This window comes from Mytilus californianus, unplaced genomic scaffold, assembly GCF_021869535.1.
Source record: "Mytilus californianus isolate M0D057914Y unplaced genomic scaffold, xbMytCali1.0.p SCAF_9, whole genome shotgun sequence".
NCBI classification, from domain to species: Eukaryota; Metazoa; Mollusca; class Bivalvia; order Mytilida; family Mytilidae; genus Mytilus; species Mytilus californianus.
The window spans coordinates 96293416-96415311 of NW_026262745.1; the positions used below are offsets into that span (position 1 = coordinate 96293416).

The following is a 121896-nucleotide window of genomic DNA, read 5'->3' on the forward strand; positions in this document are numbered from 1 at the left end:
AATCATAGTCAAAGATCTAATTACAACATTGGTAAGATAACCTTTACTTATTAGTTTGTTTAAAGGTTTGATGAGTTACACGGATCACATAGTGATTCCGCGCTTTTAGTACAATTATACCGTAAAATTAAGGACGTGAAATACCGTTTTTGATAAGTTTTCTACAGGTACAGCCAATTTATTAATCAAATCTTTGTATATATGAAAAAATTTATTAAAAATATGTCAGTTTAACTTTGACTTTTGGTAACTGTTTACATCTTAGTGAAGAAAATATAAAGATAGTATACTTATAACTTGGTAAGATAGACTCGCGTTTCGTCTTCATAAAGGTCATCAATGGCGCTAGACTGTATGTCATAGTATGTTTACTTATCTTTTTTACGGCATAAAGTGACCTATAATTTTACCGGTGGGTAAATCGCACGTCGCAATGTACATTCTAGATAAAAGAGGGACGAAAGATACCAGGGGGACAGTCAAACTCATAGATCGAAAAAAAACTGACAACGCCATGGCCAAAAATAAAAAGACAAACAGACAAATAATAGTACAGATGACACAACATATATTTAGTTATATTTGTTTGACACTTTTTTTCTTTCAATACACAATACAATCTCGAATACAATTTTTAACTTACTTATTATACAATCTTGATCAATGTTAAATGTTACTTGACATGTTAATTTGTTTAATTTCTTTTAACTGAAAGTTCTTTTGTACATTTCCGTGTTGGTTGCATATGTTGCTTACATATTTCTATTGATTTGAAAAAAAATTAATAAATTGTGCGCTTACGTGAACTTCTTGTCTAAAGTATATATTACCGAAAGTGTAGGAAATTGATAGCATTTGCTTAGTTTGTATCAGCAACTTTTTGGACAGTTTAATTGTAAGTATAGATGTTTTTGTCGCAATAAATGATATATTATGGAAATGTTTCAATGCAATACTTCAACGTTTGGTTTAGTACATCGTTAGTCGTTGTTGCAATTTAATTGTTAAAATTTATAGATGTTCGTAGTTTTTTAAAACGATATGGTATTTTTCGGCTATAATCTCTTCGAAAAGATACCATACCTGCAAATTTGAATAAGATTTAACGTAGAAGTACATCTATCTGCGCGTTTTTAACAGTTATATAATCCTACTTGAGAATGTAGTGTAACCAAGTAAAAAATTTATAAAAATCGCTATGACTGAAAGATGAATAAAATTCATGGAGTCAAAGTCATTTGCCGACGACAATTTTTTTATATTGGATATAAAGCTATAAAAATAGTTAACAGACCAAAATTAAAAGAAATAGTTATCCTCGCTATGCATGGGAAGACTTTGAAATCCTGAAATTTTGCCAAATTTTCAAAATTTAACCTTTTGGTGACCTTTCTGCACTTCAAAGGAAATTTGAGAGGTCAACAATAGCATAATCATTAGTACCATATTGGTTCATATTATTGATAAAACCAAACTAGAATGCTTACAAAATATTCATTTAATGGATATCAAAGGCCTATTTTATCAAACATAGCATGTTATTAACCCTTTATCTTGATAGAAATTCTATTTTTAGTAACAACCCTTTATAAGGTAATCCTTGAACTTTTTGAAAAAAATTGTTTTTTCTAGTATCATTTCATGACTAGACCTTCCTTGTAACAGAATATGAAGATGATCTTGTAACCTTGGATCTGGATGACTTTGCATGGATTTATCTGAGACAGGCAGATAAGTTGAAACAGTCTCGTATCAACATAACTTTTATAGGTAATTTTGTAAATTACTTGTTTAAGCAGTGCCCCTAAATAAACAATGGTTATATGTTGTTTTTATATAAGATATCAAACTAATTTCTTATATAGAAAATTATGGCTACTTTAGGAATTTTGTAATTCATCATTGGAAGCCTGGATTGAAGGGTTAATACCATCATTGTTTTTTCTCTAGCACGTCGCTCTTTAATTGGCTTTTTTTAACATTGTGCGGATTTAGCTTTGTTTTAAATAAATAAATACTTGGCATGAGCAAAAAGTTTTATCCTGTCCAGTACTACAGTATAATTGTGTTCCCCTGTTAGTCTTTGTTTAATTGGTATTTTTCAAAAAAAAAAGTTCAGAATTTATCTTTGTTTAAATAAAGAATTACTTGACCTGAGTAAAGTTTGATCCTGTCCTGTACTACAGTAAAAATACACCATAACTTTTTCAGTGCATATAAGAAAGTACAAGAAAGAAGACATTACCAGAAATTAACTAATAAAATTTTAACCCCCTTTTTTCCCTGTTTACAAAATAGAAATTTGTGTTGCTTTGAAACATGTTTACAACTAAAAAAAAAACTTTTCTGCAATGAAGGGTTAACTACCAACAACTGTCAAAAATAAATGGAATATGTTTACAGAGGTGTTAATTGAGCTTCATCTATAATGCTCTACTTTTTTCATTATAGAAGTGCTATAGATTTGATTGACATCTTAAATGGGTCTTGTTAATTATTGTCCCATAAACTGCTGAGAAGCCTTCTTAAATAGCTCCGAGCATCCTCCGAGAATGCTGGGAGCTTCTTCGTAAGAATAAATGTAAGATCCCTTACTTCTATGTTTTATTCAAAATGAAATAATTTTTTTCATTTTGTTTACATTTCAAGATCTTGTGCGTTGTTATGTAACACAGTACCATCAAATCTTGTCAAAATCTTCTATGCAAAATATTGCCCTAAAACATTAGACCCTTCCGGTTGTTTGAGGGTAGTGTAACCCAAAAAAATTCCAGTTTAGTATCATAAATTCCCATAATGTATTTTTTGGTCGTATCTTATATCTTCTCCTGTCCGGGATCTGTTTCCAATTGTATTTTTCATTCATTCCAACCTTATAAGGCAACAAATGTAATAATTTTCAAGACGGCGTGAATATGGTATGAAAAGAAAAGCACCGTGATGCGAAGCAAATTTTCATCACCAATTTGTATGAGTACACGGTACAGCGGATATCAAAAAAAGTAAATTAACAAAGTTACCGAACTCTTATGTAAATTCATAACGGAAAGTCCTTTATAAAGGCAAAAAAGAATTCCTTTATATTGACAACAATGTTTGATCAAAACAAACAGACATAAAAGATTAATAGGTAAAAACGGAAAACAAGGAATGTTAACACTCAATTAAGATGATAAACAACGTCAGTACCTAGAATCTATACTTTATGACCATCATGTAATATTTATGAAGTTGATACATATGACTCATCAACAAGGTCTTGGCATCTTCCAAAAAAATAAGACGAAACGTTTTTTGACATAATCATGGCTCATCAATTTTTTTCTAAGACACTTTATTAAGTCTGAGTAGCAGCTGCAAGTTCTTGGATACCGAATGAATTTAGAAATGTATATCCCATACGCAGGTGAAGTTGATATATTGCTGCTTAAGTGGGGAACATTTATAGCTTCAAAATAAAATCGTCTCGCCTATCATAGATTTCGGTATTGATTCTACCGTTTATGTCAAATTCGAGGTACAAGTCTTAAAATGAGGCGGAGGAAACCGTATCTGTTGTTTCTTTAATTTTCTAGTTCTGGACGATATATTTTTTTTGATTGTTAATGGAAAAAAACATCATCAATATATCTTAATGTGAAATTGAATGATCTTTGATGATCTTTGATTTTGATCTAGCAAAACAGAAATACAGAAAATTAAATGAATTATCCCACCCAGTATAAATGAAAGGATCAGGAAAAAGCTTTTAAAACAAGTAAGGGGGACACTTCGACGTACGAAAATGTGTGGAACTAGTTTTTGTTTCGCATTACCTTTAATAATGAACTCGATGCTGATGTATTATGATAATCCCACCAAGGTATTTGCACGAATCAAAAGACCAGAAAAGAGCAACACGGCGGGTGCCATATGTGGAACAGGATCTGCTTACCCTTCCGGAGTACCAGAGATCACCCACAGTTTTTGGTGGGGTTCGTGTTCCCTAGTCTTTAGTTTTCTATGTTGTGTCTTGTGTACTATTATTTGTCTTTTTCTTATTTGACCATGGCGTTGTCAGTTTATTTTCGATCAATGAGTTTGACTGTACCTCTGGTATCTTTCGCACCTCTTTCAATTCAACCGAGAGTTGGCAAGAGCTTTGCCGAAGTGAATTTTTGGTTAGTCATATGACTTACTAGATGTATAAGCCCTCTCTGAAATTTAAAGATACATACAATTGCTTTCATATTCAACACCAGCGGACAAAAATATGAAACGTAGGAAACTACAGAAATAAAAAAAAATGTGGCGATACGGAAAATAGTTTCCTATCCAACAACCTGTAAGCCATCCCCTTTTTTACAAGTTTATGTGTCACCTCTTCGTGAGCTAGATATTTGGTATATTGAATTTCAAGTTTGTGGTTTCTCATATATTTGGGAAACACAAAACTTTATTCATAAAGAATTGGTACAAACTGTTATAAAACAGAGATTGTTAGATCAATATCTTCAGAATTGGAATTCGCTTATACAAAATTCGTCAAAAGCTATAAACTACAAAATTTTTAAGAAAAACTGGGAATTTGAGGAATATTTTAATATTTTGAACTTCAAAGATGCTGTTGTTCTTTGTCGATTTCGAACGACTAAAACAAATTACCGATTGAAACAGGAAGGTGGCAAAACGTATTGAGAGAAAACCGTGTTTGCCATCAATTCAACAATCGATAAATTGGAGACGAATACCACTATATATTCGAATGTACTTTTTTCGTTCTAAAACATACAAAGTACTTATCCTCCTATTTTGTACGACAGAATACAGTTTAATTCTCTGAACCTATGTCGAGTACACGAAGACCAGTCCTGAAGAAGCTTTGTTTATTTACAAAAAAAAAATACTTTTTGTTCCATTCGTTTGATGAGTTTTATAATTTGATTTTGCCATTTGATTAGGGACTTTCTGTTTTCAATTTTCCTCGGAGTTCAGTAGTTTTGTAATTTTACTTTTGGTTTGTCATCCTGGCTAGTGAGTTTTGTAACCTCTCTCCTCGTTTTGTATATTTGTATATATTGTAAATAGTTATTGTTGTTATCTCTGTACCAATGTCATACATTGGCTTTATGAGAATAAAGATATATATGAACTGTTGCATTTTCCCAACTCAGTATTTGCACTAACAAAAGAGTCAGGAAAAACATTTCAGTTCACCTGGAGCGGGCAAGGATTCTTTCGTCATGAAATTGTTATTATAGTGTCACAGAATATAAGTTCCCCAATAATATGTTTCCAAATTTTTTTATCATATAACAATAGTTCAAATGGTTACTTTCCTTATATGATATTTTATTCAATACTATAAGAAAATTTCCTTCACAAAGGAGATTGAATTATATATTGAAAGTTCCAAATGGAACTTTTGTTATATGCTAAAAGATTTTTGGGATTAATATTATGGACAATGTTTTGACATTTAAGGAACCCAGAACAATATCAAATACGGGTGATTTGTATCATTAAACACAAATGCATTTTATTAAACAATACCAATATCATCCTTGTCAAATCTATATGATTCATTGACAATCAGAATCAGTCGTATACATATTTTGTTATAAAAGACATTTAAATGTTGGGAAAAATTTTCCAGCAGTATACTTAGTTTGGGCAACATTCATCATAAGAAGTATACCAGGATGTTAAAGACTGACGTTCATCTGTGATATTCACCTTTGACCATGAAAATCAATATTTTCTAAAAGACAAGGATATACAGTTTACTAAGGCGGATAAAATGCAATGAAGGATGTTGATTGTATATTTATGAAAGGGTTAGGAAATGTTATTAAATAATAAAAGTTCCAAGAATATTTTTTATATAATAAAAATTTAAAAACAAAAAAGAAACTCAGAGGAGAACCCAAAACAGAAGTCCATAATCAAATGGCAAAATCAAAAGCTCAAACACGTCAAACAAATGGATAACAACTGTCATATTACTGACTTGGTACAGGCATTTTCCTAGTAGAAAACGGTGGATTAAACCTGATTGTATAGCTAGCTAAACCTCTCCCATGTTCAATGAGTGTTTTAAAATTTCAAACTACTGCAAATGGAAAGTGGCTACATGTATACGGCGAATTTTTATAATATTAGATGGTTTCCTTAGATAGGAGTCAAGAAAACGTTCCTTCTCAACAGAGTATCAAACCACTGACAAAAAGTGGCTACATGACGAAAAATTCTTGCTTGCTACAAGTCAACATTATCAAGCTTCATATCAAATATCAAATCATTTTTCTTCACGAAAGCCATATAAACTTTGACGATAATAAGTAAGTAAGTAAGTTTATACTTTATTTAAAGATGGTGACTCAATAAGCATTTACTAATCTACCTTACGACTATTATACATTGTCTGTAGAACAAGAGAAAATTAAATTCATGTATAAACATAAAATACATAATCATTAAAATATATGAGTGAGTTGTTATAAATCATTTACAGTCAAGAAATCTACACATTTATGTTTAAAAGTGTCCAGGTTTTCACAATATTTTATTTCTTTTTGTAGTTTATTCCAAAGAATTGTGGAGCTATATGCGAAAGATTTTGTCATTGAATTTGTGTTCGGTCGCACAACAGCTAAATTATTATTTGCAGATGACCCTAGATTTCTACTATGTAGGTTAACAATTGGACAACAGAGTTCCTTTAAGTAATCAGGTGCTCTATCGTTGAGAATTTTATAAACTAGAATTAGTTTATGATATGAAATTCTAGATTTGAAATTTAACCATTTTAACTCTTTAAATAAATTTATACTAGGTGTTAGTAATAGTGCATGAAGTATAATCATTGCAGCTCTTTTCTGCATTTTAAGATTTTTTTTTATATCCATCTTCATAACGATTTCCCCATACTGAGCACCAAAAATCAAATATAGACAGAATATAAGCATTTTAGAACAGCTTTCTACTACTAATATCTAAAAATTTCTTAATTCTAGGTAGCATCACGATACGAGAACTAAAGTGTTTACATACTTTGAAATTTCAAGTCCAAATTTTTGTCAATATATACACCCAAAAGTTTCTGTATTTCAACGGATGTGATTGGGCTATCTTATATTGATATATTCTATATAATTTCCTAGGAAAATTCCTTTTTTGTTTGTTCCAATCAACATAGAAGTAGTTTTAAAGGATAAGGATTTATAATCATTGTATTGTTCAAACACCAATTATTTATGGTGTTGGCATCGTAATTTAATTTCCTATCTATCTCTTCCTAATTTGTTCCATATGTATGAAGAGTTGTATCCTCAGCATACTTAGTTATGGCTGTATGATTGGCTTCTAAAGTCACGTCATTTATGAATAAAACAAACAGAAAGGGACCTTAAATATACTCAACCCAATATTTGATGCATTTAAAATCTGAGGATGTATTACCAGAGCACTCTTGTGAAGCGATATCTAGAATTTCTTTTGCCTTTGGTGACACAGGTTAAATTTGCTGCGTTCGTCAGAAACATCATTAATAATTAACTTAAAGTATTTAAGAAATGCACATCTGAATACATTGTAGTATATGTATTTTTATCCATCTGATGAGTTAAGCCTTTTTAAACTGATTTGTATAGTTCGTTCTTATATTGTACTGTTATACAACTGTCCCAGGTTAGGGGGAGGGTTGGGATCCCGCTAACATGTTTAACCCCGCCACATTCTGTATGTATGTGCCTGTCCCAAGACAGGAGCCTGTAATTCAGTGGTTGCCGATTGTATATTTGTTTTTCGTTCATTTTTTGTTCTTATATTAGGCCGTTAGTTTTCTTATTTGAATTGTTTTACATTTGTCATTGCCTTTTATAGCGGACTATGCGGTGTATGCTTTGCTCATTGTTGAAGGCTGTATGGTGACATATAGTTGTTAATTTCATTTGGTCTCCTGTTTATAGATTAATATTTCGCGGAATTTTGAATTTAACACATTGTGAGTGTTGACCATAAGAGAAATTAGGTTTAACAACTTGTGAATATTGGATATCGCTTGATATCAACTCTTGTTTTTAAATTTAAATAGTAATAATAAACTCGCCCAAGGCTCTTTTATTATTAGATAGAAATTAGAGAACTCGAGTTGATATCTAGCCATATCCCAATCTCACTCGTTATGAAAACTATAATTGAAGCTCATAAAATTGTTGGACAGGTAACACGTATATTTAAACATTTTTAATTTAAAAAAAACAACAAAAATAACGAATTCCAAGGACACTTTAAAACGGAAATTCCTATATAAAATGGCATAATGAAAAGCACAAACGCATCAAACTAGTTTAAGCCATTACGCATACCAGCTTTCAACACTGATAGTTATGTCTGATAACTTAAAAATTGATTTTGATTCTTTGTGTTTCAAAGTGTTTTATCAAGAGTATCATAACTACATGTATATACTTTTTATATTATGCGTATTTGTAGCACTCAGACTGGTTTCGGTTTATATTTGTAATCCTGATTTGAACACCGGTATACTGCTGTTGCCTTTATTTATCGAAAACCAATTGTAATTTCTGCTACATATGCAAATATGTTGCCTTTATTTAGACCGTTTCCGGTTTCTGGTTGGTTTGATAAATTTATATTTGTTCTTCAAAACCGGTTCAGAACTAGTTCGAAACTTTAATTCTGTAGTTTTAAAGGTGAAATCTATTTTTACCAACAAAACAATATACAATACAACGATAAGAATGGTGAGATTTTAATTACAATGCATTACATGTGATAAATGTTAGTTGCATTTATTTAACTGCATCAGTAATCTCGCGGTAGCTCATCTGAAACGCGGGAGTTCGTGGCACTTACGCTTAACACTGGCATTTAGGAGTAAGCGCAAAGGATGGTCGACTCAAATATAAATAAAGTGTTTGGTAAGGTTGACATATTTTTTTGGGGACTGTTACTTTGTGATCTATTAAGTTACAGTTTATAGGATCATTGTCATTTCAATCAATGATGAGTGGAAATGTGAAAAATATGTGATAACATCAATAAAACAAATATGTGCTATTAGCAGTAAAAAACGACAATAACAGTAGCTAAACCAGATTTAAGATAGGGAGGCTAAGGGGCCACCGAAAATTTTGCTTATGGAGAACCGTGATAAAAGCATTAACGAATTGCCCAAAAAATATTTGTTAGATATAAAAAAAATTTTTTGTTACAGATATATGTAAAGTGAAATAAAAATTGTTCCATAAGAAATGCTAGTTAGGCTAGAGGTCATCAAGCTTTTACTTAATGGAATTGCACTTTGGGTTATATTTCGAGTGGGAATTTTGAAAGGTAGGAGTATGTGAAAGCGATGTTTGAACATGAATAAGAACGCTGATATCCTTGCATTTTAAAATGAGGTTTTAAGAATGAAGGCCTGTTACTCAAAGGTTTGAAGGCAAAAGCCTCAACTGCTAACGAGAAACGAAATGAACAGTACCTAAACAAAACACTAAAAAGGTGTTACAACCCTTGTTTTTGTGTACAATTATATAAACTATTTATTTTAGAAGGTGGACGTTTACATAAACACTTCTTAAACGCAAGGAAATTAATTAAATATGTTTCAAAATGTAAATAAATAAAGAAACAATTTTTAAAAGTTTTATTGTGTTGAGTTGTAAAAGGGTTTTTACAACCAAAACTGGCTAAAATTTAACGCACTGTTAAATGTGCAAAAGATTATAAAGTGGTTGTTCTTCGACGAATTAACAAATTGTTTGAAGATAGAAACTGCATTTAAATCCGCATATAAGAAATAAACCTCAATCAGTCATATAGTAAAAAGCATTCATTAAGGCATTCCTTTACAACGTTTGAGTTCATATTTCACAACAGTTTTGTTTCGCTTCCACGTTTAGCTCCGAAACCAATTCATATGGTCACATGCAAATTCAATAGGTATTCATTGAGGTTAAAGGTTGTCATCTAATTAAAAGTTTTGGATTTTCTGAATGTCAAGATCTCAACATGTAAAATTGAAAAAAAGCCGAAAATGTTCTTATAACTTATAAAATGTAAGCAAAAATCACCATATGTACTGGACAGCAAAACACCAACCACAAACGCCTGTGCCATTCCCCATTTTCATTCTCAATTTTACTTATCCTATGGTCATTGCAAAATCAGTTATTGTTCATTTGTCGGTTTTTATTTTCAATAAATAAAGTTCATTGAAAGAACAAAACCAGTAAGTCATAGCTACATTACTTTCTATTTTAAATTATTAAAGTGGCAGTCATTTCATGTCAAAACTATACATTATCTTGACTTGTGCTGAAAAATTCAACATTCCTTTTATAGCGCTAAGAAAATTTCATAGGCCGATGCGGCTCTCCGAAACAGGGGCTTAACTTTTTGTCCGCCTTCTACCTCGCTAAGAAAATTTCATAGGCCGATGAGGCTCTCCGAAAGCATAGTAAAACCGTACGGGTTCCCTGAAGAAGTTTGATAGTACAAAAACAGGTACATCCAATTAGAACAACAGTGCATATGTGCCCTCCTATTAACATTTTATAGCCTTTTTATTATTCACCAATGATTCTACATGATCCCAAGTCCCCAAGCTTTTAAAATATTAGCTGTATTTGTACGAGGCTGAGAAACAGGTGTAATGCGAGCTTTAGCGAGCTATTACTCCTGTTTCGAGCCGAGTACACATACAGCTAATATTTAAAGACACTAAACAGTCATTGTCTTTATCCTGCAATTAATTCTGAATATTGTTTGTGCTTTGAAAGACAGAAAAACTTACATTTGTTGCATTTATTTTCGATTTGAAATCTCTTGAGGCCTGTGTAGAAATATTAAAATCACATATTCAGTTAAAGACGGGTTCGCAGAAAAGAATCTTGAATGGTGAACAATAATACATCGCTCAAAGTAAATACTTATCTGTTCTAACATAACAACTAATTTCAACAGTAAAAATAAATAACGAAATATTGTACAATTTGAAACAAAAGCGTACGAGTTGTCATACATTTCAGAACTTTGAACTGAACTTGACATTCATTTAACATGCTGAAATTGGCATTGTTGATTTTGTGTTACACTTGTACATATTCAAGTTTGAATTGGATGATTGGCGCCTTTGAAAATGAAGTTAATTCTGCTGTTCATGTGTGCCGTTAGATGAGAATAGATATAATTCTTATTTCTCTAAAGAAATGCTTGAAAACAAACGGAACGTAAATTAATCCATAGTTCGCATTAGGTCAAACAATACGTCATTGGAATGCGACTGCAATACACATTTTGAGGTAACGCAGGTTCATACAACACTGAACAGCAATACACAAACGTAGTCCGGTAGTGGGCGGAGCTTTAAAGCGATATCTGTATAGTATACAGATACACCTTAGCGATATCTGTTGGGCTGTGTATGTATAGTAAGTCACCCAATTGCAGGATACAAAAAAATATACTACTTATTGCCCGAATTAGTGGTTCTTTAGCGTAAGAGGCTGTAATTCTATTATGATTTAACTTTATGCTGTTGTGTGTTTGAATTTTAAGGATTAAGATTTGTTTTTGTGTTTGTTTTATTTAATATGTTGTTTGCTTGTTTCACGGCTTTCTTTTGTTGTTGTTTCCTAGATTCATTGCTTTCTAGATGCCCAGGTATATGATTGTAATCCACTTTTGTCAACTAAAATAACAAACAGTATTCACGATGACATTCCTCTTATATATGTAGTGACTGCAACATATAAACGGCTCGTCCAAAGAGCTGAACTGACTCTTCTTTCAAATTCCTTCCGATTAGTAAAACGGTTACACTGGATAGTTGTTGAACACGAGGAAAAAATTAGTTTGAGCATACAGAAACTTCTTAACTCGTCCGGAATCAAATTTACATATTTTGCCCAAGAAAGAAGTAAGAAGCCGACCAATCAAGCGTACCAAAAGAATGCTGGGCTTAATTGGATAATGACAAATCATAATCCGGCAGTCCAAGCTGTTGTCTATTTTGCAGATTATGACAATTCATATGATATACAAATATTTGAAGAGGTAAGATATATTTGATAGTTTGTCATTTCTAATGTTAAGTCAATTTCATTGGTCGAACCACATTTGAAAACAATGTTCCGTCCTTCCGGTTGAATTTAAATTGTCTAGAACGTAATTATCCAACCACATCGTTTCAATGTACATTTTTGCAATTTCTACCCAGAAGAATGCATTAGAATATGAAATAATGAATAACGGATTCTGTGTCTTTAACATAGAACAAAACCGATGCATATAGTAAGCTTAAATACCAGGACACAAAAAACTGTTAGTATACAATTTAAACCAGAAAATCAAAGGCCTGATTTATGTACAAAACAATAAACGAAAACAATAATACAACACAATGATCAAAGACAACCACTGAATTACAGGCGCCTGTTTTTAAAAACCCAAGCAGAATCTGTCGGGACTAAAAATTATTGCAAGCGATCAAATAAGCGCCTAACCAGGGACAGTGGTGTAACAGCATAACATCAAAACAAACTGTAAATGTCAGTTGTTCAAAGAGACTTGACTCATCTAATCGACACACAATGTCAAGTAACAAAAACAGAAAAGACACATGGTACCGATCTAATAAAGTACTTGCATTTTCTACATAAGAAAATACCTGTACCAAGTGAGGAATATGACAGTTGTTATCCATTCGATTGATGTGTTTATAATTTATAGTTAGTCCTGGTTACAACTCGTCGTAGTCCGTAGTCAGAAAAATTGATAAACCAACTAATGTTGCGAAAGCATGACAATCCAGAATTTGTCCGTCACTGGTAAATCAAAATTATAGTTATTACCTGTTGCCGTCAAGCAATAACTGTAAATGTTACAGTGGGCGGATCAAAAGGTTCCTCATCTACATTGGCAAGCAATGAAGGTAAATGTTACAGTGGGCGGATCCGAACGTTCCTCATCTACATTGGAAAGCAATAAGGGTAAATTAAAGTGGGCGGATCAGAACGTTCCTCATCTACATTGGAAAGCAATAAAGGTAAATGTTACAGTGCGCGGATTATAACGTTCCTCGTCTACATTGGAAAGCAATAAAGGTAAATGTTACAGTGGGCTGATCAAAACGTTCCTTCATCTTCATTGGAAAGAAATAAAAGTAAATGTTACAGTGGGCGGATCCTCATCTACGTTGGAAAGCAATAAGGGTAAATGTTAGAGTGGACTGATCAGAACTTTCCTCATCTACATTGGAAAGCAATAAGGGTAAATGTCACAGTGGGCGGATCAAAACGTTTCTCATCTACATTGGAAAGCAATTGAGTAAATGTTACCGTGGACGGATCAAAACGTTCCTCGTCTACATTGGAAAGCAATAAAGGTAAATGTTACAGTGGGCGGATCAGAACGTTCCTTATCTACATTGGAAAGCAATAAAGGTAAATATTACAGTGGGCGGATTGCAACGTTCCTTTAATATTAATTGGATAGCAATAAAGATAAATGTTACAGTGGACGGATCACAACGTTCATCATCTACATTGGAAAGCAATAAAGGTAAATGTTACAGTTGGCGGATCACAACGTTCCTCGTCTACATTGGAAAGCAATAAAGGTAAATGTTACAGTGGGCGCATCAGAACGTTCCTTATCTACATTGGAAAGCAATAAAGGTAAATGTTACAGTGGGCGGATCACAACGTTCTTCATCTACATTGGAAAGCAATAAAGGTAAATGTTACAGTGGGAGGATTACAACGTTCCTTTTATATTCATTGGAAAGAAATAAAAGTAAATGTTACAGTGGACGGTTCACAACTTTCCTTATTTACATTGGAAAGCTATCAAGGTAAATGTTACAGTGGACGGATCAGAACGTTCCTTATCTACATTGGAAAGCAATTGGGTAAATGTTACAGTAGGCGGATCACAACGTTCCACATCTACATTGGATAGCAATAAAGATAAATGTTACAGTGGGCGGATTACAACGTTCCACATCTACATTGGATAGCAATAAAGATAAATGTTACAGTGGGCGGATCACAACGTTCCAAATCTACATTGGAAAGCAATAAAGGTAAATGTTACAGTGGGCGGATCACAACGTTCCTCATTTACATTGGAAAGCAATAAAGGTAAATGTTACAGTGGGCGGATCACAATGTTCCTTCATCTTCATTGGAAAGAAATAAAAGTAAATGTTACAGTGGGCGGATCAGAACGTTCCTCATCTACATTGGAAAGGAATAAGGGTAAATGTTACAGTGGACGGATCAGAACATTCCTCATCTACATTGGAAAGCAATAAGGGTAAATGTTACAGTGGGCGGATCACAACGTTCCTCGTCTACATTGGAAAGCAATAAAGGTGAATGTTACAGTGGGCGCATCAGAACGTTCCTTATCTACATTGGAAAGCAATAAAGGTACATGTTACAGTGGGCGGATCACAACGTTCTTCATCTACATTGGAAAGCAATAAAGGTAAATGTTACAGTGGGCGGATTACAACGTTCCTTTTATATTCATTGGAAAGAAATAAAAGTAAATGTTACAGTGGACGGTTCACAACGTTCTTTATTTACATTGGAAAGCAATCAAAGTAAATGTTACAGTGGACGGATCAGAACGTTCCTTATCTACATTGGAAATCAATTGGGTAAATGTTACAGTGGTCGGATAAGAACGTTCCTCATCTACATTGGATAGCAATAAAGGTAAATGTTACAGAGGACGGATCACAACGTTCCTCATCTACATTGGAAAGCAATCAAGGTAAATGTTACAGTGTGCGGATTACAACGTTCCTCATCTACATTGGAAAGCAATCAAGGTAAATATTACAGTGGACGGATCAGAACGTTCCTTATCTACATTGGAAAGCAATTGGGTAAATGTTACAGTGGGCGGATAAGAACGTTCCTCATCTACATTGGAGAGCAATTGGGTAAATGTTACAGTCCACGGATCACAACGTTACTCATCTACATTGGAAAGAAATAAAGGTAAATGTCACAGTGGGCGGATCACAACGTTCCTCATCTACATTGGAAAGCAATAAAGGTAAATATTACAGTGGGCGGATTACACCGTTCCTTTCGTGTTCATTGGAAAGAAATAAAAGTAAATGTTACAGTGGGCGGTTCACAACGTTCCTTATCTACATTGGAAAGCAATAAAGGTAAATGTTACAGTGGGCGGATTACAACGTTCCTTTTATATTTATTGGAAAGAAATAAAAGTAAATGTTACAGTGGACGGTTCACAACGTTCCTCATCTACATTGGAAAGCAATCAAGGTAAATGTTACAGTGGACGGATCACAACGTTCCTCATCTACATTGGAAAGCAATCAAGGTAAATATTACAGTGGACGGATCAGAACGTTCCTTATCTACATTGGAAAGCAATTGGGTAAATGTTACAGTGGGCGGATAAGAACGTTCCTCATCTACATTGGAAAGCAATTGGGTAAATGTTACAGTCCACGGATCACAACGTTCCTCATCTACATTGGAAAGCAATAAAGGTAAATGTTACAGTGGGCGGATTACACCGTTCCTTTCATATTCATTGGAAAGAAATAAAAGTAAATGTTACAGTGGGCGGTTCACAACGTTCCTTATTTACATTGGAAAGCAATCAAGGTAAATGTTACAGTGGACGGATCAGAACGTTCCTTATCTACATTGGAAAGCAGTTGGGTAAATGTTACAGTGGGCGGATTACAACGTTCATTATCTACGTTGAAAAGCAATTGGGTAAATGTTACAGTGGGCGGATCACAACGTTCATTATCTACATTGGAAAGCAATTGGGTAAATGATACAGTGGGCAGATCACAACGTTCCTCGTCTACATTGGAAAGCAATAAGGGTAATTTCGACGACTTTTACTTGATATTATTTAAGTTTAACAAGATTGATGCATATTAATTCGAACATTTATTATTTTCCAGCTACGATACACTAAAAAGTAATCAGTGTGGCCTGTTGGGCTAGTTGCTTTAAGAAAGTACGAAACATCGATTGTTGAGAACGGCAAGGTAATTAAGGCATCTGTCAATATACACCAGTTAAATAAATAAAAAAAAATGCTTGTGCTTTCGAAACAGAAGAAAACGAAGCTTACAAATCTTTCCTTCCGATCGTAGCGAGTTGAAACGATTCATACTTTTTGAGAAGTTTATTTTGTTAATTATATATTTCAATGACTACCTCTCTACTATAAGGGCTGTGTGAATCAGATATGTATACTTAAAATTCAATACAAATCCTTAAAAATATATATGTAAAGGTAAAATTAACCCCATCTTATACAATTTTGTTTTCTTAGCCAAATAGGTTGATATTATTATCATGTTTGTATTTTTAGCTTATTACTAATTTTTACCGAGTATTATCAAGTATCACACCAGAACATTAACTTTATGCACATATATTACATCATCATCACGAACATAACTGCAATCTCGCGTTATTTTTGAAATAAAGCTTTATTTCGAAATGAAATATAACATCAATGATGACACGAGCTTCTACAATAAAGTGCACAGGTAAGTAAAAGAAAAACTTGATAGAAATCGTGTGTTCATGATCCTAGCAAAGAAATATAATTATATGTATTGATTGCTTCTTTCAGTAGTTTTATAGGGTTGTAAACGCGTTCGCAGTGCGCACATTTTTAGAAGGTAGCGTGGATGCGCTTCATACAAAAATGTACTTCGTTCAACGCTTTTATACCACATTTTTTTATACAAAGAAGCATTCATTCTTGAGTCACTAATGCTATATTTATGTCATATGATTGAAACATTGACAAAAATGGTTTTGTGGAAAATAAATGAGAGGCAGTACACAGGATCTGAAGCTTTGAATTCGAAAGTGTATTTGATTAGGGATTTTAAGTTGTGAATTTTCCTCGGAGTTCGGTATTTTTATATTTTACATTTCACATATTTATGGTAATAAAGGATTTCAAAATAGGTTATTCCGAACGGGTAAATATTAACCATTTAAGTACATCGCATCGTGTTTTACATTGACACTGTACGCAGTTTATTCTGTCTAGGATTTGTCTCCCTTTGCCATTTTTTCAGAGACATTTTAACGAAAGTTGGTAGAAAATGACAAAAAAAAACGATTATTACAACGACTAACTGTTTTATTTGTCCGGTTGTACATTTTTCAGCTTGGAATACCGCTAAAAGAACATTTCCAATAGATATGGCTGGATTTGCAATAAATGTTAAAGTTCTGTGGACTTATCATCCAATTAGATGTAGTATGAAAGAAGTATATAAAGGATTAGAGGAGACTAAATTTTTAGAACAGTGTTGCACACTTGATGATATAGAACCACGTGCCGACAACTGCACAAAGGTATACTAATATGACGTGTTTTTTTTGAATTAAGCCATTTCAATTAATATATTATGATGTGTCTTTCTATGTTGTTATGTTATACTATTGTTTCAGAAAAGGGAGAAGGTTTGGTACCATTAAAACGTTTAATCCCGCTGCAATTGTTTGCACCTGTCCTAAGTCAGGAACCTGATGTTCAGTGGTTGTCGTTTGTTGATGTGGTTCATAAGTGTTTCTCGTTTCTCGTTTGTTATATAGATTAGACCGTTGGTTTTCCCGTTTGAATGGTTTTACACTAGTAATTTTTGGGGCCCTTTATAGCTTGCTGTTCGGTGTCAGCCACGGCTCCGTGTTGAAGACCGTTCTTTGACCTATAATGGTTTACTTTTATAAATTGTGACTTGGATGGAGAGTTGTCTCATTGGCACTCATACCACATCTTCCTATATCTATAATATTATTATTATTACAGTTGTATTTGTCCTATTAGTATGAATTGTTCTATGTCTCATGAGAATGCGTCAGTTTAATTGGCTAACAACAGTTCAATATCATTCATAAACGAACCCTCGTATTGAAATGAAATGTTACTATCGTGATAACACGTGCTTCCACAAAAATGTGCATATGGTAAATAAAAGACAAACTTCATAAATCTTTGTTCATGGTCTTATTAGCATAATAAATGCATGCTTCTTTTTGTATTTTTATGGGGGTCTAAAAGTGTTGATCATGCATTTTTTTTTAGAATGAAGACTAACAAAGGCCAGAGGCTCCTGACTTGGGACAGGCGCAAAAAATGCGGCGGGGTTAAACATGTTTTTCGATATCTCAACCCTCCCCCTATACATCTAGCTAAGGTAGAAAAAACAAACACACAACAATACGCACAGTAAAACTCAGTTCGATGTCAGAATAGGTAACAAAAGAAACTTAACAAAATGACAATGACAATGACATATATGATACATAAACTAACAAAGGACTACTAGCAGTTACTGACATGCATGTATACACTGATTAAAAGAGGAAAACAATGATGTATACCATTTTCCTCATTTTTCAGATTTTGGTATGGCATACAAGAACAGAGAAACCAAGAATAGAGGTGAAAATCGACCACAATGTTCCAAAGTTAGAAGTTTGATAATTCGAAATCAAAGCCCTATCAACAAAAAAAGATGATCTAGCGTTACCTGAATCTAGGAATAAAATTTCCTTTTGTTTATTATCTGCAATTTTTCCTAACAATATAATTTCTTTTTGTTGAAAATATAAAATATTAGAAATATACTAGGAATCTGATTACAGTAGTTGTCGTCTGTTTATGTAGTTCATACGTGTTTCCCGTTTCTCGTTTTTATATAGATTGGAACGTTGGTTTTTCCGTTTGAATGGTTTTACACTAGTAATTTTTTGGGGCCCTTTATAGCTTGCTGTTCGGTGTGAGCCAATTCTCCGTGTTGAAGGCCGTACCTTGACCTATAATGGTTTATTTTTATAAATTGTAACTTGGATGGAGAGTTGTCTCATTGGCACTCATACCACATCTTCCTATATCTATTAAAGGCTTCTTAACGTTGCTATATTTATTTGGTAGTATAAGTAAAAATGCTTGAATTTCATTTATAAATCAAATAAAACTATCTAGAATATGTAGATGGGATCTGATTGCCTATGACTAACCTACATTCACACTATAATCATGATAATAGAAAACAATGAATAAAGATAACAGTAGTATATTGTTGTTCGAAAATCATCAATCGATTAAGAGAAAACAAATCCGGTTTATAAAAAAACAACAGAACAACAGAAACACTGAAGTGCAACCAAAACAAACGCCAACATACTTGGACAATTTGATAACAACTGCCATATTCCTGACTTGGTACTGGCCGTGTTAAGAAAAACGGAGGTTTGAATGTGGTTTTATGGCTAGCCAAACCAGCCGCTTATACGGCAATGTTAAAAAAATATCGCTAAAATGACAACACTACGTGAAAGAAATACCGTACAAACAAACGGACGAACACTCGGTACATCAAAATGCATAATAAATAATATAAAAGTCCATTACAACATGAAAACCGCAGAATAACAATGAGCAAGTTTAACGAAGATATCGCATATTGGGGAATAGTGGTTGTTTCATTTCTGCCAATTGAAAAAAAAAAAACTGGCTTATCATTTTTTACGACAGATGTCTAGATGTAAGGCAAAATTAGATGCAGACTTTAATGTATCTGTTGTATCCTATAACTTTTAGTTCGATTGGATAGATGCGTTCAACATAGTCATCAACTTATTTAGTGACAGAAAATCATCCATATAGCGGAAAGTAAAGGATACTGCCAACTACTTTTCCTTCTTCCAAAGACAATTTTGTATGACGTCAGCCTCATAAGAATAAAGGAAGAGGTTGACAAGAAGAGGAGCCTAGTTATTTCCCATAGGAATGACGATTATTCGTTGAAAAACACGTCCTCCAAACATAACACATATGTTGTCAATCAAGAAATCAAACATTTTGATAATTTCAAGTTGTACAGAACTTTTTGTTAGAGTCAGAGTTATTTTTTACAAAGTAGAATGTGTATCTCCCTATGACAAGATACTTGTATCTTAGCTGGCCATTTTATGAAACAAAGCAATACTAATTCTTTCAATTTGTCTTTAAATCAAATGCTTTAATACTATTGCAAGATGAAAGTGTCTTAGATTGTATATACTTAGTTTAAAGATCTTTGGAATTTTTTAGTATCCACATCTGATTCACGCCACCATTAGATAAATTTGAAGCCCGGCTTTGATTGCTCATAAAAATGATGTTATTAATTTAGAAAGAGGTTTCTTGGAGCATATAGGAGACCAAGCAATAAACTGTTATTGTAAGGTCACTTAAGTAGTTAACGTATCCAATACAGTGATGGAAGATCCAGTTCTGTTGTAGGGAATATGTTGAGTTTTCAAGTGAATTGTCAATACCTTGTTCATTTTTGCAACATATAGGTATAGACCCGTTTACTTTGTTCAATTCTTACATTGTATCAACGACCTCACAGCCTAAATCCATTCGGAAATGTATCTACGTCTTCTTTTTTGCGTTTAACACATTGCTTGGCATAATCCTCGAATGAATCGATCAGTATTTTGAAGTTGTGTTTCCAATTGATGGATTTAGGCTCAAGATATTTCATATAACATATTTCGCAGGGAAGTGTTATTAACAAAGTTGAGGTCACCTGTAATAACGTATCCAGCCGAAATATATATGAATATGGAACTAGCACAAGTTCAATCAGGAGATTTAGACTTGAAGTCGTCTATATTAAGATCCTGCAACACGTGTTTGTAATTAAACATTAAAGGATATTTTTCTTTTTCTCATGTTTTCCAATGCGAACTTGTTTAAAAAGTCTGTGACGTTCAATATTCAAAATGATATAGATGTAAGTGTGTATTGGTTTGAATCAGGGTTTCTAAACTTAAGTTGTACAGTTAATGAAGTTTTGAGCGGGGTAATGAATAAAACTTCGAGCGATAATAATAACTTTGATAAGTCACAGCACCACATGTTTCAACAAAAGTACTCCTAACAAAAAATGTTTACACATGACTTCTACCAGAAGTGTAAGCATTAATTTAGAAACGCACAACAACGCATACAAAATACCACCCTGAAAAATTAAGCAAAACCAAACGGACACTTTTTACACGTGTAACACGTGTAAACACTTCCAGCTCTTCTAATGGTATTTTTCATGTTGTCACTCTTTGTAAAAAGTAAAATAACGAACTCCGAGCAAAATCCAAAACAGAAAATCCATAATAAAATGACTAAATCAAAAGCTCAAACTCATTAAAAGAATCTAAAACAACTATTAGCAATATATGCATGCGCTAATCGAATGTAGAAATAGAAAAACTTACGTTACTTTTTGTTCGGAAATACTATCTTAATTATTTTTGTGATACATGTACTTATATAATTATCCAAAACTCAAAAGTATTTGTTATAATATGCTTCATGACTTCTCTTGTAGAAAATTAAAGTTAGACTGTCTATTGATTGAATTCTCTCTGAATATTCATAATATAATTGAGATCTCATAATGGTACTAATTTTGCACATACATTAATGTACTGATACATAATTATGTTGACACAAAAATCAGTAAATTACACAGTTAAAATAATGTTAATGGTTTTTGATGATAAATAATCCTGCAACAATTGTAGAAAAATATGTCAAAGGTTAAGAGGAATCTATAGAAACAATTCATTTTGTCTGCACAGCTGTATTTTTATTTTAAGTTTTACATTGTTTTGAAATTAATCAAAATTATAAACATTGCATGGCTAAGCCCAGCATAATCCGTTTTCTCTTATGTGTACACGTCCATTTTTTTTCTAGAGTACAATCATGACTTGTGTTTGTACTGAAACTGGTTCGCTGTTACCTCAATATGTTGTGTAGCTGGTTGTTGTCTCATGGTCTCGTGTTAGCGTGATCGCCTCAAGTGCAGGAGGTCGTGGGTTCGAACCAGGGCCAGTTCAATCCAAATTCTAAGTATGTTGTGGCTTTTATTGTGTAAGAGCAAAGGTTGTTCAGCTCAAAGTCAGAAGTATTTGTCCTTGAAGAGTGAAATGTCTTAATACAGACTTTTAATTTGTGAACAATAACATGGAGAATGGAAATGGGGAATGTGCCAAAGTGACAACAACGTGACCAAAGAGCAGAAAAAAGCCCAAAGGCCACCAATGGGTCTTCAATATCGCGCACTTGGAGGCGGACTTCAGCTTGCCACTTAACAAAACTATATACTAGTTTAGTGAAATTGGACGTCACTCTAAGTCCGAAACATAAAAATGAACTAATGCCTATACGAGAAAAAAATTCCAGAGGCTCCTGACTTTTTTTCCTTTAATTTCATATTGCAAACAAACGGCGAGCAGTGCAACTAATCCATATACGATTATCTTGTATAAGAATACTAGTATACACTTTTTATGGTATTTGTATACTAGTATTCAGCGTACTCGTCATGTTGCTCAAGTTAGTGACAAACCCGGTAATAAGTCTAACTAGATCACATTGGTGAAAAGGGGACGGGATTGTAATAACGACATTAGGAGCTTATCTGCTATCATCTGTGAAACGGATATCCCATAACGGTCAACCAACTCGTGATAACGTCCGTCAAATTTAACGAATGGATGATTTTAACTTCACCACTTAGTGACTAACAAAGGTCAGAGGCTGCTGACTAATGATAGGCTCAAAAATACGGCGGTGTTAAACATATTTTGTGAGATCTCAACCATCCCCATAAACATCTGGTCAATGTAGAATTTAATTAAAACACACACACTCAGCAATACGCACAGTGCAATTAAACTAAAGAAAGTCCGAGACCGAATATGTCTTTCATTTTTTTTTAAATACAGCTCGGTGTTTCGGTCTAGTTCAAAACAGTGTTTATTTTCATATAACATCAATATCTTCTCGTGCTGATCATGCTTCAACTTTGCCGCTTGAGTTGAGTTTAAACATCAGTTAATCATCACCGCCATCATCTCACAATGCATACCAAATATCTTGTTTTCCTATTTCTTATACTGTAAGTTAACCCGAATAATCCAGTCGCCATTTTCCGCGCACTACAATCACTCTATTTAGATTAGGAGAAATGATCGTTGATAGCTATAGATGACGCTGAATTATTCGAATTATCTGACAGTGTGGTATATTTCAATGAGACCTACATGAACTTCCCGTTTTATCATTTTTCTGCTAGTTATATATACGAACTTTCAAGACTTATATAACTGACAATAACCTATCAATTTTAGAATATCAGTGACACGATACGTGTCTCAATCAAAACAGGAACTGATTTGCTTTCGGAGTATCTGTAGTTCTTCCCGTTTTTTGTAGTGCAGGTTGCTCAATCTTTAGTTTTCTGCTTTATGTATGTTTTGGTCTTTCTCTCTTGACAGTAGTGTTGTCAGTCTTTCTTCGACTTTTGTTTTATTAAACCTCCCCCACCCCGTCCCCTGCATTAATTAAACTAAAATATTTCGTCTGTTCATGCTCGAAACCATGTTCTCTAAATATTTGAAGATCAAATATGTAAAAGCAGGAAATTATGCCCCATTTTTATGGGCATTGTGTTTTCTGGTTTGTGCGTTCGTTCGTCCGTCCGTTCGTTTGTCCGTCCGTCTGTCCCGCTTCAGGTTAAAGTTTTCAGGTTAAAGTTTTTGGTCGAGGTAGTTTTTGATGAAGTTGAAGTCCAATCAACTTGAAACTTAGTAGACATGTTCCCTATGATATGATCTTTTTAATTTCCACTGAACATAGAAAATGATAGTGCGGATGGGGCATCCGTGTACTATGGACAAATTCTTGTTTTTGCTTATTATGATACAAACTGCAAATCGGACAAATGATACAAATAAATACAAACGAAAAACCACTACGATAAAGTATTTATAAAAATTTCAAGCAGAAAAAAATTCAATCATATATCACTTCGTATGTTAACATTAGTACAAATGAATATGCCATTAAAAGTCTAGTTGTGTCTCGAACACTCGACCGGTTTTTAAATTTTTAGCCCTGAATAATAATTCAGTACCACCGAAAACAAGTGTTTCTTCAATTTCCAAAGTTTCGCCTTCTTTGAGCTTTGGCAAATCTACGATTAAATTACCAAGACGTTGACATGTCGGATCGGTAACGTATCTTGGATTCGGATCAGTCGAAGTGTAGATCGCACATTCGAGAGTCTTCTCATTCGGATTTAATGCTTGGAATATCTGTGAGGAGGTGTGGCCTTCTTCAACTTTATCGCGAATAGATGCAAATTTGAAGAAAACATCTTTACACCGATCGGTTCCGCCCATTCGGATCTTCTTTGTTTCCGGATGAATATCTGGATCCCATTCAGGCCAGCTTTGAATCCCATAAGTTTTCTTCAAAATTCTTTTAGTTATTTTCTTTTTCTGTCGACCAAATAAGACGGCTCCTTTTAAAACGGCAAGTCCTGATTCATCTGGAATTATAATTTTTCTATTTTCTCCAAACTTATTTCTAACAGCCATCTGCACCAGTTCGCATTCTGAAAAACCACCGACCATAACAACATTTTTTAGATTTGATAGGAGCGGATCTGCAAAGAGTTCGTGGAGATGATTTAATAACTCATCTATTGTCTCTTTGAAGAGGTTTCTGAAAGTGTTGGGTTTAATGTGTATTTTTTGTCCTTCAACCGAGACCGTGTCTTTATATTTTGTCCTTTTGATTTGATTATTCATGTTCCCTTTGTGTTTTTTAACAAGATCCATTAAGCCAACAGGCATTGTTATAACAATGTTTGTTGCTGATTTTGTTGTTATTGATCGCTTTTTTATTTCAAATTCATGCAACAGATGAAAATAGTCTTCTAAATCTTCTTTTCTCAACCCTTCAACAACTTCCGCGCCAAAAACCTCCTTTAAAAATTCTATATAGGCGTTATCTACCGAGGTCCCTCCCCAAGGACCACCACTAGGCGGAACAACTTCTTCTAGTGTTTCATCATGTTGTTGTTGGTGTAACGTGATATCCGCTGTACCACCTAAAACATTTATAAAATAGAATAAAAATATAATGTGCAGAGTATGATTCATTTTAGACTAACATACATTGCTTAATCTTTTCGTTTTCTACGTAATGTTTTGTGTACCTTTTTTTGCCAGGGATTTGTCGGTTTTTCTTTCAGATTGACTTTTAGATTTCTTCATTGGTATGTTTTTCTCATTTTTTTTTTTCGTTTAAATTTACATTACAAACCAATGGCAAACATGTAACTAACCCATATACGCTTATATTTTTATAAGAATACTAGTATACACTTTTTATGGTATTTGAATATTCAGTGTACTCGTCGTGTTGCCCATGTTAGTACCAACCCGGTTATAAGTCTAATTCAGTAGGTTACATTCGTGAAAAGAGAACGGGATTGTAGTAACGACATTAGGAGCATATCCGCCATCATCTGTGGAACCAACTCGTGAAGGCGTCCATAAAATTTAATGGGCAACATGGTATGCATTTCGTTTAAAAGTACCATTGAAAGTATATTACCTAATACCATATGCAAATACAACTTTCGACACTCTTTAAGTGATAAACTTCAACCGGTTAGTGTACTCTGTATTTTTTTTGTCATGTGCATTGCTTGGCATTTGACAATTATAACGCTTATGTTTCGACTTATCGTTTTATTGGCCTATTATATTATACTCATCTTAATACAAAACAAAAATGAACTTAAAAACAAGAAATTAAGACTTTGTTAATTTTATACGTCAATAGCGCTTTCCTGGATTTACCTTCAACAGGAACTCTCAATGCTAAAACTTTGAAATCCGGATTGATTGAATACTGAACCACGCTTATTAAACTTTGCCTTATTATAGGTAGTTAGAATCTCAGTTTGGCAAATGCATGGCATTGTTAAAAAGGGCACATAATCAAACCCTGTCTTAGGTATGAATAATTAAACGGCATTACAAATGTACAGCAAAATAATACCTCCTAAATCTATGACCATAAACTTCATTCCAGGTTTGATCGTCTGCAGGAATCTGTTGGCTTCTTTCTCAACGTCTAGTCTAAGTTCCTGGCAATATATAGAAGCTACTTCCGGTTCCAATGCCAATTTCAATTGGTCCTTATCTATGTCTGCCTAAAAACAAAATTTATATGTAAACGGTATGGTCATTGTTCAAACGAATGATCTTTTTATCCAGCATGTATAATGGAAATTCTATTTACATTTGGTGCTGAAATTCCAGGGAGATAAAGTGTTCTTCATTATAGATAAATGTATAATTCATCATGCTCGTGAAAAATATAGTGTGAATTATAAGCATTTTCTAAATTAAAGACTATGGCGGTACTTAAAGTATTGAGACTTATTTTTAGAAAAAAAAGTTAACTGTTATAGCTCAAACGCATCAAACGAATGGATAACAACTGCCATATTCCTGACTTGGTTCAGACATTTTCCTATGTAGAAAATGGTGGATTAAATCTAGTTTTAAAGTTAGCTAAACCTCTCACTTTTTTAGGAAAAGCACAAGAAAAAAAAAGGTTGAGAATGTGATAAGCAAACATTTCAAAAGAGAAAAAGATTATCCATCATATAGATTAATCATAATGCAAATTACCTTCTCTGCAGCTTTTCTCATGAATAATTTGGACTGATCTGCCCATATCGCAGGTACAGTCAACACATATTGAATATCTTCATCTTTGATATCTACTTTCATTGTCAGGAATTTACTGTTTAGCTTCTTGATCATCTGTTCTTTAAGGTATTTTATAGCAATACAAAATATCTCAAGAGCTTTCATCTGCTTACCACGCTCTTCTGTTAACATAGTATCAAGTGTAATTCTCTGGAAAAAAAATAAGAATGTAACGGATTAATGAAAACAATTTATAGAAAACAACTAAAAATAAAGAATGAGCGCATGATACGCCCGTCGCTTTTTGAAAGAATAAAGTTCCATAACTCCCCAATTTCATAACAGAAATTTATTAAAACAAACTAACGGTAACCTATAGTTGTGTTTCTGTTTCATTTGGTCTCTTTTGGAGAGATGTCTCGTTAGCAATCATACCACGTCTTCTTTTTTTTATAAAGATACTAGGTTATATAAATAGACAAAATGCATTCACCAAAGTTTAATGAAAAATGCTCAAAGAACGAAGAATCCCTACTTTTTTAATGGATAAAATTATCCCGAAACTCGGAAACCTAAAATCAAAAATTTATAAAAATCGAACGAGAACTTGCTTCTATCGCCATTTACAATCCAATAAAGTTTCATACAATTTTTTTACTGTCCGACGTGCTGACAACAGACGGACGGACTAATAGACGAACGGATGGACGGACGGACAACGTTATACCGTAATACGTCTTGTAAATGTGCGTACATACATTTGGAATGTGTCTTTCAATGAGACAACTATCCACTAAAAACCAAAAAGGACAACGTTGTCAAGAAATTGCAGTTCTCCATACGGCTTTCAGCTATAAACTTATACTGTAAACTAAGCTGTAACGGCCCCGGAAAACGCAATGTGAAAAAAAATCAAAAGAAAAATAAACACAAACGGTCTGTTTTATAGTACCAAATATAAACGAAAAACAAATAAATATGTCAGACATCAACCAACGATAAACAAATCACCTATAAAACAACAAGTGTTTTACATTGCTTTCCACCATTTTCTACATAATTATTAAAAAAAATGCCTGTACCAAGTTAGGAATATGACAGTTGTTATCCTTTCGTCTGATGTGTTTGAGCTTTTGACTCTGCCATTTAATTACGGATTTTCCGTTTTGAATTTACTCGGAGTTCGGTATTTTTGTTATTTTACTTTTTAAAAATTTAAGAACTTGGTGAGTTGAAGTAAAACAAATAAACCTCATTATAGCACTGGTTAGATACCGTTCTTGTTTGATTGTTATTCACCGAGAGTATCAACAGCTCAGGCGTTTGTGCTTCCGAACTGACATGATTTATAAGAAACCTTTTTAAATTGTCCGTTTATGAGTTATGAAATTGTTAAGAAACTTCCTTAAGCAAAGTCAACCTTAAATGAATTTGCCAATTATTCATATACAAACGTGAGTGTAGCTCTTCACATGTTTCGCGTCTTATACATCCTCGGCTTTCAAATAATTGCTCTTGAGTGTTCATAATAATAAAAATAACATTTTCGGTTTGGTTAAAGAAACTTCACCGAAAATTATCACCAAGCCAAACTGGAATAAAACCTCTGAAAATTACATTGAAATCCTGAATATATTTTTGGGAGAGACAGATACAAAGTGCAGATGACGGAAGAAAAAATAAAGGAGCAAACGGTTACAATGGCCAATATACGCTTTAGTGAACTAAATGCTTTCAGCCTAAATCAGACCGTTGATTTTCTATTTTGAATTGTTTCACAATTTGTCACCTTAGGCCTTTGTGAGCTAAGCTACACCAGTACCTAGTGGCATAAAAAAAATTCAAAATATTGAGATTCATATAAGGTTTTTGCAATTGATGTAATAATTTAACTTACTGAAATGGGAACAATGTTAATTGCCATGAATATTCGTATATGTTGCCTTTTGACACTGGGAAATGTTGTAAATTTACAAAGATTTGTTAGTATTGTCATTGATTGTACAAGACAGAAAATTTGGTGTTGTATTAATGCAAGAAAAATTTTGGAATGATGATTTTATTGAAAATGTAAAGAATTTGTATGAAGGTGATATTTATTATAGTAATCGTACAGATGGCAGACGTGCTAGCTAGCAATTATTATAAAGATAAAATAAAATGTATTTATAACAAGAATGTGTTTATAGTACACGGATGCTCAAATCGCACTATCACTTTCTATGTTCAGTGGACCGTGAAATTGTGGTCAAATTTGACATTAAAATTAGAAAGATCATATCATAAGGAACATGTGTACTAAGTGTCAAGTTGATAGGACTTCAACTTCATCAAAAACTACCTTGACAAGAAAACTTTAACCAAAAACTTTAACCAGAAACGGGACAGACGGACGAACGAACGGACGCACATACAAGAAAACATAACGCCCATAAATGGGGCATAAAAATAATCAAGGTAGATTTATTCACGTGACTTATTAGAATGATACATTGGTAAACTTTATTTCCTTGTATGCAACTAATGTAATTTCTGATAGATGTAATTTCAATGAATTTTTTTATAGATCATACGGTCCGATATATATCATTTCGACTTAAATTTGTTATATTCTCTTAATTATTTAATTATTTGAAGAATTTCGAAACTAGAGGCTCTAAAGAGCCTGTGTCGCTCACCTTGGTCTATATGCTCTAAAACAAAGGACACAGATGGATTCATGACAAAATTGTGTTTTGGTGATGGTGATGTGTTCGTAGATCTTACTTTACTGAACATTCTTGCTGCTTACAATTATCTCTATCTATAATGAACTTGGCCCAGTATTTACAGTGGAAAAATATAACAAAAATTTACGAAATTTATGAAAATTGTTAAAAAATGACTATAAAGGGCAATAACTCCTTAAAGGGTCAATTGACCATTTTGATCATTTGACTTATTTGTAGGTCTTACTTAAAGTTTGCTGTACATCTATCTATCTATAATAATATTCAAGATAATAACCAAAAGCTGCAAATTTTCTTAGAATCACCAATTCAGGGGCAGCAACCCAACAACGGGTTGCCTGATTGGTCTGAAAATTTCAGGGCAGATAGATCTTGACCTAATGAACAATTTTATTCTCGTCAGATTTGCTCTAAATGCTTTAAATGCAGAGATATGAGCCCAAAACTGCATTTTACCCTATGTACTATTTTTAGCCATGTCGGCCATCATGGTTCGCGGGCGGGGTCATCGGACACATTTTTTAAACTACATACCCTAATGATGATTGTGGACAAGTTTGGTTAAATTTGTCTATGTAGTTTCAGAGGAGAAGATTTTTGTAAAAGATTACAAAAATTTACGAAAAAAACATTATTGGTGTTTACAGTTTATCTCTATCTATAATAATATTCAAGATAATAACCAAAAACTGCAAAATTTTCTTAAAATTACCAATTCAGGGGCAGCAACCCAACAACGGGTTGTCCGATTCATCTGAGAATTTTAGGGCAGATAGATCTTGACCTGAAAAACAATTTTACCTCGTGTCAGATTTGCTCTAAATGCTTTGGTTTCAGAGATATAAGCCAAAATCTACATTTTACCCCTATGTTCTATTTTTAGCCATGGCGGCCATCTTGGTTGATTGGCTGGGTCACCGGACACATTTTTTAAAATAGATACCCCAATGATGATTGTGGCCAAGTTTGGTAAAATTTGTACCAGTGGTTTCAGAGGAGAAGATTTTTGTAAAAGTTAACGACGACGGACGACGACGACGGACGACGACGGACGATGGACGACGGACGCCAGGTGATGAGAAAAGCTCACTTGGCCCTTTGGGCCAGGTGAGCTAAAAAATGTATTTTGGGAAATCGCATGGGAAAATTCAATCGTGTATACATATTGTTATTTGAAAAAAGGAATGTTTACCTCGTTATGAAGTGTCATCTTAAACCGCCGGAAATAATAGTATTCATCCATTTCTTCGTCAGGAACAATAGATGTTATATATTTGTTGTCTGCATCATACCCAAATGCTTTTAGTTTCTGTTCATTATCAAGTAGTACTGATGTCGGTGTTTTCATCGATGTTAAGTCGTTGTTTCTCCATTCGCATGTGTATATAGTCGTGTCCCCTCTGGCCGAAAAGGCAAATCCAGAATAGGTTGTCCCAAAGTCTATAGCAGCAACAAAAAGTCTGGTCTCATCCATGAGCCTGATTGTAAAATAATCATACCTAAACAAAAATAAAAAAATCCTGCAATTATGTTGTTAGAGGGTTTGTTAACTTCTACGTCATTTGGTCTCTGGTGGAGAGTTGTCTTATTGACAATCATACCACATCTTTTTATGTTTATATTATAGACATTATTAAATTATTCTTTCAAAATTGTCTTCTTTTTTTTTGCTGTTTCTCATATTTGTTTTTCGTTTATTGTTTTGCACAGTTTGTTCTTGTGTTGTGCCGTTACACCACTGTCCAATTGAATTGTTTCATAATTCTCATGTCGGGGGGGGGGGGGGGGGGGTCGCTTTTATAGCTGAATATACGGTATAGGTTTTTCTCATTGTTGAAGGCCGTATGGTTGCCTATAATTGCTGACATCCGTTTCCTTAGAACTTTGGTGAATAGTTGTCTCATTGGCTATCATACCACATCTCCTTATTTTTATAACTAGCTCTCTATTTCGCATCGAGGCACCATCACTATCATTGTTTCACTTCAAAATGATTTTGCATCAACTTATGATTGTTGTCCTGTGGCGTGTTGAAGAGTATGTTTTTTTCCCTATTTATATGATTATAAATTCCGTTGAAGGAAGAGTCAAAATATACTTCAAGTCACTTAATCACTCGTGGAGTAGGCTCAGCTGACCCTTCCATAGACTACGAGTTTGTGTTGCTTAATCTTTATATTACTGTATAGTGTTTTGTGGATAAACAACTTAATAAGTATATTCAATTCATTACGTTGTCACAAGCGTTTACATTTCGAAAGCGGACTTATCTCATGAATAATATTGACAGTATAGATGACTCGATCTTATTGGTGTAAATAATTTATTAAAGATATGCGGTAAACGTCAACGAGACAACAATCCAACGACAGAAAAAAAAATATGATGTCGGCTTATCTATTTGGAAAAGGGGTATCCGAATGTAAATTAATATCTGATAAGAATACAGGAAGATGTGGGTCTTTTTAAGACAGCAATCCATCCACACCAAAAAACAAAGTCACCTATAGGTATATTGATAACTTGTTATTTGATTAACTTCCAGTGGCAAATATTTCATGCATATTTAGGACGAGAATAAAATAACAATAAATACAATAGGTAGGTCCTGTACTAGAAGCCATCACGGATGAAGGTCGGGGGAACTTGGACTGCCACTGGAAAATGAGGGTATATTGGATAAGAACAGAAATTTTTCCTTGCAACATGCCACCTACGGACCCATCAAAGAGTTGTTGTAAGGGTTTCTAACGCGCAGAGAGCGTGTCACTCTCTCTGCACGAGACATCGGATCAAATGTTCCTATTCTGACCGGACGTGACTGCGTACTTATACATCCCACACAGCCAAACAGATTCCCCACTTTTGAAAGAGATTTATTGCCCGTCGGAAGAAAACCAAAGTGACAATAGTTCTATTCTCACGTCAACCTTGAGGAAACTGTTTAGGTCTACTGCATATGTTTTAGGTAACAAAACCTACAGTCCTCAATAATTGACAAGTGTCTTGTATACCCACAAACCAAGCTATAAATCTTGAGTGCCGACAAGTTGTGACTACAGATGTGTCATCAGTACTCATGGTACTAGACTTCAATCATTCTAGGATCGTCTTGTGCAATGCATAAATTATATTTGTGTAAGGAATTTGAAGAAAACCGATATTATTATAGCGGGTCTGGAGGGGGTTTACAGAATAGATAATAATGGGTAAAACATATAGAATAAAGAAAAATCATTATGGACCAAAATTATAAAGAATAGAGAATAATGGTTATTAAGTTATAACGAATAGAGAGTAATGGTAAAAAAGTTAAAAAACAGAAAAAAATGGTAAAAAAAAAGAATAAGGAAAATTTACAGAAATGAAGAGTCCCATCCAGACCTCATACAAGTCGATCCACCAGACAATACAATATAATTAAATAACCAAGGTAACGATGTTTTGATTAACTTTCTACCACAGGCACTAGACGTTCTGTAAATAGTAATTAAATATGGGCAATGGGAAGAAAATAGTGTTCATGTATATAAAAAGAGCTCTTTTTTTATATACATTGACACTATTTTCTTCCCATTGCCCATAGTTTATTACTATTGACAGAACGTCTAGTGCCTGTGCTTCTACTATCACATATATAACTCAAAGAGACAAACTATCTTACGATATATTAGTAAATTTTATTAAGATATTAGTTTTCAGTTAATTGCATGGTAGCTATAGGACCAATTGGATTTGTGGCAAATTAAACCGGCTACTGCATGCCCTTCGGTAGGATTAACATGAAATTCAATCATTTTCACTTGATCACGGATTTACATTGTGCCAAAAAGTTTTGGTTACGGATAAAACTGATTTCTTGGGGAATAAAACGTTGTCGGTCTACTAATTTGGCCATTGTATAGCATTTAGTTACTTGTATTTGTTTACTATACTTTCTGTTTATAGTTTCTCATTTAACATGTCTAATTGTTTGTACCAGAATTAAGATGTTTAAATTGATAAACATATAATAACAACAAGGACAACAAAAGTTGGTTTGCATTAATTATGTACCTGAATTATCTGTCTAATTTCTTCTTCTCTTTCATCGTCGATTATCAGGATGTAAATTAGCCTACAACTGTTATTTAAAGGGAAGTAATCGATATTGTATGTTTATTTTTGTGAAGTATAAATAAATTGTAGTATTTTACACATGTTTTACGTGCAATTTCAGAGGCGGATTTAGAGGGGGGCTTATGGAGCTACATTAATTGTTAATTCGGACTTTTTACCTGTTCATTTCAAAATGTTGCCTAGTTTTTGGGCCTGAAGGCCCCCTTATCAAAATCCTAGATCGACATCGGAATTTCTTTTTATATTCGAATTCTTCTAGTTCTTATTTCAAACGAACATACGGTAGTACAATATAATAATTTATTTAAAAAAAACCACGTGTTTTGAGGACAGCTCGCCAGCATGTGCTGTAAGCTTATTATAAAGCACAGTGATCATGATAAATGATAATTAATGCACCGACCATTCAATTTATTTTTGAAATTAATTCAACAATGAGTTTCATGTATGATATTGTGAAATATAGGAGTAGGCCTACTACAAACAAAGTACACAAAATTATACTCCGGCCCTTGTAAAGTCCATGCTTTAGTAAAACAAATCCTAAAAATATTTGGAATAAGAAATACAATAGGAGGTGCACTATGGGATTACATGGTGAAGATTCTGAGCGGAAATTTAGCTGGGTACGTGTTAATGAACAGCTAGAAGTCCATGTTATTCCAAAGTAAATCCCCAAAATCATTCAAGAGAAAAATCTTAAATAGGTGATAAAAGCATCATGTGAGTGCTGGCTGAACTGAATACGAGCTTCCAATGACAATATTTCATAAATAAATTACAGCTATTGGGACACACAAACACGATATCATCAGTGCTCAACTTTAATAAGTATATTCATTATTCGGAGGGTGCTACGTTAATCTACCCTAAAATTCCGTAAACATATTGTAAATATGTATAATTATATACGCATATAAATAGGGGAGGAGGATTTTTTTCAGACGGCATATTCATTTTCACCTTTTTAAGTCTCATTTATATCCCCCTTTTCCAATATCAAATGGCCGTACTCTTCTCCTTAAACCTTTTTTCTAGTAATGATATATACATATAATGATATCAAGACAAAAATAGCTGATATCACTGACAATAATTTGTAGTTTTTAATTTTAGCAACACGATGGGTGTCTCAAGTGGAGCAGACACTACTTACCTTCCGGAACAACTGAGGTCATCCCCTGTTTTGCTTGGATGCGTGTTGTTCAATTTTTAGTTTTCTGTTTAGTGGACGATTGTTTGTTTTTTTTTGTCTTTCTTCTGCTGGCGGTTTTTCATTGCCCCCACCCCCCCCCCCCCCCTTCCCCCCAAAACCGCTTTGTTATCTTCTATTAGTGCATTTCAAACATATATTTCTCGTCAAAAGTGATCGAAACCTTATATACACCTGACAAGATCAAATATTGAAGAGCAACAAATCGAATGTAGCATTTCATTAGGATGCACACAGTTATTCCGACAAATGTTACAAATAAAAACAAAGGCATGGAGGTATATTTTATAATATAAAAAATATAAAATAAGGAGATATGGCATGATTGCCAATGAGACAACTCATTCAGAGTCCAAATGCAGCGGATTTCAGCAACTTACTATATAGGTCAACGTACGGCCTTCGACAATAAGAGAAACCCATAAGAGAAAAACAACCTTAATCTTATCACTTCGTATGTTAACATAAGTACAAATGAATATGCTATTAAAAGTCTAGTTGTGTCTCGAACACTCGACCTGTTTTTAAATTTTTAGCCCTGAATAATAATTCAGTACCACCGAAAACAAGTGTTTCCTCAATTTCCAACGTTTCGCCTTCTTTGAGCTTTGGTAAATCTACGATTAAATTACCCAGACGCTGACATGTCGGATCGGTAACGTATCTTGGATTCGGATCAGTCGAAGTGTAGATCGCACATTCGAGAGTCTTCTCATTCGGATTCAATGCTTGGAATATCTGTGAGGAGGTATGACCATCTTCAACTTTATCGTTTATAGATGCAAATTTAAAGAAAACATCTTTACATCTATCGGTTCCGCCCATTCGAATCGTCTTTGTTTCCGGGTGAATATCCGGATCCCATTCCGGCCAACTTTGAATTCCAGACGTTTTCTTCAAAATTCTCTTAGTTATTTTCTTCTTCTGATGACAAAATAACACAGCTCCTTTTAAAACGGCAAGCCCAGATTCGTCCGGAATAATAATTTTTCGGTCTCCACAATAACAAAACATACAATGAAAATACGGCGCGCCTCAAAGTACCATTGAATAAACTTATCATAGATACCGGGATTAAAATTTTGAACGCCAGGCGAGTCTTTCGTCTACAAAAGACTCATCAGTCTGTGACGCTCGAATCAAAATACCATGGAAAGTGCATTATCCCGTATGAAATTATAAGGCGTATTACGCCTGGAAATAAGGCGTAAACCAGGCGTAAGTGGTAGTTACGTGTCTAGATCCAGGCGTAAGGGAGCAGGAAACGTAAATTTGTAGTCCGTACGGGCGTAGAAAAAAGTGGTAAACCTGGCGTAAATTGAAATAAGCAAGGCGTAAATTTTCTTACGGGCGTAAAACTGTTGGTATGGGGTAAATCATAATACCCATAATGCTTTGTTTAAAGGATCATGGGAATTTTTCTTTCAAAATTTGGCTCTTTGGTTTTAGTTTGCAAGAGTTGGACTTAATACAGCTTCATACATTCAGGGATAATTAGCTTGTTTTGTGCTTTTTGGAAGAATTTGGAAATATGGAATCAAATTGATTAATAAAAATTGTGAAAAAAATGGAAAGTAATACATGGTAAATAATAATTATGTGAGTATATTACCTAAGTTATTAAGTTTTAAGTTCTAACAGTAATTTTGAAATCCCAAAACCTTTATCCTTGGATAATAACATTGAAATCTTTTGCATGAAGTTACATTGCAGTATTATCATTTATATTTCAAAGGACATTAATTTATAAAAAACTTAGTTAATCAAAATGCAGAAGTTTTATTTCAAGAAAAATTAATTGTCATAATTCTTATTTAAACTTAAACTAATTTGAGCCAGTGTCTGTCTAAAATGTATTTATTTATATATTAGCTTCTTCAATGGTTAATATTTCCAGTTTTATGTCAAATAATGAGAAATTAAAGCAACAGTACAGAAGTTTGCATTAAATACACAAAAGTACACAGCTAGGGTAATACACTGATTTGAAATAAGTGTAGTATTATGTAAGGATATTACGCCTGGTTTATTTATTGACCAGGCGTACTCATTTGCATATTACGCCTAATTTTACGCCTGGTTTCCGCCTCAGTTACGCTTGGTTTCCGCCTGGTTTACGCCTGGACATGCATTCCTTAAACACTGCAATGACGCCCAGATAAAGTATAATTTTTACGCCTGGTTTCCGTGTCATATACGGGCGTCACAGTTCGTACAGGTTTTATTTAAGACCAACATACATTGCTTAGTCTTTTCGTTTTCTGTGTGATGTTTTGTGGACTTTCAAGGTTTACTTCGTACTTTTTCTTTTACCAGGGAGTTGTCGGTTTTTCTTTGACTTTTAGATCGCTTCATTGGTATGGTTTTCTCATTTTTTTTATTTATTTTTTTTATCTAATTTTATATTGCGAACCAGGAGCAAAAAGTGTAACTAATCCATATACGCTTATCTTTTCATAAGAATACTAGTATACACTTTCAATGGTATTTGTATATTCAGATATTCAGTGAACTATATTAAATGGAAATGTGCTGAGTACGTTCATAAAATAAGAAAATAAGTACATATCTATTTAATTTTATATTATATACAGATATAAATAATACGAAAAATAATGACAATCTGTAAAATATGTCACTGAAACTGTCAAATCTATGGTACATATATATAGATTCTACATAGAGTACAACTGCACACGATATTTATTCACTCTCGACAGTTAAATTTTCAAATTGAAAACGCGAGGCTGGCCGAGCGTTTTAAACATTTTAAATTTAACTGTCGAGAGTGGATAAATATCGTATTGCACGAGATAAGGTGGTGGAATCTGAAACCAAAGTTTCATGAAACTGCTCGAAGCACCTTTGAGTTATTGTCCGAAAACTGGAAGAATCCCTACTTTTTTATGAATAAAATCCCGAAACTCGGAAACCTAAAATCTAAAATTCATAAACATCGAAAGAGAATTTACGTCAATAGATATAAACAATTCACCAAAGTGTCATAAAAACGGCTAAAAGCATTTCTGAGTTATTTTCCTAAAACTGGAAAATCCCCCGTTTATAATGAACAAAACCCCACTCGGAAACCTAAAATCTAAAATATATAAAAGTCGAAAGGGAGCTTGTGTCAATAGCTATAAACAATTCACCAAAGTTTCATGCACATTGGTAATTGTCCGACGTGTTGACGACGTACAAACTGACGGACGGACGGACGGACGGACTGACGGAAAAACGGACGAACAGACGGACGGACGAACGGAAGGACAACGGTATACCATAATACGTCCCGTAAATGGGCGTATACAAATGGAATGTTGTATGTCTTTCAAAGAGACAACTATCCACTAAAAACCAAAAAGGACAAAGTTGTCAAGAAATTGCTGATCTCCATACGGTTTTCAACTATATATAAAAAGTAAAATCACAAAAATACTGAACTCCGAGGAAAATTCAATCGGAAAGTCCCTAATCACATGGCAAAATCAAATGACAAAACACATCAAACGAATGGACAACAACTGTCATATTCCTGACTTGGTACAGGCATTTTCAAATGTAGAAAATGGTGGATTGAACCTGGTTTTATAGCGCTAAACCTCTCACTTGTACGACAGTCTTATCAAATTTCGTTATATTTACAACGATGCGTGAACAAAACAGACATTATAAATAAAATAGTCAAAATATGGGTACAGCAGTCATCACTGTGTTACAATATCAAAACAAACAATTATTTACAAAAAAAGCACAAAAGCATCTATCAAATTAAGACCCACAATTAAACCTATACCGTAAACTAACCTATAAAGGGCCCCGGATGACACAATGTGAAAAAATTTCAAAAGAAAAAAAAGCAGAGACGGCCTGTTTCATAGTACCAACTATAAACGAGAAACAAATATGTCAGACATCAACCAACGATAACCAAATCGCCTTTAAAACAACAAGTCAAAATGTTTTAAAGTTTTAAGAGATTGATGAGTTGAAGAAAATAAATCTACAAATAAATATCATTATAGCACTGGTTAGATACCGTTGCTGGTGGATTGTTAGTCCCCGAGGGTATCAACATCTCAGTTGTCGGTGCTTAAGTACTGACATAATTTATAACATACATTTCTTAAAATGTCCGTTTATGAATTATGAAATTATGAAGAATTTCCCTCAGGCAAAGTCAACCTTAGATGAATTTGCCAATTAGGCAAAAAAAAAATATATGCCGGTCTGTTTAAGGTTACATACGTTAAAAAAATAGGGTAGGTAGGTCGGTATTTCCATTTTATTTTATTTTTTCATTTTATTTTTTGTGACATTATTTTGAGTCATGCCGTTTCGTCTTGTCGTGGTCCGAGTTGATCATGGGCCGAGTTTACCCGTATTTTTAATGATTGGATATTTCCCTTGGTAATTGGTTGGAAAAAATGGCAGCAAAGTGTTTACTTCATCACACGAGTTGCGAATTTCCTTAAAACAGCTGTCATATTCACGATTGTGAACATTGGGATGTATCAGGCAATTGATTTATATTATTTGCAACACTAACTTCGCTTTTGACACGAGTTCAGTTTATTTTTCACTTTACGACGGAAATAAAATGACTTAGGGTTGGTCGGTTACCCGTAAACAGACATATATTTTTTTGGCCTTATTTTTAGATCTCTTTTGGTTATATAGCTCTTCACATGTTTCGGGTCTTATACATCCTCGGCTTTCAAATAATTGGCCTTGAGTGTTCATCATAGAGATAAATCCAGAAAAGTGATTCGGGCTCATAAAATTTATAAGATGTTATTTTCATTTTTTAGTTGTTCGTATGGTCGACATTATAGCATTGGCGGCACAAAGTTGAAAATTACATTTTTATTTTTGTTTAAGAAACTTCACCGCAAATTGTCACCAAACAAAACAGGGATACAGTTACATTGACATCCCGAATATATTTTTGGGAGAGGCAGATACAAAGTGCAGATTGACGGAGGAACAAATAAAGGAGCAAACGGTTACAATGGACAATACACACTTTAGTGAACTAAAAGCTTTCCGCATAAATCAAACTGTTGGTTTTCTATTTTAAATTGTTTCACAATTTGTCATCCTGGGTCTTCGTCAGCCAAGCTGCACCTAGTGATATCAAGAAATAAAAAAAATTGAGATTCATAAGGTTTTTGCAATTGGTTTATTAATTTGACTTTAATGAAATAGGTAAAATGTTAATAACTATGAATATTCATATGTGTTGCCGTTTGAGACCGTAAATATAACAAACATAGATAGCGGTATTATATTATCAATTTTCTTTTCTTTGCCGATAGTAAATAAGTATCATTTTGATAAAGTTAATTTGGCTTTATTCTTTAATTATTCGAAGAAATATATTTTCGAATAAAGCATTGTGGGAAATAGCGTGAGACAAATTAAATCGTGTATTTTATCAAATATGCAACTTGCTGGACCGTTTTAAATGCTTGACTAATCCAAGAAATCATTTTACACGTCAATGAATATTTGTATAATGTATACCTCATTATGAAGTGTCATCTTAAACCGCCGGAAATAATAGTATTCATCCATTTCTTCGTCAGGAACAATAGTTGATATATATTTGTTGTATGCATCATACCCAAATGCTTTGAGTTTCTGTTCATTATCAAGTAGTACCGATGTCGGTGTTTTCATCGATGTTAAGTCGTTGTTTTTCCAGTCGCATGTGTAAATGGTCGTGTCCCCTCTGGCAGAAAAAGCAAACCCGGAATAGGTTGTCCCAAAGTCTATAGCAGCAACAAAAAGTCTGGTCTCATCCATGAGCCTGTTTGTGAAATAATCATACCTAAAGAAAAATTAGAAAATCCTGCTATATTATTGTTAAAAATTTTGCTAATTTCATCGGGTTTGACCTTACATGTATGAGCATCAGGACAACTGCCACATTTGAAGCAAGTTCTGGTTACCCTTCTGGAGCAGTTCATACCACACCCGGTTTTTGATGGTGTTCTTGTTGCTCAGTCTTTTGACTTCTATGTTGTGTTTTGTATACTGTGTTTTACTGTTGTTTTTTTTTTCAATGGCGTTGTCCACTTATTTTCGACTTATGAGTTTGAATGTCAATTTGGGATCTTTCGCCTCTCTTCTTCGTCATTTGGTCTCTGATGGATTGTTGTCTTTATGGCAATCATACCACATCTTCTTATATTTGTAAAATTAGTATACCAGTAAACAATAATAATCAGTGAATTTAATTCATCACGTTGTCACCGACTTTTTTCTTTTTGCAATGCAGACTTATTTCATGGATTATAAAGACCTTATTAATGACTTGAGATTAAAGATATGCGGTACCCGTCATTGTGACATCAACCCAACGACAAAAACAGCCGAGCTTTTCTCCTATTTCGTAGCGAGTACAAATACATTTTATATTTCCGACAATGTACATGTATTGTTTTTATCCTGCAATTTACACCCGGTACTTGAGCGTAAGTTGTTTAAATCCAAATCCTTTCCTCTGATTTTTCAAAGAAATCGACATAGTAGAAACGCGGACCGCAAAGAGGACCCCAAAATGAACTGTTACCCAGAAAGAAATAGCCATATTATCGCTTGCTCAACATGGAAGCGGGTAACAGGGGCCTTTATTTGTACATGTACAAATAAAGCAAACATTTATTTGTGTACCTGTTATTTGTACAATAGTTAGCGGATTGCAGGATAAGATTTCATATCATCTATGCGGAAAAGGGGTATCTGAATGGAAGTAATATTTGATATTTATACTGGAGATGTGAAATTTGTTGTAATCAAGACGGCTATCCAACCAAACCAAAAGCAAAAGATAGAAGTAGGAAGTATAAATTTATTGATGTTTGCTGAACCTCCAAAGGCAAATATTTCATGTATGTTCAGGACGAGAACAAATTAGCAATGCATACAATTTGTAGGTCCTGTAATAGAGGCCGTCCGGAGTGGAGGTCGTGGAAATTTGGAGTGCCACTGTAAAAAAAGGATATATTGGATAACGCCAGAAATGTTGAATTCCATCAGGCCAGCTACGGACCCCTGAAAGAGTTGTTGCAAGGGTTTTAAATGCGTGTTACTCTCTCTACATGAGGCATCGGATGTAACGTCCCCAATCTGACCAGACGTGACTGCGTATTTATACATCCCACACAGCCAAACGGATTTCTCACTTTAGGAAGGGTTTTACTGCCGGTCGTAGAATGTCGTAAAAGGATCATATTTCCATTCACCGGCCCACCTTGAGGAAGCTCTATAGGTCTACAGGAACAAAATTAAAAGGAATATAGAATAATGGGACATTAAGTTATAAAGAATAGAGATCAATGGTTAAATAAAAGAAAAGAGAAGAGAAAATTTACAATAAAAAATACAGAATACAGAAATTCAGTCAGCTAATTGCATGATGATGGTAGCTATCGGACCGATTGGATTTGTGGCGAATCAAACCGGCTACTGCACTTTGATCGGATTAACATGAAATTCAATCGTTTTTACTTTATCACGGATTCATATTGAGCTACAAGTTTTTGGTAATAACACTGATTTCTTCAGGGGCGGATCCAGCCATTTTTAAAAGGGGTTCCAACCCAGGATAAGAGGGGGTCCAACCACAAGTATGTCCCGTTTCAGAAGCATTGGTCGTCAAAACAGGGGGGTTCCAACCCCCGCACCCCCTTTTGAATATGCCACTGTTACTTGGAGAATTAAACGATTTCGGTCTACTAGTTATAAAGTTTGCCATTGTTTAGCATTTATTTGTATTTGTTGTTTACCTTCTGTTTTTTGTTAAACATTTAACATGTTTGTGTGTACCCATCTTCGCTAGCCGAGGATTACGATTCACTCCCCTCCTCTCCGCCTTAAACCTTGCATGGCTAGCGAAGATGGTGTGTACCAGAATAAAGAACTTTAAACTGATAAACATGTAATAACAACAAGGACAACAAAAGCTGGTTTGCATTAGTTTTGTACCTGAATTATCGGTCTCACATTTCTTCTTCTCTTTCATTGTCAATCCTCGGGATGTAAATCATTACTGAGTAGTCTTTACTGTTATATTTAAGGGAAGTAATCGATACATGTCTATTTTTGTGAAGTATCTATAAATCTTCTAGTGTTTTACGTGTATTTGGTTTTAAATATATACTAGTTCGTCACGGCTACTGTTAACTCAAACGAACATATAGTATATTTGAATTTAATATAAATGATCTAGTGTTTTACGTGCATTTATATATATATATATATATATATATATATATATATACATATATATATATACTAATAGTCCATTTGCCAATTACATTTTTGATTCTTTTATTACACACTTTTTAAAAAATTACTTCCCTTTGTCAATCGTAGACTGGTTCCATACCGGACAAAATTGGCTTTTGCCAATGCAAAGCATGATGAATTGAAAGTGATGTATCGGCGGTACATGAAAAATAATTTCTGATGTCAAAAGTATTTTAAGCTTAACAACAAATTAATGTAATTAAAACATTTGACAACCTTAAAGATTACTCACATTACGCACAGGTTAATTTGGTCTTCCTGCTAGCTCTCCATTGTAAATAAAAATTAATGTCCCTCATAAGGGAGACAACTAAAAAAGGGATTTCTAATTACAGGGTCAATTACGGGAATTGGCAAATAACCTATTCACCTCGGTCACATTTAACTCAATTTTTTTTTTATTAAAACAATTCCAATGGAGGGAGAAGATTTTTTAATTCAATATACGTAAATATGACTATTGTATACACACACATGTAAATGGGGGATGGGATTTTTTTTCTTTATGGAATATTCATCTATTCTGCACCCTTTTAAAGGCTCATTAATACCCCCTTCCTTTTTTTTAAATTTCATATGGTCGTACTCTTTATAAAAAAAGGAGTGTGATACGATTGCTAATGAGATAACTACATGTATCCACCAAAGTTCAAATGAAGTTGATAAAACCCTATACCGGGCGATCGGCTATAAAAGGCCCAGACGTAAAAAAAATGCAATTGAGAAAACTATCGGCCTAATTTATAACAAAACAGTTTACGAAATACAAATATGATAGACATCATGAACCAACGACAACCATTGAACAACATACTCCTGACTTGGGACAGGCACATACAGAATGTCTTCTCCTTCAACTTTTTTTCTTCTAGAAATAATATATACATGTAATGATTTCAAAACAAAATTAGGCTGATACCACTGATAATAACTTGTCCTGATTTCCTAATTTTAGAAACACGACAGGTGTCACAAGAGGAGCAGACACTGCTATCCTCCCAGAGCAACTCTTGTCATCCCCTTGTTTTTCTTGGGTGCCGTGTTCTCCTTTTTAATTGTTTTCTTGATTGTTTTTCTTCGGCTTATGGTTTTTCATTGCCCAACCCACTACCAACTACTTCGGTATTTTCTTGAAAATGCATTTCATACATGCATTATAAAAGTGTGATCGAAACCATATTTACATCAATCCGAAAATTTCAAATATTGAAATGCAACAAATCGAATGTAGCATCCAATAATGATGCACATGTGTAGTAACTCTGATAATTATTATAAATAAAATCAGTATAATTAATGATGTTTTGCATGGTTTGCATATCTTTTATAATATAAATAATATTTTTTTTAAAAATCGAGATATGGCATGATCGCCATGACACAACCCACATGAAGCGGATTTCAGAAATTAATGTAAAGGTCAACGTAGAGCCTTCGACAATAAGAGAAAAACAACCTTAATCCTATCACTTTGTATTTTAACATAAGCACAAATGCATATGCTACTAAAAGGATAGTTGTGTCTCGAACACTCGACCTGTTTTTAAGTTTTTAGCCCTGAATAATAATTCAGTTCCACCGAAAACAAGTGTTTCTTCAATTTCCAACGTTTCGCCTTCTTTGAGCTTTGGTAGATCTACGATTAAATTACCTAGACGCTGACATGTCGGATCGGTAACGTATCTTGGATTCGGATCAGTTGAAGTGTAAATCGCACATTCGAGAGTCTTCTCATTCGGGTTTAATGCTTGGAATATCTGTGATGCAGTATGACCATCTTCAACTTTCTCGTTAATAGATGCAAATTTAAAGAAAACATCTTTACAACGATCGGTTCCGCCCATTCGAATCTTCTTTGTTTCTGGGTGTATATCCGGATCCCATTCCGGCCAGCTTTGAATCCCATACGTTTTCGGCAAAATTCGCTTCTTTATTTTCTTCTTCTGATGACCAAATAACACAGCTCCTTTTAAAACGGCCAGTCCAGATTCGTCCGGAATAATAATTTTTCGGTCTCCAACAAACTTATTTCTGACAGCCATCTGAACCAGCTCGCATTCAGAAAAACCGCCAACCATGATAACATTTTTTAGATCGGATAGTTCGGTTTTTTCAAAGATATCGCTGAGGTGCTTTATCAACTTATCTATTGTAGATTTAAAAAGGGTTCTGAAAAGGTCAGCTTTGATGTGTAATTTTTGTCCATCAGTTGATACTAAATCTTTGTATTTTGTTTTTTTAATGTGTGAGCTAATGCCACCTCGACATTCTTTGATTAAATCCATTAAACTAACATCCATTTGCATAACAATGTCTTTGTCGTCTGCTCCCTTTGGTTTAATCGATCGCTTCTTAATTTCAAAATCATGCAAGAGATGAAAATAATCTTCTAACTCTTCTTCCCTTAACCTCTCAATGACATCCGCACCAAATAAATCTATCATGAAGTCAAGGAATGCTTTGTCTACAGCCGTGCCTCCCCAGGGACCGCCGCTAGGAGGTATCACTTCTTCTAATGTTTCGTCCTTTTGCCGTTGATGAACAGTGATATCAGCTGTACCACCTGAAAAGTCGAGATGAGAGATACATTACTTAGTCTACCTTATATCGGACAACGGATTAGTATCATAAGTTAGTGAGCATGCTGGTTTTTTTGTTTTAATTTAATTAGCTCCGCCCTCAGTTCAACAGCCTGGAAAGAAAGAATAGATGGCCATCATATATAAACTATTGTTGTTGTGCATGTAATATTGTATGTATAAGAGCAAGAACTCATTAAATAAGTGAAAATAAGTTAAAATATTAAAAAATATTTACTTAAAAAAAAACACTACTTATTTCGTAATGTTAAAATAATTTTAATTCTGAATTCAAGGCGCGAATTATTGATTTTATCATACCTTCCACTTAATACACCTTATCACGCGCGAGTACTGTAATAAAGTTTTTTTTTATATAACCGTAACATTTAGGAGGCACACCACTAAATAACCACCCTGTCTAGTTTAATGTTAACTATGCGAATATTTGAGAAATTCTCAAAAATATATTTTTTTCCAGTAATGAATAATGCTTATCGCATATTAACATTAAGAACTTTTAATTACAATAGAATTAACTTTTTTCTATAGATTCATTACCAAGGCAAGGCAAAATTTCGGTCAAATAATCAACATACTCTCTTTTTTTCAAGTGACAGTCTAGATGTCCAACCATTCATCACAGTCGACCTACCGCGCAAAACCTTCGTAGTATTGTATTAGTTTCTAATGTGTGCTCGTCCTAAATATGACAGTACACACGCCTACCGACCGTGCGAGACCCTCATCGGTAGTCAAGGTCGTTAAAAAACCCCCTCGTCGACACAAAACAATCGATTTATCAATCATTTTTGAAGGTCGTAGATGTTTACATCTTTGGTTCATTGGCAACCATACAACCTCTCCTTTTTTTAAATAATAAACTTTCAATGGTATATACAAAGGCGGTGTTAAAATTAAGTTTCTTAATTTGATAATCCAAAATAACTGATTTTTAGATAAGTTTATCAAACCTACCACCAAGGTCAATAACCATAAATTTCATCCCTGATTTTATTGTTTGAAGGAACTTGTTCTCTTTTTTATCAACCTCCAGTCTCAGTTCATGACAGTATATAGATGCTGCCTCGGGTTCCAGTGCTAAGGTCAACTGATCTTTTTTTATTCCGGCCTGGAATGAAAATATAATAAAGCTATAATCGGATATAAGTGCTATTAAAACGTTCTGGTGACATAAAAAAGTTATTTCCGTTGCAGGTTACATTTATACATAGCAAGGTAACCCCCGGATGTCTTAGTTCAAGACTTCCTCCATTTTATTCGTGCTTAATCTTTAGTTTTCTGTGTTGAGTTTGATACACTTTTGATGTCTTTCATCTATTTTTTATCCTCACCATTGATGTTTATTCTATCTTCCCTTGTAAGTCTTAGTGTTTGTCTCGCTAAGACGAAATCGAAAAAGCGAAACTTAGGCGTACTGTTTCCGGTGTCGACGGCGTCAACAATGTATAACTTTATGGTAAATTACAAAAAGGGAGACATATCTCTGTGCCAATAGTTTATTCACGTATAAAACTATGTATGTTACTATTTTACCTCTTCAGCCGCTTTTCTCATGAAAAACTTTGCTTGGTCAGCCCATATAGCAGGTACTGTCAATACATACTGTACATCTTCCTCTTTCGTGCCCATAAGTCTGCTTTGTAATTTCTTTATCATCTGTTCTTTCAGGTATTTAACAGAAATACAGAACACGTCTAATGCCTTCATTTTCTTGCCACATTCCTCCTCAATTTCGGTATCCAGTGATAATATCTGACATTTAAATATACGTTTGTGAATGTTTTGAATTATAAATACATCGACAATGAATATGATGTAATTATTTGAGCAAACGAAGGATTTAATACAAGTTTTTCGCTTTAAAGTTGTTTATTTCGTAAAGAACTTAATGCATATGTAATATATACTTACCGACTTCACCAACTGGACATTAAAACAGTTTTTAATATTTCATTAAGTTGCTGGGCTCCTGATATCTTTTGACAAGAGATTGAGGCTTGGACCTCCCTGTATTTTCTGCGTGTATTTTACTAGTATGTTTATTCGATGACTATTTAAATAGCACATGATTATTTAGAAAAATAATGTAAATAAATGACTAATGTTGTGTAATGATAGGAAGTTCGAGCGGGACTGACTTGTATTGTTCTTTCAGATTTGCTAATTAATTATTTTATTTTTATTGAAATTCTATACTAGTTTACTTTAAATTTGGAATTTAGTTCAGAGATAAGAACTCGGTAGATGTTTTTGTGTCTGTCCCAAATCTGAAAATTAACAACTAAGTGTGACTGTCTCTATTTATAAGAGATTCGACGAATACCGTATATTGAGCTCTCGATGTCTTAAGAGTTTGTGAGTAATATTCAACAAATCTGTGAAACATTTGTAATAGTCAGTTTCATCAATACTTTCAAGCACTCGTGTGAAACAGACGAAACATTATCTTATCACTTAGAGACTTAATCAAATATATTCATGAGAACAGTTGAAAAAAACGCACCAGTGATTTTCATCACTTCATCCTGAATGTGAAGGATACAAAGTGGCACAAACCTCATTATGCAAACTCATCTTAAACCGTCGGAAATAGTAAAAATCCTTCATCTTTTCATCAGGGATGATAGTTTGTGTGTATTTATTATCGGCTTCATATCCAAAAGCTACAAATTCTTTTTGTTTGTTCAGCAGCACAGACGTGGGTGTCTTGCTTGATGTCAAATCGCTATCTTTCCACTCACATGTGTAAATTGACGCTTTTTCATCTCTTGTAGAAAAGGCAAAGCCAGAGTATGTCGTCCCAAAATCTATTGCCGCCACAAATAGCTTTGTCACATCCATGTGCCTGCAATAGAGACTGCATATTCATGTTTGAAAAGTTATACATTATGGGGTGACACGGGGGTGTTCATTTCCCAAATAACGTTTTTTTCCTCCACTTCCAACTTTTCTTTCTTTTCTTTTTTCTCCCCGATCACAATTCCTATACCTCCTATATTCCAGCTCCCTCTTTTTTGTACCCTCTATAAGCATGTCAACCCCCTCGTACGCAGTATATAATTTAAAATTTCAATTCAAGAACATGGTTAAGTGAAGGACTAAAATTTCATTACAGTGTATTAATTTCATTCACCTCCAAAAAGTGTCCATTTCAAATTATCATACAGTTCCGCTATATTTCTGGCTTTGAATGGCGTAAAGGTGGTTCACTTGTCATGTTTATCATCTGTAGTTTTCAAAATTGTGGATTTAAAACAATCTATTAGTATTACAACGTTTTGCCAAGTAATCAACACTTTCAAATTTTCACTAAACACATCATAAGCTATACATCGCTTAAAAATTCTTGTTAAATCTGCGCTATTTCATAGAATTTGATAGTGAAAACATTTCTATAGTACTTCCGGATCAGCCGGATTTTGGTTAGGTTCTTAGTGCTTAAAATAAATGAAATACATTTAGTGAAAATTGGATTTTTAATTTGCTTGATTAGATTTTTCTTAATGTGAGTGCATTTGAAATTCATAAGAGTACGTAGTTCACCAAATATTTACTATATTTGTACCTCCAAGTTCATGAATATTGATATTGTGAAAGCTGTCACTACATATACATGACATATACATTTATGTGTTGTATTTTTATTTAGAATCTGCACTGATAGATCTGCAGCTGTCGACTCGGCCGTCGATCGAGCTCCTTCGAAGTTGACCTCGTACGATGTCTTTTGGTCGTCAAATGTTATTTCATTGATGTTTACCCAACATCGACTTTCGTTCATACTTTACTTTTTAGGTAGATACATATTTCTCTATTTCTTGTGAACTTTTTGTCGCGTGTATGAACTAACAAAATGTTTTGTTTGTAACAACCCAATATTAGAATAATTGATTAATTCCTAGTGCTAACAGTCAGTTATTTCTTCAAATAAAACATTAAGATAAATAAGAATGAAGATATTTATGAAAATGATATGATAAATTGAATTACACACCTGAATTATTCATGAAACACAATCGTTCATTTCATTTACAGCCTAGGAAGTAAAATAGAACACAAATTATAAATAGATTTTAAACACGTTTAAAGGGAAATAATCAAAATGAAGAAAACAAAAAACCCAAGATCTGTACGTGTACATTATCAAAGTTTTCTATGCGGTTATTAAAAAGACATCGCCAAGTAGCATGATTGCATCATTTATAATTAACAAAAAATCATTAAAATGTTAGTGTATCTATCGATGAGAAGAAGGGACAAAAGGGGGGAGAGGGGTGGGTGAATCACGACCCATATATATATATATATATATATCTCATGGCAAAATCACAACCCATTCATATATTTCTCACTTAATTCCTGACTTGGGATAGACGCAAAAATGCGACGGGGTTCAACATGTTTTATGAGATGTCAATCCTCCCCCTATACATCTAGCCAATGAGGATTTAAAAAAAAACACAAACATCAATACGCTCAGTAAAACTCAGTTTAAAAGAAGTGAGAGTCCGATGTTAGAATAGGAAACAGATGAAACTAAGCAAAATGACAATGATCAACATACATTAACCTTGTTTAAAATGGACCATTTATGTTTTTTTTTTAAGTACTCAGTGACGCTAACATGACTAAAGAAAAACTCAGTTTGAAAAAAGCCAGAGTCCGATGTTATATTAGGTAACAGAAGAAACTTAGCAACATGACAATAATCAACATAAATTAACCTAGTTTAAAGTCGGACCATTTATGTTTAAGTACCCAGTGACACTTAAGACAGAGTTATACATTTCCATTTACAACTAAGATAGTGGTATGTTGTAAAAGAATGAATGATAACGATCGGCACGACCGAAGTAATTAAAACCAAGAGAAACATTAAAGGATTTACGGAAGTGATGAAAATAAAACATTTTTGTAAAGAAACTTTTTCAACAGCATTACATTAATTGCTTTATCAATTCTGAATAAAAAAAAACCAAAACAATACCGAACGAACGATACCGATTTATTGTAAATGTTTAAAAAAATATGAATTTTTCTTATTTTTGATATTGAATATTTTTAGAAAGGAAGAGAAGATCACAAGTGAAATGGCTTCCTGTACTCTCGGCATTCTTTCATATGGTTCCCAAAAAGTACCAATACATGTATCTGTATGTTAAAAGACTAGAAATATTTATTTATGTTTCAATGTGTATCATGATTAAAAAAAAAAAAAAAAAAAAAACGTTTAATTGAGTAACTCTCTTTCTATAAACGCGGGTTTTATTTCAATCGGATGTTTAGAATAACAACAACAAAAAAAGTGTACAAAGAAATTGCTATTTGACTACATCATCGCCAGTATATTGTATTGAATGTTACATGCATTGATATTGTAAAAACTATTATCTCCCTTACTCTATTGTTCGTGTTCATGTATGTTCATTGATGTGTTGTTTTCTCTTTTTTCTCCGCCTCATGATTCATTTCATAAATGTGTCTTCCAAACGAACAGTTGTATTTCCATTCTCTCTGACTATTGGCACACGCCAGTCATGTCAGACATCAATTTTGGACCTAGTGACCTTCCGTGAGTTTTCCCTACGTTACCAGATGGTGAAGAAAACATTAAGCTAATGTCATTTTCACCTAGGGTGGATAAAAGTATTGTCGTAGGAAAAAGTTTGATTATATAAAGGACTGGTTAATAGTAACGTCAGACCCAATTCGGAATTTTGGTTAAAATCTTCGAGAGTTGTACAACTTTGACATTTGGCCTTGTGCCATAGTCTTTCGTATATACTTAGTTCGCATAAAAGTATTGCCGGAAGGATGTGAGTAAAGCTAGAACCGGTTTTCGATTTTTTTTTAATTGTCCAACCTTGGTCTTCGGAGTATCTAAAATTAAATCCCTACCCTAAGGTATACTGAACATAAAGGCTTAGGTGGGTCTGCATTATAGTTCTAAAGTTAGGGTCTTACATTCCTACCCCCAACTTTCGGAGGTATTTTTTAATTCCCTACGGGAAAACGTTTGTCTACAATAGGTGCAATTGAAAGGTTTTGATCTAAGGCTTCTTGGACCAAAAGAAATAGAAATTGAACATGTATAACTACCTCATTTGGTTTCCTTGGCAATCATACCACATCTTCTTATGTTAATATTGTTTGTACCTGAGGATATCATCAGCTAAGGAGTCATTCAATTTGCTTCGGTACTGACATGATTTATAACACATATTTCTAAAAATTCCCCATTGAAAAATTTAGAAATTATTTAGAAATTGAGGTAACAACTCCTTCGGGCAAAATTGACCTTGGGTAGTACTTTGCTTTCAAATTTTGGGGTTTTAGCGTTCCTTATGAATTTAAATCAAAGTTCCAATTCCCTCAGGCAAAACTCTTCTTTTCAGGAATATGGCAATTCATTAAGGTCACTTTTGTCATATACATGTAGCGCCTAACTTTTCTCCGTATTTATACATCGCTGGCTTTCGAATGTTTTTAAGGTAATAGAAGAAGAGCGCATCGGACCAACGAAATTTATAGTGTTTTTTTTTTTATTTTCTTTTGATGTTTATGAGTACAATAGAATACCAACTTATTTTATCGAGTATTAGACTAAATTAAATAGAATGGTAAAGAAACAAAGAGAACAAACATTAGCACAAAAATATATCTGTACTTTATAATCGGTATTGTCGCAAAGCATATAAAATACAGCCTGTGACAAACAAATTTGATATTACTAAAATCATATGTACAACGAATCCTTAAAAAATCAAGTGTCGAGTGTCCCTTGTCATTGGTTCCATGGACCGTTTTAAAAAAGGAACCCAGACTTTGTTGGATTGAGTATTTACTGTAGCTTTTTTTGTAAGTGAAACTCATAAAGTTATTATTCCGAGTAACACTATCAGAGAAGTAATTGCTTCTTACATTTTTATTTCTTACGTATTGGAAGAAGAAGAAATAAATTTCATCATCTATATCATAATTAGATAACTACATTTAAAGAAATTCTAAGAAAAATTGTTTTAACGAATCAAGAGCTGGTCTGAAATGTAATATATAAAAAAACACATGAACTTCATAAATTACAATGTAAGAGAGTCTGGAATGGGAAAGGGGGGTCCTTCATTTCTTTATTCCTTTTTGACATTTTTTCTTTATTCTTGATTAATGTTGCCCAATATTCTCCATTCTATATAGTTTTGCACCCCATTATCCTCCAATCTTTATTTTGGCCTTTTTTTGTACTCTTGGTTGATTATTCTTTATTTTGTAACCTCTTTCCAGACCCTGATGTAGTATCGTTATCTAGCGTGATGTCTTTGCATTTTGATTCAACATGTTCGAAAAAATATTTCAACTAAATCTTAATTATTTTCAATCGGTGGTTACTTATGAATGTCTCGTGGTTGGTAGTGAATCACCAGTTGCTGAATAGAAAAGGGGGTGTAGAGGGCGTGTGCCCCTTTTATTGAAATATATATACTTTTTAGCATAAAATCGTCAAATGTTTTTGGGTAAATATTAAATTTTCTTGATTTACACCCCCTCCCCTTTTTTTGAATCCTGGATTCGCCCCTGATAAAAAAAAAATGTATATTTCAATAAGAAAAAGAAAATAATTTTAACATGTATTTTAATTCCTTTATGGGTAGATGCATAGGTACCCTGTCCAATTAGAGCTTTCTATGACTTGAAAGTATCAGTAATGATCAATCTGACTCAAGATCATTTCTAGTAGAGTAGTAAAGCAAAAACTAGTACTAGTATTCTCATTGAACGAACACTTACGTGAATGAATGAAAATACAAGTTTGCGTAGGCTGAATTTTAGTTCATTCAATGGTATATTGTCGGATACATCGTCACCGGAAATTTTCTATAAACAATATTATAAACATGTAATTGTACATGCATGAAGTGTTTCCTTATCCTGTATGGCTGTTACGACGTGAGTATACTGAAAAACAACAGAAACGCACCACCTGCATTGATATCTTTTAATGTAAAACAAAATGGCTATATATTTTGAATTATGAATTAACCTTGAACAAAATTTCTGCAAATGATTTTAGGGAAGAAGGAAAAATGAGTGTTGCCTTTTTAATAGTCGCATTTCTTCCAAATTCACATCACAAAACATGTCCATTATTATTGAAAAACAAATTGGTGACGTTAAACGAATAAAATTAAAGTATTATTTTAAAATTGATTGTGAGTTTTTACTAAATTTTTTAACCGTTTTCAAAGCATGATATGAATTAAAATAATGGATAATAAAGAAAAAAAGAAAAAAAAACAAAAGTATTTATAAACATCGAACACACAAACAAACGCATTCTCAAAAGTGACCTTATTCTATACTTCGGTCAGCCATTGAAGTGGTGGGTTTATCGTGTTGCTCAGTATATGCATCTATATTATACTTATATTATACTTATGTCGTGACTCAGTCTAAATATATGAAGTTGAATCGACATGGTCAAGTAAGTTTACATTATCTAGTGCTTTATATTATCTCACATATATTGCTTCAATGTTATATCTAGCATACATATTCATTCAAAATTAATGTATGTTTTGTTTTTTATCAAAAATAATGTTTACACGTCCGTTAGGTCTGCAAAGAATAACTTTTCTTACTTTAATTTTCTTGATTTACACCCCCTCCCCTTTTTTTGAATCCTGGATAGGTCTGCAAAGAATAACTTTTCTTACTTTAATTTTCTTGATTTACACCCCCTCCCCTTTTTTTGAATCCTGGATTCGCCCCTGATAAAAAAAAATGTATATTTCAATAAGAAAAAGAAAATAACAGGATTATTTGTTAAAATAATGTAATCTAATTGTTTGTGTTGTTGGGCTGCTGTCATATCAACGTTTCTTATCTTCTTTTTTAATTCTCGTTGACAACTTGTCGAAACACTGAAAAAATGTTAATTAAAATGTCGTTCGTTGACCTATGGTTGCTTATATCTACTTTATTTGGACTCTTGTGAAATGTTGTCTCATTGGCAACCATCTCCTTATTTTTCTTGTTAATTGTAACTACCTTCGTAAAGGGGATGCTACACTTTGAAATGTGGGATATAAGAGGTAAAAAAGTGGGGATGTGCGATATAGGGGTCCAAAAAGTGGGGATGTGCGATATAGGGGTCCAAAAAGTGGGGATATGGGATATAGAGGTAAAAAAGATGGGATTAGGGAAAAGGAAGGGGGAAAAAAGTGGAGAGTGGGAAAAAATTATAAAAAAGCGGGATTTGGGAAATGACACCCCCCCCCCTACACGGGTCCCCGTCCGTTCGTATAGGGATTATAGTGTTTGGACAACGCAGAATAAAGTACTAAATACTAGGTTAAATACAGTGAAACCTGTATCAAGCGAATCCCATTAGGACTGAGGAATTTGTTCTGTTAAGAGACAGGCGTTCAGTTTATAAAGATTCAAAATATGGTGTTGCTGGTATAAAGGAGGGTCTTGATGGGATTAACATAATAGAAAATGGGCAAAAAGTGCAGAATAAAGGGCAAACAAAAAATGAATATAGAAAAATAGGCAAAAACAAATAAAGAATAGAGAATAATGAACAAAATAAATAAAAAGCACATAGAAAAATATTTAAAGAATTTGAGAATAATAAAAATATGGAACCCCTATCTAGGCCCTCATAAAAGCACTTTGGAGCCAATTAGTTTATACAGGTTTCCAGTTTAGTCAAGGTTTGATTTAGACAGGTTTTGCTGTTATAAGGAATGAAGAGGATAAGATTAAAGAGGTTAGTTCAAACTTTGCATGGTCAAATATACTTTACAAACTAAAAAAAACTTTTGCTATATCTTAATTTGTTTTTGCTATTTAGCGAATTTGGTTTTGTTTAAAGATTTTTGACATTTTCTGTTTAATCTATTCATCACTTGTTTTCAGACTCGCTCCGATTTAGAGTTTGACATATTGAATAGACATCTTTCTACTACGGCTGAACTTTGTATGATGACCATGCTAGATGTTTTTGTGTGTGTTTCGTTTAGTTGCTGTCTTATTAACGCATAACACTTACCTCGTTTTGTTCATATTGCCATCGGAAAACCTCGGCAGATCTACAACATGAAACGTAGCGGAATTTGACGAGGTTCGCCGATTGATTCATATAAGTATCGGCTGTTTCTCATAACTTAAAGTAAACGAAGCAGTGAACAAATAAAACAATTATAGCATTATAACGGCACAGTTTTATTGCACCAGATGCGGATTTGGACAATCAATGTCTTTTCAGTCATGCTCGAGGTCAAACTTTTTGAAAAAAATGTCTTTTGGTTATTTGACTCGTTGGATTTCTGACTCATTGTCATTTATCCAACGTTTCCTAGCTTTCATAGTTAATGATCAGATACATACCAGATAACTTTATTTGATTTCAACATAAATATTCATTAAGAAAAAATATTTTATTGTCAGTAGAATCGTTGGCATTTCCACATAATACTTTTAGTGTCAAACAAATTTGATAATTGTTTTTTTCAAGCGAATAACCAAACATAACCCCCCTTCCTCCCCCTCCCCCCCCCCCCCCCCCCAAAAAAAAAAAAACAAAACAAAACAAAACAACACAGTAGGATTTTATCGCTAATTTGAATACCATTTGTTTAACTCCAGTGGCGGATCCAGGGAAGGGGGGGGGGGGGGAGTGGGTCCGGGGGTTGGAACCCTCCCTTTATTTTGACGATCAATGCATTTGAATGGGGATATATAGTTGGAACCCCCTCCCCCCATTAAAAATGGCTGGATCCGCCCCTGAACCCTGTCACGTTCAATCAAATGTTTTGCATTTTTAATGTTTAATTTCCCTCAAATTATGTGGATGAACTTCACTGTCCTATTAATCGTTTATCTCACGTTCAAACAATAACAAAGTTTTCACATACTTCCGATTGCACTCGCTTGACACAGACTTGTTTTTAACAATAAAATCACATGTATAATAAGAGTGAAGGTTGTCTGTAACTTTCTATCATTAATACACCTTTTTACCGACTTTAAAGCTAATATAAACTGATCATAAGTAGATTCTGGGCGAGGTTCTGGGATGTGGGTTGCAATACTATTATGAAAGTAGCAATCTTGTTAGGAATATCTGACAAGATTCATACATATTCTTTTTTCTTTCACCACTTTTTCCTGAGAGAGAGAGAGAGTGCGCAAAACATATATACATTCTCGACTAGTGTAACTTATGCGTTTGGGTGTATTTTTGTATATATATCAAATTATGTTGAAATCGATTAAAATTTGATTGAACTCATATATTTCAGGTGCTAACTAAATTTCACTGTAAATCTCTAGTCAAAGAGAAATGGACGAAGAAAAAAGGAAGAAGATTTTATGTGAGGAACTAAACACGTTACGGACATACCAGAAGTTAGAACGAACAAAAATGTCAATAACGATTAACGAATTGATTTCTTACTGCGAACAATGTAAATCAGCGGACATGCTATTAGTTCCGTATGAAGAACGTCCAATAGGACCGAAACGACAACGCACGTGTTATGTGAATATTTTCTTTGGGGGTTGTTTAACTGGACTGTGCGGCTGCGCTAAATGATCACGTGACATGTTTACCAGCCTATTGATAGATTGCATTGTAGTACATAATTTAAAAATGGTTTATTTCTTCATTTTTTCTAGTTATTGTTTTTTATTTGAATTGTTGTATTTATCAATTTGCTTGCTGCAAAGTGATTGCCATATCAGGGGATCTGGATGGGGGTCCTTTATTTCTTGATTCTTAAATTTTTTGCACAATTTTCTCTATTCTTTATTTATTTTATTACAAAAAACGTCAAAATAATAATTTTTGTCTGCGTCTACATATTTTCAACAATCACGTTCACCGATTAGATCAAACCACCAGCACAGATCATTCTTTCGCAGGACAACCCTACCCACCGTGAACATTCAATGTTATATTTTCAATTTAACTTTCATTTTCTTTGTCAGATTTTATATTTTATTATCTGAGATTTATGAAATGAATTGCATGTTTCTTTTAATGTTTTAAAACAATAATTTGTTTAAAACGTGTGTAAGGGAAAACCATTGTCTATTAATTGGAATTTGATGTTGTACTATACTTGCATACTTAAACATGAAACCATTTTGATGTTATACCATGGCTGAAGCTCCACCTATTTTCTTACAGATATCCGCATTTCAACTATTTAGGAAACGTTGTTATATTTTTGTTGTCTTTAGTATAAATAATCCTTACATAGTGTTTGCAGCCTCTCAAGAATTTGCATCAATATAATTTTAAATGAGAACCATTAACCAACCCTTCAACAAATAAGGAAAACAAATATTGTAAAGCGTTTTTCTTTAAATTAATACTTAGCTGTATTTATAAATATCTTTTTAAAAATATGCACACTTAAAAGGCCTACCAGACATATATTAATAAATCAAATTAAATTGCAAAGCCGTTTGTACGAACAGCTTAAAAGTAAAAAAATATTGGCATGTTTGTGGCGTTTTGATTTTGGCGTCTAGCCTTTTTTCCTGACTTCAACGATATTCATCAAATGTACTTCAAATGTGTCGTCGTTAATTTCTGTTGGCTGCTCAGGTTTGAATCTATACTGAGGTTTTATAATCACTAAATCGATATTGCTGCTGATGGACGTTTCGTTCCCGAAGGTATCACTAGCCCAGTAGTCAAGACTACGTTATAGAATGACATAACATTAATAATGTCATATTTTATAACTTTACTGTTTATTAAGTGTCAACATTTTTCGAAACAAAAAAGATTTTCTTCTCCTAGGCATATTTTTTGCAGAACTGTTTTAGTTTTCAAAGTTTAATAATTTCGTAAATAAGAATTTACGACAAAGCTGACGATTTTTAGTTCCCTATTAGTAATTCCCCCCCTCTTTAGATGGTGATTTTCTTTGGCCCCTTCTTATGGTGTGTATATTTCACAACGTGTTCGCTATGCCCGTGTCTGCAGTCGTGTATTATATTTCAATGAAGGTTATTTGTGTATAACTGGTAAATTATTAAGTTGGGTATTTCGTTACCACACATTTATTTAAACTTTTACTAAATTCGTCCATACATGCAAAACTTTCGTTAGGACGTTTGGCTGTACCTGTATAATTCTTATTAAAAAAACGGGATATCACACCGAAATTTTTACTGTGATATTGTGTATAAATCCCATAAATTAAGACACGATCCATGAAAACTCATTGGTCATAAATTTGTTATGAAAGGTTATCAATCAAAGATAGTAGTGAAATCTTTAAATATTGTTTTTTATCGGTACTTACGTTGATTTTGTTTTTGATGAATTAAAACATAACTACATGTACATACAGTTGCTACATAGAAATAAGAAGATATTGTATGATTGCTAATGAGACAACTCTCCACCAGAGACCAAATGACATAGAAGTTTTCACCTATATGTCACCGTATAGCCTTCAACAATGAGCAAAACATATACCGCATAGTCAGCTATAAAAGGCCCCGAAATGACAAATGTAAAACAATTCAAATGAGAAAACTAACGGCCTGGTTTATGTACAAAACAATGAACGAAAAACAAATATGACAAACAGAAACAAACGACAATAACTGAATTACAGACTTGGGACAGGGGCATACATAATGTGGCGGGGTTAGACTAGTTTTTTGGCGCCAAACCCTCCCCCTAACCTGGGACAGTGGTGAAACAGTACAACATAAGAACAAAGTATAAACATCAGTTGAAAAGGGGTTTACTCATCAGATCGATACAAAGCAGAAAAACATCTAACAAAACCACAGACCGGACGTGGCAAGGTATTTATATGTATGTACAGTTATGAGTACGCATGATCCTGTTGATACTGTTAACTTATATTTTGGCATTGCACTAGGTCATGCGTTTCTCAGACTGTTTATGACGTCCTTACACTAAATGTGTAGTACGTGTATTGATAGATATCTTAGTCTGTGAAAATATGATGTATCTGTTTGTTGTAATCTGCGTTGAAATATCCTTCAGCAACTGCGAATACTCTTATACCGGTGCTTTGTGTCTATTGCTTTTATGTTAGTTGGTTTATTTGTGCATCTTACCGATTTAGTGAGTTAAGCCATTCGCAACTGATTTTTACAATGTATTCTTATGTTGCGCTTTAGTACCGTTGTCCAAGGTTATGGAAAGGGTTGAGCGCTCACAAACATGTTTAATTTATATTGTGTCATAGATCAAATTTATTCGTTCAGTGTATATTTACTTGTTTTTGTGTATTGTCTTTTTGATCGAGTTAAGCCATTTCAATTGATATTTTATTGTGTGTCTTTTTATGTTGTAATGTTATACCACTGTTTCAGGTTAGTGTGAAGGTTGGCGCCTGTTAAAACGATTAAAACCCGCTGCATTTTTATGCACCTGTCATAAGAAAAATAACGATAATTATCAATTTCATCTTATATTAATTTTGATCATTTGATTGAGATATCATTACAATAATCAAGGAAATGTGAACAATAAGGAAGGATGTACACGATGAAATCCAAATTTGTGAATACAAGGAAAAATAACCATTTACACTGCGGCTGCCATTTTTGTAAAATGAGATCCACAATAATGGAGTGTTTCGGATAATTTGCTGATGTTTAAGCAGGTTATGGTAAGCTTTAATTGGAATGATAATAAATAACTGTCTGAAATTTAAAATATAATGTATTGGAAATAGTTAAATATAATACTAGCAAATATGATTTTAATATCCCCTATAAAACAATTTTGAAGGCAATATAAATTTCGAAAGAATATGTGGGCATACGTCTAATAGACAGCAACCCAGTGAAACGAAAACAAAAAATCAATTAAAAGGCAACATAAGTCTTAGACAATAAACATGATAAACCCGTGTTTATACATACTGTGAAGCTCAAAATCGCCCATAGTTTATCAAAGTTATGTATATTAAACAGAAACAATCGAAGATCTACCGTCATCACCAACTGTTCTTTGAATATTTTTAAATAACGAACAACACGAAGATATGACAAAAGACAACCACTGACGAGGTTCGTCACTTAGGACAGGCACATAAATATGAGGCGGGATAAACATTGTTTATTTTTTTATGTCGCCCCCTTTCAGCATTTTTAAAAAATCTTCATCAGTTTTATATTTGACCCTCTGTCAATCCCTTCGTCTGTTTGTTTGGGCTATGCGTTCCAATTGACTTTTCTTTATATATAACATGCAGAACCAACATTAATTTCAATTGTTACCGATATCGTTGCTTGTTATTACAGGTAGCCCATTGATATGGATGCTGACTCAAAGAACGCAGATATTGATCGTTTAACTAATGTAAGTCTTAAGTCATGAGCCCGTTGTTCAGTGGTTGTCGTTTGTTGGTGTGATTCATCGGTGTTTTTCGTTTTTCGTTTTTTATATAGATTAGACCGTTGGTTTTCCTGTTTGAATTGTTTCACACTAGTCATTTTGGGGCCTTTTATAGTTTGGTGTTCGGTGTGAGCCAAGGCTCCGTGTTGAAGGCCGTACTTTGACCTATAATTGTTAACTTTTTATACATTGTGAATTGGATTGAGTAACCACCTCCTTATTGGATGAAACCAACATTATCGATTTATTTCATATAAGTTCATTTTGAACTAACGATAAGTAATAAATGCTTATGAAGTGCAAAATGAATAGCGCTATGAATTATTTAAAAAAAGAAATTGGGTTTATTTCGATACCTAATTTAATATTAAAAATGTAGAGGTAAAAAAATGTCAATACAAATTTTCAAGCTCTAAATCCCTATAGCACTATCAATTAAGTCATCAACTTCAAAACAACTGTATTGCACTCATACCACATCTTCTTATTTATATTTATTATCGTTTAGTTGTTATTGCAGTTTTATTTTTTTTCTATTGTTAGAATTTCACGAATTTTCAAAAAGTATAGAATCGGATGTTCAGTGTTATTTAAAAAAAAAAAAAAAAAATTCACGATTCTAAAAAGCAATTTATGAAGCTTTATTAATAGATTAACCCTTTTTTATAAACAAAGGAACTGATAGAAGCTGCGAAAAATGGTGACCTAGAAGCAGTAAATAAATGCATTCAGAAAGGAGCACTGACAAATTATGTTGACCAATCCGATGTAAGTTTAATTTCCATGCATTGATTAAAAAAAGGAAGTTTCTTTGGTACATTAAACTAACATTGTATTCATCCAAGGAAGGACTAAATGCATTTTGTTAACGTATTTCAAGATACCCTGTGCTCAATTTTTTCTTACAAAATACAATAAGGTGTTTGTTGCTGACTAAATAACGTTCAGTAAGGAAATATATCATTGTAAAATTGATAATATTACAATGCAAAACATAGTTTGATATGAGATTATGGATTATACAACTTGAAGGCTAACAATGATATACGCCATACACGTTTGATCTACAAAGTGGGTCTCATTGGGGTCTAAGCGTGACCCGGTATTGCCGATTTTTTGTAAGCGTGACACGTGAAAGTCAAATTATTGTGCCGTGAAAACGGGAAATGAAGTCTAGCGGGACACGGGAAATTACAAAAAAATGAGAATTGCCTACGTACATAGTGTAAGCGGGATACGGGAATCTTACAAAACAGTAAGCATGATCCGGGATCAGACACCCCCCCCCCCCCCCCCCCCCCCATGAGACCCCCTACAAACGACTCCCCAATTCGCCGAATTAGAATCTAAAGGACTCTGGGTAATCTCATTGTTCGTACACCAAAATGTAAATAACGTCACGTCATTGGTTGAATTCCTATTGTTTAGGCCGTTGTAAGTCAATCACAACGTTTTGGTGTACGCTTTTGAAAATATTACCCAGAATGCTTTAGATTCTGAAACGGCGACTTGTTCTCGAATCTAAACTGTTGGATAGCAGTTACTAGTATCAATTGCGAAGTAATCTATTATTAAAACAGCAACCAGATTTGCAAAACCATCTATGCCGGTTGATAGAAAAACCGTATGTTTCGAAAGATTTTGGTACTTTTTAGACAGAAGATACCAAGGAGAAATTCATAAGGTATAAGCCATAGAAAAACTGACAACACCATTGACAAAAAAATACCGAAATAACAACAAAAAGACGAACACAAAATACTACACAGAAATCCACCATAAAAAAGAATTTAATACCTGAGCCTTCCGTAGAATTCACCAACGATGTACTGTAAAATTGAAAACCTTTTTTGAAATTAGCTCTTGTTTGAAATCAATTCTTTGTAACTTGGTCTTTCCTTTATAAATATAGCTTCATTTGCAGGTTTTCAGACATATTGATAAAGGTGTTGATGTGAAATGATCTTTTTTGCAGAACTTGACAGCACTCCATTATGCATCTGCAAATGGACACAGGGAAATCGTTTCTATTTTACTAGACAATGGCTTCGACTTAAATGCATTAACACCAGATGTAAGTACTGCATTCAAGACTGCGAATATATAAGAAGCGGAAAATACCAGGGCGACTTTCAAAACTCATGATTTGAAGAAACTAGTACAATGTCATGGTAAAAAACGAACAAATGAAGAAAAAAAAGACGAAAAAGTCCACAAACGCTAGAGAGAAAAATTAAAGATTGAGCAAAATAGACATCACCAAAACTAGGTGCACTCATGTGTTCTAGAAGAGTTGATCGTTCATGTTCCACATGAGGAACCATTTGTGAAATATAAATGATTAAGATGGAGTTTTTCGTAAATTTAGCTTGTCAGCTACCAAAATCAACATGTGAATCAAAACATGTACCCATTATATTACATACGTAAAATATAACATTGTTATATCAACGTTTGATACACGTACACCAAACGACAGAACAAAAAAATCGCATTCAACATGATACTTTGAAAGTTTCGATATGATCCCTATAGCTTTGTAATCGTAAGGGAACTAAGCATTTGTCAAGTCCGAGAGAATATAACTTTTCTTAAAAAAGTACCAATACAGTGAACAACATTGAAAATAAATGGTAAAGACTGTAACCAAGTCATCCAAGAAGCTCTTTCATCTTCGCGTAAAAATCTGATAATGAAATCAATTTATTTTCATTTGAATGAATTTTTACATTTTGTAGATATTCGCATATTCGATTGAATGAGACCTTTAAAATTGTCTTTTAATGTTTTACTGTTATAATATTGACTAAGTTTGAATTATGATAACGCTCACAAACATTTTAAACCCTGCCAAATTCTATATGTGTTTGTCCCAAATTAGGCCAACAATATTTTTCCGATGTTCAATCGGATGAATCGATTCATAATCAACGGAAGTGTAACAATAACAATGGACGAAGTCGCATTCAATCCGAAAGGAGCAATACCAGTTGTGTCTACAGGATATGCTTCTCCTGCAGTGCCTGCGTCAGACACATTTAAATTTAGGCATACAGTCTGTTAGTAGATACATGAGTTATTAGTATAGTAAATCTAAAGCATTCAAAGTTATCACTAGTATGTAAACAGTTACATATCATATCGTTTTATCGTCAACACAGGGCTGGACTATCCTCCATATTGCTGCCTTATATGGACATAAAGAAATTGTTTCTGATCTCCTTGACAGAGGACTGAACCCAAATAAAGTTACACGCACACACGTTAGTATTGGAAACGCAAACGTTTTAATCAGAATGTAATTACTAGTATTGACTATTTTAATGTTCTTTAAATGGTATGCTCTAATTTGTAGATAGACATTTAAACGTCTGGATATGATCGTGTCTTTCGTACAGTATTATAGAAGTACAAAATAAAACAAAAACAAATTTAGAAGTCTGGATGCTGCAAAGTTCTCTTTTTCAAGATTATAACAACGGGTATTTCTAAAATGAAAGACGCACCTCTTTATAGCTTCTGTAAAGAAACTGCTAACCATGCCAAAGAACACGTGCTTACCACATTTTTAGCGGACTCTTACCACTCTGATTTTATTTTTTTTTTGTCTTTGGTCTTTTGTATTTGGTCATGGTGCATCACTGTCCCTCTGCCATTTATTTATACATGTTATATTTGTCTGTTCATATAATTACAATCATACTGATTATTGACAGGGTGTGTCTGTACTCCATTGTGCAGTTGAAAATGGACAGAAGGAAATAGTGTCTGAACTACTTCACAACGATTGTGATCTTCACAGAGTGACAGACTATGTTAGTATCATTTGATATCTATCACAAATAAATTGTATTTAAAAGAATGGATATAAGATAAGCTGCATACATACATGATTAATTTTTTAATGATTTATTTTGATAAAATTTTCAAAACCTATACTTGATTTTAGCATGTTTCGACTCTGTCGCCATTAAAGTTACGATGAATCAAGCGAAATCGGTATGCTGATCAAAACAAAAGCGACCTCATATTATTGAATGATTTTGTAAAACTTAGCAAAATAAAATTATCTTTCCAAATGGGAAGATTGTCTTTTATTAAACACTTGTACAATTGGACTTAGTTTTAACTTTCCTAAAACATGCCAGAAAACGTTAACAGAACTAAAATTTATTCTATTTGTTTATATTGTATGTCTAAAATATTGTAGGATATCTTTGTTTCTTTATTATGATACTTTAAGACAGCTTATTCTTTAAATTCTAATTATTGTAATTTGTTTCAGTTAAATCGATTTATGACTATTGAACAGCGGTATGCCACAATTGCCTTTATTTGCTACATTGACCATATGATCTTATGAACTATTGTAATTGGCGAATAGCAAACTTTGAATGAATCTTGTTAAACCACTTATGTAATACAAATCTATACGAAAAGATTGTAAAATATGAATAATATTTATTTATAATTGATATGATCACCGTGTAATAAAATACTTTACCTCTAATAAAAGTCCCAAAAGTGTTCTGTATATATTTGTATTTCCAAAGAACATATACTATTTTTGTAAATTATAACGGAAAGAGTACATATAGATAAGATGATTAGGTATGAATGCCAATGAGACAACTCTCCATCCAAATCACAATATACATTTTTTACTACTTAAGCATTATAAAAAAGAAATTTGAACAAACATCATTACAAATAAATTTCAAACGTTAATCCAGAGCAGATTTCGACCGTTCCATCCTAGAACTGATGATCAATCTTAGAACAGTTTTGGTTAGTACTCACCTATAACAGATTCTGACAGATATCCAGGAGTAAAGACCAGTACTTTGGCAGATTATTCTGATTGTTTTGAAGAGAGGTTACTGATCCCAATAATCTAATGCGACTGTCATACAAGTGAGAGGATGCTAACTATAAAACCAGGTTTAATCAACCATTTTCTACATAAGAAAATGCCTGTACCAAGTTAGGTATATGACAGTTTTTATCCATTCGATTGATGTGTTTGAGCTTTTGATTTTGCCATTTTCTTAGGGACTTTCCGTTTAGAATTTTCATCGGAGTTCGGTAATTTTGTTATTTTACTTTCTACACATTTCAAATTTCTCTGTTTTCTTTATTTTTTTCCATTTTGTATTATCATTTTGTCATTTCTACAGACGCCACATATTATTTTCTATTTATATATTTTATGTATATATTTTGTAGGGTAGAACAGTCCTTCATTGGGCAGCTGACAATGGACATATAGAAATAGTTTCTATACTGCTTGACAAAGAGTTAGACTTGTTGAATCATGTAGACAAAGATGTTAGTATATACATAAAAGTTTATTCGTATTTTTCAACCAAATTGTATTTCAGAATGTACATATTCATTTAGTATTAAGGTATGTGCGGCATTTTGGAAATTTCTGTTACTATTGTGTAATATTCTGAATGTTGGAAATCACTGATTAAAACACAAAACAAATTCTGGAGTTATGCTAATCTCTTTTCTTTTTGCTGCTTATATCGCCTGATTTTCTTCGACTTTCGAAATGGAATGGTTCCATGGTATCTTTTTCATCTTTTTTCTTCTCTAAGACTCGTTAGTGATTTTTGCGTTGATGGCACATTTTTGATAGTCTTTATAAATTGGGAGTTTTGGTATAATTGCCAATGAGATAACTATCGAGTCAAGATGATGTAGACGCAAGTCACTAAAGGTAATCGTACAATGAGCTAAACCCATACCATATAATTAGCCATAAAAGACACCAACATGATTAAATGCTAAAAAATTTAAACGAAAAAAAATACGGTAATATATATGATTAAACAATTAACAAAGAACAAATATGACAGATAACAACCAACGACAACCACTGAATTATAGGCTCTTGACTGAAGAATAATGATGACTTTCCTCATTGTTTATGAACGATTTGTGGTGTTGTAGTTTGGTCTATAATTGGTATCTCGTTGACACCTACTGTAATACATATACAGGGTGCGTTCTTTGATACTGTCCACTAAAACAAGACAAATTAATCACAATAAATATTTGGCAGATTCATAAAGAATCAAATTATTATTTTATTTTATAATTGTACAGGGGTGGTTAGCACTCCATCTAGCAGCTCAAAATGGAATCATGGACATTGTTAGTGAATTACTACGTAGAGGATCAGATTCGAATGCAGTTACATCAGATGTAGGTAAAATTATCAAGCTTGCGAGCAAAGGCGTCAGGATCATTTTCATTTTTAAAGCAAGCTTACCATTTCAACCATAGTATTTTTGGTTTGCATTCAACTTCTGCAAACAAAAAGCACTGTTAAAGCTTGGGAAGAATGACTCAAAGCATTAACATGGAAGTCCATGAAAAAACGTTACTATTGAATAGCATCATGAGAGTTTCGGAAGTTTCGTTACAACTTTTTTACACTTCTTCCTGTACGATCAAATCGTTGTTTCTAATTTCTCAGTCATATGAAATACTAAACATATGCCTTTGGTATCCTCCAACTATCATTTTCATGATCCGTACACTTTAACGTTTTTAAAAGCACTTGGTAAAAGAAAAAACATATATTGAATATCAAGAATTTAATATTATCCCGAAATGAAATATATTTAGATATTAAATTTTATCATTGCTATATAGGGCAATACAGCACTACATTTGTCATCAAGCACTGGACACAAGGAAGTGGTAACTGTCCTCCTTGACCATGCTGCAGATCCAAATGCAAAAAACGAAGAAGTTAGTAATGAGAAAAGGAGGTTTTGTCGTTTAATTTAATATCTTTATCTAAAGAAGTTTACTTCCTATACACGTAGGAGGCAAATGCAGTTGATTTTCGTAGTCACTGCGATATGTGATAGCAATTATAATTGAGGATTCTATTCAAATCTTAGATAATTTGGTAGCATCGATGTATGATCTCAATTTCAGCGCATACGTTGGAGCTTAACTACTTGCACTTTTAGCGGCAAAATCATAAATATGAAGAAAAGGAGATGAGGCAAAAATTAAACGAAACAGGTGCACAACAATAAAACACAAACGAAATAAAGTAATTTCTTAAAGCATGTATAATTATTGATAAGCGTTTAATCCAAGGTGGTTTTGATATAACTCATAGAATGGTATGCAATCAACTTTGCATGAGGATGAAAAACCTGAATTAAATCCTATGCTTAGCATTATTGATCAATTAAACATTTACTATACGAAACTATATGTAGTTTTTGCCATTTCCAACTCACTGAGTTCGTAGCGAATGGCAGGCATTATAACTGGTTGTCAACTAGGACATTACACGGTTAAATACTGTAACAACCTGAAAAAAAAACCAGGCAAAGCAGTCAGCATGGAGGCGCCAATAAAACTAATATCTGTATGGCGTCATCTGACGAGCTTCAGGATTTGCACTTTTGCCATTCAATAGTTGATTTATAATCTCCCTTCGTTTGTAACGTTTAGTCGTAATAAATGTTAACTTATGATCTGATGAATTTGCGTGATTTCAATACAAACTATTATATAATGTATTGTTTAAAGATCGGGTAAAAAATGCATTTGCTTGATAATGCTTTGCAATAAAAGTAAAATAGTATATGACTGAAACAAAATAAATGTGAATATCAAATCGTATCATTACTGTATAGGGCAATACAGCATTACATTTATCTGCAAGGAATAGACACAAGGATGTTGTTTTAATTCTTCTTGACAATGCTGCAGATCCAAACGCAGTAGATGCAGATGTGAGTAATGAGTTAAGGAGGTTATGTCATGACACTAAATATATATTCCTAAATAAAATCATTACTTAAACGTAACACATAGACGGCAAATGCAGTTTTACTGCAATCTATTTCAGAAATTGTTACATACTTCATTCGCAGTGTTTCTATTCAACCTTATGAAAATCAGAAGTAATGAACCATGATTCAAACTTCTGTGTACCACCGACTGTTTAAACATCACACTACATAAAAATGTTTAAAAGGCAATGTTGGTACAAAGTAATGAGACAGTATAAAAAAAATAAAACACAAACTAAAATAATTGTATAAAGCGTTTATATTATTTATGAGTTTCAAAATCAAACGGGTTTGACATAATTACCAGAAGTATATAAAATTCCATTTGCCTTGAAAACTGTAGGAAACGGTTTACACTAAACGGTTAAACGCTTTTACAACACTAAAACAACTGTTTTACAAAAAGAAAAACATCAGCATGGTGTGCCAATAAAACTTTGTTTTCAAGGTGTTACACGAAGATTTTTTGGAATTGTTAACAATTCCATTTACGTTTTGAAATACAATCTCGTCGTTTGTATCGTTGAATAGTAAAACAAACTTGTCACCTAATCAACGTACGTTCAATGAGTGAAATACATTGTCTAAGGATCCGGTAAGAAATATATACTGTAAACCAACTTATTTTCGCGGATACTTTATTTTGCGTTTAGCCCTTACTAGCTCTTTTCGCGGCGATTTAATTTCGCGATTTTCAAATTTGCTTGATGTATTTAATGAGGAGAGATCCATGTTTTACATATTCGCGGCGATTTATATTCGCGTTATTTATCTACTCGCGAAAGACGCGAAAATAAATCGCTCGCGAAACTAGTTGGTTTACAGTATTTGCATGATTATCCAATAATGAAAACAGAAGTAAAATAATAGGTGACTGAAATAATATGAATTTGAATGTGAATTTGTATCGTTACTGCATAGGGCAATACACCACTAATTTTGTCAGCAGTTATTGGACACAAGGAAATCGTTTCTATTCTACTTGACAAAGATGCAGATCCAAACGCAAAAAATGTAGATGTGAGTAATACGTTAACTAGTTTGTGTCGTTTTTTCAATATCTTTTCTCTTATTTTTGTGCTATTTTCACATTTCTTGAGCGGTGTGAAAAAAATATTTCTCCTCACTAGTGAAATATCTGTTCTCAGCAAATGATTGGTCGAAATTTAATTATGACGTTAAATTTTTCTTGATTTCTTTTGAATTTCCTATTGTGACGTCCTGAAAAAAGGCGACCATGCCTGATGACGTCACCTATAAAGAACACAACTTTCTGCAAATCTTTGAAAAGGAAGGATAAAAGTCGTCAACGAAACATATTCCACCACTATAACTCGAGTATAACGATATTTCTCCACTCTCTACAGTTAAATTTTAATTATTTTAAAAGCTCGGCAAGCCTCGCGTTTTAAATATTAAGATTTAGCTGTCTCGAGTGGAGAAATATCGTTACACACTAGTTGCGGTGGTGGAATCTATATTTCTTCAAGAAAACTATGTTTATAAACAAAGAGCAATGCAATATATATCTCTTCGCAATGCCTTATATATGTATATTTATTTATCTTGCAATTGAATGTGATTTTCCAACAGATATCGCTCTGCCAGAATTGTGATCTTTACGTTTATCGTTTTAATCTCCGCCCACACAAAGTCGTTATTGAATTTCGATGCCGACAATTACTAAAATCTTGCCAAAGGTACCAGGCTTATAATTTGATACGCCACCAAACGCGCGTTTCGTTTTATAAGACTCACTAATGGTACTTGAAAAAAAACATTTGGAAGGCCAAATCGAGTTAAAGAGCATTTAAAACCGAAAATTATAAAAAGAAGACAGTTGTTTTCCATTCGTTCTGTATTTTTGTTGATACTTTTTATGCAAACGTCCCATATCATATGCTGTCCCCGTTACAAAAGAATATATTCTAATAAACTAGACTCCCAACTTTATTTATAACACAATCTGTATAAAATCGGCGGGAGATACTGATGTTGAATCCTGACAAATTATGTAAGAAAGATAACTCCTGCCCCCATTAATTGTAACGGACGATAGAAACACTTTCAATAGTTCCGTGCAAATGAATCACTTAGAGTATTATATAACTATACTTATCTTTTAACGGACAATAAACTATAAATGCTATTGGTAAACGTTGGGTATATAATTGATATTCCATAGGGATACACAGCACTCCATTATGCAGCTACTCATCTTAAAAGGGACATAGTGTCAATACTTGTTCAAAGAGGCGCTAAATTAGATTCATCCACAACTGATGTAAGTATTTAATGAAAGTTATGATCCATACAGTTCATTCATTTATTACTTCATCATTTAATATCATGTTCTTATTTAAGAATGCATAGATATGAAAAAGGAAATTTGATATGATTGACTATGGCAACTATAAGACATCGACGGACGAGGATGTAAACAAGTATATGTCATCATACGTACTGCCTTCAGTAATGAGCAAATCCATACCGTATAGATTTTTAAAAGGCCAAAAAAAAACCAAAAAGTTTCAAAATAGGAAACCAATCCCTGATGTATGTTAACATAATCGATGAAAAACAAATATGGTGGAAATCAAACATCAACCACTTAATTATAAGTGATTGTGGCTAGTTTAAACATGTTTGTTACCGCTCAACCATTCCTCTGACATGTAGCGTAACAACACAACATAAGAAAAAAGTTGAAAGAACACAAAAGAACACACACAAAATCGAGCCAAGAGTATCTGCAGCCACATAAAGCTAGTTCAAAGACACGTCGTCAATGAACGAGACTACTGACCTAAGTATGCAAATGACGCAAGTTGACGTCCAGCCATCAATGACCTATTGCTTGCGACATTAAGCGCAAAATTTGATTTATTCTCGTTTCTTTGTCTCAGGATTAAAACGTCTTATATTTAACTACCAACAATTGTAAACTTCAAGTTTATATCTCGAAAAAAATATGTCAAATTTACAAATTTCAATAAAACGTTTCTGAATAGTTAAAACAAAATACTTTCACGTTACACTTTGCGTCTGAATTCAGTGATCATAATTCTTTGTCAAACATTTCCTCTGATATTTGGATATAAAAATGTAACATAAATACCGAACTCCAAGGTAAATTCTGCTAGTAAATTGTACGACAGTAGTTTATAAATCCGTTATATAAACAAAATTGAGCGAGCAAGCCAAAGACACATATTTTTAAAATAAACTTATACTGAAAGGTTACCTATTCAACACTGTAACTAAATCTCTGAATATTGTTTTTATTGGTGTAAATATTGATTTAGTTATCAGTAAATTAAAGCATACTAAATATTACACATATGTACTTTCCAGCTGGTACTACAATCTGTCGATACAAGGTCATGTTTTTCTCTGACTGTTGATGAAGTCTTAATGCTAAATCCATTGGATGTTGGATGTTGGATGTGTACTGATAAATATTTTAGTCTTAGATACATGATTTTTTTCATTTGCATTTATTGGCTTTATACCAGCTGTCAGTAACTGCGGGTACTCTCCTCAGATCTGTACTTATTGTTTTTTTGTTCTTGGAAGTACCCGTCCACGTCCACTTTGTGTTTTTGTTAGATGTATTTCTATTTGTATCCATCTGATGAGTTAAGCCTTTTCAACTGATTTTTATAGTTTGTTCTTATGTTGTACTGTTACACCACTGTCCCAGGTTAGGGGACACACATGTTTAACTCCGCCACATTCCTTATGTGCCTGTCCCAAGTCAGGAGCCTGTAGTTCAGTGGTTGTCGTTGGTTCATGTCTGTCATATTTGTTTTTGGTAAACTGTTTTGTTATAAATTAGGCCGTTAGTTTTTCTCAATTGAATTGTTTCATATCTTTCAGATCGCGGCCTTTTATTTTTGTATGTTCTTCATGTCGTATTTGATTTGGCATTTCAACTGTTATGATTCTAATTTCATTGATTAGTCGTATGTAGACAAAACGCGTATCAGGCGTACATAATTATAATCCTTGCAGTTGTGGTGAGTTTTTATAGAGGTTTCAAGTTATACATATAACAAACTGTATTCTGGCACGGTGCATTAAATTCTCACATCAATTGTGAAGGAAGACTTTCATCTGAATAAAAAACTAAAGCAGGATAAAACGTTGAAATTGATAAAATTACAATAAATTTAAATCAATTGAAATTGAATAAAAAAAATATGAACTTCAAAAATAAATGCTGAAAAAGAGACGGTCTAATATGGTGTTAATACGAATCCATTTTTCAATTCCCCTACCGTATTATTGAAATTATTTCACTAATTTCTTATTTTCGAAGGGAGAAACCGCATTAGATTTGGTATCATATCGTTGTCTTCCTAAGACCAGAAGACGAAGTCAAATGAAAAGCTTTCTTCAGGTAATTATTTACAAAATATATTGCAATAAAACATTATTGGACTAAAAAAATGCTGCACTAAAAACATGTTTAAAAATGAGCAACATAAACCTTCATAGGCTTAAAAGTCCAACATACTAGTATACAATGTTCATATGCCTGTCTCAATCAGTTGACCTTGTTCGTGGCTGTACTTTCTTATATCTCAATTAATCGTTAATAGTCTCTGTCATTTATTTAGTATATTTTGATACTCGAGGCTATTTGGAGCTCGACATATTATAAAAACATCTTGCATCTTTTTTTGAAGACAGAATGATGACATCTCTATGCTCACTTGCCTTGGTACTGCATTTTTTCAGAAAAAGACCTAGATTATTTTTTTGGCTCCGTGTTGAAGGCCTCACTGTGAGATGAAGAACAGCAATAAACGCGCTGTTCTTTTGCTTTTTGTGTGTGATTTTTTGTTGTTCTGCAATACCTAACTGATTTTGTGTCATGAATGGATACTCCATATCCTTTGTTTTTTCTATTATAGTGGTATAGTATAAAAATATAGTTTATAATCAAGGTTAATTGACAACAAAACTAATAATAAGGGCATTTTTCTTACATGTAATCTGTCATGAATTGGAATACAATATATGTAAGTACGGTCAAAAATAGTGTAAAACGTAATTGTTAGTGCTTTAATATTCAATTTAATTCGAATCCACTGTTTGCACATGTTTTGTTTTTTTTAATGGTTTTTCCCTTACAAATTGATAGACTATTTGAATACAACAAAGCAGATTGAATCAGGTTATACATTTTTATAAAAATCATCTGTTTTACCTAAACCACTTTTATTGCGACCAATTTTTCGACTTCAAACATGTGTTGCAGACTCTCAATATTGACTTCCTAGTGGACAAAACACAGATCAATAATGTTTTTTTTTTTGTGAATCACAATATATGTCAACTCTTTGGTGAAGAAATTACGAAAATTCACTTGAAAACTCAACATAAACTCCTAAGACAGTTTAAAACTGGACATCATGAACAATCATAATTCAGTTTTATGTTCCATTGGATTTTTTTACCAAAATGAAGAACTTGATCCTCCTTCCTTTTTCTTTTTTTTTTTCACTGTACTGGTAACCAAAATTATATAATGTCCTTACAAACAACTTTATCAATGTTTATATTACTAGTGTGTCAAATGTCACCAAAATCTCTTTCCAAATTATTAATGTCTATTTCATTAGATGATGATGGGAGTTTTTAACGACCTTGACTGGCTATACAGCCCTTGCACGGTCGGTATTTCATTAGCAATCAAACCTGGGGGTTTTATACCTACTGTGACACTGCCTGCTTTAGAGATGGTGAATCCGAAGTGGAAACTACAAAAACAAAAGATCAGTTAGAATACATGTACATACAATTAAGTGTCCTATCTTTATGTAATAGTATAAAAACATTCGACTCTCTAAATTGGTATACTACTACTAGTATATCTTTATAAAGGGAAGAGATCACATGGTTAAAACACTCTGATTTGAGGAAAAACTTAAGCAAAGCTTTCGTGTTCATAATGTTGATATAATCAGTTGGAAAATATCACATTTATTAACTTTAGAGGACAAGTTTTTCAATAAACAATTGGCATATTCCTAAGGAAACCAACTATTCCCCCAACCTGTTAATTGATTTCTATGAAGTAGAATTTATTTAGTGGCTTTTCAGAGAGAGAGAAAAGAAACTGGCATTGTGCATTTACTTTACTGTATGTTATATATATGTCCTATAGCTGAATACTTTGAGGATGGGAGTTATGAAAAGAAATGATATGGTAAACCCCTCAAATATCCTTACTTTTATCAATTTACATTTTGCACAGATTTCGTTGTGCAAAAAAATATCTTCCATTAATAACACAAATCGCCTTATTGATATACAAATCAGCTCTTTCTTTTTCAGGAAGAAATACAGAAAGGTAAGGATATGGTTTTTACATATCTCAATTAATACGTTACGCTCGTGCTTCAAATTACAAATGTATATGGTACTGTGGATTCATTATTTCTCGTTGGATACCAATTTTCGTGGATTTCATGGTTACCCGGGAACCACGAATTCCAATGTCCAAGGAATTAAAAATTATCTTCAGGAATTTCAGCAGACTTTGGCAAAACGACGAAATAAGATATCCACAAAAAAGCAAGTTTGCCTCAATTCACGAAAATTGGTTCCCACTAAAATAAATGAATCCACAATATTCATTAACAGGGTTGTCGAGAAGAACGACTGAAAGCGACACTACATAACTCTATCTCTGTCGACGGAACCGGTCTCTCTCCTTTAGAGTTTATGAGATCCTCACAGTTTATGTTTGTTTCTTTGATTTGTCACATTCTAATCGATTTACAAGATTTGAAAATCGGTAAGCTACCGTTGCCTGAATATCTATAAATCTTAGCTTTCGGAAAGTAGTATGTTTGTCATTTACTAATAAATCTGTGTTTCAAGTTTAAATGAAATCAACAAAGCCTTATTCACTTGCACAATCTCTGATTGTTTTGCGTCTGTTCGCCAAAATATATTTTTCTCGTAAAGGGGCATTGGCTGTCAAATTCATGGTCACCGATTTGACTCTGATTCTCATATTTGATTTATAACATAATAAAACGTTATTTCAAATTATAAAAAGTCTAAAATAAACAATTTACAAGGCATAGGCTCGATAATATGTATCATTGTTTCGTGCGTATTTTAGTCTAGACACCATCTAAATAACTATCGAGTTGAACTCCGAAGACTGTCGACGGTCATATTAGCAATATAAACATAGATATAGATATAAATAGATAACGAACTTGTCCAATTGGATTTTTCTAGGTCTGTCTTATTTCATTTTATAGGTTAAAATATATGTTAATCATCGTTTTTACCTGTATAAGAATGAGTTTTTGTGGATCGATTCAGTCAATCAAATAATTTACCTTTGTGTCACTTTCAATGTTGACATTCTTTTCCTTTTAATAACTGAGCACGCATAATTCATGCGTAATCCATCTCTAGCTAAGGAGTTTAATTGAAGGTCACATGAATACGGATTCAATGAGGTCAGATTATTCACTTGCAAGTGAATAATTCATCATCGATGTCGCTTAACTTATTTTGACAAAATTGAACCATACTGGCTGCTAAAAGCGAATTATCATTTCACTATTTCACTTTCATTAATGATTGTGCAAAAAAAATCATATTTTAAATATCTCGTAGCTAGTGCCCCTTTAACACCGTAACACTTTTTAATATTAACAAATGAGTTGGTTACGGATGAGCATGAAGCGTGTCTATGTTAAACAATGTTAAAGGAACTTTCTGTGTATTTAATAGAAATATAGGAGTCTTTATTCACACATCATATATGCCTTTCCAGATGAGCTTCTGCAACAGCTGAGGGGGTTAGGGCTAGAAACAGCTTCTGATTTACAAGATCTACTACTTGATAGCTCATTTAAGAGTTATTGGAATAGAATATATTTGGTAGGTCCATATTCTGTTGGGAAAAGTTGTTTAGCAAAAGTTCTCGTTGGTGAGCAAGTTCCAGAATCAAAAGAGTCCACTGATGGCATATGGATCTGCATGGGAAAAGCTGGTATGGATGTTGATGAAATGAAATGGATATATTTTGAAAAAGGTATGTATATATTTTTAAACATGATGCCATCATCGTGACATTTTTATTCTTTCTCGATGTTAATATCTACACCATAATGATTGGTAAATTAATTTGAAATACAAAGCTTTGCTGCAGATTAAATCTTGTGTAACAAGGTAAAACTCTTCATTTTCCACGAAAAGTCCTGTACTAAGTCAGGGATATGCCAGTGTTTTAACTATTTGTTCCATTCGTTGGTATAGTCAACCGTTTGATTTTGGTAGCTTTTATGGTCTTCCCCCTTTTGAATTTACCTTCGATTTCGGTATTCTTGTTGATCTTTTTTATGAGTGATCATTCATTATCCATGGTAGTATATATTAGTGCTTATTAATTTCAAACATTTAAATAAGTGTTCTTGCGTGTGTTTATGCTATATTTCTGTCACGTAGTGTTGTCATTTTAGCGACATTTTTTAACATTGTCATATACGCGGGAGGTTTGGCTAGCCATAAAACCAGGTTCAACCCACCATTTTTTCTTAAAATATCCTGCACCAAGTCAGGAATATGGCAGTTGTTATCAAATAGTTCGTTTCTATGTATGTAGGCGTTTGTTTTTGTTGCACTTCAGTGTTTCTGTTGTTCCTTTGTTTTCATCTTATAGTTGATGTGTTTCCCGCGGTTTAGTTTGTAACCCAGATTTGTTTTCTCTCAATCGATTTATGACTTTTGAAAACCGGTATACTACTGTTGCCTTTAATTAACTTATTAATGTATTGTATTAAAGGTAACGCGGCAACTGAGATACTGACCACTATGCTGATGTCACTATCAAGTGCCGAGGTCTCAGCCCAAACACGTGTCAACACTACAAATGTCGAAACAAAACAAAGGCCTTTGGAAACCAAACAAAAATGCAAATATCAAGGAATAAATGTAGATGAAGGACCTAACAAAAGTTCATTAGTGAGTGCAGAGGCGGGCATGTCCAATGCATCATCTCATAAGCTATCAGAGAGAGGAATTACAGATAAACCTGAAGATATGGTTTCATTCAAAGGCAAATGCATGGATGTTCAACAATTTGAAAAGAATATAAATTCCGCTTTCTCATTAGATGTCAATCAAGACGAATGTGGTACCGATAATCAGCCGGAAGTTGTCTGTCCTCAAAGCTCTTCCAATGATGAGAAAAAAGCTGCATTTAGTTTTGATTCCAGTATGAAAAAACTTATCCAAGAAGTGCCTATAATTAAAGAGAGAAATCGAAGCTCAACAGAAACACTCAAGGTAACCTCAGGAAATTTTGACAGCGAATGGATGAAGGATATTTCAAGCGACATGTCTAAAGACAAAATACATGAGTTAATGATCAAAGCAGTCAAAGAAGGGAAATACAAACAGAAGATAGTACCAATAGATATTTGGGACTTTGGGGGTCAGAAAGATTATCATATGACTCACCAATTGTTCATTACCAGCAGAGGTATCTTTATCCTGATGTTCAACGGAAGTATTGGAATACACAAACACCAACCCGACCTTGGGTCTCTACCGGGACACTTTGGGAAACCAACAGTGGCAGGTAATAATCAGGAATTCTGGAAAAGCTTTATTTAGGTTTTCAATAAAAAAGAGACGAAAGATACTAAAGGGACTTTCAAACTTATTAGTCGAAAACAAACTGACAATGCTATCGCGAAAATAAATGAAAAAGGACCAGAAAACAAATAACATTATACAAAACACAACATAGAGAACTAAAAACTAAGGAACACGAGCCCAATCAGAAATCGAGTGTGATCTCAGATGTTCCGGAAGGGTAAGCAGATCAAGCTCCATAAGCGACAACAGTTGTGTTACTCCTATGACCATACGTTGATAAGTTATATCAAGTGATTATGCATCACAAAATAGTGGATTGGTATTTTACTCTTATTTAATCTGAAAACATCACCAAATGAATAAACGATTATTTTTATTGGAATTTTATGCGAATGTCATACAAGCGAGACGTCTATCTAGCTATAAAACCAGGTTAAATCACCATTTTCCACATAAGGACATGCCTGTACCAAGTCAGGAATATGACAGTTTTTTCCCATTTGTTTGGTGTATTTGAGCTTTTGATTTTGCCATTTGATAAGGGACTTTCCGATTTGAATTTTCCTTGGAGTTCGGTATTTTGTTGTTTTATTTTTTACGCTAAACCCGACTGTGAAAATCTTGAACATGATTGAATTAATGCTCTTAGGGATACGATAATCGAATGATGTTTATGATTGACTGTTGTTATCGGAAACGTATCATTGGATTCGGATATATATACTTGAAAAAATCCATTGATTCGATTCTTCAAATTTCTATGTAATTTATCTTATATCTTCATGCTTATAAAAAATACTTTGTTAATGTCCCCATTTCCATTCTCAATTTTAATATTCATTCGTGTTTTTATTTATGTATGTATTAGAGAAGACGTCAGTAAGATTGATACAGAAACTTTTACGTCACGTTTCATAGTCTCAGTGTCCTCGTAGATGGCGTATCGTAATTATTTAACACACTATCTAAGTCGATGCATTGTGAAAAATGAGACTCCTCTTATATATATCTACCATATTAACACTCAATCCTGACATTACCGAAACCGATTTATTAACGATTTTTTTACTTGCATTAGCAGCATGAATGGGTGCAACATGTTGAGGTTGAAATTACTCTTTCTGAGCCTCTGAGTTGACCCCCAGCTTTTGGTGGGGTTTATGTTGTTCAATCTTTAGTTATTTTCGTTTTTTGTATTTTTGACCATGGTAATTTAGTCTTGTTTTCATTTTTTAACCAGAGTCCCGGTTAAGTGCAGGATGGTACCTAAGCTTTCCCTTTGCTGTTTTACCGTATTAACAAAAATTCATATCATGGCACAGACACAGAATCACAGATAAATCAGAACAAAAAGACAATATGTATAAATGGTTGGCAATTAAAACATCGCAGCGAAGTCGAGTCTCGAGAAAGGATTGAACCGCGAACTAAAATATCCAGGAAAATAAGTTGGTTTATTGTATTGATACTCTTATATATTTTTTTTTTATTTCAGTTTACCTTTTACACTGGGTGAATTCCATATTGACGTTCTGTAAACGATCGAAAGAAGGTTTTCCTAAAATCATATTTGTTGCTACTCACAAGGATATGGTATCGTGGGTATGGAAGGTAAATACAACTCAGTGTCTAATAGTGGAGAACCGAAAGATACCAATGGTACATTCAAACTCATAAGTCGAAAATAAACTGCCAAAGCCATGGCAAAAACAGAAAAAGACCTGAAGACAAATAACGGTATACAGCACACAACATGGAAAACTAAAGGATGAGCAACACAAATCCCACCAAAACCGCAGGAACTCCGAAAGGGTAAGCAGATTCTGCTCCACATGTGGCACCCGCCGTGTTGCTCATGTAAGTACAAACCCGGTATAGACATCTTTTAAAACAGTGAAAGCTGTGATAATGGACATTTTATGATTGTGACCTTTTAATTAAAAAAAAAAGGCTTTCCAATACAGTGTGGATTTTATATTGTGTGAACAAACTCATCATAGGCACCAGGATTGAAATGTTTTACGCCTCTGTCTACAAAAGACTCATCTGTGACGCTCGAATCAAAAAAGTTAAAAAGGCCAAATACACTACGAATGTGAAGAGCATTGAGGACCCAAAGTCCGAAAAGTTTTGCCAAATAAAGCTAAGGTAATCTATTCCTGGGGAAGAAAATCTATGGTATTTTGAAAAAACTCATTGTTTTGTAAACAGTTTAATCATAACTATGACCATATCAATGATAATGCATGTTAACCCTGAATGATTGATACAGAGATGTTTAAACGTTTTGATATTAAAAGTATCGCACCCACCTACTAACATACATTAAGCATCCACTTTGTCTAATCGCAATCTACAGGGAAGCACCTCTTTATAATAATTTCTTTTTATTTGTGTGATATGCCGTTGTACAAATCCTTTAACGTTATGAACAGTTTGAACTGGTCAGCGGAGAAGAAGCAAATACCTATTCATAGTCTTTAGTTTGACCCGGTCAAGTGTTTGAACCTTCGACTTTCAACTTCCCACACTATATGCGCACACGCTACCACGAAACCACCAAGGCGGTTCTTGGACGGTATAAGACTATATGAGATAACACGTGCAATTTATTCAAAAGTATTATCAGGATTTAAAAGTTTCGGGATTATTTTTGTACATTCAAAAACATCCTGCAAATCAGTCCAATGATAATTCAGCATAATCTATCTTGATTTTACATTTGCTTAATTCTCTTTTTGATTTGCTATATTTTGCGATCGTTTTTTGTATCAAACTCAATATAAAAAGATAAGAATGTCAGTACTGCTCACCAAAATTTATACTGTTTACCAAATGTATATTTTACCTTTAAAATGTAATTGGATTATTTACTTACAAACTAATTCCTTATTCTTCTTCTTTTATTTCAGTGGAGATTCGAATCATACAGACGAAAGATTGAAGACGAAATACAAACGCTATTTAAATCGCATGCCGGCTTGAGGCATTTAGAATTTAGGCCGCTACTGTTCATTAATTCCTTAAATCCTGAAGACCCAGAAATTATCGAACTTCAACACCAACTTATGAAAAAAGCAACTGAGCATCCACGCTGGGGTGAAGAAATGCCAACAGCATGGATTCCATTAGATCTGCAGTTGATAAGGAAAGCTGAAGAAGGTATCAATGTCATAACTCGGGAGCAACTTAGATCATTAAATTCTAAGAATGAATCAATGGTATTATCAGAACAGCAAATTGAAACATTTCTGGAAGTTCAACATTCAATTGGAAAACTGCTGTACTTCAATGTAAAAAACCTCCGTGACTATGTCATCATATCACCAGTCTATTTAGTGGGAGTTTTGACATCATTAGTGACTGCAAAGCAGTTTTGGCCTAAAAGAGAGTGTTTCCCTAGAATTTTAAAAAACCTCCAAACAACTGGATTCATTGATAAGGAGGATATATATTACTTGTGGACACAAGAGGAGTTCAGGCATATTTTAGAATACAAGGATTACATGGTCGATCTGTTAGTACATCTAGATGTAATCATTGCCCCTAGAACTAGCTATACACTTTCTAGTAACCCGTTGAGAGATGTTTCACGTTTCCTTGTTCCCTGTATGATAACCAAAACAAACGACACAAAGTATTTGGAAAAGTTGCGGAATTGTAATAATTCAATTGTCATGGCCTATAACTTTATCGAAGAAGTAATACCGCCAGCATTGTCATATCGATTTCTCGGTTCCCTCGTTACTATGTGGCATATAAAGAAATATACATGTATAGAGAGTAATAGAGTAAACACACAAATGCTTTTCAGTGATCTTTATGTGGTTGAAGTTGACAACAGTCACGATATTGTTCTTCAGGTGAAAGGCAACAGAGTTGTGGTATCACTTGTACATGCTGTGAACAAGAAGAACATTATTACAACTCTAGCTTCTTCTATTCAAGAATGTCTTACCACGGCAATGCATGGAATTTGCGAATTTTACTCTACCTTGTCAGATGCTCAAAACAGTTCGGAACATCAGCCAATGCCATTTGAAATTGAATTTGGTGTATTTTGCAAGTCAGATATATGTTATTTTCATCACAAAGAAATACGTCTAAACTCGCCGTGGTTTTGTAGTCAGCACAGAAAGAATAACGAAGTTGGATACCTTCAAGCTTGGTTTTCGGAAAAGGTAGATAGACACATTTCTTGCATTTGTATTCAAAAAGGGAGAAAATCAAATATGATCAGGAAATCAAAACAATTATCATACTTATTGGGTATTTCTTTTATATTTGATATGAACGGACTACATATGAACAAATAAATTAAAATAAAAAGTGAAAAAAGGTAAAACTGTATGTTCTTGTCTATTCTTCTTTAATAGATAAACAATCAAATGTCATATGGAACATTTGATAGATATATTTGTTACATTACAAAAAGGTGCATTCATTTCCAGATTGACAATTAATCAATTGGTTAACTTGTAATAAAGTTGTAGTGAAGTTTTACTAAACGTGATTTCTAAGTTATATTCCAAAACTATATTAGCATAAAAAGTATGTTTTGTGATAGAAATAATGACAACAAATGTGTAAGCACGCGGCACTTTAATGAAGATTGTAATTAATTGATAATTGAAGTGAATAAATGAATAATATGAAAGCTAAGGGGATTAATACAAAAACTTCCAATGCAAGACAAAGAACTTAATGGCCGAACAAAAAAATACCAAACAACAGGCTTGAAATAGAACTAGATATCAAACAACATTAACAACTTCATACAGTGGATATTACAAAACTAACGTCATGGTATATTCTAACAAAAACAATATTTATCATGAGTTTATATTTCTCTATTCCAGGAACCTTCAGATGATTGTCTCAACACTTGCAAAGGTAACTTTATTGACAAAACTGGCCTTCACAGGCACCCTTCATAAAAGCTTAAGCCGTAAAGAGAGGGTAAATGCAGGAGTCATTTCAATTCTATAATTCTGAATAATTTACATACTCAGGTCAGATTTTTGTAGAAGGTCTGTTACATATATTTTCCTCGATATTGACACAGATACATAACTTCAAACTAGGATCTATGACAAATGTTATTATTCAACTTTCAAGTACTAGTATTTAACATCCCATCTATCAGCAGTAACATACCATATGCCCGATATTATGGTGTTTACATATAACTATTTATACGTTAGGCATTAAGAAGTAAACAAACGGTTAGCCTTGCTAAGAATCGAGTTTGCACAGTCTCAGTCTGTATTACAGATCAGACATCGACACCATATTCTTCACAGCACAAAAAGAAGGGTATTATCAAAAACACCATTACCTAAACATGCTAAATTCTTGAATTAGGCTAACAAAACATGTAATCTTTTCAAACTTGGAATTTGGGTATTCAAACTTTGTTATCATTTTAGCGATTTCATTTGAAAGAATATAAGGAAGTTTTTAATTGTCAGAAATAAAAAATCCTAACTGCGACTACTGCAATTTATTACGAAAGAGAAGGAAAGAAATATGTATCTCAATACTTGTTATTAACAAAATATACAAAATTAAGCACAGAATAATGATTCAAATGTGCAGTTTTGTAAATATCTATTTTCATTTTACATGTATTTATAGCTTGAATCGACTCAGAACGAACCCCTTTTATATTTAAAAATGTTCAGTAATGCATGGGAGAGAGAAAGAGAGAGATTGTTTGTTTTTGATTATATTAGAAATGTTTTATCGTTTCAAATATTATATCAGAGACTTGATGAAATAAAAATAAATAAACGGAATCAAAACTGGTTTGCTTATACAGTTTCAGGCGGGATCGTTATTAACTAATGAACGTTCAACGTCCCGTTTTAACTGGTTTTGTGTATAATGATTTCTTAATAATGGAATCACAAGAATCTAAATCTGAAATATTATAATAGCACAGAATGTGATCATTTCATTATAAAATATAAGTATATATAGTATGTGTATGCGTGTGTGTGTGTATATGTTAAAATGTTAAACGTATTTACAAATCTTACAACTTAGGACTTGGAACAATGTCACTAGAACAATGTCCATCGGACAAACACCTGCGAAGACTGGTTGGAGAGCTTTCTCCGGGGAAGTGTCGAGAACTTGCAATCGAACTCGGACTAAAAGTTCATGAATGGGAAAATTTTGAAACCCAATTTCAGAATCAAATTTCAGATGATTTCAAATTTGTTGCAGTGCAGTCTTGCACGGAAAAAAGTAGAGACTTTACATTTAGCACGCTTGTTCGCGTCTTGGAGATACTAGAACTCACTAGTCATCTCCTTTGTAAGGTAAGAACCATAGCATTAAGTGTAAAACAGCAAAAACCTTTCACTTATCAACATTTAAAAAATGTGACCATGAATATCACTTCTTTAGCTAATCATCTTTGGAAATTCACATCTAATATCCTTCACTTTATCAGTATGGTACAACTATACAGGTAACTCGGAAAACCTGATATGAACTACACCAACAAACAATTAAGAATAAGCAAAATATGTTGGGTATACATCAATGAGACTATAACAAAACAAGACATGTAAACAAACTCAACCAGCATTTACTGGTATCATTACAAATAAACAAATAAACAAAGTTAATTATTCGTTCAAGGTTTTTTGCTGCTCATAGGCTAAGATAGCCTCAGCCAGTTATGGCGCAAATTATTGGAATATTTTTTTATTATTTTTTATTATATGTTCTTCCTAATATTTTGATTCGAGTGCTACTGATAAGTCGTATGTTTACGAAAGCCAATGTCTTGCGTACAAAATTATAAGTCTGGTATCTTTGGTGATTTTTATGAATATCTCTGTTCATTTTAGGTACTTAGAGATGTGAAACCAGATGTATCAGGTACATTTTATATATTTACATCATCCTATACTTCTTACACATAAATGTGGCCTTGATGTATGTCTGTAATCAAACAGTTACGTCCAGTCCCAAGATCAATCAAATGGACAGTTGATACGTTCACGGCTTCAATTCATTCTCTATGATGGTATGGTAAAACAAAAAGCTAATAGCGTCATTAGAGTTTTTCACTTTTTCAGTGAATATATTATTGAATAGTAGACCAATTTTTTGTACAATTCCAATAAACCTAGACTCTTTTGAGTGACAAAGGGTTTCCGTGAACTCAAATCTAGTTTGTTCACTTACCTAACACATAACCCTATCCTTAATCCGAACTCGAAAGATACTAAAGGGATATGCCATAAATCTAAACAAAAATAGTATGATTGATTTTCGTGTTTCTTGAAAAACGTCATGAGGTGCGCCCGAGGCCAATTTCTAGTCAAACAAACGGTAAGAGGATACAAATGGGACAAACAAGAAAGACAGAAAAACATTATGGTGTAGTGAAGTATATACATTTTAACACCATTATCCACCTTCCACACGACTCATTTGATTTTCAGACGGACTAGGAGATTTTTGAAAATTTATATCCTGGCCTGGTCAGAGCTGAACAGATATAACCTTGTAACTGACGAGTTTGAATATGAATATTCTGCAACGCAAAATACAGAAAATAATTGTGTACAAAACTGAAAATAAGCATGCTTAGCAACAGATGAATGTGAAAAGTCAACCCGCAAAAAAAATCCTCCTAATTATTTCAAAGGTTCCTGCATTAAAAATGTCTCTTTAATAAAAGTTTCACATACTATGCTTTTTAATTTTTGATCTGCTTAAAAAACATCAAAATTACTAATGGTTCATTGTTTCAGAGATACTAGAAGATACTTTAAACAGCACTCCGTCGCCCATTGTACTTTTAGATTTATCGAATCGTATTGGAAATAGCACCATGCAACTTGCCTTAGAACTGGATGTAGATGCATCTACCATTCAACAAATACAGTATAAACATAAAAACAAACTGCTTGAACAGACTAAAGAGATTTTGCAGATCTGGAGTAAGAAGCAGCAACCAAAACCAACTCTGCTTTTATTAATCAAAGCTCTGCACAGAATTGGAAAAATGGGTTCATTGAGAGGAATAACATTTTGAATTTGAATTACTACAAAGGTGATGTAAACCAATAAAATCTGACCAAATGGAAACATTTTACCAATGTACTGTCATAACTGAAGATGTTTTACAGCTGTTATTTGGTTTATCCTCATTAATTAATGATAGTCTGTTTTTGTTTGACTGGGATTTTTGATTTCCTCCTTTTTTTCTCTTGTTTTATCCCCGTTCATAAATTAACAAATTACTAAGAAACAAAGGTTCCAACTCCCTCAGACAAAGTTGATCAGAGATGATTTGGGCTATTCGGTTTAGGTCCTTTTTTATCATATAGCTTCCAACAATGCATCCCTGGCTTTCATATGTTTATGTATTAGCGTTCCTGATGAAAGGAAAGCTCTAAGACCCGCGAAATGTATCAAGTATTTATTTCATTTAATTACACTGGGCCGTTACCGCTCCTGGTGCACTGTTAGTCTCAAAGGGTATCGTCAGATCAGCAATCGGATACTGACAATATTTAAAAATAAACTTAATTAAAAATCCCGTTCATAGATAAAGGAATTTTAAAGAGACTAACTCCATCAGGCAAAGTTCATCTCGTATGATTTGCTATTCTGTTTAGGTCCTTTTTATTATATAGCTCATAACGCTGCTACGTATTTACGAATCCATGGCTTTAGAATGTTTTAAGTTTGAGCGTTTCTGGTGAAGGTAAATAAAGGACATCCCTGTAGACGCAATACATTTAAATAATGTTTATTTCATTTACCAACTGGAAGTAAAGATAAGTATGATATAAATCTTTTCCGAACCGAAGCACTGACAACTCAGGGGGATGATCCTGTTTCAACATCTTGTAGCAAAATACCTTTTTGGATAAAGTGTTGCCTCCTATCTAAATTTAAATGACAATATCTCAAAATAAACCTATTTTGGCAGTTTTGCTGTTTTGCGCTTAATGCAATGGTTTTGATCCCTAAATGCAAATATGTAAGACAAAATTCACAACTGAAAATCATTAAATCTGACAGAGTTATGTTTTATGAGTATATGTAAGAGTTTTGTTGATTTTTAAAATATTTTTATTTACGAATTCAAATAAAGTGTAAAAATTACACCATCAATGATATACAATGGTTTCAGTGTTTTTATGATAATAATCCGTAATTTGTAGACCACAATATCATGCACCAATGTCAGACAGTTTGTTCTGCTACAGTAAAAAGAGAGTCGAAAGATACCAAAGGGATGAACAAACTCATAAATTGAACACGAACTAACAACGACCAAAAGAGAATAGATTGATTGTTTGATGTATAAATGCCACTTTCAAGAGTATTGTGCTATTTCGCGGTTAGTTTTTATTGATGGAGGAAGCATTCGGTAGGAAAACTGACAATCCTAGTCAATTAAAATTGGAGTCGAGCGCATCTGCCGCGTGTGGGAATCGAACACACAATCTCAGTGTTAACAGGCTAGTGATAAAGTAGTTTGACTTCGTAGACAATTCGGCCATCGAGGTCACTCACCAAAAGAGAAACAACAGCACATAAACACAACATGGAAAACTAAAGACTGAGCAACACGAACCCAACCATAAACCGAGGATGATCTCAGGTTCTCCGGAAGGGTAAGCATATCCATACATCATAAATATTTCTTTTATCTGTTGACAGTAGTCAGAACAAAGAACAAACATAAAATAATTGAACCCTCGATATAACTTAATTAAACATGTTTTGTTGATTGTCAATAATGAATTGATCCTGTTTTCAAATTAAGTATTTAATATCAATTGTTCATGCTTGCTCTTTATCTCACCTTCTGTGAACCAGCATATATAATCAAAAACAGCTTAAACGGATTTTTGCTCAGAAATTTTCATGTAGTATTCTAATTTAATCTAATTAACTTAAAATGCAGAAACGTTTAGAAGCCCCGGCCATATGTTGAGGGTTATGGTCAACCTTGCCCCTGTTTATTGTCATCCCAGGACACTGTATCATGTACTCTTTTAATTTTGTGTATTTTCATTTGTGTCGTTTTTACGACAGAGAAGTTTAATTTATCACTTATAAATTTCTAAAATGATTATTGTTTTTTTTATGTGGCTCCTGATTGGTTGCTTTCTTCTGGTGTTTCTACTGGTTGGCTGTTGTTCCCTTCTGCATCTGTTTGAGAAACTAATGACATTCATTGCTTTATATCTGGAAGGAAATTCATAAGACTTATCATAAACCCCCTTAATTTTTCTTTGTGCAACTTGTGAGTTGAAATTAGTTCCCTAAAATAATACATTCAGAAATTTTAGGAAAGCCTTTTTGTAAAGTATATTTCAGATCCTTAGTAACCTTTTCTTCCAAAGGTCTAGCTGCTTTTGTTAAAACTGTGAGAAGATCTTTCATTTGTGTTTCTTCTTTTTCATTTAATGTCGTCTGCTCATGACCATTCTTATCTTCCGGTCGATTCTTCCTATTTTTGTGTTCTCCAAATCAACTTCAGCTCTCATAAACCCCCTTAATTTTTCTTTGTGCAACTTGTGAGTTGAAATTAGTTCCCTAAAATAATACATTCAGAAATTTATTTAACATATATTTAAATCAATTTGTTTACTAATAGTAACCTTAAAGTAAAGTTTACCTTAGTTATAATTGGTTATTCTTTTCATGTCCCTTTTGATCATACAGCCCTTCAAGTATTTAAATATACATACAGCGGCTTTCAGATTGTGCTATTGTAGCGTCCCTGATGAAAATAAATCCAGAAGAGCATTTCGGACGCACCAAAACTAAAAATGATTATTTACACTTTCAGGTGTTTCTGTCGAACATACGTAAGACTTGGGTTTCTTATTATACCTAGGAAATGTGCATTTGAAATTAGATGTCTAACATATGAAAAAAGTACTTTTACATACTTTTGCAACGGTCATTTTTTTCCTGTGTTAAACATTTTAAAAGTACGTTTACACCTGTGGTTTACGAACGAAAATTTGATAACAAAAACGATACATTATATTGATGTCAACAGACGTCCAATGAATTTGGTGCTGAAACCATGATGTCTCAATACAACGTCAATTAAGTAAAACATACGTTTTAAGCATGTTTAACGAATGTTTACTGTACTTAAAAAGATTCGCATTTTGACGTAGGTGTTTCATCCATGGTAAGAAACATACGTTATACATGCGTTTTATCACATACGTGAAACAGGTATTGCTAGTTTTCTTATGTATAATGTTTTCTATGGCATGGTTTAAATCAATTATGTTAATTTCAAATTTCAAATTTCAATAAATTATAGAAACACAATTATCATGTTGTCCATAAAAGCGCTTCGGACGCAGGATTTATAAAGTAGAATAGACAATGGAAAAGTGGAATGTTTATTTCTTTGTTATCAAGAGATCCACTTTTATCTGTGTTTTATATGGTAAACATGTCCAAAAGACGAAAGTTTTGCAGTGAGGCATATTCAAATAAGACAAGTAATGGGTCCTCGTCAATGAGACCCTTTTCATCTTTGTTTACATCAGTTTGTGAAATTCCTTCGCGATTTGTGTTCCAAACATATCCATAGATGGCTTTAAATGAATCTCTTTTTTTTTCATTTCATTATATACTTTTTCAAATGTATCCATAACACATTCGTCCTGCAATCGAAATATTTAAAGTCAGAGATACAAAATAAAAGTGTATTCTCTACAGATTATGTGATGATGCTTTGTAAATACAAATAATACTTTGTGCATTCGAAACGCTCAGCTGGATTTACTTCCTATCGAACGCTAAAACATAAAATATCGAAAGCCAAGAATGTTTAAATACTTAGAGAGCTGTTTCACCAAAGGAGACCATAAAAGAATAGTCAAATCTATTTAAGGTCAACTTTGCCTGAGGAATTTATGATCTAGATTTATTGATATTAAACGGAGAATTTATGAAAGGTACATGTATGTTATAAATCATGCCAGTGCCCCGAAGCTGATCTCAGGTGTAATTAAAATTCGAGGAAAATTATGCATAAAAGGAGAAATGAGGTCCAGTAGTATACCGTTGTTCAAAAGTCACAAATCGATTGAGAGAAAACAAATCCGGGTTACAGACTAAAACCGAGGGAAACACATCAACTATAAGAAGAAAACAAAGGAACAACAGGAACACTGAAGTGCAACAAAAACAAACGCCTACATACATAGAAACGAACTATTTGATAACAACTGCGATATTCCTGACTACAAGACATTTTAAGAAAAAATGGTGGGTAGAACCTGGTTTTATGGCTAGCAAAACCTCCCGCTTATATGACAATGTTAAAAAATATCGCTACGTATATATCAGAGACAGCAACACGTCCTATATTTGATGTTTCATAGTTTATCCACATATTTTGGGTTTAAGGCCTTTTATGCTAGTGTCTACTTTTAGAATTCAATAACAAAAACTTACTTATCTTAAAGATCAACTATATGTTACCTTTTTCATCATTCTTAATTTTTAAATTTCTAATTTCGTCATACATTAAATATGTATGAAATATTTGCCTCGGGACTTAAATAAACAAACAACAATCAATCAATCAATTTTTCAATTTTTAGATTATCTTTGAATATGTTTTTCAGTTCCAATTATATCCAAGTAGAGAGCATGTTTATTGTAAATTTTAGTTTATCTTGAGTGCTACAATCAGTATGATAAGGTTGAAATACTACCACTAGGTCGGTACCGCTGCTGGTGTACTGCTATTCCCCGAAGGTGCATTCAACGCATGTGTTTATGTCCTTGAACACTGTGTTCTGTGTTTACATGTTAATTTATCTACGTGTTGTCTATTTGTACTTGTGTGTTTTAATTGACTTGTCTGTGATTGTAATGTGTTGTTTAGTTTACGGTTATCTCCAAATACAATAGTGTATTACAATTGTTAGTTTAAATAATGATTGTTGACACAAGGTGTTACTGATATTTGTAATATTGCAATTTGATCAGTTACCGGATATAGACTTTGGTACAGATACTTATGATTTGTAGTAAAACGTATTTTATTAAATATGGTATATTTCAAACTGAAGTTAACTACTTGGATAATTTATATTTGATTTTATTGACATGGAGATAACTAGAGTTATCGTTCTTAGTACTTGTATATTGTGTCATATTGTGTGTTTTATATGTCACAGGGTATTTATTTGAGATTGCCTATAATAAAACCATATAGAACCCTACTCAGAGTTAATTACGCCCAAACTGATGAGTCTACACAGTCACTGTTGTTCAAGCTAAAGTATGATATAATTTTGTTCTCCAAAAGCGTCAAATGAATATCGTTGAAGGATAAATGTGTTTTAAACAAGTTTGAACTAGTCACATGCTTCTTTGAACAGGTACCAGCAGGTTCGATTCTGGCGATTTGAAGAGAGAGAAAGTCAATTAAGGATCATAATCAGCCCTAAATAGTAGCTACATTATCAGAAATCAGTTTCACAAAACTAAATATAATTATAATTATTATTATAATTAAAATAAGAAGAATTAGACCTTACCTTACTTCACATTTGTGAACATATGTTTTCCACCGCTCGGATGTACCTATATCCGGTGGTGATGCTACACAATGGTGTAAAACTTTTTTAACTTGTCCCACCTTGGTCTTTGGAGTTCTTAAATAAATCCCTATCCTAAGGTATAATGCAAAAAGAGGCTTATCCTACATCCGGTCTATACTGCTTTAATATAAATAAAAAGATGTGGTATGACTGCGATTGAGACAACTCTCCATCCAAGTCACAATGTATAAAAAAGTTAACTATTATAGGTCAAAGTACGTCCTTCAACACGGAGCCTTGGTTCACACCGAACAGCAAGCTATAAAGGGCACCAAAATAACTAGTGTAAAACAATTCAAACAGGAAAACCAACAGTTTAATCTATATAAAAAACGAGAAACGAGAAACACCTATGAACCACACCAACAAACGAAAACCACCGAACAACAGGCTCCTGACTAAGAACAGGTGCATAAATATGCAGCGGGTTGAAACGTTTTAACAGGCGCCAACCTTCACCCTTACCTGAGACAGTAGTGGAACATTACAACATAAAAAGACACACTATAAAATATCAATTGAAATGGCTTAACTCGATCAAAAAAACATTTAAACAAAAACAAGTTAACATACACTGAACGAATAAGTATGATCTATGACACAATATCAATACAATATTAAAACGTAGGTGCCTATATAATATAGACGTTGCAGGTAGTAATAAAAACGATGAAGGAAGAGTGTCAATAAGACAACTCTTACCTGGGACAAAATGGCGTTAAATAAAACAACGTACACAGGTAAATTTAAATACAATAATGTTGTTGTAAGGAGTACGGAAGTAAACATTTTTTTTTAAGATTAACAAATTTGTTGTTCAGCATGTTCAGAGTACTAGTACAGAAGTGAAAATTTATCGTCATACTAAATACTAATCAAAGATGGTACATATTAAAATTAGTGAGAGGAGATATAACACAAAATAATAAAACATTGAATTACAGAAATGCATTACAAATTGTGTCAACAGGTCAAATTAACACGAAAGTACGATTTGAGAGTACTCGCATTACTGAAAGCTAGTTAAAAGCCAAAACCAATTAACAAATAAAAATGCATCAGAGACTAAAATCAATTAAAACACATCCAAGGGATTTAGTGTTTTAACGCCATAGACAGTCAAATAAGACATGACTTGAGCAATGCCAAAATAAAAGTATCGACCGGCAGTAGGATCGTTAGGATTTAACCTTATAATAAAATTAATATGTATCATGTTATATATAGATAAAGCAATCTCTAAATAGAAAATTAAAGTGGATGTGTATTTATATATCCCAAAACCATTCGAAAAGAATACAAATTTAGTTATGTTTTAATTTGTTGATGACAAAATCGATGTTAGTGCCAATGTAATCAATATTCATAAGATCTTATTACAACATTAATAAGATAACCTTTACTAATAAGTTTGTTTAAAGGGTCGAGGTACAGCCAAATTTACTTATCACATTTTTGTATCTATGAAAGAATTTAGTAAATGTTTTGAGTAATTCATGGTAACGAAATTCCTGACTTAATAATTTACCAGTGATGCATTGATTACGTTCGTTAAAATCTATGACATCAATGCTTTAATATTTATATTTCGGCATTGCACAAGGTCATGCGTTTCTCAGACTGTTTATGGAATATTTACACTAAATCCGTACACTGCTTTAATATAAATAAGAAGATGTGGTATGAGTGCCTATGAGACAACTCTCAATCCAAGTCACAATGTATAAAAAGTTAACTATTATAGGTCAAAATACGTCCTTCAACACGGAGCCTTGGTTCACACCGAACAGCAATCTATAGAGGGCACCAAAATGACTAGTGTAAAACAATTCAAACTGGAAAACCATCAGTCTAATCTTATAAAAAAACGAGAAACTAGAAACAACTATGAACCACACAAACAAACGACAACTACTGAACAACAGGCCCCTGACTTAAAACAGGTGCATAAATATGCAGCGCCAAACTTCACCATAACCTGAGACAGTAGTTGAACATTACAACATAAAAAGACACACTATAAAATATTAATTGAAATGGCGTAACTCGATCAAAAAGACATTTAAACAAAAACAAATAAACATTCACTGAACGATTAAGTTTGATCTTTGACACAATATCAATACAATATTAAAACGTAGGTGCGTATATAACATAGACGTTACAGGTAGTAATAAAAAAGATAAGGGATGATGTCAATACGACAACTCTTACCTGGGACAAAATGGCGTTAAATAAAACAACGTACACAGGTAAATTTGAATATAATAATTTTGTTGTTAGGAGTACGGAAGTAAACATTTTTTACAAAATTAATAAAATTTTTGTTCAGGATACTAGTACAGAAGTGAAAATTTATCGTCATACTAAATACTAATCAAAGGTGATACATAGTTAATAAAAGTGAGACGACATATAACACAAAATAATAAAACATTGAATTACAGAAATGCATTACAAATTGTGCCAACAGATCAAATTCACACGAAAGTACGATTTGAGAGTACTCGCATAACTGAAAACTAGTTATTTACACTAAATCCGTTGGATGTGTACTTATTGATACTTTATTCTGGGAGAATATGATTTATTTATTAGCTTGTTATTGGCTTTGGACGAGCTTTCATTAACTACGAGTACTCTTATTTTGGTGCTTTGTGTCTATTGTTTTTATGGTAGTTGTTTTTGTGCCTCATACCGATCTTTTGAACTATGTCAATTGCTACTGATTTGTATAGTTTGTTCTTATATTGTACTGTTACACCACAATCCCAAGTCAGGGGAGGGTTGAGCGCATACAAAGATGTTTAACACTGCCATATTCTTCATGTGCCTGACCTGAGTCAGGAGCCTGTAGCTCAGTGGTTGTCGTTGGTTCATGTCTGTTATATTTGTTTTTCGTAAATTGTTTTGTTAGAAATTAGGCCGTCAGTTTTCGCAATTGAAATGTTTCATATTTTTCATGTCTGTGCCTTTTATAGCCGACTATACGGTATGGGTTTTTTTAATTCTTGAAGGCCGTACGATAAACTACAATTGCTTACATCTACTGCATTTGAACTCTGGTGTATAGTTGTCGCATAGGCAATCATACCACACATGCTTAATTTTTTATATTATCTGGGTCTATTATTATAGTTCTAAAGTTAAGTTCTTAAATTTGTACCCCTAACTTTCGGAGTTTCTTTGAAATCCCTACGGCAAAACTTTTGTTCACGCTAGGTGCAAATGAAAGGTTGTTATCTAAAGTTTCTTGGACCAAAAGAAATAGAAATTGAAAATGTACAACTAGCTCATTTGGTCTCTGGTGGAAAGTTGTCTCCTTAGCAATCATACCACATCTTCTTATTTTTATATTGGTAGTACCCGAGGATATCATCAGCTTAGTAGTCATTCAATTTGCTTTGGTATTAACATGATTAATAACATACATTTCTAAAAATTCCCCATTGAAAAATTTAAAAATTATTAAGAAATTAAGGGTACAATTCCTTCAGGCAAAATTGAACTTAGGCAGTTCTTTGCTTTCAAATTGTTGGGTTTTAGCGTTCCTTATGAATCAAAATCAAGGTTCTAATACCCTCAGCCAAAATTTTCCTTTTCAGGCTTTGGCATTTCATTTAGGCCTTTTTTTTATAATTTCTGTCTTGTCAGTTCTGCTCGAGGCAAAAATTATTTGAAAATCAAGAAACAAATACAAAAGTTGAAGTGCTGATAAAACCCAAAACGACAAAAATATAAGCCGAACTCTGACAAAGAATCAGAGTTATGTTACTAGTACGCATGCGGGAGATAAATTCCTTTAACTGACAATCATTCCCCTAATTTAGATCAGCATATTTTACTAAAAAAATATCGGTTTTTTTTTCATTCTAGTTAAGAAGTACCAATTTACTGCTCCGTATCGAAGTATGAAATAATCTGTACTTATACCTAATCTAAGAAGCCAAATTGTATTGACATCGAATTATCAGGAAGGTTTCACGGTCATTTTAGCGATTTCCTGTAGTCTGCTGCAATATATTTTAAACATTAGACAGACTCCTTGAGCCCTCCATACACTTTGAAGACAGATATTTTAAATGAAATCGTTGTGAATGGCTTTAGAGTATATATGTTATCTAGTTCTAGGCCTAATCTAATGAGGATTAATAGATTAGAAAAGTTTGGCTGACGCCCTGAGCACTTTTCCTTGAGTTTATTAGATATGTAAAATTCAAATTGATACTGTAAGCCCTCCATATATATCGAATATTTCATTTTCCGAAAACTCTTTAATTAGATAGAATACTGTTATCCGTACATAGTGTAAATACAGCGCTCTATACTAGTCTTATGAAGTACATTTTAAAAATATCTGATTAGTTGTGGGTGCTGGATCAAAATCACACAAATGAACTCCTACTGGTTAAATTATTTTACTCATATTATGACTTTAATTTGTTTTTTTCCTTCTCATTCACGATTAGATTCACTGAATTTCTTCAGTTCTTTTTTTTCTACGTGTATAAAAGTAAGAGCAACTGTATCGTGTATGTATAATGCATATCTTCTTAAACTCATAGCAACTAAAGTCATTCGGGATTAAAACCGTACTCATTTTTCGGCAATTTCTTCTACAGAAATATATTATAAATATTTCTATCTTACAACAAATGTGTAAATACATTATATGATTTACTTTACTATTCAATAAGAAAAAATCATTTCGCATTTATTCAAAATATCAATATCTATAAGAACATGGATCAGGATTGTAATTTTATGAACCTGACAAGTAATTGTGATGAGTTTACTGTCAACGAATATAAGGGATCTGTTTAAAACCGAAGATATATGGATATATTTGTGGATCGATATACCTGCTTGCCAAATATCAAATAATCATAAAAGGTACAATTTAAACAATCATGCGTCTACAACACAATACAAAACGATAACTCAAGTTTTCGCGTGTTGCAGGTTCAAAGATTTTATTTGATCACACTTGTTGAGGTCTCTTATGCATATTCTATCGTTATTGTTACAACACTTCTGTACGATACATCTTACAATGTACCCAAGGGTCGAATATCGTTAGCCTCAATGAATTAACAGGATACACAACATTAAAATACCAATGAATTCAGTGGATGATTATGCGAGGGAATGCACAATATATGAAAAAAGAAACTACTCTTTCCAAATAGCATAAGGCTGTTAGGTCGTTGATACAGATCAGAACTCAGAAAAAGCATCAATGGGATTATGAACACTTGCACTACAACCGTTACTATCTTTAAAAATGCAAATGTTGCTAAAACATAGCATATATCTGTGACAAATATGTATTTGCTTTATAGGGGAATTTGGTTTTGACAGTTTACTTATCAACCGTACGTATCACTAGTTAACTAAGTTTGATCTGAAACGGTCATCAGAATCTGAACAGCTCTGACAAAAATGAACAATGAATTATTTAGTCATTTCAGTCTTATCCACTGCGGTAAATTCAGTACTGCTCGGTTGCAGTCAATTAAGATCTGTTCAGTTTTTGTTCAGACTGTTCAGTAGTTGTGATTTACCGCTACAACTCAATATCATATTGGTTTATATGAAAAGCTACTGAACGGTACTAAATTGACTGCAGCGAATTGTCTAAATAGTACTGAATTTCCCGCAGTGGAGAAATTTGAAAATTGTCTGAAAGACTGAACATTACCTAATAATCAAATGTTCAGACTTTTCAGGCGATGTTAAGATCAAAATGAACGATTAAAATTAAAATTCATTTACTAGACAAAGCGTATACTCGCACGGCACTTGCTAAAGGGGAAAACATGATCAACCGTAGATTTGTTCAACAAATATTTTTTATATTAATGAGCAAAGATGAAGAACTGGACTTTCTGTCATTCTACAGTGTACCCAGATTATGTAAGTGATATATTGCTGAGTCTGCCAAATGTTCCACATAAACCTCTCTCCAAATAATTACCTTTTGAATAACGAACAATGACAAAACAGCTTTCGAGATACTGTGAAACTATCTACTTTACGGAAGCTATACAGTACACTGCTCTGTATACTGTAACGGCCTTTGTTGACCTAGACATAGTAAATACTATTTAGTAAACCTGAATCTTATGGCCTATATGTACTGCAAAATCAACTTATTTATAAAGCAAAGGATACTTTTCCCCCCATTTTCAACCATGACTGACCGGAATAGAAACACAAACTTTATATTAGATGCATTACAAACAACTCACCCCAAGTTTAATTCAACTTGGTTCATTAAATTGTAGCTGCTAAGTCTCAAAACCTAGCAATTTCGTAAGCTTGATTTGGTCAAAGTGCACATCTATATAATCATACATGAACTATTTGCAGTGTGAAGTTAAGCAAACAACAATCATTCAATCAAAGTACATATTTTACCTGAAATCACATGCCCAGATAATGTTAACAAACCAGTATCTCCATTAATCGAATGACAAGCTTGACATAGAGAAAGACTAAAACCATTGAAAAGCTTGAATTTCTATTAAAACAAACCCCTTTTAAATGACAAAGCTAGACAATCATTAGCGACATTGTGTACATATGGATAAAAAGTCCTGCTGAACTTTGGTCTTTTAATTGTTCACATTTTAAACTCATACTTAAAATGAGATCATATCTATGTTTGGGTTTAATTACCAGACATTAAACAAATAGTTACAAATTTGTTGTTTCTTTTTCTGAGAAAAATAACAATATTTATTGATTTCCTCTTAAATTAAATATTTAAAAAAAAAATATTAGATATCATAAACATCAAGGAAGTATGTACATTAAGGAAGGATGTATATATAAACAGAAGGGGTATCATAATTTGTTAAACAAGGAAATAGAACAGCACAAACTACGTTTGCTACTTCTGTAAAGTGAGATCTAGAGCAATGGATTGTTTAGGATAAATGGCAGATGGATCGACCGTTTATGGTAAGCTTAATTATTGGAATGATAACCAAACATAAACTTTCTAAAACAACTGAAAAACGAACAACATGATGATATGACATAAGATAACCATTGACAATGTTCTTGACTTGTGACAGGAACATGAATATGAGACGGGAATACACTAGTCTCTAATCTCCCCCTTTTGTGATCTTGATCATTAAAATCTATTTGACCTGCTGTCATTCAGTTCGTCTGTTTGTTCTGGCTTTGACAATTCAATGGGTAGAGATAATTATTCAAGTAGATTATCATTTTTTCCAAAGAAGGTTGACAAGTTCTAAGACAACTGCAACTACGATAAAGATTGAAACCACATGATTATGTACTCCCGTTGTAGCGTGCTCGCCTCGAGTGCGGGAGTATTGCGTTCAATCCCTAGCCGAGTCATACCAAAACGTAAACTGTGATATTTTCTGCTTCTCCGCTAATCCCACAAAATCCATAAGTAAGAGAAAATACTGGTCGAATAAGAGTCAGAATAATGTGCATATATCTTGTAAAGTTGCACGTTAAAATCCAGCTATGGGTGTCGGTCTAGTATAAAGAAGGATTATTTTAACATAAGCAGGTTCTCGTCCTAATATGCAGGTTATCTTTGCCACGGTAAATACAACACTTATCCGTCATCTGTAATGACTGATCGACTACCGGATCCTAAAACCATTGTCGTGACGTCAGCCTATTCATTTACCGTGAATTCTTTTTCTAGAATCAACGCTTCCTAAATCCGTCGCTAAAATGGACTCACCAAATTATATTCAATTGTTTCCTATGTGTGCCTAATTTCATTAAGTTTGAATTGGCTAATTTACTGATTTCTGTTCACTAATGGAATTAATTTAAAAACTTACCTTTAATTTTTGTAATTTCTATATACCTTCACTGGGAATCGAACATATGATATACATCGGTACAACGGACACACAGGGCTTGTACCTTTATATATACATAAAAGGCAAACGTAAAGCATAAGTTGGTAGCCGCGAGGTTGGCATGGTTAAGATCAATGAGTTAAAGGTAGGGACTTGTCGGTTAAGGTTCGAATCCCTGTATTCTCTTTGTTGTCCCTATTCTCTAGTTTTTCTGGGTTGTTTTTTTCTTAATTTTTATGTTATTGTGGATATTTTTGTAATAATAGCGAGTTTTACCGTTAATTTTTTTTATGATTATTGGCTATTTCACATATTTGAAAAGAAAATGATTACATTCTATTTGTCCATTTTTGTTTTATGAACATGATGAATATAGTATGATAATATTATATCTGTAATACTACATAATTTTACAAATGTTTATTCGCAAATTCTTTTGCGAGAAAATCGTGATGTGCCTAGAATTAGGCTTCTTGCTAGAATATTTGGTAACATACTTATTATATATACTTTATATATGCTCTTTGGTCGGGTTGTTGTCTCTTTGACACATTCCCCATTTCCATTCTCAATTTTATTAGAAATAAGTTCGAATATGTCTTTTTTGTAAAAACAGATAATATTCAGATGCCTGATAATATGAAGTTCTTTACAGGCAGACGTGTTGTGTTATATTTGTATTTTTTACCCATCTAATTGTGATCTTAGATTTATTACTGCATCGTTGGACACGATAACATGGTTATTTAAACTCACTTACAACTTACAATACCTTCTAATTAGGAATAGGCTTTAATTTTGAAAAGACATTAACACAATAGTTTAAGTTATAGATACAATAGAAAAGCGTTGATTCATGAAAAACAAACCATTCGCCCTCCGGGCTCATGGTTTATTTTTCAAGAATCAACGCTTATCCATTGTATCTATATAACTTATTGTAACACGACAAAAATGACTGCAAAATAAAAATTAATAAAAGGGGAGGGGCTAGATGGGATAAAAAATTAAAAAAACAATTGACTAGCAGAATTAATATGTGATGAGGGGATTTTTTAATGACCTTCACTACCCATGAGGGTCTTGCACGGTCGGCCCTGGCTTGCGCCTTTTTGTGCATTTAAATAATTTAGTTTTACCTTATGGTACATGTAATTGATATAATTTTGAGTGACAAAAAGAAAAAAAAAACATGAATATACAAAATATAAAATGAACAATAATTTGACAAATAAGATAAATAAATAAATAAATAAATTGATGAATAAAAATAAAATATAAAAATAAATAGAACTTAAATAAATAAAAGAAAATAAAAAATAATATAAAAATAAAATAGGAGCCACCATAAGCCGGGACAGGTGAAAAGGCAAAGCAAACGACAGTGAGCGGCAGCAACATTGTCATGGTACACCAGCAGCCAAGTAAAGAGCGGAGAAATTGGATATGCCAAATTGTGTATGTGAATTTAGTAGCCAACATATTTTGTATAAACCCAAACAGGCCTAAATATGTGTATGTGAATTTGATAAATATAACTAGTAAAAGGTTTTATATATCTTGGCATTGCACAAGGTCATGTTTTTCTCTGGCTGTTTTGACGTTTTTACACTAAATCCATTGGATGTTTGATGTGTACTATTGATATTTTAGTCTTAGATGCATGAAATTATTTATTAGTTGTTATTGGCTTTGAACTAGCTGTAGGTAAATGCGAGTACTCTCAAAGCTGTACTTAGTGTCTTTTTTTTTGTAGAGATGTATAAGTACCCGTCCACGTCCACTCTGTGTTTTTGATAGATGTATTTCTATTTGTATCCATGCGATGAGTTAAGCCTCATTCAACTGATTTTTATAGTTTGTGCTTATGTTGTACTGTTACACCACTGTCCCAGGTTAGGGAGAGGTTTGGCACCGTTTAATCCCACCACATTCTGTATGTCCCTGTCCCAAGACAGGAGCCTGCAATTGAGTGGTTGTCGTTTGTTGCTGTGTAACATATTTGTTTTTGTTCATTATTATGTACATAAATTAAGCCGTTAGTTTTCTTGTTTGAATTGTTTTACATTTGTCATTTCGGGGCCTTTTATAGCTGACTATGCGCTATGGGCATTGCTCCTTGTTGAATGCCGTACGGTGACCTATAGTTGTTAATTTCTGTGTCATTTGGTCTCTTGTGGAGAGTTGTCTCATTTGCAATCATACCACATCTTCTTATTTTTATATTATATGTACATAAAAAGAATTGAAATGAAAGCATTCTCCTATCCAGACGATTTGTTGTCAAAGTTACAGCTTCTAATCGCTGCGAAAAACATTCTGTAATATACTCGTATAATAAAAAAAGTATGGGTTGCATTTAATATTCGTTCCAATTGAAAAAGAGAAGCATGTGCTATTCATCATTTTTACCTTTGTCTTAATATTTGTATTGCAGCTAGCCTAGTGAAATGGACGCTGACTTAGATACCAAGGATAATGATCGATTAAATAATGTAAGTTTAAACTATTCTATTATTTTAATAAATAGAAGTATTCTTTACGGTTTCCTTCATATATAATTAATCGTGAAATATATAAAATGTGCTAAACTCTAATCAAAAGCAAAATAAAGTTATTCGTCGATTGGACATCAACCCAAGGATACAAAAACGACACGGTTTTCAATTATAGACAAGTCTCAATACAATATACATACCATGCAAGACCCTCATGGGTAGTCAAGGTCGTTAAACACCCCCTAGTAGTAATACAATATATTAATATCTAAATCGCCCAGATACTTTCAAACATTTGCTTTTATCATTTAAGTTATTAAAAACAAAATACAAAACATTATGATATAATCAAACCAACCAATGTTGCAGTTCTTAATTTCGAACAGTCTCATAAATATATGGCGAGTGGGAATAAAATACTGATTTGATAAACTTTTAAACGTTTGCATACACCATATCGGTTTTTTTTTTTAACAAATAGCTTCACGTGTCAGTTTTTCAAAAATCGAATGAGCTCAAAGTTAAACAGAATGTCTGTATATTGGGGACGCGTCGAGATATGTCTAAAAAATAATCCAAATATCTTCAACTCATAAAATGCTTTCGCCTATTGCACGGAGAAAAAACGATTTATTCCTCTAACAATTTTCATGTGACATATGATATAAGTTTGTTTAAATTATCTATTTGGATTTTGTTTTCAATTATTGTTTTGTTTTGTTTTTCCCCCTTTTTTTAGCTCACCTAGACCAATGGGCCATGTGAGCTTTTCTCAACACTTGGCGTCCGTCGTCCTTCGTCGTCCGTTAACTTTTACAAATACCTTCGTTTGTTGAATAAGCACATAGACCAAGGTGAGCGACATAGGCTCTTTAGAGCCTCTAGTTTACTTATGTAAGCAATTTACGAATGATCCAGTATTATGCAAGTCGAACGTTCAATATTTTGGAAAATTACTAACTGGACACGACAATAAAGATTGAGAATGAACTATTGAATATAAATATGGCTTTATTGCACGATTCTAGCCAGCAATTTATGTAAAGAGAAAAAATGCGAATATGTCATAAGTCAAATGTTTGGCAAATTTGCCTTGTGTACATTTAGATGAGTATTAGTAAACCAATTGTGAAAATTGTGATCTGCCATCACATGACAAAAAAGTGTGTCCAGTAATTTTTTATACCTTCATCAATATTATCAGCATACCAACGGAAGCAATCACCAAATCAACCGTATGTCGAAATAAGAGATCAGAAGTTTTTTCAAGTAATCTGGTTTTATCAAAAGGTATGCACTTTTTGTTTTTCTATATAAAGGAACTGATTGAAGCTGCAAAGAGTGGTGACCTAGAAGCAGTGAATAACTGTCTTCAGAAAGGAGCACTAATAGATTATGTTGATCAATCCGATGTAAGTACAATGTTAACTTGATCCCCCTTGGATTATACAGCGGATTTCATACCACCTTAAACTAAAATTGTACTCATCCCAGGAAACACTCAATAAATTTGGCCAACTAATCAAGATAGGCTGTGCTTACGTTCTTCTTTCACAATACCAATGAATATATTGGTTGATTGTGTGTTTCTTGTTTAAAATCTAGATGTAATTATGTCACGTAAATTATGTATTAATACAATAGTTAATAACTGCAAGGGATGAAGGGCGAGGATTTGGATTACCACTCAAAAATATGGGTATTTTGGATGGGGTTAAAAATTTTCTCTTACACCAGACCACCTAAGGACCCCTCATAGAGTTGTTGGATAGCCCCTTCAAAGGGCAGACAGCGTGGCACTTACTCTATATATATAGCTACACGAGGTATAAAATTTAACGTCCGCATTCCGACTGGACGTGGTTACGAATTGATTCATCCTGCACAGCAAGAAAACGGACTGTGACAAGGGTTCTACTGCCTGAACGTTAGAATTTCGGGGATTATAATTTTGATATACCTAAGTCAACCCTTGCAGTTTAATACAGATGAAAAAGTTCGAACCAGTCACCATGATGTAAACAAGTAAGTTAATGGTTACGTCGGGAGCCCTTTCCAGTGTTATGTCTGAATTGGATCCAGACTTGTTAAACACTATTAGAAAGTATTCAATGGCTTCATATCGAACATCACCTAAAAAATACTAGACATCGTAGTTATATATTTTTATGCTGTAGTGTACTTGTACAAACATGCTTAACGTGAGGGTACCCAAATTGCACCTATTTTGACAGTTTTTTCACCTACGTTTATTTATGATCCAGACAAAAGTTTCCATTATGTGTTCATTTTGTAGATTTATCCTTATTTACTATATAGTTATACCAATTTAATTTTGAATCCATATTGAATCATAGAAAAATGGGTTTGAATCAACCTCCAAACGACCCATGAGTCCGTAATGAGGAATATCCAAATTGCATCCATGCTTAAATTCACATCCTTAAAAATCGAATAAAAACAGATGTTTTTTTTTCTTTAAATATGTAGAACAATTTGGCATAAGTCCATGCTTACTATTCATTTTTTAAGAAATGGATGCTTGTAACATATTTTATTTGCTCATTTTTAAAAGATAACTTTTTGTGGACGTCGCATGGCGACGTTTCCGTAGATTTAATTTTTCCAGTAAACACTTCATCTGTTGATATATACTGTGAACGTTTTGTGTATATTTAAATATATTTACATATGTTGAAAGACGTGTATAATGGCAATTCATAAAAATACAAATTGTTTAGTCTCAAAGAAAACTTGTAAGATTTCCACTTCTATTTTTGCTGAAAAGGTGCAACTTGGGTACTCGGTGCAATTTGGGTACTGTGACTTTATCAAAATACGGCTGGCTGTGAGGGATGTATTAGTACGCAGCCACTCCCAGATGTTTAGTTAAGTTGAACATTATAGTACGGTTCCAAATGAATTACAAAATCAATACACAATGTGTACAACTATAAGAATTTACTTAAATACTCATTATATTTAAGAAATAATTCATGAAAGCCATAGATTTGTTGAAAATTTACACATGGCCTGGGCCGTGATATTTGAATTTTATCCTGAGCGTAAGCGTGGGTAAAAATTAACGATATCACGCCCCAGGCCATGTGTAAATTTACAACAAATCTATGACTTCCATGAATTATTTCGATCCTAATAGGACAAATACGGTCATTAAAAAACTGAAGCGAGGGTGGGTATGCCGTGTGTGTGGCTGTTCTTTTTTACTCCCTGTTAGATAAAGCTAAAACATTCTAATAAATCTGTAGCTTGCATGAATTATTTCATAAACAACCGCTAGAAAAAATTTGCTTCATTCTTTTAATTCTCAAACCCAACATTTGCCAATTTTAATTTACATGTTTTTCTCGTAAGCTACCGTCAAATCCGAAGTTGACATTTCGTAACTAAGGCGCCGCCATGTTGACTTGCTGAAATCAGTAAAATGCGAATAATGCAATAAAATAGAAAATAAAACAACACCTACCTCAAAAATCCGTGTTAATGTAATATTATACGAATTTCGATGGTTCACGTGACGGAAAAACCTTCAGCTTTAGCGTCTTCAGTTGTATGACGTCATGTTTTGAAATTACTTAAATGCGCCAAAAGCATTAATGGACTTTCGCGGAATTTTATTTTATTTGATTTAGTAGATTTCTCCGGGCTCTTGTGTATTAATTCTTTTTGTTATGCATCCAAATAAAGAATAAAAGTTCTGTAGTCTTTTTTCAATTGCAATTTTAAAAAAACAATAAAATCGGCATAGCGTTTGCAAATAGGTTCCAATATATGTGGATTTACGAGGGAGGTATATTGTAAAATCCATTATTATGTATATCTCTGAGTCTGCGCTAAGTATAGATATATCGAGAATTTTATCACGGTGTTGTTTACACAGCGAAAGAAGCACGTCATATTATAATTATTATTTGTTAACTACCATTTGTTCTTTCCTCTTGGATATCAATTTTAATGGTTGTTTGCTGTGTAAATTATTTGTATGTTGTTTTGATCTCGTATATATGAATTTTGTAGCTTTCATTCTATTATATAAGATAAACTGGAAATTCTCAGACAATTCATCACAGACATTTGAACCATGACAAAATAGAAACATTGGCTACTTGGCGGATGGTAACCGTGCGAGCCATTCAAACAATACCCGATCCGGAAAGTTTTATAATCAGAAGGAGATATTCATAATTAAATATGAAAAACATGAGATGTTGATGTCAATAAGACTTGTGACATAAAATACCATAATACATCTAACTGATTTTTATAGCTTAGAATAATAAACTTGATTTCCAAGATTTGTTATTTGGTAATACGTCCTTTGAGACGTTTGACGTTGCCATGTTGTCATATCAATTAAATATAATCATTAAGTACACTCTATCAAAGATAACTTATCAAAATCAAAATAATTTTTCATATCAAACCATGTCCTCTAAAGGTCAAACAAAAACATGTGTCTTCTACGATAAATGTCATGCTATTATTTTTCTTTAAACATTCAACTAAAATAAATCACTTGATAAGTTCATAAAATACATTGTTTTCCAATAGAGAGTAAATGAATTAATTTACAAAAAAAAAGACTAAAGGAACACAGATGGTATTTTGCGTTCAATTACAGAAATGAATAACCAAAACAAAATAGATACCATTATACTAGTAGTTTATTTAAAGTATAGTCAAGTAGCTGATTAGAGATACCTGGCTTATACTAATGTACTCCATACGCGATTCATCTTTAAAAGATTCATTCTACTCCGATAAGATAGACATAAAAATAACATAGAACAACACACGGTCTAGAATGACCGATTTAAAACAGGCACACCATTTAATGAAGTTTAAAAAAAAAAAGTGCACACAAAAATCCCTTTTGACCATCTAGACCATCGCTACTACACGAAGCTATCTGAGTAGCTATGGCTATTGGTTGAATATTGTCGCTTAAAAAAACAAATCAGATACAACACTTTGTACAGCTTTTATGAAGTTTCTTCATAACATTAAATTGAAATCGGCAGGATTAGTGAGCGGCCAGTACGTGTTAAATATCGGAAGAAAGGACCGTGTTAACTGAATTACAATGAAGTTAATGTATAACACCTTTAGCTCTTTGTGTATTAAGATTTAAGAACTTTGCCCGAGTTTAAATAAATTATGTTTTAATGTTTTAGGTCTATTTACGTATTAACAAAAGTAGAAGGGGTGAGAAATATCATCTTATATTTTTTTACGAAACACATTATATTTACAGACAAAATGTTGATAACGACTGTCATGACTGTAAAATTGTTTTTGAAAGTTCAACAGTATATTGTATATGTAACCCGTTAAAAGAAACAAAGCTTTACACTATGGTGTTAGAGGCAATTTTATACAATACTGCATTTTATACATGTTTTGCAGATGTTTGCACCGAAAGAAATTGTTTATGAAGATACAAAGAGCTGCTTTATATTCAGTTTAATTTGGGTCTTGGTAAAGAATGTCCTTCATATTCATTTTATGGATAAATAATCAAACTTTGACCAATGTGTCAGAATTGTAGGTTATAATGTGAAATGATCGGAAATTCACCATAATGTTTTTCAAATTGCCACGACTCATCAAAATAAATCCATGGAAAGTTGGCCTTACCTTTTTGACAAACTTCATTTGCAGATTGTGGAGAAAATATTGATAAAGATGTTGATGTAAAAATATCTTTTTTGCAGAACTTGACAGCACTTCATTATGCATCTGCTAATGGACACAGGGATATCATTTCTATTTTACTTGACAATGACGCCGACATAAATGTATTAACACCGGATGTAAGTATTATATTCAAGGATGTGAATAAATAATTGTGCTGAAATTTCATGTCAGCTACTAAAATCAACATGTTAACCAACCATATGTATCCATAACATTACATGACGTTATATCTAACCTAGTTCTAATAACATTAAATACATCCAACTGCAGTATAAACAATAATTAGTCTTAAACATGAGACTGTGAAAAATCAAAGTTTTGATATGATCCTTTTTGTCGTGTTATAAAATGAACCAAAACATTGTTCAAGACCGAGAGAATATAAACTTTCTAAAATATGACAAAACATTGTAAACCATCGAACATGAATTGGAAAGAATGTAATCAAGTAGTCAAGATACCCTTTCATTTTATTGTGAAATGGGTGTAACCAAGAGCAATCAGATAAAAAAAATCATCTTATTTGAATAAATGTATGAATGTTTCAGATATTCGCATATATATCATTTCACAAATAGTTTAGAAATTTATAAAATGGTTCATAATACGTTAATTCCTAGGATCAGAAATACACTTCTAGAAAAGTGTTTCGTGTTCGTACCGGCCAACAAAGCAGCCAACAATGTTGGAGTAGTGTGATCGGGATATTTTGTATAAATTGTGCATCTTTATTTGAAACTATTTAAAAGGATTAGTTTCCTTAAATCTGATATTTTTGGACTTTCACAGACAAACTGTTCGGTCATAAAATGTCATTATATTGTTATACTTATTATCGTTTTATCTAAATCATTTTATTTGCAATATTTGTCAGTCAAAGTAATTTTATTAACATGTGACGATTTTTCTTTATAAAGCTGCATGTGTTATAAGTAACAATTAAGTGTCAGTATATTTTTACAAAGTCGGAAATTTGTTTCAAGATAATTCTATTTGTAAATTATAGATAAAGTCACAGCTTTGTATAGTTCTTAAGTTTTCTTATGTAAAGAATAAATAATCCTTTAGTCATTTCAATTAGCGCTATTAAGCCTTAAACTCAAACGACAGATTTTTGTAATATTCTTTTGTTAATCTTTCAAGTGCTAATTGTATTATTTCATTGTCATTCGGTAATCTCGTTTCTATTATTGTAACCATGTAAATTCTTGATTTAAATATGTTTTCTGAAGTTCTTACTTCAGTGAGAGTCGGGCATTCGTACTGACAACATCTGCTCATTTGTAAAAGTACATGGATTCCATCCTGAATCAATAAATTGTTAACTACTGCATATGACTTGTGTCTAATTCTACAAGTGGAGTTCAAGCGAGTATTCTCAGGCAAGTGACTAGTTCCTAGTCATTGTCTATCGTTGGCATCGCCAACGTCTGCAACCGGTCGTGGGTTGCAGCTCGTTATCATCGTCAATCAAGTAGACAATCTCCCGGTTACATTTATGGTGGAGAAAACCCAGAGGCGTGTCGACTTTTTAGTTCGACACACGGTACCAGTATCTCAAGCAGCAAGTGACAGTTCGATCGCTAGTTCCCATCATCTCAGTTGATGCAGCGATGGAATATAGTTTTCGACCTCAATGGAGAACGTGGACATTTTATTCCTGTCAAAATCTAATGTGTGTCAGATGTGGAATACAAAATCATCGCTTTGGAACATGTTCAGCGATAGATAAACAATGCAACAAATGCAACAAATTCGGACATTATTCATGACAATGTTGGAGTAAATTAAGTAAATTTTCAAACTCTTTACAGCTCGTCCAGGAGAAAACAAAGCATAAAAGGGAACGCGATACCAAAAGACTGAACGAATATTATTAATATTACTAATATTAGTTTTTTTTTTTGATAAAATACACACTTTTAATAGTTTTTTTTTTTCAATTCGGTTGACTTTTCAATTCTCTACACTACATTTTCATAACTTTTTCTCCAACAAAAGTTTATTTAATTAAATGGTCTTTGAAAATCTAATTGCTATGTATTTACTGTATCTCATTTAAAGCATTATTCTGTAAAGTTTAATGTAAATATGCTAACTATTCTTATTAGAAAAAGATGGCAAAGCTGTAAGTTTTCTAATTGACCACATCTGTGTATGTTAAGGCAATAAAGTATATTTACTAAAATTTTACCGATTGTGCTCCGTTGATATCAGTCCTGTTCCTGTATTGTTTATTAATTACAATCTACAAACTCAGTAAAGATCCGTCAAACTTTCATTTAACAGATGAATTCAACAAAACTACCCGTTATCTTGATGATATTTTTGGAAAATGAAATATTGTGATTGCTTATGTTGATTTTTAAGATAAGTAATACATATACAATTTAAATTGCCTTTCCAATTTGTAACTGTAATATAAATCTAAGGAATATATTGCAGGACAACGGCTACGCACACTACATTTCCGGACTAAGAATTTACTTTTATTAGTGTCTAATCACATTTATTTTGCAGAATTCAATATGTTCATTTCAAACAATCCGACGACAAATAATATTGCATCAAACAAGCAAAAAACAAAAAGAAAAAAGAAAATTTGGATTATGCTTTGTTTTTAATCGGAATAGCAAATCCTGCATTCTGCAAATTCAATATGGAGATTTACTTAGAGCAAATTGGAAGTCATAATACGGAGATGTGGGATAATATAAAAAAAAATGACAACCAAACGAATCAAAACTTCAGAGCATTTCCAATTTGGTTTTAGTAGAGAAGACAGACTTAGACAAGTGATTTGTTAATTCAATAAATATGAACTATCCAAAGTTATTTCAAGAGTTGAATATAAATTTTGGTATATGTAAACACATTCATATCATATCGTATTATCGTCCACCTAGGGCTGGTCAATACTTCATATTGCTGCATTATATGGACATAAAGAGATTGTTTCTGATCTCCTTAACAGAGGACTGAAACCAAACATAGTAACGCGCACACATGTAAGTATTGGAAACATCATGATGTTATAAAGAGATGGCATTTATTAAATTTTTTTTGGGGTTATTTCATGTTATGCACTACTTTGTAGATAGACCTTCAAACTTCCGGACATAACCATGTCTTGCGGGGGGAGGGGGGGGGGTTATTGCAGTAATTTATTTTTACCAAAAGTCTATTTAAAAGTCTAGATGTTACAAATAACGATTTCCCCAGTTCATGAGAATGACTCATGCTACAATGCAGGAATCCCTATTTATACCTATTTTGATACGATTCAGATTTTGTGTATGGAGCACATCCCTGTTTTTGAAGTCTATATAGTTTGAACATGCATGAACGTTGCATATTAATGAGATATGTAAACGTAATACGATGGTGTAGATGGTATGTGACTGCTGAGAAATGGGAAGTTGGCAAGGAAAGTTGAAATCATCACACTGTCATAGATTGAAGTTTTAAGTCGTCCATCTTGAAAACAATTCCGGCTTACAGAATAGGTTTCGCTACACATTTATAAAAAAATATATATAGTGTATATATGTTTATTCACTTGAAATACGGAATATTGTTTACCTCTTTTGGTTTGCACAATGTCACTTGCAGACGGAAAATATCGTTTTTACTTCCATATCACATGATGCAATTATACTGATTATTTAAAAAAGGGTGTCTCTGTACTCCATTGTGCAGTTGAGAATGGGCAGAAGGAAATAGTGTCTGAACTTCTGGACAACGATTGTGATCCATACAGATTAACGGACTTTGTAAGTACTACTTTTAAGTGTGACATTGATGTACATGGCTTAAATATCTTTGAAATCGAAGGGGAAGCCAACTTCTATTAAGAAGTAATCGGGTATGTGAGTGAGGAGTGTATTCTTACAAATAAAAGCACGGATATAATATAAAATACCATAAATGTTTGATTTAAATGACCATTTTTGAAAGATTACCAGAACTTTCAAATTACGTATCTTTTAATTTTACAACGAATAAAATCGGAGGGGAAGCCAACTGTATTTCTTATCAATTTTATAAGTTTCAATGCGGAAATATCTATTAAAAAGTAATCAGGTATGTGAGTGAGGAGTGCATTTTTATAAATAAAAGCACGGATATAATATAAAATACCATTTATAAATATTTGATTTTAATGACCATTTTTTGAAAGATTACCAGAACTTTCTAATTACGTATCTTTTAATTTTACAACGAATGAGCCGAAATAAGTTAAGAACTGTTTTTGTCAAATTAAGACGAAGCTAATATTATTGATTTTATTTCTGCTGTGTAGAATTTGCAAAATACAACACTCTAGGTAGGTTTTTTTTTTTATTAAATACACCTTGCACACATACACACACTGCTCTTCTTTTTTCTTTATATATATCATCTTTTTCTATGTATCATTTTAGACATTTCTACATACTCCATACATTAACACAACTGCTTACAGATGACAAAAAAGTAAAATAACAAAAATACCAAACTCCGAGGAAAATTATAAACGAATGTGAAAAAACAAATGTCATATTCCTGACTTGGTACAGACATTTTCTTACGTTGAAACCCGCACACTTCACACAATATTTATTTTGCCCTTGTAAAATATCTGAATTAATAATCGTATTTGTATATTTGTCGTAGGGTAAAACAGTCCTTCATTGGGCAGCTGAAAATGGAAAACATGAAATAGTTTCTGTACTTCTTGACAAAGAATTAGACATGCTGAATTATGTGGATAAAGATGTAAGTATTAACACAAAAATGTATTCGTATTTCTTAAAACGTTTTCATCTTTGAATTTACATATTTCATTAGTGTCAAGATTTATATGCAGCATTTCTGAAATATTTGTAACTATTGTAACGTGTACAAAAGCTATGGATTGTTATGTCGAACTAAAATCTGTACAACTGCTCTTGGACAATTAATATGAAAAAAAATCCCTTAGATGACATGTGACACCGTTTAACTACCCAACGTCATTAAACAAAACAATCATCACGTTTATTTGTTAGACCATTGTTGTCGATAGCTATCAAGTGCAATCAGATGATTATTGATTTTCCATCAAAATCGTAACGTGTGACGAGTTCAAGGTGAAATCCCAGTAATGTCTGATCAGGGAAAAAGTCCGACGAACCCGAAAAAAATATACAAAATTGATCAAGAGTTCCAAGTGGCAAAGTTGAAATCATCCCTTCGTATATTATACGGACGCCGTCACGAATTGATTGACCGTTATGTAATATTGCTTTCGAAGATGACGACGAATATGTTCCATTTAGTACAATCCCGTCCCATTTCCCCGAATGTGACCTACCGAATTAGACTAACATCCCAGCTCCTTTGTTCTACTAGGGGTGATCTGAGCCGGATCACCACTACCAGATCAGCCTAGCTTGAGTTTCTTTGTTCTGCATGCTTTCCTTTGTTCTGTAACATTTGGCGGGAATGTCAAATCCACAATAAAACTTAGAATTATTTATACGGAAAAGACTAACTATCAACATTTATGTAGAAAAAATCAGTATCTTTGCTGGGATTCGAACTCAAGACCTTTAGCATATAGACCCACGATGCATACCCCTACACCAAGACGACTGGATACAAACTCGCTGTTAATTTAACATATTAAACATTGTGTCCGGGGATCATAAAGAGTATATACTATATAGTAATATATAAAGTATATTATAATGACTGTGTGGCGTTCTAAACTAAATTTTATGAAGCGTAATGGTTTTTTTTTATCTAATCTAGAACAGCTGGGATGTAAAATAGTTATCCAATTCGGACTTGGTGTGTCAGTGTAAGATCACCCTCTGGCCTCCGGCCATCGGGGTGATCTTACACTGACACACCGCGTCCTCATGGGATAACTATTACTGATCACCGGCTTTGTACTGACATGAGCAACACGACGGGTGCCACGTGTTGAGCAGGATCTGCATTCCCTTCCGGTGCACCTGAGATCACCCCCAGTTTTTGGTTGGGTTCGTGTTGCTACGTCTTTGGGTTTTTTCGTGTTTTGTGTACTGTTCTTTGTCTGTTGGTATTTTTCTTATTTAGCCATGGCGCTGTCAGTTTGTTTTCGACTTATGAGTTTGAATTTCCCTTGGGTATCTACGCCTCTCTTTTACGGGTCATGTGAACTTTTTTAATCACGATCTATCTTATTCGTGTTATTCTGATGATGTACAAAGAACCGGATTTATTCATATTCATCAAGATCAAAATAAATACATATACAAAAAATTTTTAGCTTCAGATATACATTGTGTACTGATTATGTAAATTCACTTTAAAAACACGATATTTCATAGAATTTTACTAATCTAAACAAAGTTAAAATACAATTTGGTACAGAATATGGAAGGCTAGCTATATTTCTAAATATTGCTGTGGTCATCTGAGGATAAACAAATAAATCATTCATTTATAATTTCATATTTTACTTTTCTATCTATGGTCTCCCATTTCTTTCTCTTGTTTTAAAGCGTCATATTTATTTAATGTCATATCAGGCTATGATACATTTGCAAAATTTAACTAAATCAGTTACTGCATCGAAGAAATATAAACATGTTACAACGCAATTTTAATGACATTCAACACTAATTAATCGCTTTTTATATTTCCATCCCTCAACTTACAATGGATTTACTTCAGTCATTGTAGTAAATATTACATTCAGACCTAAACGACACTTTGCTAATGTTTTATAGTTGATACCTGGCTTGGATAAGACCGACACGCTGAGTCAAATATTTGTCTCTCATCTACTCTATTCTAAATTTAAGTCGGGTAGTGGTTGTTCGAACTACTATAATACCGCGTACTTAGCAACGAACAGTTTTAGAGTATACTTGCTTCCAGCTGTCCGTTCAGACTTCTTACAGCATTCGCGCTCACTGTGGTCACACTATTACGACCCTAACGAAGCGGTTTGTAGTATTATAAAAACTGTAAATATAAATTCGTATTTACTACTGGATATTTTTATGTCATTGTGTGCTCTATCAATGACATTCCATGTCATACGACTGTAATATTTATTGATGGTCTTTTTCCACAATTTTACCTTCCTTTAAATATTTAAACGCGTCTAATATGATGTTTTAACGCCATCTCACATTCGAGAAAAATATTTACTATAAAATTGTAAAATGAAAGATAATGGAGCAGGATCTGCTCATTATTCAGGTGCACCCTAGGGCACAGCCGGTGTTGTTAGGGTTCGTGTTGCTCAGTCGTTTTGTTTAGTGTTTTATAAGACGTTTTGTTGTTTTTTATCGACTTTTGTTTTTTGTTCATCCCTATGGTTTCTTCTGTGTCTTTTTCTGCAATCTCCAAAGTATTCTTGTTAAATCTTACTATTTTTGTCCTTTACTGAATTCAGCGTTGAAAGCACATCTTTGTTCGTCAGATTGTACCCATTTCTTGTCTAGATTGTTGTCATATGTCAATGACACTTGATTTTTGTTTAGAATGATATTGACTTCTAAATGTCTTTTTAAGGTGTTGTGTTGTTGTAAAATAGGAGAAACACAACGGGTATCACATTTGGAACAGGATCTGCTAAATTTTTTAGAGTTCCTGCGATCACCCCCAGTGTTGGGTTGGGTTCGTGTTGCTCAGTATTTAGTTTTGCATGTTGTCTTTTGTGGACTGTTTTTGTTTGTATATTCTTTTTTTTCATGGAATTGTCAGTTTGTCTTCATGCAACCTTTTTTCTATGTATTGTGATATATTCATACTTAGCCTTAGTCCTGTTAGTTGCAATGATTCATGCTCCACTCGAGTATTTCAATATATAAAAACCTGGTTTTGTCGAAGGTTTACAATGCGCAATTTTTTCAAAGTTAATTATATATAAAAACAAACAATGCTTACAAAACGATTAAACACCTAAAATTTCAAGTACCAAGAATAAGGAAAAAAAACAAAAATGCTGAATTCGTTCGTTAAACAATTTTGTTGAAATACTCGTCACGTAGGACTCTAAGAAGCAAACGTTTGGGAAGCCAAAAATGCGTGAAAAGTTGTCATATTTGCAAATCGGAGTAAAACTAATTTTTTGACGAAATTTCATATAACGAAATTTAAAAAAAAAATGAGTTTGTCATCATAATTATGATCATTGAAACCAATCAAGCAGGCTACAAATCAATTGCTTAAAGAATTAAATAATTTAAATTGTATAGGGCTGGTTAGCACTCCATTTAGCAGCTTTAAATGGACACATAGACAGTGTAAGTGAATTACTCCGTAGAGGATCAGATGTGAATGCAGCAACATTAGATGTAAGTAAAATGTAGCAATATGAGGCTTCCTAACAAAAGTTTTCCGTTTTTTTATAGTTTTTGATGCAACACTCATCATGTTAGCAAAAGTTTTTGCTTAGAATCGACTTATGGAACTCTAGAAGAGCCTCTGTTAAGACATAAGAAGTTTAACTAAAAGCAATAGATGGTAAAACCCAGCTTAAACGTCAACTTTGATCAGAAATTGTAAAAAAAAAAAAAAAAACCCAAAAAAAACGAAAGTCTTTTTTTTGTATGCTAATATTTTGCAGTTTCCCTGCCATTTGAGGAATGATTTGAGAAATCTGCATGGTTTTATTTCGATCCCTTATCTGATACATTTCCAAAGAACCCAGTTATAGAAATACATGTGCATTATTTTGCATTTGCAACTAAAATAAATTTGAATGTCTAATTGTATCATTACTTCACAGGGCACAACAGCACTACATTTGTCATCAAGCAAAGGACACATGGCAGTAGTTACTGTTCTCCTTGACCATGCTGCAGATATAAACGCAAAAACTGCAGACGTGAGTAATAACAATGCATAAGTTAATGAGGTTATGTAGTGTCATGTCCATAAAAAAATCTTCCCGAAGGAGGAAAATGACGTATACTTTCATATTCACTGTAATATATGATATAAATTACAACTGATTATATCATTTGAACTTATAAAAAATTAGTAGTATGAATGCATGATCCACCTTTCCGAGAACATGACAAAACTTTTTTGCTTGAAACCGAACAGTTTAAACAGAAAAAATCATAGATATATGAATAACAAAATATGTGGGTATTCATCAATGACGCCGCAGCAGAACATTGAAACAAAACAAAAAAAATATATATAAAGTATAAATTTTATTTATAAGCATCAAAACCAATCAATCGGTTTTGAACATAACAGCCAGTAATCAACTTTGCCTGGAAATGTAAAAATGGGTTTTTATCGGAGCTTAAATATGTACAATTACATTATCATTTATTGACTGAAACTTTACCATAAGGAAGAATAATTAAATCGTGCCAATTACAAACCAATAAGTTCAGGGCGGATGTAAGGCTTTGTGACTGATAGTCAACTAGACTCGAACCTTATCCAGCTTAGCTTATAATAATTTATATCAATATTTAATAATTAAGAACCAAGCTATTTGGTTTGGGATTAACTTAAGAAAAACTGGACAACGGTTAAAATTAAAAGTGCAAATGCTTCTGCAACCTGAAAACAATTATTTAAACAATCAGCATGCAAAACTGAAGGCGAAAATGTACAAACGGGATATTCAAACTCATTAGTCACAGACAAACTGACCATGTCATGGCAAAAAACTAAAAACGACGAAAAGAGAAATAGTGCACAAAAAGTAACAAAAACAACCTAAAAACTGAGCAACACGAACCCCACCGAAAAATACGGGTCAGCAGATTCTGCTCCATATGTGGCACCCGTCGCGTTGCTTTAGTAAGTACAAATCCGGTGATAAGTCTAATTCGTTGGGTCACATTCGAGGGAAAGGGGACGGAGTTGTGCTTACGACGATTTGAACACACCCGCCGTCATCTATGAAACTGATATTCCATAACGTTCAACCAACTCGTGACTGCATCCGTAAAATTTGCGAAGGAATGAATTTAACTTCACCAATAGGAACTCTTGGTTTAAAATATTCTTTGCAAGCAACAACCCTCTATTAAGAAAATCATGATAGAAAATGCAATGTCTGGAATATTGTATCAATTGCGAGATATATACTCCATATACAAATGCTGATGGAATGTTGCTACATAGAAATGAAAAGCTCACAATTTGAAAGCTGAAGTCATCTCTTTTTTGGAACCTTTTTTTCGCAACCGAACTTCCTTTTTATTTTCTCAAGTTATTAGTCAGACCTGTATCTATTTTATCCTATTTTTCAAGTTCGATGGGATGGATGCGTTTAACATAGTTACCAAACTTTGAATTAGTAAGTGAGAGGATATCATCTATATAGCGGCAAGTGAAGTTAAAGGATAATGTTAGTTTCTTTTCTTTCTTCCTTAGAAGCTCCCGTATGAAGTCAGCCTTACGTGAATATAGGAATAAGTCGGCAAAAAGATGAGCACAGTTGATTCCCAGGGAATGCCGATTCTTTGTTAAAAAACACGTCCTTCAAACGTAACAAATATGTTGTCAATCAAGAAATCAAGCATTTTTGGTATTGTCAGTTTCACAGAATGTTTTGTTTGAATTAGAGCGAGTTTTACTAAGAAAGATTTATTCCTCCCTAGTGAAGGTGCCAATTAGATCGTTAGTTTTGTGAGGCGTCACATGCAGACCTTAATGATTTTTACTATTGCATTTCACGTAATGTTGTATAATCTCATGTCGTTTTTCATGTTTTTCACGTCAAACTTCAATAAAAATGAACTTGTCATCCGATTAACTTACGTGATGTCAATAAAAGCCTGGTGTAATACATTGTCTTAGGATCTGGTAAGAATTGATTATACATCAATAATTTAATTTTGGATGTAACGCGTCTTCTGATTGGCTGACGTTGTTTTGTTTATCAGCTCATAGACATAATTTTGTCATGTGACCGTGACGTCATCAACGTTTTTTCATGGTTTACTCCGGTTTAAAATGAAATTTAGAATTAAATTATAAGAAATGACTGTAATATTGTTTCTGTCTATGCGAAATAACATAAAAAATGTGGTGCACACTTTAAAATAAACCGCTACACGGGTTATTCAGTGTGCATCACATTTTTTATGTTATTTCTTCATAGACAGAAATAATATTACAGTCATTCCTTAATTATTGTATTAAAATAGTTTATCACTAAAATAAAATGAATTTAAATGTTAAATTGTATCATTACAATATAGGGCACAACAGCACTACATTTGTCATCAATGAATGGACACGTTGATGTAGTAACTGTTCTCCTCGACAAAGCTACAGATCCGAACGCAAAAACAGCAAAAATGAGTAATAATTTAAGGAGGTTATGTTGTATCATGTTCCAAACAAAAATTTATTCCCTTTATACGAAGGAGGAAAATGAAGTATACTTTCATATTTACTGCAATCTATGATAAAAATTACAACTGAGTATTCCATTTAAACATTTAATAAATCAGAAGTATAGATGAGTGATCCACATTTCCCTAAAAATGACAAAACCTAGTTGCTTGAAACCGAACAGTTTAAACAGCAAAATTCATAAATATGAAAAACAAAATATGTGGGTATGCATTAATGAGATAGAAGCAGCACAACAATAGAACAAAAACAAGACATACATGTAACTTTATAAAGTAAATACAATATTCAAAAGTATCAAAAATCGATCGGATTGAACACAACAGCCAGAAATGATCAACTTGCCTGGGAATGTAAAAATTGGTTTAAACGCTGAGCTGAAGTTGAATTATATGTACAATGAATTGAAAAGTTACTATGAGAAAGTAGTATCATATCCTATCATTTCCGAAGCAATGAGTTCGGGACCAATGACAATCTTTATGACTGATTGTCAACTAGGAGCGGTCTTGATCCATTAATTACGTATGGTAATTGAAATCAGTATTCAATACTTAAGAACCATTGTATTTAGTTTGGGATCGACTTTGAAAACACAAGAACACGGTTAACATTAAAATGTTAAATGCTTCTAGAACCTAAAAAAGAATAATAAAAAAGCAGCATTACGGTGCCAATAAAAAATAACTTTTTGTAAAGCATCACATTAAGAGTTTCATGAATTTCACAATAGCCATATTCACCTTTTTGTATCATTTTACAAACTTACATGATTTTAATAAAAACCCTTATGTTATATATTGTTTAATAATCCCGCCAAAAAATTACATTTGCATGATAATGGATTGAAAATAAAAGTAAATTGATATATGACTGAAATAAAAGTAATTTGAATGTCAAATTGCATCATGACTGGTTAGGCTATACACCACTACATCGGTCAGCAAGGTTTGGACACAAGGAAGTAGTTACTAACATCCTCGATTATGCAGCAGATCCAAACGCACTAGTAGGAGATATGAGTAATGCATTAGATAAGATTTTGATTTGTTTTCTTTCAAATCTCTAAGGAAGTAGGAAAATGCAGTATACTTATATATCATATATATTCTATTTATATTGGTAATTGCAATTTAATATTTCATTTTAGCATCAGCAGAATCAGTAATTTAAACAAATTTCTGTGCACATGAACATGTTTCTTAAGTAAACAGATTCGGGTGTGTTTGACACAAACATTTGAAATAGATAGCCAAATAAATAGATATGGCTTAAAGGAAATGTAGGTATACATCATTGAGAGAGTATTCCAACAACTAAATGTTTCCCGCGATTGTTACATTACCGAGTGCGACTTATAACGAGATTTGTATTTGCTTTGAACAATAGGACGGGCGTCACCAGTGGAACAGGATCTACTTAATTCAAATACCCCTGCGATCAATCCTTTTTCGGTAGGGTTACTAATGCTTTATTTTAAGTTTTCAAGCATACTATCCCTCATAAGCAGTCAGTTTACTGCAAAAAGTAGATATATATTGTCGTAATGAATGATAAAGTAGTGCAATTATACAACTATTGTCAGGTCATTAAAGATGGCATATTTGAGAATTAATATTGATTAACTCATAGGGTCTTTACATCGGAAATAAATGCATTTATTCTAAAACCAGTTGTTGGCATGATACGGGTTATGTTCTTCTCATATATTTTATGATGATATGATACTTAGCCCCTAACGGGAGGGAATGTGCTTGATTTTCATATGATGAAGACATAATCATTCAATCAGTTTAATTAAGGTCCGGAGCTGGCATGTCAGTAACTGCTAGCAGTCCTTTGTTAATTTATGTATCATCGTCATTTTGCTTAGTTTCTTCTGTTACCTATTCTGACATCGGACTCGGACTTTCTAAGACTGAGTTTTACTGAGCGTATTGCTGTGTGTTTGTTTTATTCTACATTGGCTAGAGGTATATGGGGAGGGTTGAGATCCCACAAAACAGGTTTAACCACGCTGCATTTTTGTCCCAAGCCAGAAGCCTCTGGCCTTTGTTAGTCTTGTATGTTTTTTTTAACTGTAGTTCATTTATATGTTTCGGAGTTTTAATGTGATGTTCATTTTCAATGAACTAGAACATTTTTTTCTTTAGGGACCAGCTGAAACCCGCCTCCGGGTGCGGGATTTTCTTGCTGTGTTGAAGAGTCATTGGTGGACTTCGGCTATTTCTGCTCTTTGGTCGGTTTTTTTGTCTCTTTGACACATTCCCCATTTTCATTCTCAATTTTAATATCTAAATATTTTTTTTATATTAAAAGGTAATACGATAATTGTTTTTTATACTAAAAGTTAATAAAATGAT

The 121896-nt window shown here is 33.2% G+C and overlaps 4 protein-coding genes and 1 long non-coding RNA gene across 7 annotated transcripts; 3 read left to right on the forward strand and 2 right to left on the reverse strand.

Annotated features, from left to right (window-relative positions):
* Nucleotides 1-23855: 23855 nt before the first annotated feature.
* LOC127714261 (heat shock 70 kDa protein 12A-like) lies at nt 23856-40496 on the reverse strand. 2 transcript variants are annotated; one of them, XM_052220322.1, is made up of 5 exons: nt 33404-33755; nt 30540-30846; nt 26598-26828; nt 25960-26113; nt 23856-25000 (listed from the first exon to the last, which is right to left on the reverse strand). In XM_052220322.1, exons 2-5 carry the CDS (start codon nt 30819-30821, stop codon nt 23949-23951), a joined length of 1719 nt encoding a protein of 572 aa, XP_052076282.1. In that variant the 5' UTR covers nt 30822-30846; nt 33404-33755; the 3' UTR covers nt 23856-23948. The 2 variants fall into 2 exon arrangements, with proteins under 2 accessions (XP_052076282.1, XP_052076283.1); XM_052220323.1 differs by lacking the exons at nt 30540-30846; nt 33404-33755 and adding an exon at nt 40206-40496.
* A 3956-nt stretch (nt 40497-44452) lies between these two features.
* LOC127714576 (heat shock 70 kDa protein 12A-like) lies at nt 44453-49642 on the reverse strand. Its single transcript, XM_052220645.1, has 5 exons — nt 49593-49642; nt 48155-48443; nt 47132-47350; nt 46553-46706; nt 44453-45558 (listed from the first exon to the last, which is right to left on the reverse strand). The coding sequence occupies exons 2-5, from the start codon at nt 48437-48439 to the stop codon at nt 44501-44503; spliced, it is 1716 nt and encodes a 571-aa protein (XP_052076605.1). The 5' UTR covers nt 48440-48443; nt 49593-49642; the 3' UTR covers nt 44453-44500.
* A 4385-nt stretch (nt 49643-54027) lies between these two features.
* LOC127715043 (uncharacterized) lies at nt 54028-57267 on the forward strand. The gene is made up of 2 exons (XR_007988092.1): nt 54028-54077; nt 56902-57267. It is a non-coding gene; the product is annotated as an uncharacterized LOC127715043 (long non-coding RNA).
* A 2553-nt stretch (nt 57268-59820) lies between these two features.
* On the forward strand, nt 59821-88878 carry LOC127714238 (uncharacterized). Of its 2 annotated transcripts, XM_052220280.1 has the most exons (22): nt 59834-60270; nt 60908-60965; nt 61677-61769; nt 62977-63075; nt 64163-64264; nt 64718-64816; nt 66228-66329; nt 67116-67214; nt 67668-67766; nt 68675-68773; nt 69755-69853; nt 71019-71117; nt 73155-73235; nt 75179-75194; nt 76644-76904; nt 77655-78452; nt 79968-80083; nt 81385-82653; nt 83332-83365; nt 84521-84798; nt 85336-85366; nt 86248-88878. In XM_052220280.1, the coding sequence occupies exons 2-22, from the start codon at nt 60921-60923 to the stop codon at nt 86529-86531; spliced, it is 4203 nt and encodes a 1400-aa protein (XP_052076240.1). In that variant the 5' UTR covers nt 59834-60270; nt 60908-60920; the 3' UTR covers nt 86532-88878. The 2 variants fall into 2 exon arrangements, 1 of the variants encoding a protein (XP_052076240.1); XR_007987630.1 differs by lacking the exons at nt 77655-78452; nt 79968-80083; nt 81385-82653; ... (2 more) ...; nt 85336-85366; nt 86248-88878 and adding an exon at nt 72188-72281 and having other exon boundaries at nt 59821-60270; nt 76644-76768.
* A 10098-nt stretch (nt 88879-98976) lies between these two features.
* Nucleotides 98977-120706, forward strand: LOC127714061 (putative ankyrin repeat protein RF_0381). Its single transcript, XM_052220007.1, has 11 exons — nt 98977-99069; nt 102400-102457; nt 103780-103872; nt 108196-108294; nt 111085-111186; nt 111853-111951; nt 112835-112936; nt 116398-116496; nt 116931-117029; nt 119377-119479; nt 120684-120706. The coding sequence occupies exons 2-11, from the start codon at nt 102413-102415 to the stop codon at nt 120704-120706; spliced, it is 864 nt and encodes a 287-aa protein (XP_052075967.1). The 5' UTR covers nt 98977-99069; nt 102400-102412.
* Nucleotides 120707-121896: the final 1190 nt, after the last annotated feature.

Excerpts from the sequence above, each read along its gene's own strand:
- LOC127714261 (XM_052220323.1), bottom strand. The coding sequence starts at position 40,487 with ATGGATGAGACCAGACTTTTTGTTGCTGCTATAGACTTTGGGACAACC. Across the intron at positions 26,114-26,597 it reads TGAGAAAAGCTGCAGAGAAG|GCAGACATAGATAAGGACCA; the intron begins GTAATTTGCATT and ends TTTTGTTTTTAG. Across the intron at positions 25,001-25,959 it reads TATGGTCATAGATTTAGGAG|GTGGTACAGCGGATATCACG; the intron begins GTATTATTTTGC and ends TAAATGTTTTAG.
- LOC127714576 (XM_052220645.1), bottom strand. The coding sequence starts at position 48,439 with ATGGATGTGACAAAGCTATTTGTGGCGGCAATAGATTTTGGGACGACA. Across the intron at positions 47,351-48,154 it reads AGATGAGTTTGCATAATGAG|ATATTATCACTGGATACCGA; the intron begins GTTTGTGCCACT and ends TTTAAATGTCAG. Across the intron at positions 46,707-47,131 it reads TGAGAAAAGCGGCTGAAGAG|GCCGGAATAAAAAAAGATCA; the intron begins GTAAAATAGTAA and ends TTTTCATTCCAG.
- LOC127714238 (XM_052220280.1), top strand. The coding sequence starts at position 60,921 with ATGGATGCTGACTCAAAGAACGCAGATATTGATCGTTTAACTAAT. Across the intron at positions 68,774-69,754 it reads CAAACGCAGTAGATGCAGAT|GGCAATACACCACTAATTTT; the intron begins GTGAGTAATGAG and ends GTTACTGCATAG. Across the intron at positions 82,654-83,331 it reads AAGCTTGGTTTTCGGAAAAG|GAACCTTCAGATGATTGTCT; the intron begins GTAGATAGACAC and ends TCTCTATTCCAG.
- LOC127714061 (XM_052220007.1), top strand. The coding sequence starts at position 102,413 with ATGGACGCTGACTTAGATACCAAGGATAATGATCGATTAAATAAT. Across the intron at positions 103,873-108,195 it reads ATTATGTTGATCAATCCGAT|AACTTGACAGCACTTCATTA; the intron begins GTAAGTACAATG and ends TCTTTTTTGCAG. Across the intron at positions 111,952-112,834 it reads CATACAGATTAACGGACTTT|GGTAAAACAGTCCTTCATTG; the intron begins GTAAGTACTACT and ends TATTTGTCGTAG.